At 38.0% G+C, this 144,179-nt stretch overlaps 1 protein-coding gene and 3 pseudogenes across 4 annotated transcripts; 3 read left to right on the top strand and 1 right to left on the bottom strand.

Annotated features, from left to right (window-relative positions):
* Positions 1-33,187: 33,187 nt before the first annotated feature.
* Positions 33,188-36,682, top strand: LOC143683319 (putative GRINL1B complex locus protein 2; annotated as a pseudogene).
* Positions 36,683-36,734: 52 nt separating this feature from the next.
* On the bottom strand, positions 36,735-37,254 carry LOC143682744 (ras-related protein Rap-1b pseudogene; annotated as a pseudogene).
* Positions 37,255-40,533: 3,279 nt separating this feature from the next.
* On the top strand, positions 40,534-117,015 carry SLC17A5 (solute carrier family 17 member 5). Of its 4 annotated transcripts, XM_077162240.1 has the most exons (11): positions 40,536-40,737; positions 52,453-52,646; positions 54,015-54,248; positions 57,051-57,138; positions 59,512-59,598; positions 60,139-60,257; positions 65,942-66,100; positions 76,462-76,594; positions 85,632-85,779; positions 112,176-112,266; positions 115,665-117,015. In XM_077162240.1, the coding sequence occupies exons 1-11, from the start codon at positions 40,644-40,646 to the stop codon at positions 115,800-115,802; spliced, it is 1,485 nt and encodes a 494-aa protein (XP_077018355.1). In that variant the 5' UTR covers positions 40,536-40,643; the 3' UTR covers positions 115,803-117,015. The 4 variants fall into 4 exon arrangements, with proteins under 4 accessions (XP_077018358.1, XP_077018356.1, XP_077018355.1 ...); XM_077162243.1 differs by lacking the exon at positions 112,176-112,266 and having other exon boundaries at positions 40,534-40,737; XM_077162241.1 differs by lacking the exons at positions 112,176-112,266; positions 115,665-117,015 and adding an exon at positions 102,681-102,920 and having other exon boundaries at positions 40,535-40,737.
* Positions 103,085-110,199, top strand: LOC143684863 (dnaJ homolog subfamily C member 24 pseudogene; annotated as a pseudogene).
* Positions 117,016-144,179: the final 27,164 nt, after the last annotated feature.

Here is a 144,179-nt window from a genome sequence, read left to right as displayed (position 1 = left end):
TAACTAAAGGGCATAAGAAACTGAGTTAGAACATAGTCTACAGTTTTCAAATAGTTTGGCCTGCTGCACAGTATTGAAGAAGGCAGGGTTTTTTTTTTTTCTTGTCACTTTTTTTTTATTAATTAAAAAAATTAACTAACACAACATTTAGAAATCATTCCATTCTACATATGCAATCAGTAATTCTTAATATCATCACATAGATGTATGATCATCATTTCTTAGTACATATGCATCGATTTAGAAAAAGAAATAGCAAGACAACAGAAAAGAAATAAAATGATAATATAGAGAAAAAATAAAAATAAAAATAAAAAATACAAAAATATATAAGGAAAAAAAAGGTTTTGATAGGTAAAAATTGGAATTCCTTTTCAAGCTTCATGTTCTACTGGCAAGCTAATCCAAAGGTAGGATGATTTCCTTATACTTATATGGTAGCATTCACATTATACATTCCCAGGCTGAAGTAATCAGAAAATGTTGACCATGAAAACAATGATGCTGAGATACAATTTCTTTCAAAGAAATACAAATGCATATAAAAGAGAATGAAGACCTTAGCAGATTAAATGTCCTTTCTTCAATTTATCCCTCAAAATACTGTGAAACATTCCTCTTCGAACTGTCTTCAAAATCAAGTTCTCAACTCTCTCTCCTTCATAAATCTCATCAGTTTTGTCATCACATCTTGTAAATTAAAACTGAGACCTATTTTAAGTGCTTTTCTCCATATATAAGGATGTCGCCACAGGCACCACTATTTATGTACCTTCCTGTTACTGGTTTTTATTTGGGGTTGGGGGAATAGATCAATTACATCCTTTGTACCTAGCTGTGTTTTTCATTTTGTTCTGTTTTGTTTTTCACAAAAAAGGCAACCTATTTGGGCCGAATGAGGAGGAATATAGTCATCTAACTGAATGACCTAACCAGTTCTGCTGGAATTTTTAAAAATAGAAAGGATTGAATTCTGGCTTATCAGTATTATTATTAATAACTCATGATTCTAATTTTTATTTCTGAGGAATTCAGTTATAAAGATAATGTAAATAAAGTTGCATTTCTCTTTTTACTTAAATTACTGAGAAGGAAAAACATGTGCCCTTCTAAAAGGATACCTAAAAATGGAAAATCCAGCTGTCCCTTTACAAAAGAATTAATCATAGCTATTCCATAAATACCAAGCTCTCATACGTCATCTTAAATATGGTTGAATTTACATTAAACACGTCTATTAGAAAAATAAGTTACAGCTATTTTAATAGTCAGTTTATCATGACATCCTAACACATTCTAACAACAAAATTCCATCAATCTCAAAAGGTGGAAATAACCCAAATGTCAATTGACAAATGAATGGATAAGCAAAATGGGATACATGCATAAAATGGAATGTTCTTTGGCCATAAAAAGGAATCAAGTTCTCATACATGCTACAACATGGACAAACCTTGAAAACATTATGTTAAGTGAAATAAGCCAGACACAAAAGGACATATGAGTCTACTTACATGAAATATCTAGAATAAGCAAATTCATTGATACAGAAAGTAAATTAGAAGTTAAGGGTTGGGAGAGGCAAAGGGGGTTTATTGCTTAGTGGGTAGAGTTTCTGTTTTGAGTTTGGAAAAAGTTTTAGTAAAGGAAGATGGTGACAGTAGCACAACATTGCAAAAATAATTAATGCCACTGAACTGTACACTCAAAAATGGTTAAAATGGCAAACACAACCCTGAGACCAAAGAACACACTGGACAGAAGCTTACCCATGAGTTTTAATTAGAGCTTTATGGATAGGACGAAAAGTGGTGTGCCCAAGAACAGCTCATAAAACTTAACAGTCTTCTCGGTGACTGCCTATGCAGAAAGAAAAACAAGAAAAACTTAACAGTCTCAATTTGGTTACAAAAGAGTTTCAGCAGACCCTCCTGAGATTCGGTTATTAGGGGAGGGGGCTTTTACATTCTTTGACCTTTAACATCTGTCCTGGTCAAGTAGGTGGCTGGGTGACTTGCTCTCAGAATGGAGGGGGTGGGGCCTGGGGCCTTACAATCCACCTGTCACAGCAGGCTACGCTGACCACAGTATAAGTTTGAAATTAGGATTTAAGGGATGATTTTGATTACTGACTCGTCACATAGATATTCCTTTTTACTTTCTGGTATATTAGAGTAGACAGAGGGAAATACCTGAAATCTCGTAACTATAATCCTGCTGCCTTGATCTCTGATAATGATTGTATAGGCCTTATCTTCTGAAGCCCCTGTGATTGTTAAATCCTTGTGACTAACCTTCATTTGTACCCAGTTATCAAGTTTTCCAACTGTTCTAGTTTGCTAGCTGCCAGAATGCAACACACCAGAGACGGATTGGCTTTTAATAAAAGGGGATTTATTTTGTTGGTTCTTCAGAGGAAAGGCAGCTAACTTTCCACTGAGGTTCTTTCTTACGTGGAAGGCACAGGATGGTCTCTGCTGGTCTTCTCTCCAGGCCCCTGGGTTCCAACAACTTTCCCCGGGGTGACTTCTTTCTGCATCTCCAAAGGCCTGGGCTGAGCTGCAAGTGCTGAGATGAGGAATGCCGAGCTGCTAGCAGGGCTACGTTGCAATCTCTCATTTAAGCACCAGCCAATTAAGTCAAACATCACTCATTGCAGCAGACACGCCTCCTAGCTGACTGCAGATGTAATTGGCAACAGATGAGGTTCACGTACGGTTGGCTTATGTCCGCAGCAACAAGACTAGGTATGCTCACCTGGCCAAGTTGACAACTGAATCTAACTAACACACCAACTTTAGAGTCTTGTAATCACTAAAGACAGCCCCTAATGTTTATTAATGAAGGGTCTTGGGTCAGTCCAGAACTAACCCACCCCAAGTTCAAAATCATATTGACAACCAAGACTGAATCTAACCAAAATGGGCCCTCCTGAATATGTACAGTAGCTTAGACTTCAACCTACAAGTCACCTACATTTCATTATAACACTAAAAATCATACCCATCATCATATTAAGGTTGCCGTTTCCTTACATACCTTCTGTGACTAAGCATGTAATCAATCTGCACAAGCCCAATAATTAGATGACCTCTAATTATGTCAGCTGCGGCCACTGTGCTCATTATCCTAAACCCCGCCCATCTTTTAATTCTATAAAACTATCAGAATTCCTGCAGTTGGGGGAGACAAATATTGGGCCATCTGCTCTCCTGCTACATCCCTAGTATTAACTTTTTCTCTCTTTGAAACCGTAGTGGCTCAGGAACTGGTCATTTGAGTGCATTGGGCAAAAGAATCCACCATCTTTGCTCAGTAACAATAGCACAGACATTGCATTCATTAACAGTATAAGAGACGAAAGAACATTAGGCGTTCCCTATACAGAGATAACAACTCTACAAAGTGAGGCCATCATGGCTAAGAAAGGGAATTAAATCATTCTACTGATAACTGATGAAACCCATGATTTCAGTCCTAAATGAGAAGATTCTCTTCCAGATTGTTCTGATGTGCTACATTCCGCCAGGCCAGCAGGGTATTCTGTGCAGTCCAATTCACAGGGGCCAGAGTCCAAGGCAGGCAGGTGGCCTCTGACAGTGGCAGTTGAGTGCCCACTCAGCACTGAGATCTATTGTGCACATAGGTTACCACAGAAGCCTACTCCAAGAAGGTATTTGCTATGTCACTAAGGGCAAAAAGAATACAAGCTAAATTTCCATTAGTAGACAGATATCACACTTTTTCCCCCTGCAGTTGCAGGTAAATTTCCTGAGTCAAATCCACAGTTAGCCTGGGCATAGGTATCCACAGTGTCCTATATACTGTGCCTTGGGGTATGGGAGGTTCTGGGTTGGTTAAAAATACAACTTTTGGCATTTTGTGTATAAACTTTGGTCTAATACTTAAATTTTGGGCAACCCCAATACCCCAGGGGGACCTAGGAATCCCAACCAACATGGCTGCATTGACCAGGAACATGGCTGATGGACTTTATTTTCCCCAATTTCTAATGTCTGTGGCACAGACAGGAGCAGGTTGTTTTCATTACCTCATTGTGGCTGTAGCATTGCTGGTCTTTTTACCTGAACTTGCAGCACCTACATGGGCCTCATCTGCCCAGTTCAACAAGGGCAGCTGCAGCTGCTCAGGGCTGTGAATTGAGGCTGGTGAGGGCCAGATACAACTGGCATATCCACTAATGCAGAGATTGCTTATTACATTTTAATTGCCCTTTTAAAAGCCCATTCGTCCTTTCAATTAACCCTGCTGTGGTGGGGTTGTAAGGCAAATGAAATGTCATGCTCAGTATCAGTAGCCCAGGTTTGGGTTAGTTGTCTGGAAGAGAGGGTCCCCCAGCACTGTCCACATGTGTGGGGACCCTAAAGAATGGACTGAGCTTTTCTAAGCTGTGTATTATTGCTCTTTGGTTAATTTTCCCTACTGGGAAGGCCAGCAGCAATCCAGTGGCCATATCTATAGCTGTAAAAGCATATCTTACACCTCCAGATAAGGAAAGGGGCTTCATATAACTTACCTGCCATCTGGTGACCTGCACGTGGCAGATGTGACCAAGCTAATGAGGAAGTATCCTTGGGCTTCACAGCAAACAGGAGGGGTAGGTGTCCACGACTTCTTTCAGTTGTTGTCTAGTGATGAGCAGCTGGAATTGCAGTGCCAGTCTCCACAGAGTCTTGAACACGTGGTGCCCTGTTTTTCTATACAACTATTCAGCAGCCTTGTGCAGTGTTGGCTTTAGGCCACAAATTTTTGCTGAAGCATCTATTTTAATATTGCCAGGTAAAAAATCAGTGTTATGGACAGAGACATAAAACAGTTACTTTTTGCTTGTGACAAGTAGTCTAACTAACTTCCTACATTTCTTTTCCAAATAAGGGGCAGCAGACAACTGCCCATTTCCCTTGCTTCCATGTGGCCACCCCCACTGCCAGGCCCTAGTACCTTGCACAATTGTCAGCACAAATAGTTAATGAATCTCCTGGTTAATGAAAAATGGCCATCTATATTACCCTTAATTTAGCCCATTGGCTGCTTTGCATAGTCCCAGTGTCCCACCATATAGTGTCTGTGCTGGTTTGAAGCTACTATGTACCCCCAGAAAAACCATGTCCTTTAATCCTCATTCAGTATTGCTGGGTGGAATCTTTTTAATTGTTTCCATCAAGATATGACCCACCAATTGTGGGTGGTAACTTTGATTAGATGGTTTCCACGGAGATGTGTCTTCATCCATTCAAAGTAGGGTTGCTTCAGTAAGCCCCTTAAGAGGGAACCATTTAGGAAAAAGATTTAGAGCCAACAGTACCCACACAGTCAGAGACATTTGGAGATGCAGAAGGAAAACACCCCTGGGGGAGCTTCATGAAACAAGAAGCCAGGAGAGAAAGCTAGCAGATGTCCCCATGTGCCTTTCCAGCTGACAGAGGTGCTCTGAACCCATCAGCATTTCTTGAATGAAGGTATTTTTCCATGGATGCCTTAGTTGGGACATTTTTATGGCCTTAGAACTGTAAAAATGCAACTTAATATATTCCTCTTTTTAAAAGCCATTCTGTTTCAAGTATATTACATTCCAGTAGTTTACAAACTAAAACAGTGTCCATCCAGGTTGCACAGCTACTGCCATCCAGGTGGCAGGCTGCCCATATGCTGCTCCATCAGGATACCAGGCAGACTTAGGTACACTGCCACATCTGTCAATGGTGGGCACAGAGACAGCCACCTCGGGAGAATCAGCAGGGAGGGGCAAGTGTTATTCTTCCACACAGGAAACAGGTCTCTGAAAGAAGCAGGATAAAATAGGACAACAGCAAGTTCCTATTTGGCTCTGAAAGAGTTAACAGACAACTGCAAGTCCCTTGCTTCTTATCTAGCTCCAAAGAAACTAAGACAAATTGCAAACTTCCCAGGGACAAAACTTCCCCTAAAGCTCCCAAACTACCGCAACCATGGAAACCTTCCCAAACCATAAAAACTTGTAAAATTCTGGGCCCAAACCAAATTCTTGGTTAATAATACGAATAGGGTCATAAAGATTGCTAACCATTTGCCCAAAGACAAACTTTTGGTATGTGACAACCATGAATTCTGCTAGCTATCTCCTCCTTGAACAAAGAAAGCCCTGCCTGGTGCCCAAAGACCCCCCATGGGAGCCAGCACAAAGAAGACACCTGGTATTCAATGGTTACTATGGAAACCTACTACCTACAAGACTTTCTATAAAGTGAGCTAAACCCAACCCACTCAGTGCCTGTTCCTCCCTTGGGCACGTCCACATTAGCCTCTTTAACGTGTACTCTCTCTTCTTCTCTTTAATAAACTTCACTACTTCTTTCTACTGACCGTCTTGCCTCTAAATTCTTTTAGCATCAAGACTAACCAACCTGGACCAGGGCTCAGCTGGCACCATTGCCAGCCGGGCACCAGTTACACAGATATCATGCATCCCTTCACTCAAGGAGCTATTGTTGAAAATATTGCACTGTAGCAGATAAGTATGGACCCACCCTTGTAGGGAGAAGGCTATTCACAATTTCACAGGGCATTTCTGAATTAGTCCTTCAGCTTGCAGTAAGGCATTAAAGGCAGCCCACAGTTGTTTCTCCAAGGGACTCTACCACAGCTCAGCTCCTTTTCAGAACTGAAACCAAAAGCCAATGGAAGTTTGCTTTGCCTGTGCCTTTGACCAAGCCCAATACAAAGCCAATATCAGAACTGGCCATATTTAATTCACAAGTCACAGCTGTATCCACCCACTATTAAGTCTGAACCAGTTCAACAGCCCATCTGGCTTTTTCAAAAGCAATCTGCTGGGAGGTCTGCCATTCCCAGGGATACTTTTTCCTAAACAAAACATACACATGTTTTATTATTTGGGCTGAGAGAGGAATGAAAGGTGTTCAATACTCCAATAATCTCAAGAAAGCCATTAGTTGTTTTGGCATATGCAGCATAGGAAAATATCGTACAAAAGGAATAAAATTTCCCTTTCCCAAGCATACAGTACCCAAGAATTTGACAGGGCAGCCAAGGCATTGCAGTCTACCATGATCATTTGTACATCTCTGGCTGTTAAGATGCAATGGCAAAGATCCTCAGGCTTTTTTTTAGTTCTGGAAAAAAGTTACTGGTTAACATGACATCATCAATATAATGAAATGGTCACATTTTTCTATTTAGCCAAATCCTTTGCTACAGTCCAGGGTAGATGATCAGGCTATATGAATAGCCCTGTGGGAGCACAATGAAAATCCTTTGTTCTTCTTCCCAACTGAGGGTGAAAACAAGTTGACTGGTCCCATTTAAGGGAATACTAAAGAATTGAGTGTTAATTCCTTGTAGTAAAGGCAATCTTTGGAAAATCTCTCCACACTTTGCCTCCCAAGTTTCTTCTTTTTTCTCGTTTTCATTATCAGATAAAGAATCTATAGGACTGCAAGCCTTTGGATGCTAGTCAGGGGAAGTCAGGATATGCCCCTTCACTGCAGAATTTCTAAACTTATATATTCCTAAACTCTTAGCTATAAGGCATAGCCTCTCATTTGATACATCCTCCAAATCTGCTGATTTCTCTGTCTTTCTTAAACAGCCCTCTGCAATACGGCAAGGACTTACGGATTTCTCCGACAGACTGCCATAGCCTGCCACATGGGCACACAATGGCCAACTGACTGCAGTACAGTCAAGTATCCTTCCCAGACCAAGGAAACACGCCACCTTGGGAGTCTGCCCATATAGCCCCTTCCCCAGACTCATGCTCTCTATGGCCAGGAGCTCTGTGGTCCCCTGGCTACTTTGCCAAATGTTCCAGGCCAGCACAACCCCCAGACCAAAGAACGTGCTAGACAGATTACCCATGAGTTTACTTAGGGGCTTACAGACAGGAGGAAGGCCATCCCAGTGCCCGTTCGGAGATGAAAGTCTGCACTCCACCCAAAGCCAAGAGAGAGGAAAAGAGAGACAGTGGTATGTCCAGGAATGGCTTATAAAGTTTCAGCAGACACTCAAATGACTTGGTTACTGGGGGAAGGGGGACTTTACATACTTTGACCTTTAACATCCATCGGGGTCAGGTGGATGGCTACACCCACTGAAAATGGAGGAGGGGGCGGGGCCTGGGCTTTGGATCCTTACATGAACCAGACACAAAAGGACAAATATATGATTCGACTTACATAAAGAATTAGAATAAACAAATTCAAAGATACAGGACGTAAGAAGTAATCTGTGGGAAGGGGGAAAGGGGACTTATTGCTTAGTGGGTAAAGAGTTTTTCTTTTGGGTAGGAAAAAGCTTTGGTAAAGGAATCTGATGATAGCACAACATTGTAAAAACAATTAATGCCATTAAATTGTACACTCAAAAATGGCTAAATGGCAGATTTTATATTGTAAATATGTTATGGCAAAAAAAAAATTTTCTCAATCTCAGGTTTTCTGTTATAACAACAATTAATTTTTGAGTCAGTATATTTTTCTTTAGTCAAAAAAATACAAATGTATATATGGAAAGAATCTGACCAAAAAGGATTATCAGGATAGGCTGACTCAACAGTAATGTGGTTTCATGTATTAGTTAGAAAAACAAATTTGAACCTTAATCTTCTAATCGGCCTGAGTCATTCAATTTTGAGTTGCTTTGCATGCACTTTTAGTTCATTTTTAAAGGTCATTCTGTTTCTTCGGCATCTTAGATTACTCTCCCAGCTAATTTACTATCTGCTGCACTAATAATTCATATCATTTACAAAATTTGATTTATTTCAAAAGCCCTGAGCTAAGACTATGATATATCAACTTAAAATTTTCAGGATATTATAACTTTTATTTGAATTTGGCTACTTTTCCAGCTTTTCCACAGTAAGTAAATAAATGAAAATTTACAAAGAAAATGCCATATCATTTATAATCAGCATTGACTATGTTCTTATAATTCAAATGACTTCCAAGACTAAGTGAAACTATACTCAAAAGCCTTAAAAAAGCAAAGATACAATTTGTAGAAAATTAAAGGATTTACAAAGAAGTGCCATCATAGACTTTTTTTTTTTTTTTTTTTTTTTTTTATACATGGGCAGGCACCGGGAAGCGAACCCGGGTCCTCTGGCACGGCAGGCAAGCGTTCTTGCCTGCTGAGCCACCGTGGCCCACCCCATCATAGGCTTTTTAATGCACTTTCATGTAGATACATTGTGTATTCACCTACCATATAATCATCCAAATTGTCCAATCAGCAGTTCACAGTATCATTGTATAGCTGTGCTTTCATCACCCCAATCGATTTTTAATCATTTTCATTACTCAAAAAAAGAAAAAAAGAACCAAAACATCCCATACCCCACTCCTCCTATTTTTTTGTCTTTTTTTTTCTTACTCCAATCCATACACTGGAATGTCAGTCACAGTTTTTCACAATCACGTGTCACACTGTGAAAGCTGTAGAGTTCTACAATCATCTTCAAGAATCAAGGAAACTGGATTACAGTTCAACAGTTTCAAGTATTTCCCTCTAGTTACTCCTATACACCAAAAACTGAAAAGGGATATCTATATACTGCATAAGAATAACCTCCAGAATGACTTTTCAAATCTATTTGAAATCTCTCAGCCACTGTGACTTTATTTTGTCTCATTTCCCTTCTCCCTTTTGGTCAAGAAGGCTTTCTCACTCTCATGATGCCTGTTTCAGACTCATCCGGGGAGTCATGTCCTACATTTCCAGAGAGATTTACTCCCTTAGAAGTCACTATCATAGATTTTTGAGTACCAAGAAAGGCAATACACTTGAATTGTCCTGGGAGCTTTCCCTGAACTTGGAGAAATCACTTCATCCAACTGCCATCTATTAATTTCCCTCTTTACAATGGTTATAATAATATTCATTTCTCTGTGGTATTTTGCAAAGATTACCCAACAGTTAAGTTGTAAAGCTCTGGTATTTTGCAACGATTACCCAACTGTTAAGTTGTAAAGCTTGAATTTACAACTGTTAAATTTAAACTTAACAGTTGTAAATTCAAGTTCTGCTCTGACTGCACATTGACCCATCTTACTTTGTTTCTATTTTGATCACTGTCTATTTTGATCACAAAATATCATCACTCTTCCTCTGGAATACATTAATCACATACCATTGTAGAAAATACAAATTTAAAATGAGTCCTCTAACTTTTATCATTTTTAGGGAAATATAAAATATTTTGGTGGAAATTAAATGTTTCTTTCGAGATACATTTCACTTCTAAGCTCCTTGAAGGCAGAAACCATGTTTCTATATCATGAATGCCCCACAACATCCAGGACAGTGCCTGATACATAATTTGGGGCTACACAAGTATTTCTAAGCTGTTCTCCCTGCTTAGAGCTGGAAGTAGAAGATAAGTAAGTCAAGGTTCCTGCTTTCAAGGAATGACTCATACACCATTACCCTGTCTTCAAGAACTATAACACAACCTGCTATAACAAAGGTATTTAAAATATACATGGGAGTGTAGAAGAAGGAAGAGATTATCAAGGAATCTTTAGAGAAAAGGTGACATTTTAGCCACAAAGGTTACTGAGAATTCACAATACAGAAAAATAGAAAGCAGTTGGAGTGAGCAACACAAACAAAACCTGGTATGTATAAGATTCAACGAGTAGCCCAATGTGTAAAACATAGAGCAGGTGGTAGAGAATGTGGAAGGTGAGACTGGAAATGTAAACCAGGACCTAGTCTGTAAAAGCTAGCAATGAAGGGTTTTTAAAAAGGGAATACCATGATCAGAGCCATAGTTTAGAAAACAACATTGAGGTCTATTTAGATGATGATTTAAAGGGGAAAAGGAGAAGTATTGCAAGAGGAATATATTAGACTGAGGAGAAACTTTAAAATTAATGGAAAATTCTCCATAAAGCATATCTTTTTAAAATATCTTAACCCTCCTTCTGAAATAATTACATTAAATCATTGTCTTCATTAAGTTGATATGTGGGGTATTTAAAGTTTATGTTTCTCCTTTGCATAAAGTTGTATTCTGAGTAATTTTTTTACTGATATAATTTTTCTAACTTTTTTTAATCAATAAAACCAATCAACATACAACACAAACATTCTAAACATATGAACATTCCATACTTCGTGTGCAATCATTGGCTCACAATATCATCACATAGTTGTATATTCATCACTATGATCATTTCTCAGAACATTTACATCAGTCCAGAAAAAGAAATAAAAAGAAAAAACTCATACATACCACACCCCTTACCCCTCCCTCTCATTGATCACTAGTATTTCCCTCTACCCAATTTGTTTTAACATTTCTTTCCCATTATTTATTTATTTTTAACCCATATTTTTTACTCATCTGTCCATACCATAGATAAAAGGAATATCAGAACGGTTTTTACAATCACACAGTCACTTTGTGAAAGCTATATCATTATACAATCATCTTCAAGAAACTTGGCTACTGGAACACAGCTCTACAGTTTCAGGCACTTCCCTCTAATACAACTATAATACACCTCTCGATTGCACCTTAAACTAAAAAGGTGTTATCTATATAACACATAAGAATAACCTCCAGGATAACCTCTCCACTCTGTTTGGAATCTCTCAGCCACTGAGAGATTTTGCCCTATTTCTCTCTTCCCCCTTTCAGTCGAGAAGGTTTTCTCAATTCCTTGATGCTGAGTTTCAGCTCATTCTAGGATTTCCGTCTCACGTTGCCAGGGAGGTTTATACCCCTGGGAGTCATATCCTACATAGACAAGGGGAGGGCAGTGAGTATGCTTGCCATGTTGGCTGAGAGAGAAGCCACATCTGAGCAACAAAAGAGGTTCTCTGGGGGTGATTCTTAGGCCTAATTTTAAGTAGGCTTAGCCTATCCTTTGTAGAGATAAGTTTCATATAAACAAACCCCAAGATTGAGGACACAGCCTACTGATTTTTGTTGCAAGAATTAATGAAATACTTTTTTATTAGAATGGCAAAGATGAAAAACAACCATGTCAGTGGCTACAGGGAAGTACCTGAAACTAAGTATTGAACTGTGTTCTGGTAGCCTTGATTCTTGAAGATGATGGTATAACTATATAGCTTTTACAATGTGACTGTATGATTATGAAAACCTGTGTCTGACACTCCTTTTATCTAGGTTATGGACAGATGAGTAAAAATAGGATAAAAATAAATAAATAATAGGTGGGGATAAAGGGTAAAAAAAAAATGGATGGATTGAAATACTAGTGGTCAATGAGAGGGAGGGGTAAGGAGTATAGGATGTATGTATTTTTTCTTTTTTTATTTATTTTTCTGGAGTGATGCAAATGTTCTAAAAATGATCGTGGTGATGAATATACAACTATGTGATGATATTGTGAGCCATTTATTGTATAATATGGATGGACTGCATGTGTGTGAAGATTTCTCAATAAAAATATTTTTTTAAAGAAAGATAACCATACTGACATGATTGTGGAAATAGGGAGTCTTATATTGCACTGGTTTGAAACTCTTGTGTGCCTCAGAAAAGCCATGTTCTTTAACCATGATTCAGTATTACTGGGTGGGATCTTGATTAGATTATTTCCATGGAGATGTGTCTCCACCCACTCAAGATGGGATTGCTTACTGGAGTCTTTTAAGCAGGAGCCATTTTTGGAAAAACCTTGAGAACCACAGAGACAGAGACATTCAGAAATACAGAAGAAAAACGCCCCCAGGAAGCCTTATGAAATGAGAAGAGAAAGCTATCAAACATTGCCATGTGCCTTCCCAGCTCACGGATGTGTTCCATATGTTATCAGCCTTTCTTGAGTGAAGGTAACCACTTGTTAGTGCCTTAATTTGGACATTTTCATGGCCTTAGAACTGTAAACTTGCAACTTAATTAATTCTCTTTATAAAATCCTTTCTATTTCTGGTATATTGCATTGCAGCAACTTTAACAAACTAAAACATGTATGGATCTGTGTTGTTTATGCAACTTTATTGAGATATATTCGCATACCATATAATCATCAGTGGTTCATAGTATCATCATATAGCTGTGCATTCCTCATCACAATCAATTTAAACATTTTTACTACTCAAAAAAAAAGTATAAAAGTCACCTAAAATATCCATCCCCCTTACCCCCCCCCATTATGTATTTATTTTCTTACTCATTTGTCTATACACTGGACAGTGGTAGTGTCAGTCACAAGGTTTTCACAAACACGTGACCACACCATGAAAGCTCTATCATTATACAATCATCTTTAAGAATCAAGACTATTGGATTTCAGTTTAACAGTTTCAGGTATTTCCTTCCAGCTATTCTAATACACTAAAAATTTTTAAAGGATATTTACATAATGCATAAGAATAACCTCCAGAATGAACTGTCAATTCTATTTGAAACCTCTCAGCCACTGAAACTTGATTTTGTTTCATTTCTCTTCCCCTTTCTGCTCAAGAAGGCCTTCTCACTTCCGTGATGCCACAGCCAGATTCATTCCTGGGACTCATGCCCATGTTGCCAGGGAGATTTACACCCCCAAGGAGTCATACCCAATGTAGGAGAGGGGGCAGTGAGTTTACCTGCAGAGTTAGCTTACAGAAAGAGGCCACATTTGAGCAACAAAAGGGGTTCTCTGGGGGTGATTCTTAGACATAATCATAGCAGGCTTATATTGTGTTTTGCAGGAATAAGTTTCATAAGGGCACGCCCCAAGATCAAGGACTCAGCCTATTAAATTAGTATACCCATTGCTTGCGAAAATATCAGGAATTACCCAGGTGGAGAAGTTTAATATTTCCACATTTTTCCCAAGTCCCTCAAGGGGATTTTACAAATACTTTTTTTATTCTCTGCCCAGAATATTCCAGTATGTATCAAGGACATCACACTAACCTATACAAACCAACAAGATCTCACTCCCTATTCAAATTTTCATGTTATTATAGTGTTTGGATAAACATACAAGCTAAATTAGGTAGTATGCTACTGAAAATATAAATTTTGCACCAAATAAACATCTCTTCCTTTGGCCTCACATAGAAGTTGTAGTTTTAAAATACAGTCAACATCATCTTTACCATTTAATCTGATTTACCTTAGTCCTATCTAGATCAGCTCCATTCATATCTCTAATTGAAGTCCGATATCTTTTTCAGTTTTTTAAACACCTTCTGTACGGAGTGATGCTGACTGTCACAGCTGCAGAACCCCAGCTCTGAGTCTCAGGTGTCACACCAATACCAGAAGTTCCAGGGACAAACCAGATTATATACAAATAGCTCAGCATCTCAGAATTTAGAAACAACCACTACAACTCAGGAATAGATGTGACAGCTGTAAGAGCATTCAATCTATGAACCTTTACAAGAAAGCTTTCCCTGGATAACCTATGCTCTTGAATTTACTTCTTAGAGCTTGCACACAGTTAGGCCTTTTTAGTGAGGCATTAAAATATTTGTCTTCTCATTTCTGGCTTACTTCACTCAACATACTGTCTTCAAGTTTCACTCATCTAGTTGTATGCCCCATGTATTAGTTTGTTAAGCTGCCAGAATGTAATATACCAGAAATGGAATAGCTTTTTAAAAAGGGAATTCAATAAGTTACAAGTTTACAGTTCTAAAGCCATAAATATCTCCTAATTAAGGCATCCAGAAAAAGATACTGTTTTAGTTTGCAGGCTGCCAGAATGCAATATACCAGAAATGGAATGGCTTTTAAAAGGGGAAATTATTAATTTGCAAGTTTGCAGCTCTAAGACCATAAAATTGTTCAAATTAAAGGAAGTCTATAGAAATGTCCAAATTAAGGCACCAATAAGAGGTTACCTTCACTCAAGAAAGGCTGATGAAGTTCCAGATTTCTCTCTCAATTGGAAAGGTACATGGAGAACGCGGTGATATCTGCTAGCTTTCTCTCCAGGCTTCTCATTGCATGGAGCTGTCCTGGGGGCATTGTCCTTCTTTGTCTCCAAACGTCTCTGGCTGGTGGACTCTTGGCTTTGTGACTCTGTTGTGGCTCTGAAGCTCTCTCCTCATTCTCAAGCTTTCTCCAAAATGTTTCCTCTTTTAAAGGATGCCGGTAAACTATCAAGACCCACTTGGAATGGGCACTGCCACATTTCAAGATAAGCTTATCAAGTTTCCAACATACCATGCTGAATAAGGTTTAAAGAAATGACTGTCTTCACAAGTTTGTGTTAGGATTAAGGTATGGCTTTTCTAGGGTACGTAAGTCCTTTCAAACCAGCATAGATACCTTGGCTTAGGGGAGGGTCATCTAGGAAGGCATGTGACTGGCTTCTGCTGGTACTTGTTCCCAGTTCCATTGCTTCCAGCTTTTGATGCCAGTTGTTTCCTCTCTAAGCATCTGTGGGCATTCACTTAGCTTTTTTTTTTTTTCCTGTCAGCCCCAACCCTTCTCTGCTGGATGAGACCTCAGGGTTCCTTTCCTGCTTGCTCTGAGGTTGTCTGTGCTCAGAACTTGTATTCAGCAGTCTAAATTTGTTAATTAAAACTACAGTTGGAGCTTGGTTGGGCTACCATCCCTTTCTCCTAGTAGAGACTGCTTCTTTTTCCCATAGGGAAGTGTTTCCAACACAGCCTGCCATATCAGTGGGGGGGGGGGGGGGCAGGCAGTGCCAGCTTATGAAGTTTGGGGCTTTATTTACAGTTCTGGGCTGTGATTTCTGTCCTTCCATTCCAGACTGGTTTATGATGTGTGTTCAGTAACAGATGTCCACCAAACTGTTTGTCCACACCATTCTTGCTTAGAGGCTAACTGAGCAAATATTTTCATTAATATTGTGAAAGTTACAAAGACATTATGAGAAAAAAATGATTGGTGGAATTTAACTCACAGAACTCTCCAAGGGAAAGTTCTCCAAATGGTAACATTTTTCAATTGTAAAATGTGATATTGTACAATTTGAAAAAAAAAGTTACTAAATCCCAGAGATTGAAAACTATAAAATGATGAAAAATTGGGAAATTGACCTGAAGAAATGAACTCTCAATGATTAACTTTCAAGTTTGGTAAAAAATAATAATAATAATTAATTAATTAAAATTTTGAACAAAAATCTCACTAACCAATATATTTCTATAATTGTGCCACTTTGAAAATATTATGTACCCCAGAAAAGCTACATTTTAATCCTCATCCAATTTTGTGGGTGCAATTCTGATTCAATATTGTAGTGTGGAAACTTTTGAGTAGATTATTTCCATGGAGATGTGGCATGCTTAATTGTAGGTATGACTTTTTCGATTCGATGGAGACGTGACTCTACCCATTCAAGGTAAATCTTGATTAATTTACTGGAGTCCATTAAAAGGGGAAAATTTTTGGAGAAATCTCAAAAAATGACAGAGATGTTCAAAGCTGACAGAAACTTCAGAGCAGATGTTGACACTTGGAGAACAGCTGCATCAGAGCTGAAAGCCAACGTAGACATTTGGAGATAGAGACAGAAATAGCCCAGGTATTAAGCAAAGACTCACAGAAATAACCAGAACTTGAAGAGAAGAAATCTCCAGCCTTGGTATATGCTAAGCTAAGAGAAGAAACCCAGAATTTGCCCCTGAGTAGCTAAGTGAATGTCCAGAGACACTTAGAGAGAAAACCACTGGCATCAGAAGCTGGAAACAATGGAACAAAGACCAGCAGATGCCAGCCACAAGCCTTCTCAGGGGACAGAGGTGTTCTGGATGGCAACAACCTCTCTTGAGTGAAGGTAACCTCGTGTTGGTGCCTTAATTTGGACACTTCCACTTCCTCAGAACTGTAAACTTGCAAATTATTAAATTTCCTTTTTAAAAGCCATTTCACTTCTGGTATATTGCATTCTAGCAGCTTAACAAACTAATACAATAATCTTTGTAATTTTTTATATAAATATTTATTTTAGAGGAAAACCTGGGATAAAGAAAGGATGATTCTATAGGACCACACTGTTCATTCAACAATTACCAGTTTAACATTTCCAAATTATTGGTTCAAAAATTTGTCCCTCTGTTTTGGTTTGCTAAAGCTGAAGAAATGCAATATACCCAAAATGGACTGACTCTTGACAATGGGGATTTATTAGCTTACAAGTTTACAATTCTAAGGCTGTGAAATGTCCAAATTAAGGCATCAACAGGATAAAGACTGGTTACCAGCAAGCCTGGACTCCTATGTCAGATAACGGGACACATCGTGATATCTGCTGGTCCTCTCCCTGGTTTCGTTGCTTCCAGCTTCTGGCTTCAGTGGCTTCCTCTCAGCTTCTCTGGGGCTTTTTCTGTGAGCTACTCTCAATTTTATCTCTTTGCTCTGTATGTGTTTTATCCTCTTATAAAGGATTAAGGTAAGAGGAGTAAGCCCCAACTTGAGTGGGGCAGGTCACATCTCAAATGAAATACCCTAATCAAAAGGTCCCACCTACAATAGGTCTACACCCACAGGAATTAATTAAAAGGACATGGCCTTTTCTGGGGTACATGACAACTTCAAACTGTCAAACCCTTCATTCAACTTTTTACTCTTTATATTCCTGTCAAATTGAAATTCTCATTTCAGTAGTCTCCCCAAGGTGAACATGGTGAGGCACTGTGAAACATGACAAGAAAGATGAAAAGACAAGTATTAGGAACTACTCAGGTTGCAAAGATAAATAAGAATTGATCCCAGCTCCTGGGAAACCTATGGTCACAAAAGAAAAACTAAAATAGTTAAATGACTGTTACGGTTTAAAGCTGTATATCCCCCAGAAAAGATCATATTCTTTTAATCCATTCCTGTTAAAAGTTATTTCAATTGAGACATCATTTAAGGTGGGTCTTAATCCTCTCACTGGAGTCCTTTCTAAGAGGATAAAACACAGAAAAAAGCCTCAGAGACCTTTAGAGAGAAAGACACACATAAGCTAAGACAGAAGCTAAAAGAGAAACATGCAGAAGTTGGAAGCAACGAAACCTGGAAGAGAAGTGAGAGGCCAGCAGATGTGCAATGTGCCTTCCCAGGTGACAAGGGTGTCCTGGATGCTAGCAGCCTGCCTTCAGAATCCATGTTTCATCTGTTGATGCCTTGATTTGGACATTTTCACAGCCCAAGAACTATAAACTTGTAAGTTAATAAATCCCCATTGTAAAAGCTAACCTAGTTCTGGTATATGGCATTTTGTTAGCTTTAGCAAACTAAAACAATGACCCATTGCAAACTACATAATTCCAGATAGAATGTGATATGTGTCTTTGAAAAGGTAAAATGAAAACAGAATGGGAGTTCCTGAGATGGTTATTCTCATTTTGCAAAGCAAATTTTAAAAAAATAATGATAACAGCTAACATCTATTGGGGTTTACTATCCACCAAGTTCTGTGATTTATATGCATTATCTCATTCAAATCTTAAAATGATATTATTTCTATTTTTAGCTTCATTTTATGAAGAGGAAATGAGAAAAACAATTAGACACTTTTGAGACAGGTCTTGCAAGAAAAACAGGACTCTGGCAGATAGATATGAGGAAAGAATTCTATCCATGTGACGCAAACGGCACAAAGAATAGTGGGATAAAAGTATAGAACCTACCTGGAAACTACTGGTTTGTTTGACACATGCAATAAGTCTATGGGAAGTAGCAGGAGAAGGGTCTAGAAAGAAATTTTGGGGTCAGAGCTTATAGGATCTTCTGGAATGCCAAGCTAAAACATTTAACTCAAATTAGTAGAAAAAGACTGAGGAGCTCCTGAGGTGTTTCAGCATAAGAGTAGTAATAGACAACTATGATTTAGGAAGGTTAATCTTGGAGCAGAAGGCTCCCAAAGAGAAAAGCTTAGAATAATGACACCATTAGAAGGCCATGTAAATAATCTGCGTGAAAAAATTGAAGGTGTAAACTAGGGAGGTGGGAATGGGAAGGGAAGGGATGAATGCAAGGGACTGTGATAGGTTCTAACCAGCTCTTGATATGATTATTAGAACATAGAGTATTTAAAATTTTCAAGAATATACATGGAAAGGTGGACATGGGGCTTATGAGGAAAGATCTACCACATGATGCAGTAAGAAATAGGCAGTGGAAGAATATGACTGTGGTGAACAAAGCTACTTCCACTAAGAGTAGGTCCTCGAGAGGTACCAGGACCCTTTCTTTTGCCTGGATCTAAAGGGGGGTGGCTCCTGGTTCTGAGTGGCTGTACTCATGTTACATTGACCAATAGCTTTTCCTCATGCTTCTGTGAGGAACCAGGAATGCATTAAGAAACAGTGTCTCTCATTCATTTAAGTCATTATCTTATATATCTGTTGAACTTCTCATTTGCTGATTTAGTAGAAAATTCACATGAAAGGAGTTGCAGCCAAGGTGTTTTTGTAGCATGACCTATATCAGAGCCTAATCTCCTGGAGGAGTGGAGAAAAAAAGATTCCAAGCACAGGAAATGGTCATAGTATCATTAACATAAATAGAAAAAATGAGTTAGGAAAGATGCTGACATTCAAGATCACATTCTTAGCATTGTATGAAAAGAATGTTTTAGTTTGCTAATGCTGCTGGAATGCAGTATACCAGAAATGGATTGGCTTTTATAACAGGGATTTATTTAGTTACAATTTTTTACAGTTCTTTGGAGGAAAGGCAGTTGGCTTTCTCTGTCACATGGGAAGGCACAGGGTGATGTCTGCTGGCCCTCTCTCCCAGCTTCTGGGTTCAGATGGCTTTCCCCAGGGTGTTTCCTCTCTGCATCTCAAATGTCTGGTCTATATCAGCTCTGAGTGCTAAACTGAGGTGTGCTGAGCTCTGCTGAGTTGTGCAGAGCTTGTTTCTCTTTCTTCCAATCTCTCCTTTTGCGTCTCACTCATTGCGGAGGTACTCCCCTTAGCCAACCACAGGTGTAATCAGCCATAGATGAATTTCACATGCACATGATCTAAGGCCACAGCAATCATCTAGGCACTATCACCTGGCTAAGTTTACACCTGAACTTAACCCTACACTGTGCACACCTTATCTGTCAACTTGGCAACCCTGCACATCACTTTAAACCATACCTAACCTCTAAATAGAAAACAATAACAGATTTTTTCCTAACAATGTTCACCTGTCATGCCATGCACTAAATTTTTCTATATACAAAGTACACTTTTATTTCATCACAACATCACAAAAGCCTTAAATCATTTCAGTAACAATACAAATACAATACCAAATCAAAAACAACACAAAATCTCATCAAAGTCAGTTACAGGCCTGATCTGTCCTAAAGTAAAATTCTCCTCTGATATAATGTTTACAATGTGACTGTGTGATTGTGAAAATCTTGTGTCTGATGCTGCTTCTATCCAGGGTATGGACAGATGACTAAAATATCAGGATAAAAATAAATAAATAATAAAGGGGACAAAGGGTAAAACAAATTGGGTAGATGGAAATACTAATGGTCAATGAGAGGGAGAGGTAAGATGTATGATATGTATGAGTTTTTGCTTTTTATTTCTTTTTCTAGAGTAATACAAATGTTCTAAAACATGATCATGTGATGAATACACAACTATGTGATGATATTGTGAACCATTAATTGCACACCATAGAAGTATGCACATAGAAGTATGTGTTTGAAGATTTCTCAGATTAAAAAAAAAGAAACAATTTAAGATATTATGTAGAGGGCCCATACACATTTCACCATATATCTTTCCTATTCCTGTGGTGACCATGGAAGTACCTGTTGAGATAAAGACTGCAAAATGCAGGTCCTTAAGTAATAACCATAAGCAGAGCCCCATTGTTGACCCATGTTGGACATGGAGCATGAACAAGAAATTAAAAAAGTAATAATTCTCTGGCTGTGAACCTGTGAACTTAGAGCAAGTTATGCATTTCTAATATCAAAGAAGTAAGAAATGATCCTGTTGCCATAGGGAGACATTAGAAAGAAAACAGGGGTCACCAGACCTAAACAATTTCAAAAACCTGCAGGGAAAACTCCATTAGATTTCTAAGTCTGAAATTCATTTATCCTCAGGGCTTAAAGTGTGACAGTCCCATCCTTTCCAGGGGCCTACACAGTGGCCCTGTTTTCTCCAAACACTGTGATGAGGATGCTAACATTGGGGAACATTGGAGATGCCACAATTTTTGGCCCCACACTCCTCAAGCATCTAGGTGGCACCAAGTTTCTCTTCCATCTCCGGGACACATGCTCAACCCCTTCAGAACAATGGGGTGGCAGCCACACTCCTCCAGTCCCCAGGGAATGTGCTCCAATCTCTCCCAGGTCTGGGGCACCAGAACTCTTCCTGAACATTGAGACAGAAGGCTTGCCCTCTGCCTCCAGGGCAAATTCACGCCCTCCAAATATACAGGTGTATTCACTCTCTCAGCCTGAGGTTTCTAGGCTTCAAACCTTACCTTCCCTTGTTCTGCCTCTGAGGTTATTCTTCCTTCTATCTGTCCATTTTCTTCCCTTCCAGTCCAGGCCAGCAATGGTTCCATTTATAAAGATCTTACAAAAAAAAAAAAACTGTTGACTTGGCATGTAGCATACAGAGATCAAAGCCATTAGACAATAGGACTTTCCACAAATCCATTCTGGATCATTCTAATCTTCACTTGTCCTGTAATGACTGACTGGTTCCATGTTTGGTTGGTTAAAGTTCCATGTGAGGCACTCTTCTCCAGGGTCTCACTTTCTGGAAGCCCAGAAGTTTCCAGACCATCACTTTCTGGTTTCTTTGTACCCAAACTTCAGTTCTGAATTTATCCCTCTCCTGTCGCATTTTATTATAAGTGCAAGGAGCAACCAGGCTGCATCCTCCAAGCTCAATTTAGAAATCTCCTCAGACAAGAATCCCAGATCATCAAACTCAAATTCTTCCTCCCATCCAGTGCCAGGATTCAATTTTGCAAAATTCTTTGCCACCTTAAAATGAGGGTTGCCCTCCTTCCAATCTGCAACAACACATTCCTCACTTCTGTCTAAGGCTTCAATGTAAGCATCCTTAGAGTCCATATTTCCACCAACAGTCTCTTCAAAGCAATCTAGGCTTTCTCTATCAGCTCCTCACAGTTCTTCCAGAATCCCTCCTTTATCCACTTAAAAATCTGTTCCAACATATTTGGTATTTGCAAACACAGCAGCACCCCACTCCTCTGATGCCAAAATCTCTTTTCCTTTGCTATTCCTGACAGAATGCAATACATCAGAAATGGACTGGCTTTTATAAAGGGAATTTATTTAATTACAAATTTACAGTTCTTTGGAGGAAAGGCAGTTGGCTTTCTCTGTCACATGGGAAGGCACACGATGATGTCTGCTGGCCCTCTCTCCCAGCGTCTGGGTTCAGATGGCTTTCCCCAGGGTGTTTCCTCTCTGCATGTCCAAACATCTGGGTCTATGTCAGCTCTGAGCACTGAAGTGAGGTGTGCTGAGCTCTGCTGAGTTGTGCAGAGCTGTTTCTCTTTCTTCCAACCTCTTCTTTTAACTCTCACTCAATGTGGAAGGCGCTCACCTTAACCGACCACAGATGTTAGTGGTAGATAAATTTCACATGCTGATGATTTAAGTTCATAGCAATAGAACAAATAGGCACCATCACCTGGCCAAGTTAAAACCTGAAGCAAATTACTATACGGCACCTTGTGATCAGACTCTTGCCATCTTACAGATCCTTCTCAACCCATTTTATATGTCATGTTAATAATCAAAGCAAACTTAAATTTCCTTGTATACTACACGATCCTACACATTCCTAAATCTTCACAAATATTGTCCACTCCATTAAAAAGTCAGTGTTCCCTAGTCATCTTACTTTGTCTGACACTATTCACTCCTTACCTATTTTCTCAATTCCTTACAATCAGCCTCCATTTCATAATGAAACTTTTTTCTAAAGGGCATCAATGACCCCTAATAAATGCATTTTTTCTCAATATTCATCTTTTTCTATTTCTCCTGCTGTGGTTTACACCGCTACCCTTTGTTGGAAATGTCTCCTCCACCCTCTTACATGACATTTTATTCTCCTTGCATTTTTCTTCGTGTTTTCCTTCTTACCATCTATCTCTGAAGGATGGTCATGATTTAGAGAAATTATAGGGTGAAAGGCCACAAATCAAGGGACTCAGGTCAAATAATTTCTATCATCTCTGTGAGTACAAAAGCAAGAGCATCTCCTGAAAGCAAAAATCCAGTCACTGGATTGAGAACTTGAAGGCTAAAGAAGGTCTGAGTCAGCACCTGGAGGAAATTTTATATAAAGTCAATGCAAGACAAAAGAATTGAGAGACTGTGGTGATAACTTATTTGAAATTGGATAGAATCAAAATAGTGAAACCAAATCAGCACATTTGATTGATTATTTTTTCCAACAATGTCTAGAACCCAGAAGGGAAGAAAGTAGGCTCAGGGGATCAAAAAATTCAAGAATTATATGTTGACAAGAACGGCATTATTAAAATGGCAAAAAGTGGGATTTAGGCTGGATTGGGGGGTAACTACAGTTGCAAAAGGAATTAAAAAGGGCAATGGGGCTAAAGAGCAGTAAAGGGATAACAGTATCAACAGCCTCAGAGCCACTAAAATGATTTTTTTAATTACTGCAAAAGTAATAGAAAAGACATGAGATCTGGGGTGAAAGTCTCCCTGGCAACATGGCACATGACTCCCAGAAACAAGTCTGACCCTGATGCCATGGGATAACCAATCCTTCCTGACCAAAGAGGGAAAAAGAAATGTAACAAATAGCCACTGATACAGTGGCTAAGAGAGTTGAAATAGAGTTGAGAGGCTGTTCTGGAGACCACTCTTACCAAACCTTTAGCTAGATATTGCTAATTACCATGGTTTGCCAAACCCCAACCAAAACCATTCCTGTTAACCCTAAAGAACACCTAAGGCTCTAGCTGAGATTCTACAAAAGTTTCACATAGTAAGATTACTTTCCAGAAACCTACAACCTCCAGATAGGTTCCTAGGCCAGATAAGTCCCAAAAACCAGAGGGGCCAGCCTCTTCAGGAACATCAACAAGTTCCATCCCCCTGTCCAATATTATTGACACCCCTTTCCAATGTAAAAATGTTAGAAAAGGTAGCCCAAACACCCCTACAGATTGGAAAAAGGATCAAAGGAAAGGAGGAGTTATAACAGAGAAGATAGGATTTAACAAATGAGTATGACTGCTGAATCACTGTATTGATATTTCTTTTAGTCTCCAGTGTCTTAGAGAAACTAGAAGGAAAAGCCTAAAATTGTGGAACAGTAACCCATATCAAACTCTGAAATCTGTTCTATAACTACTTGTTACAATGTACTTTGAAGTTTATTGCTTTATTGTATATGTTATATTTCATAATAAGAAAACGTTTAAACAACAACAACAAAGTAACCGAATACAAACAACTCAAATGTCTATCAAGTGAGGGCTGGTTAAACAATGTGGTATATCCAGACAGCAGAATATTATTCAGCCATAAGTAGAAAAAAGTACTGATTCATGTGACAACACATGGATGAACCTTGAAAACATTATTCTAAATGAAAGAAGCCAGACACAAAAGGCTATACAATGTATGGTTCTATATTTATATAAGTACAAAATAGGCAAATCCATGAAGACAAAAATTGATTAAATATTGCCAGGGGCTAAGAGAGGGAGGAATATGGAGTGAGATCCCTAGTTCAATCTGAGTCTGTTTAAAAAGACCCCCCAGTTGATGGCCTACATTATTCAAGTTTAGGCAGCACTGCTCTGTAAGACTTGTGGAAACCTGTGTCTCCCCTTAGAGAGTTTAAAAGTCATATGGTAATTTCAGTAACTCAGGAACAGGCTTAATTTGCTATTTAACTTGAAATCTCTGCTGGCATCTACTGATTCCCGAGGTTGCAGATGCCTTCAGAAATCCCCACCCCCCTGCTAGGCAAGGACACTCCTCTTTGTCTCCGCATAGACCTGACAGCGTGTTGAGTGTTCGGTCCTGTCCCAGCTGTAAACACCAAGCTTTCTGAGGGTATCTACCACAATCTTATCTTTCTTTTCTTCAGGCCTAAACAACTCATGACATATTAACCATAATAACTGCCAAATTGTTGCAACAGCTCCAGAGCTCCCCACCAAGGCAAGCTGGTATATTTGTAACTGAGAAGTTAGGACTTAGGGGATGATTATGATTACTGAATCATTATACAGATATTCCTATTTACTTTCTGGTATATTAGAGTAGACAAAGGGAAATACCTGAACTCTCTGAACTGTAATCCAGCTATCTTGATCATAAGTGTGTTACTATATAGCTTTTACCTTGTGATTGTAAAAACCTTGTGACTGACCCTCACTTGTGCCCTTCTTATCTGGTTTTTCAACTTTAGTGTCTTATGTTCACTAAAGATAGCCCCTAATGCTTATTAATGAAAGGCCTGAGTCAGCCCAGAACTAGCCCACCCCAATTTCAAAACTGTGTCACTAGATGAAGCTGGATCTAACCAAAATTGGCCCACCTGATATGCACAGTAGCTTAAACTTTAACCTGTTAGTGACCTATCCATCTTTAGAGTACTAAAAATCATGCCATCATCATATTAAGGCTGCCATTTTCTAACATTCATGCTATGACTAAGCATGCAATCAATCTGTGCATGCTCAATAAGTAGATCATCTATAACATCGTCATCTAGAGCCATTGCCCTCATTATCCTAAAACCTGCCCATCTTTTAATACTAAAAAACTATCAGAGTTGCTGGAGTTCAGGGAAACAGAGTTTTAGGTTAATAGGCCATCTGATCTCCTGCTTCATGCCTAGCAATAAATTCTTTCACACTTTTTTTTTTTTCACATGGGTAGGCACCAGAAATCGAACCTGGGTCTCCAGCATGGCAGGCGAGAACTCTGCTACTGAGCCACCGTGGCCTGCCCTAAATGCTTTCACACTTTGAAACCCCATGTCTCAGAAATTATTCATTTGAGCCCATCAGGCAGAGAACCCACAACTTTTGATCAGTATCAATTTGGTGCCCAGATGGGACCAGGGTTCCTAAGAAGGAATCTGACTGCCCAAATTTCCGGAGTTTCAACACAACGGTGAGCACAGCAATTGAATATTTATCAGCCACTGGACTCTTTTTAATCCAGAGGCTCAGCAACTGGCTTTTTCTCTACTCTGCTGACACTCCAGACTTTTGATGCCTTAAGATGCTTTAAAGAGAGAAACCATTCTCAGTTCCAAGTCCAAGCATCAGACTGAATGAATGGGTCATATCAAGGTAAAAGTGAGAGGTCGGTATGGAGGCCGGTGTTCCCTGGACCTGGGATTGAGGCCTGGTCCCACTTCCAAAACAATTCCTCTTTGCTCTGACCTTTACACCTTTTGTTTCTGAGTACCATTCTGTATTAGGTTCAAAGCCGTGACCTAAGTATCTCTGTGGAGTATGCTCCTAGAAAATAAGTAAACCAACAATTAATTAGTAGTAAAATAAGTAAACCAACAATTAATTGAAGTTAAGTAGGTGTATGATGCCTGCTTGTTAACTGGTGTGTTACTTAGGTAGGTGTGTTACTTAAGTGTTTAATACCTATTTAATTATTAATCAGTGTGCTCAATCTAGTTATTAATTGGTATAATACTTAAATATATAGGAAGCGTTGTGTCCATTCAAATTTGTTAGTTGGTGTATTATTGCTTTTGTATTGTTCAAGTCCTAATGTCTGCAACCATAGGAACGGATTAAAAGAACATGGCCTTTTCTGGGGTACATAGCTTCAAACTCCACTGTTACTGATTGCAGAAATTCTTTAAAATGGGAAATTCTAACTCTAATAGCATTCCTGAATATAGCCCTTTGCACTATATTTTGAAAGACTAGAAAGATTTTAGTTTTGAACCTGTGGAAAAACAACAAAAATAGTTTATTTCTGTTACATAGTCTAGCCTCAGTATGATTTAGAATCAGAAAGAAATGGCCTGAAAATGGTTCTATGGAAAGGGACACCGTATTATAGTTAGAGATGTTCTGTAAGAAAGAGGAAAAATGGGATGAGATGATATATATTCAACCCTTTATTTGTCCCTCTCAAAAGTACATTTCTGTGTTTCTGGTTTTTCTTTGTGCCCGTCTACTTGGTCAATGTATATTTTCATACCTCTAGATGGTAATTGCAAATTTACCAAAAAAAAGCTTCTTAAAGAGCTCTATTCGAATTACTTAAAAATAAATAAGCATATATACATACACATACTCCTGGAGTCCCAGAGGAAAAAGGGAAAAATAGGCTCTAGGAACCAGGGTTCAATGCATTAATATTTATAATTACTGTAAATGAACCTGGACGTTGAAAGAAACCAGACCCGAAATTTCCTGAAGGCAGCAAAAGACTGTCTTGGGAAATGGCAAAGACTTTTCCAATTATCCAGCCCACATATTTAAGTGAAATCGATCTAATAATTGAAAACAATTAAAAGAAGGGTGTAGGAATGCTCATCAAGACCCCAGCTTAGGGAAATAATCCTTGTTGGTAGGGGAAAAAAGAAAAAAAAACTTGATGGGATTTATAAAGCAGTTTATATGGGAAGAGTTGTGGGTAAAAAAGTGCAATACAAATTTGAAAAATCTTTTTCTGACTGAGAAAAATAAATTTACCTTCTTGCACAAAAAAAAAAAAAAAAAGAAAGAAGAAAAAAAGACCCCACCTTAGGGATCTTAAATCCTAGCACCCTTATTCAAAACTTTTAAAACCAAGTTCAATAGACCAGGCCTCATTCTTTCAGTCTCACCTATCCCTGCCCTCAGGGTCTAAATCAACTACGGGGAAAGGGTTTGGTGCAGAAAGTTGGAGGAGGTATGGGCTTGGTTTAGAATTCTTTCTACTGGGCCTGGAGATTAGAAATGTTAGACAAAGAAGAAATGCTGCAAAATAGGCCAAATACCCCTAAAGAGGTGGATAGAAAAATCAAAGGTGATGGTGGAGTTATACAGAAAAGATAAGATCTAACAAATGAATATGATTGCTGAGTTGGTAAATTGATATTTCTTTTAGTCTTCAATATCTTAAAGCAGCTAGAAGTTAAAACCTAAAATTCTGGAATTGTAACCCATACCAAACTCTGTTCTACAAATAATGGTTGTGCTGTGCTTTGAAATTTATTGCTTTTTTGTATATGTTATTTTTCATACACAAAAAAGGTGATTGTGATGATAAAAAAATATTTATTCCTTCTAGCCTCCTATATTCTGGAGGAGCTAAAAGGAAAAATCTGAGAGAATAATATGGTAGCCCATGACAAACTTTGGGATCTGTCCTGTAACTACTCGTTGAAGAGTGCTTTGAAAACTATTGCTTTTTTCTTTCTTTGATTTGTATATATGTTATATTATACAATAAAAAATAAAAAAACATCTGAGAAGCAAGTCTTAGCTTCTCAGTAATGAGGTTAAGTCTAGAAGGATCCTTATTCTAGAAGGGTCAAAATATAAATATAAAAAACAGGCTTTTGCAGGAAATACTGAATGTAGAAATTTAGAACTGTGGACTATGAAGTAACTAGATATAAAAGGCATTATGATGCTGTCATAGTCTAAACATTGAAGAAATCACATGCTTCCAGAATAGTACCATCAAGGACATAGTACATCGGCTTGCACTGAGATTATGTGACGAGAACTCTGGAGTACTAAACATCTATGTGCTGTTTTGTCCATTTCTTATGTCTGCCCCTTTTTCTGCTCCCCAACCTTACCCTCTCTCTGCCCCTTAGCCCAAGCTCCCTCCAGCCTTTGCAGCAATGAGCTATAGAAGTGGCAAATCAAACTTTCCTAAAACACTTTTAAGACAATATAAATCAGCTTTACAGAATTGTCTAAATGCTGTTAAAGCCATCCCATCCAATAAAAGTTCCTTTAAACATTATGGAAAAATAAAAGAAATAAATGAAATCTGAGAAATGGCCAGTCCACAAATTGACCTGCTTCCAATTAGTAATATAGTCTATTGGTTATTCAGTCTTCTGGGAATCATTGCCCATTATTTTTCATTCTGTTGTCATTTTCTTATTGATTCCTAGGAGTTATTTATATATTCTAGAAACTAACCTTCTTTTTCTCAGTTAAATGTCTCAAATATACTCTTCCAGTCTGCAAAAAAAAAAAAAAAGGCCATGTTTGCTCTGAAAAAATTCCCCACTTAAAATTATTTATTCCAAGAATACCTTTGCTATGGTAACCTTACTAAACAAATCATTATAAAAATAAACATAAGCCTGGGATAGGAGCAATTGAATAAGATCTAATTGCTGAATTCCAGTCAATAAAAGAAAATGTCCTTGAGAGTTATGAAAAAGTTCTCCTGGATTTATGCTTTGGACAAATTAAACAAATGTAGTATATTTTCCAGAGCTTGATAGTCAATATACTTTTTTTGTTGTTGCATGGGCAGATACCAGGAATCGAACCCGGGTCTCCAGCATGGCAGGTGAGAACTCTGCCACTGAGCCACTGTTGCACAGCCCTCGATATACTTTTTAAAAATATTTTTATTGAGAAATATCCACACACATACAGTCCAACCATAGTATACAATCAGTGGCTCACAATATCATCATGCAGTTAGGTATTCCTCACTATGATCATTTCAGAACATTTGCATCACTCCAGAAAAATAAGAAAACTCGTGCATTCTATATCCCTTACCCCTCCCTCCCATTGGCCCACAGTATTTCAATCTATCCAATTTCTACCCCATTATTTATTTATTTATTTATTTATACTTTTTTTTTTTAATTCATTTTTCCATGCTCTGGATAAGAGGAGCATCAGACACAAGGTTTTTACTATCATACAGACACACTATAAAAGCTATATAGTTATACAGTCTTTTCAAGAATCAAGATTACGGGAATACAGTTCAACATTTTCAAGTACTTCCTTCTAGCCACTCCAATACACTATAAACTAAAAAGGGATATCTATACAATGTATGAGAATAATCTCCAAGATAACTTCCCAACTGTTTGAAATCTCTCAGCCTCTGAGACTTTATTTTGCCTCATTTCTCTTCTCCCTTTTGGTCAAGAAGGTTTTCTCATTCCCATTATGGACAGTCAATATACTTTTTTTTTTTTTTTAATTTTTTTTTATTAATCAAAAAAAGAAAAGAAATTAACACAACATTTAGAAATCATTCCATTCTACACATGCATTCAGTAATTCTTAGTATCATCACATAGATGTATGATCATCATTTCTTAGTACATTTGCATCGATTTAGGAAAAGAACTAGCAAAACAGCAGAAAAAGATATAGAATGTTAATATAGAGAAGAGAATTAAAATAATAATACTAATAAAAATATATATATATATACAAAAAGGAAAAAGAAAAAAACAAAAACAAAAGATACAAACAAACAAACAAACAAACAAAAAAACTATATTTCAGGTGCAGCTTCATTCAGTGTTCCAACATAGTTACATTACACTTAGGTATTATTGTGCTGTCCATTTTTGAGTTTTTGTATCTAGTCCTGTTGCACAGTCTGTATCCCTTCAGCTCCAATTACCCATTATCTTACCCTGTTTCTAACTCCTGCTGGTCTCTGTTACCAATGATATATTCCAAGCTGATTCTCGAATGTCGGTTCACATCAGTGGGACCATACAGTATTTGTCCTTTAGTTTTTGGCTAGACTCACTCAGCATAATGTTCTCTAGGTCCATCCATGTTATTACATGCTTCATAAGTTTAGTCTGTCTTAAAGCTGCATAATATTCCATCGTAGGTATACGCCACAGTTTGTTTAGCCACTCTTCTGTTGATGGACATTTTGGCTGTTTCCATCTCTTTGCAATTGTAGATAATGCTGCTATAAACACTGGTGTGCAAATGTCCGTATGTGTTTTTGCCCTTAAAGTCCTTTGAGTAGATACCTAGCAGTGGTACTGCTGGGTCGTAATCCATTCTGCCAGTCTATGTCTTTTGACTGGGAAATTCAGTCCATTAACTTTTAGTGTTATTACTGTTTGGATAATATTTTCCTCTACCATTTTGCCTTTTGTATTATATATATCATATCTGATTTTCCTTCTTTCTACACTTTATTCCATACCTCTCTCTTCTGTCTTTTCGTATCTGACTCTAGTGCTCCCTTTAGTATTTCTTGCAGAGCTGGTCTCTTGGTCACAGATTCTCTCAGTGACTTTTTGTCTATAAATGTTTTAATTTCTCCTTCATTTTTGAAGGACAATTTTGCTGGATATAGAAGTCTTGGTTGGCAGTTTTTCTCTTTTAGTAATTTAAATATATCATCCCACTGTCTTCTAGCTTCCATGGTTTCTGCTGAGAAATCTACACATAGTCTTATTCCTTGTATGTGATGGATTGTTTTTCTCTTGCTGCTTTCAAGATCCTCTCTTTCTCTTTGACCTCTGACATTCTAACTAGTAAGTGTCTTGGAGAACGCCTATTTGGGTCTATTCTCTTTGGGGTGCGCTGCACTTCTTGGATCTGCAAATTTAGGTCTTTCATAAGAGTTGGGAAATTTTCAGTGATAATTTCTTCCATTAGTTTTTCTCCTCCTTTTCCCTTCTCTTCTCCTTCTGGGACACCCACAACACGTATATTTGTGCGCTTCATATTGTCATTCAGTTCCCTGATCCCCTGCTCAAGTTTTTCCATTCTTTTCCCTATAGTTTCTGTTTCTTTTTGGAATTCAGATGTTCCATCCTCCAGTTCACTAATTGTAGCTTCTGTCTCTTTAGATCTACCATTGTAGGTATCCATTGTTTTTTCCATTTTTTCTTCTTTGTCCTTCACTCCCATAAGTTCTGTGATTTGTGTTTTCAGATTTTCTATTTCTTCTTTTTGTTCAGCCCATGTCTTCTTCATGTCCTCCCTCAATTTATTGATTTGGTTTTTGAAGAGTTTTTCCATTTCTGTTCGTATATTCAGCATTAGTTGTCTCAGCTCCTGTATCTCATTTGAACTATTGGTTTGTTCCTTTGACTGGGCCATATCTTCAATTTTCCGAGCATCATCCATTATTTTCTGCTGGTGTCTGGGCATTTGATCAGATTTCCCTGGGTGTGGGACCCGGCTGGTTGAAAGGTTTTTCTGTGAAATCTCTGGGCTCTGTTTTTCTTTTCCTGTCCAGTAGGTGGCGCTCGTGGCGCTCCTCTGTCTGCGGGTCCCACCAGTAAAAGATGCTGTGGCTCCTTTAACTTGCCAATCCGAATCTCGCAGTCGGCTCGGGAAACCGCGCGCGGAGTGGGGGTCGCCGGCCGCCGCGGCTTGGGGGAGTGCGGGTCCAAACTGCCCAGCTGGCCCGAGACGCCAAGCGTGGCGGGAGGGCCCTGCTATCCAACGTTCCCAGTCAGACCGGGGAGCCACATGCGTGGAGGGGACCCCAGTCGCCCTCCGCCCCGGCCGGGAAAACGCGCGCCCCTCGGGTATCTCACCGCAGTGGATTCTCCCTGCCTGTTCGGCCATTCCAGAATGGGGTACGCTGTCTTTTAGGTCTCTGTCGTGGCTCCGGGAGCTTTTTCGTATTGTTTCTGTTTCGTTAGTTGCTGTTCTGGAGGAGGAACTAAGACCCGCGCGTCTTACTAAGCCGCCATCTTCTCCGGAAGTTGACAGTCAATATACTTTTGATGATGTTCACAGTTTTAGGATATTATGAAAACAAAGAGATTTTTTAGCCTCCACTAGAAGGAATAAAATAGAAGCAAAAACAGCTGCTAAACATGGGACAGAAATCCTAGAATGAGCTGGGACTTAACATCAAGGGATTGATAAGTGTGCCCAGAAACAAATGAAAATAATGAAAGGAACCAAACAGAGCTGAAGTCCACAATAACAGAAATTTAAAGTTTTCCAAAGAGGTTCAACAGCAGATTGGAAGATCAGAAGAAAGAATCAATGAACTTGAAAATAAAACCATTGATACCATCCAGTCTGAGGAACAGAAAGAATGAGGAAAAGTGAACAGACCCTGAGAAACCTATGGGACAACATTAAATATACCAATACATACATTGTGGGAGTCCCAGAAGGAAAGGAAAGGCACAGAGAAAATATTCAAAGAAGTAATGGCTGACAACTTCCTGAACTTAATGAGAGACATGAACATATACATCCAAGATGCTCAACAAACTTCAAACAGGATAAATTCAAATGGACCCATGCCACAACGTATCATAACTAAACAGCTGAATGCCGAAGATAGAGAATTCTGAAAACTGCAAGAAAGAAACAACGGTACCTCAACAAGGTTAAGTACTATTTTTCTCATAGGAAACCATGGAGACAGGAAGGCAGGAGTGCTGAAAGCAAAAATATTGGCAACCAGAACTCTGTATCTGACAAAACTGTCTTTCAGAAATGAGAGCTAGTTAAGACATTCCCAGATAAACAACAGCTGAAAGAATTTGTCACCACTAGATCAGCTCCACAAGAGATGCTAAACAGAGCTCTGTGCGTTGAAAGGAAAAGACAGTAGATAATAGATCAAAGTTGCACGGAAATATAAAGATCTCCAGTAAGTGTAATGACATGGGTAAATATAAATGCCAGTACTATTGTATTTTTGGTTCATAACTTCACTTTTTACTTCCTACAGGAACTAAAAGTCAAATACATAAAAGGTAATGAGATCATTCTTCTGGGAAGATGGCAACTCCCACTCATGCCCCTGAGTCACCATTGGCACTAGCAGTGGGGGCTGGTGAGGAAGCCGAATGCCTGCCACCCTCAGCCCCGCAGAATGTTCTTGCTGCTCTGAGGCCTCCAGCCTCAAGCTCTCGAGGACTTGGGGCCGTAAGTTTTGTGGAGCTGTGAGAGGTGTTGAAGGGTCAAGAGACACTTTTGTGCAACAAAAAAATCATTTGCAAATTTCCTGACAATAGTAAAAAGGTCTTAGACTGTGTTGCCAAACTGAGACTATTGCAAAACATGAAGAGTTTAGAGGAAAAAATGAACTGTTTCATCCTGTTAGATTAGATTGTAAACTAAGGCAAAAGTGATTGCAGCAGTTGATGTGGACACAGATAGACCCAGAATTCTGATCAGATGCTTGATCACTAGTTCTTTGCTGTTTCTTTGTAGATAAAATCAAGTCATCTAAATCAACCTCACAAAAACAGGGAATTGCACATCTTACTCACAGAGTGATGAAGAGACCACAGTGAACAAATGCCCAGCATCCAGCAGCAGAGTCAGTGCAAACTTTCCCATCCACAGCGTTCTAGTTTGCAATACACCAGAAACAGAATGGCTTTTAAAAGGGAGAATTTAATGAGTTGCAAGTTTACAGTTCTAAGGCCAAGAAAATGTCCCAATTAAAACATGTCTAAAGAAATGTCCAATCAAAGGCATCTAGGGAAAGATACCTTGGTTCAAGAAGGCCGGTGAAGTTCAGGGTTTCTCTTTCAAGTGAGAAGGCACATGGCAAACACAGTCAGGGCTTCTCTCTCAGCTGGAAGGGCACATGGCGAACATGGCGTCATCTGCTAGCTTTGTCTCCTGGCTTCCTATTTCATGAAGCTCCCCGGGAGGCATCTTCCTTCTTCATCTCCAAAGGTCGCTGACTGGTGGACTCTCTGCTTTGTAGTGTTGCAGCATTCTCTGCTCTCTCTGAATCTCTCTGAATCTCCAAAATGTTTCCTCTTTTATAGGACTTCAGAAACTAATCAAAACCCACTCAAATGGGTGGAGACATGTCATCCCGTAATCCAGTTTAACGACCACTCTTAACTAAATCACATCAACCAGGGAGATGATCTCATTACAGTTTCAAATATACAGTATTGAATAGAGATTATTCTACCTTTAAGAAATGAGATTTATATTAAAACATGGCTTTTCTTAGGGGGCATATACCCTTTCAAACCAGCACACACAGCTAGCGAGCATCTTCCTCAATTGTGTTTCAGGCCAAGCAGAAGATATTCCCAGCAGCCCTGACAGCCTGTTTATTGATAGGTTACAAAAGATCCCAATTGCAGACCAAGGTGAACACGACTCAGAAGAAAACACAAGTACTACTAAGTTGACAGGCCTCCATAGTGGGACTCAGAAGAAGCCCCACTACATGAAAGTGCTAGAACTACAAGTCAAAAATCCAGTGCCCCCACTACATAAACTTAAAACAAATGTATAACCTTTGCAACATGATGATTCATCTGGTCACTGTCAGAGAAGAGGTTCTCCTATCTCCTAAGAAGAAAGACAGCATGAGGATCGGAAACATCTTGATGACATCACAGCCGCTTTGCTCCTGCCACTTCACCGTTTGCCTACACAACTGCTCTCCATAGAAGAATCTTTGGCATTTCAGAAAAAGGCAGAAACAGAATTATGAGAAGATGCAAGCCAAACTCACAGCACAAAAATTAGCTGAAAGACCGAGTATTAAAAATGCAGACCTATAATCCAGAAAGGGAGACTTCAGGGAGATACCGGGAAGTAAGGGATGGAGGTGATGATCAGTCCTCTGGTGATGACTTATGCAGATGGGCATTGGAATACTCTTTTCAATCTCTCACTGTTGAGGTTCATCATCTGTTTTTTTTACAAAATTACACCACTTTAATTAAGGCTTTCAGTTTACATTTGGTTACCTCAAAGTACGGTAACATTAAATTGGTCAATTTAAATACTGTGGCTCCTGTTGGATACACACACAATCTTTACACCCAAACTTTAATGCATGCAAAGCAACAAGGCATTGTTAAATAAAACAGCAGTAGTTACTGCAAAATAGGCCTTGTGACCAATTACACATGATTAAAATTACTTCCCCCATCCACAGTGCTTGTCCACATTTAACATCTAACCAAAACATTACACATGTGAGGCAATCACTAACAGGCAAAAATACTAAACCTGCATATTTGATATTGCAAATACATTTATGCATAAGCAAGCAAGGGAATCACAGTGAGAATCTATAGCTGCAGAAGCCTGAAAGTGATTTATAAAAAATTGTTAAATCATTAAAAAAGTGCTTGAAAATGTACACTTCTTGTTGTAGACCCCCACTGTATATACACCTAAAAACCTTGTAAAAGGAAACATATAATAAGAGATTTGAAAAGTCTGGACATTTCCTTCTCAACAGATATTAAAGGCAATGTCTTTAATCTAAGACATTTTACTGAAAGGATGATCATATTTTAAAGACAAGATCACTGTTTACACAGGCTTTTCAAAAATTAAAAAAACTATATAGCGTGTTAGTTAAAAGCACTTATGTTGTAAATATAATGATAATGACCTTGAATTTCTTTAAAAAAATACAATAAGCTACAAGTATCAAAGAAGCAAAGTTATCTAGAATAGTCTATATAGGAGCTCTTTAGACTTTCTTTTATTAAGCTAAAATAGTTGTGCTTTTAGGACTTACATTGTTGTACTCTCCCATATAAAGTTTATGAGGTGTGTTAAGTATACAGTACAGCATTTTCATACATGTACAACATTGGTGGATGAAGAATGTCTCTTAAGCAGTAATACTGGATGTAGCCTTTGGCTTTACCATTTGTACTCTAGGATTATTATATAAGTAAAAATCTTCTTGTGATCCTGAAAGGTGATTCGAATGTGCAAACTGATGAAGTAGCTTTCGTCTACCTCTTAGGGGTCCCACTACAGGAAAGCCCATTTAAGACAGTGGTCGGTTTTACAAAGTTGGAATGCCGGCACCATTGAATCAGGCAACAATTTTTCAAACCTGGCTCAGAGCTACAACCCATTCAGTATATTAAAGCAGCTGGCGTGATGTCTTTTCTCATGCCTTCCCAGGCACCGGGGTTTTTCTGTTAATTTGCCATACTAGGTCATAAAAGATCAACACTTATTTTTGATTTTGCAGAAGATTCTAAGAATGCACAGTTGTTCCACTGTCTTGCTAGATTTTGACCTTGCTCCTTTCCTACAACTCTTTCATGCTCCAAGCCACAACTATTACCAACCAGAATCACTGGAACATCATCAGTGTCTTTGACTCCAAGATTCTGTTCTAATGTGGACTGTGCTGTGATGGAATGAACTAATGCAAAGGCTTGTCCATTTTTCATGTACAAATCCCTCATTGTTACATTCCCGCAGTATCCAAGATTTTGAGTACATGCAGTTGTGCATCTACTTCAACTCGCTTTCTATAAGAATTTTCTAATTGTAGGATCATATTTTTCAACAAAAATTCCTTGAACAAACTGTATGGTCAGAGCAGACTTTCCAACACCTCCTAAGCCAAGAAGGACTAGCTTATACTCACTCATGGTGCAAAATTGTTGTCAAAATCTAGTACCTCTGGAGCCACTCCTGGTGCCACAATTGTGCTGCCACTACTGCCGCCACTCCAGCTGGTTACATGCCAGACTCCGGCCAAGGTTTGGCACTGTCACCTTGATGTCAGGCATTCCATCTCCCTCTCGCTTGAGGTGTTATCTTAAAATCAGATTTCTTAACAAGTATCAAGATCAGTGTCAGACATTATTGAAGGAAAGAATTGTATAAAGTTGCACTAAGGTAGCTATTAAAAAAGCGCAATTCATCCTTCAGAAGATGGCTTTCGTGTGTTTGAAGTTTCATATTTGAATATTGAATTTGACCATATGCCTTAAAGTTTTGCTGTATGTTGCGCATTGGTCTGATATTTTAGTATATAGCACAGCATTTTTTCTTCCTGTAAGCCAAATGAAAGCAGATAACTTAGCTTTTTTCCTTATTCTCACCTCTTATCAAATAGCATTTATAACTTGTCTTGCAGTGAAATTCTTAGTTGCCCCAGGCATCACCTAAAATGAATGAGGGAAACATAATGTACTTTGAAATCTATTGCTTTTAGGTATTTTTTAATTTAAAGAGAAGAAGGAATATAAGAGAGAAGATAGAATTTAATAAATGAGTATGACTGCTGAATCACTATGGGTGACAACTCCACAATTTTAGGTTTTTATTTCTAGCTGCTCTAAGGTACTAGAAGCTAAAAGAAATACCAGTATAATGTTTCAGCACTCAGACGCATTTGTTAAACATGATCTTCTGTGTATAGTTCCACCATCACCTTTGATCTTTCTCCCATTCTCTAGGGGTATTTGGTGTCTGTCCCTCAATATTGCTTATGAAATTCATGTCATGTGCAGACGTGGTTTATTCATTTCATTGTTTTTTAGTGTATTTGTCCTTAATACAGTTATTGGTGTTTCCGTGTAAAATAAAAGCATAGTGAGAAATCAGCAGGATCCCCCTTTTGGTTAGGATGGCTTTGGGATCCCACAGTAGGGCAATGGTTTCACTTGCAGAGTTCAGCTTAGAGAGAGAGGCCACATCTGAACAACCAAAGAGGTCCTCTGGAAGTAACCCTTAGCCATACCTATAGGTAGGCTAAGCTTCTCCGCTTCATACATAAACTTCACAAGAGCAAGCCTCAAGATCAAGGGCTTGGCCTATTGATTTGGGTGTCCCTAATGTTTGACACAATATCAGCGGTTCCCCAGTGGTAAAGTTTAATAGTTCCATATATTTTCTCCCATCCCTCAAGGGACTTTGCCAATATTTTTTGATTATCTGCTTAATATATACTCTGGGATGTATCCAGACTACCCTAAGCTATACAGAATTAATGGCCCTCATTCTTATTCTGGGCTCCCTGTGTTTGGACAAAACACTATTATTTTTAAAGTAGGAAAAAAAAAGCGTTGGCAAAGATGCAGAAAAATCGAAACCCTCATGCATTATTAGTAGAAATATGAAATGATGCAGCCACTACATAAAACAATTTGGTGGTTTTTCAGAAATTGAAGTATAGAATTACCATATAACCCAGTAATCCCATTATTAGGTATATGCCCGAAACAATTGAAAGTAGAGATTTGAACAGATATTTGTACATCAATGTTCACAGCAGGTTATTGACAATAACGAAAACATGGAAGCATCCAAAGTATGCATCATAGATGAATGGATAACCAAAATGTGGTATATTTACACACAATGGAATATTATTCAGTCTTTAAAAGGAATGAAGCGGGGCGGGCCACAGTGGCTCAGCAGGCAGGAATGTTTGCCTGTGGTGCCAGAGGACCCGGGTTCGATTACCGGTGCCTGCCCATGTTAAAAAAAAAAGGAATGAAGTGCTTACATATGCTACAAATATGGATTAACTGTGAAAACATTATGTTGAGTGAAACAAGGCATGCACGAAAGGACACATTTTGTATGATCTTATACGAAATAACTAGAATATGCAAATTTCGTAGAGACAGAAAGTACCGTACAGGGTTACCAGGGTTTAGGGGTAGAGGGGTAGGAGACGGTAGGAATGAAGAGTTATTGCTTAAAAGATACAAAGTTTCTGTTTGGGGTGATATGGTGGTGTCACTATCAGTTTGTAATGGATGGTGGTAATGGCAGCACAACATGGCAAATGTAATTAATACCACTGACATATATTTGAAAGAAGTTAAAATGGGATATTTTATGTTATATAATGTTACTATAATAAAAGCTAAAAACAAAGCAAAACCAAAAATCCCTAGAACTATACCAAAAATAAACCCTAATATAAACTATGGAGTTTAGTTAATAACATAATTCTAAAAATATTGGTTCGTCAATTGTAACAAATGCATCATACTAATGCAAAATGTTTAATAATAGGGAAACTGGAGGAAAGTTGGGTGTATATGGGAACTGCGTATTTTCTGCATAATACTTCTGTAAACCTTCAACTGCTTTAAAAAATAATCTATTAAAAAAACTATTTTGGAGGCAAAATGCCACTACAGGATAAACAGCACCAGAGTTAATTAATATCCATGGAAATTAACTAATGATAACTTAAAGTCAAACACAAACCATCCACTTCCCATGAGCCACCCAAGGTCTTCCCTTAATGATGCACAATTCAATAGCATGCTGTTGATGAGTAAAAAATATGGATAAAAATAAATAAATAATGGGGGAAAGGGTAAAATAAATTGGGTAGATGGAAACACTAGTAGTCAATGAGAGGGAGGGGTAAGATGTATGGTATGTATGAGTTTTATCTTTTTTCTTTTTTTTTTTCTGGAGTGATGCAAATGTTCTAAAAAATGATCAAGGTGATGAATACAAAACTATGTGATGATAATGTGAGCCATTGACTATACACCATGTATAGAATTAAAGTGTGTGAAGGTGTTTTCCAATTGAAAAAAAAAAAACATACTGTCAGCTTCCAGGATCCTACCTGCCCCGGCTGGGGTGGGGTGGGGGTTGGGGGGGTTAGGAGCGGGGGCGGGGCGGGGGGAGGAGGGCGCCTTTTACTCTTAGCAAACCCCGCACAAGAGCTGGGAACTTATTTCCCTAACCCAGCAGGCCTTGAGCCAGAAGGGCGGGCCAAGTATAGGCGGACCCTTCGCCACCAGGCCATAACTCCGCCTTCCCCAGAAGAATCCACGCCAGCGGTGCCCGCACTTAAGATGGCGGCGAAGCGCAGTCCACGCTGGCGCCTCTGGGCGGAGCCGTGGAAACGCGACGCGGCCGAAGGGTGGGCTCAAGCCCGGGGCGGTACCAGCGCTCGCGCCGCGCCCCGCCCCGCCAACTCGGCCCGGGGGCCTGGGCTGACCAGTCCGGTCTTTTTGTCTCTGCCGGGTGACGCGGCCACCCGCTTCCTGGAGGCGTCATGAGATCCCCGGCTCGTGGCTCGACCCCGAACGATGGCGAGGAGGGCACAGACAGCACGCCTCTGCTGCAGGGCGCCCGGCGGGCCGAAGCCGGTGAGCGACGGAGCCGTCGAGAGGCTGCGGGTGGGCGGCGGTCCCGAGGCGGGACGGCGTGGCGGAGCGCCAACGCCCTGCGCCGGTGGGGTAGAAGCTGCTTGTGCTTGAGGGGACCCTACAGGGGACCATTCGGGGTCCACCAAACCTCCCCCGCCCTGGTGCCCGCAAACCTCTCCGGGGAAGGGTACCCGGGAGCGCGGGAGCCTCGTCAGGTGCACCCTGCGGGGCGGGGGTGGGGGTGCGGTACCGCTCGGCGCCGCGGGCGGTGTGTTCCCGACGGTTTTCGGTAGTGCCGGGCAGGGTGGGAGAGCGAACTGGAGAGAAACCTCAAATCCTTAAGCAAAGGGTCGAAGAAGTTCTCTCTCTCTCTCTGTCACGGCCGAGGTTCCGTAGCTGCATATTGACCTGCTTCGAATCTGGTAGCTCCTTGGGCGGGGAGGGTAGTGAAAAAAGAACCAAGCTAAACATTTGTGGGTATGCGGAGGGCAATTTCTGGCTAACACAGCTAATGTCTTGAAATTGTGTAATACGGGACTAAAAGTATTGCACGCGTTTCTTTCTATTTTTTTTTTTCTTCTAGCAGTCTATGATTTAAGTTAGGAAATAATTGTTATCCTTGAGATAGGATATCTGTGGCACTCTAACATAATTTGACAAAGGTCTTGCAACAAATAGAAAAGATACTTCACAAAGCATCTCCCGTGGTTTTGGGAAAATTAAAATAATTTGCTGTTTGGCACGTTTGTAACATAGCTTTAAATATAGTTAAAATTAGAGAGCAAATCCGTTTGCATTCTATACTTTGAAAAATGTATACATGAGAAAAAGAGTTGAACTTAAAATTTGACTTTTCTTGACCAAGAACAGGATGTAGTGTCTTTGTTTTTAACATTAACAGATGGTGGCAACATAGCTCCATTCGCCAACTGGGAGCTTATTTTATTTATACTATATGTATACTGTACTGTTTTATCTGGAGGAGACAGTTCCTTAAACTGCTCTTTTTCTGTGTCTTATAGTGTTAGAATTCTGTAATCTTCTGTAAAATAATCTCTTATGGAAACACAGAAACAGTACCATCATAAAAATGTTCCCTAGAGACTACTACATTCCGATGCAATTGAAGAAAGAAAAAAATGTTTATGTGTGTGTGTGTGATATCAAAACTTAGCTAAATGCTTAACATCATTAATTTTTTTTTTTTTTTTTTTTTTTTTTTTTTAAGACAGAGAGAAGGAAGGAAGGATAGAAGGAAGGAAGAGAGGAAGAAAGGGAAACATCTTTTAAACATTTTCTTGTTTTATTGTATTTTATTTCTCCGTTTTCGTTACATGGGCTGGGGCCGGGAATCGAACCGAGGTCCTCCGGCATAGCAGGCAAGCACTTTGCCGGCTGAGCCACCGCGGCCCACCCAACATCATTAATTTTTAAGTAGGGAAATGCAGATTAAAACCTCAGCCATTGAATACCCATCAAAATAGCTAAAATTAAAAAGGCAGAGGATACCAAACGTTGGCAAGAATGTGGAGTAACTAGAACCCATTTTATACTCGTTATTGCTGGTAAGAGTTTAAAATGATACAACTATTTTGAAGAACTGTTTGGCAGTTTCTTTTTTGTTGGGTTGTGTTTTTTTTTTTTTCCGGCAATTCCTTTTAAAGTTAAACATACATGGTCATATAACCACACAGTTTTATTGATGTTAGTCAAAAACTGGAAACAATTGAGAAGTTTATCAAGAGACGACTGAATAAACAAACTGTGGTATATCCATTCAATGAAATGCTCCTCATTAATAAAAAGGGACAAACTCCTGATGCATACAGCAATGCAGATGAATCTCAAAAACATGCTGAGCAAAAGAAGCCACCATTAGTCCTTTAAGAGGGAACCATTTTGGAAAAAGCTTTAAAGCCCACACTGCCAGAGACCTTTGGAGATGCAGGAGAAAAACACCTGGGGAATCCTTAAGAAAGAAGCCAGGAGAGAATGCTAGCAGACATCCCCATGTACCTTCCCAGCTCACTTAGGTGTCCAGAAGCCCAGCAGATGCCAGCCATGTGGCTACTCAGCTGGCAGAGGTGTTCCAGATGGCATCAACCTTTCTTGAGTGAAGGTAACCTCTTACTGATGACTTCATTTGGACATTTTTAAAACTATAAACTTGCAATTTAATTCCCTTTTTAAAAGTAAAAAAAAAAAAGAAGCCATAATTTTAATGGATGAGTCTATTCTTAAGAAGTCCTAGGACAAGCAGACTATAGCAGAAAGGAGACCAATGGTTGCCTGTAAGCTGCAGGTATTTGAGGGAAATGATTGCATAGGGGGACAAGAGAACTTTTGGGGTTAATGGAAATATTCTATATGTTGCTTGGTAGACAGTTGTGTATACATTTGTTAAAATTCATCAAACTGAACTCTTGAAATGGGTATGTTTTATTGCACCTCAATAAAGTTAATGGAGGTAGAGTTAGCTCCTACCATTGCTTTTAAAAGCAATCCCTATTTGATTCCTGGATTGATGTTTGTCAACCTTATGCAATTAGCCCTATCCTTTATGGCTTGAGGTGTTTGTCTGGGTTATGGCCATTTCCCTTTTTATTTTTATTCTTTACACACTTACTGGAAAGCGTGAAATAGAAATAGCAGTGACATTATTTTGTGTTCTTTAAATATGATAAAGGTTTTGTACAGGAGGAGCCTACCAGTTATAGGGCATTACATTAGTCAACAGTATTTTCAATTCAATCCCACGTAATCCCACTGAGGTGTTCTGAGGGGAGTATAAAAGGAGAGAGCACCAGGAGAAAGAAGATGGAAAAGACGAAAGTGGGTATAACAACTTAAAGTAGGAGGTGATAGGGGTTACCTCATTGACTGCTCAGTGGGGTCTTTATCCTACCTTTAGTAATAACCATGTATGGTCTAACAGGGAAAGCAAGATGGCCCAGATTAAAGTGTGTTCTTTATATTGGGGTTTATAAGTTTAAGAAGATGTATGGGAGTTTGTTTAAAAAAAAAATGTTTTCAGAATTATTTTTAAAAAGCTTTAGTGCCTGAAGGAGTAAAGCTCTAGAAGTCCTTAAAACTTCCCTTTCCAGGTGTTCACATGTATTATGCATTTTATTTACCTTTCCTGTTTGTTTCCAGAACAAACTGGTAAGAAATTAGCTGTACCTTATCTATACCTAAATTTCTAGTGTTTTTTTTTGTTTGTTTGTTTTCCAGAAAAAAAAGCTTGTTAAAATATCATAGTCATAAAATTTTACAGCAGCAAAAGACCTTAGAGATTAACCACTCTCTGGTGGCTCTTCATTTTATATCTAGGCAACTGAGGACCAGAGAGGTTAATTAACTTACCTAAGGTTTGCACATAGCTATATTGATGAATAGCCTTGCCGTTTTCTTGGATTTAGTCTGATCCTCTTCCCTCAACACAACACTGCCACCTTGGTGTTGTATTTGAGAAATTCCTGTTTGCAAAATGCTTGATCATTTTTGTTTGCTCCTTCACAAATTTGGAAGCCACCACCACATTAATAAGGGACTATGATTTTAAATTATGCACAGTATTACTTTAATAAGAGAGCTAAAATTAGGATGTGCTTTTTTAGTGTTGGTAAGAATCAGTACCTCTCAGACTGTTCTAGTTTGCTAGCTGCTGGAATGTAATATACTAGAAATGAAACGGCTTTTAAAAGGAGAAATTTAATGAGTTGCTAGTTTACAGTTCTAAGACTGAGAAAATGTCCCAGTTAAAACAAGTCTATAGAAATGTCCAATCAAAGGCATCCAGAGAAAGATACCTTGGTTCAAGAAGGCCGATGAAGTTCAGGGTTTCTCTCTCAAATAAGAAGGCACATGGCGAACACAGGGTTTCTCTCTTGGCTGGAAGGGCACATGGCGTCATCTGCTGGCTTTCTCTCCTGGCTTCTGGTTTCATGAAGCTCCCCGGGAGGCATTTTCCTTCTTCATCTCCAAGGGTTGCTGGCTGGTGGACTCTCTGCTTTGTAGTGTTGCTCTCTCTGAATCTCTTATTCCCCTTTTATAGGACTCCAATAAACCAATCAAGACCCACCCAAATGGGTGGAGACATGTCATCCCTTAATCCAGTTTAACAACCACCCTTGACTAAATCACATCATCCAGGGAGATGATCTGATTACAGTTTCAAACATACAGTATTGCATAGAGTTATTCTACCTTTATGAAATGAAATTTTGATTAAAGCATGGCTTTTCTAGAGGGCATACTTCCTTTCAAACCAGCACACAGACTGATATAATAAGATGACACAGAGTTCTCGGTAAACTGACCCAATTGTGGCTTGCTCCTCAAGCATTGGTTTTTACTGGGCCCCATGGAAATCAGAGGTGTACACCAAAATGATGGGGTATGGAGTGGCTCACTGCTAATGAAGAACAGAAAGTCTGTAGGTTCTTCTGTCTAATTTGGGTAGGAGGAAGAGAGGGAATTAGGCAAGGAAGAGCAAAGCTTCCCCCTCTACACTTAAAAATTCATTACTTTGCAACAACTGAAGACTTATTTCTGTTCTATAAATTAAACGTCTCTTGTATCTGATTAACTGAATTTTCAAAATACTTTGTAGCAAAGATGTCACATAAATGTGACAAGAAATCAGCTTTAGGACTTTGAAGACATTTCTTTGCATTTAAAGGCAGAGCGTGGATCTGAGCCAGGGCACCTTATTGCCAGTCCCAGCTCTGCCACTTACTAGCTGTGTGACCTTGAGCAAATTGCTTAACTTCTCTACGTATTCTTTGTCTATTAAAAAAAGAAAAATAATATACCTAACTTCTATGGAGTTACTGTAAGATTTTAGAAAGCTAAATCGGAATGCTTGGAATAGAGCCTGGCATGTAGCAGGTATTAGCTGCTGTCATTGTCATCATCAACGCAGATCATTTGGATTTTGCATTCCTCATAAGAAGCTGGCATTCAGCTCATAAGAAGTCCCATTCTTAACTACCATGCTTTATCATCACTTTCTAGTAGATAGTAGTGATACTCTCCTGCATTCTGGGCTTTTTCTTTTTCCTCTCTTTTATTTATTTATTTGTTTTCTTTTTTACTGTACTATTCTCTTGGGGAGGAGAGGATTTGCATTTAAGGTTCAGTTACACAAGGCTTGAATTTCACAAGTGTACTCTGTATATGAGTATGGTCTTAATAGGTAAGGAGAGCTGGTAAAGAACAGCCATATTACAGAATAAAGAGAAGCAGCCTTGGATCATGGTGTGACAATCAATATTAATATTGACGTAATCCCATTTAGTGAGATTTGATGTTCTCACATAATGGGTATTAATTTGAGAGATAGGAATGCATAACAATTTATCAGGAGTTAAATTACCTGTAAAGCAGGGTAAGACTAGTTGAATATTCCCCTTTTTAAAAGGAAAACTTGTTATGTTTTATATAGGAAAAAAACTTTAATGCAATATCCTGGCCAAAGGAGCCCACCAGGTCCAGTGCCCATCCTGCCCTAGAGAAAAGTATCTTTTGCACAAGTTAGTGTCCCTAGCCATGAATTCTTGACCTCATTCTCAGACCCCCACTCTGGTAGTTCCTTGCTGTGACCCAGGCCCATTCCTTCCCACTACCAAACAGGAATAAATTGCCCTGCATCCTGAGTTCTTTTCCAGTTTTTCTCACTGCCTACTTCCCTACTTCAACAGAAACTTTCACTTTTTGGGGCACCCCAATCTCTCCCTATTGCTCCAGCAGGAGGTGATTAGATTCTCATACCTCAGGACTAATTGATGGCTGCTTGACTACTCCTTGCCCCACACTGATGCTTGTACACTCACTCCTCTATCCTTCTGCCTTTAGGCTAGACCATCTTTCCCCTTCGTGGTCACCATCTTGTATCCACCTTCAGGGCACTTCCTTTTATTCACCAAAGACTTTACCACCTGACACCTCCATCTTCCTCACACCAAATCTTGCCAATATGTTGGGTGGTTTCCCATCCAGCATATCCCCTCAATTCTCTGAACTCCTGCGAGTCTAATGGCCATTAATCATGGCTTGGATTTTGCTATCTCCCACAACTGCTTTAGCCATAACTCGACTTCTTCTTACTTGGCCCACTTTGACAGCTCTCTGACTTCATCTAGACTTTCCCATCCACTGACTCTTCTGTTTTGTTCATGCATACTCAGAAGTTGAGAGAAGTGTATAAAGAGCCTCATGTAACTAGCACCCAGCTTAAACAGTTAAGCGTGTGCCCAGTCTGGCTTCATTTATTCTTTACATGCACATGAATCCACCTGACTGTCTTGACACAAACCCCAGATACTCTCTATAAGATGTCAGTCTTTAAACATATTTACACTGCCATACAACAAATTAAAATAATTCCTTATCACCAAATACTGTCAATGTTCATATTTCCCCAATATCTCATAATATTTTTTAATATGTTCAAGCCAGAATTCCAGTAATGTCCATACCTTCTAAATGATTGATATATTTCTTAAATCTTTTAAATATTTTTATTGACAAATCTTCACATACATACAATCCAGGCATGGTGTAAAATCAGTGGCTCACAGTATCATCACATAGTTGTGTATTCATCACCACGATCATTATTAGAACATTTGCATCCCTCCAGAAAAAGAAAAGAAAAGAAAAAAAAAGCATACATCCCATACCCCTTATCCCCCCTCTCATTGACCACCAGTATTTCAATCTACCCAATTTATTTTACGTTTATTCTTTTTTTTTCATTTTTAACTTTTTTTATTGTATAGTGTAACATATATACAAAGCAAAGAAATAAAAAAGCAATAGTTTTCAAAGCACTCTTCAACCAGTAGTTGAAGACAACATACAACAAGACAACATGACAGATTCCAGAGTTTGTCATGGGCTACCATACAATCCTCTCAGATTTTTCCTTCTAGCTGCCCCAGAATATAGGCGGCTAGAAGGAATAAATATTTTTTTATCACAATCTATTTTTTTTTCTCTTTTGTGAAAACATGTATACAAAAAAGCAGTAAATTTCAAAGCACAGCATGACAATTAACTGTAGAACAGATTTCAGAGTTTGGCATGGGTTACAGTTCACAATTTTAGGTTTTTACTTCTAGCTTCTCTAAGATATTGGAGACTAAAAGAAATATCAATTTAATGATTCAGCAGTCATGTTTGTTTGTTAAATCCTACTTTCTCTGTATAACTCCACCATCACTTTGATCTTTCTATCCCACTCTTTAGGTGTATTTGGGCTATGACTATTCTAACTTTCTCATGTTGGAAGGGGCTGTCAACATGGAGTAGGGAGATGGAACTAGCTGATGTTCTAGAGAGGGTGGGCCCTCTAGGTTTCAGGACTTATCTGGTCTAGAGACCCATCTGGAGGTTGTAGGTTTTGAAAAGTTACCCTAGTGCATGAAACCTTTGTAGAATTGCATATATTGCCCTGGGTTGTTGCTTCCTATTGAAACGGAGCTCGAAGGATATTAAGGAATGATGAGAAAAAAAGAAAGGAAGAAAGAAAGACACAGATGGGCTCAGGGGGTCTGAAGCTTGAGTTTACTTCAGACAGACTTCAGACAATTTTATTCTTAGCCAGATCCTGGTTATATACCACAGGATGTCAGTAGGCATGCATGCATTTCCTGAGGGAGCAAAGTTCTTATCTTTCAGTGTTCTTCACACTTAACATAACCATTTGGGGTAAACATTCTCTTCCTCCCAGACTGCTCTACATAACAATCTCCACAGTATACTGCTGCCATCCTGAGGCCAGCTGCTTCCAACAAATTCTGCAGGTCTTGTTTTAAACCCTTGGCTCCTACACTGGGTATTCTTTAGTATTGGCTGGAATGGTTTTGTTCGGGGGTTGGCAAGTTATGATAGGTAGCAGTGTGTAATTGAAGCTTTCATAAGAGTGACCTCCATTGTAGCCTCTCGACTCTATTTGAACTCTCCCAGCCACTGATACTTTACTAGTTATACTTCTTTGTAGTCAGGATGGAATTGTTGATCCCATGGTGCTGGGGCTGGATTCATCCCTGGGAGGTATCTCCCATACCACCAGGGAGACTTTCACCCCTAGATGTCATGTCCACATAGCGGGGAAGGCAATGATTTCACTTGCAGAATTGGGCACTTAAGTCTCTTTTAACTTATACGTTCTCCCTCCTTGTCTCTTTTTTTAAATTCCTGTTGTAATTTATTTCTTGAAGAAACTGGGTCATTTCCTACAATCTGAACTTTGCTAATTAGTCTTCGTGTTGTCATTCAATATATTCTACTGCTCATTTAAATCTTGTAAGTTGGTAATTTGTAGATCTAGAGGTTTAATTATTGTGATTTTGTTTATTCATTTAGCTATCTACTCTCTAGAGTACTTTGTAGGTAGAACTGTGTATTTCCATCAGGAGACACCTCTTGTTTGAGCCACAAAAATGTTTACATACTAATTGCCACAGTATGCCAAGCCCCAATCAACAGTATTCCTAAAAACCCTAAAGAATACCCAGAGACCTATCTGAGTATAAAAGTTTCACTCACTAAGATTACCTAAAACCTCCAGATGGCTCCTAGGCCAGATAAGCCCTGAAACCCAGAGTTACAATTCTCTCCAAGAGCATCAACCAGTTGTATCCCTCAACTCCATAATGTTGGCACCCCTTATCAACATGAAGAAGTTAGAAGAGTCATTGTCCAAATACCCCTAAAGATTGAGAGAAGGATCAAAGGGAAAGGAGCAGTTGTAACAGACAAGGTAAGCTTTAACAAAAAAATAAGTATAATTACTGAATCATTATATTGGTATTTCTTGTTCTTCTCTAGTGCATTATAATAACTAGAAGGAAATACCTGAAATTATGGAACTGCAACCCATAACATACTTTGAACATTTCTCTATAACCATTTGTTAAACTGTACTTCAAAATTTATCACTTTTCTGCATATGTTACATTTCACAATAAAAAAATGTACACATACTAACTCTACAGGCACTGCTGTAGACACTGAAGATATATAGCAGGCAACAAAACAGACCAAAAATCTCTGCCTTCTTGGAGCTTTTATATCCTAGCGTATATGGGCCTGTACCATTTGCCCTCTCCATTTTACATTTTCATCCTTATCTGGCTCAGAATTAGTCCATCACCTTATTTTCCTACAGATAATCTAAATTCTCTTGCCTTCTGCTTTGTCACACCCACCTGAGGGCCTGCTGTCGCCTTTCTCAGACATGTACTCCTTAAAGGTCACACAACTAGAGCAGATTGCTGCTGCCAGTTTCTGGCAATCCTATACATTTTGCTGGGAGCTTCAGTCTCCCATTCTTTTCAAAACTTCACTTTTTTCAATTTCTAATTTCTCACAAATGAAAAATAACCTTGATTCCTGACAAATTATCTTAATTCTTAATATCAGTATCCAAAAAAAGCAATAATAAGAGCAGTTCACAGTTATTGAAGGCTTACTATTGGCTAAGTGCTGTTCTATGTATCTTTCATGCACTAACTGCATTAATCTTAACAACCCTGATACAGGGAAAACGTTCACATTGGTGCCACGTACATAGTAAGTGCTTAATAAATATTAGCTGTTTTTTTTTGCTGTTAAACCCAATACCCACCATCCCATTCAATGGTATTAGTTCTTAATGTTCCTACAGTGGCCCATAGTCCAGCCACATCAGACCATTTAAAGTTTCCTGCTCTCCCTGTGTCTGCCTTTCTCAAGTCCATATTTCTGTACATGCCATTGCCTTTGCCCAGATTGCCTCCCTCTGCTGAACTACCTGTTTTCTTGCCCATTAATGAAGTTCAGTGCAAATTTCTCCTAGGAGGCCTGCTCTGACTCCCCTGCAGACAGATTAATGTGCCAAATCCTTTGCCCCTTGTCACATACATCTACCGTAGCAGTTTATATTATTGGTATAACTTATTCCAGGGTGAGCAAGAAAAGAACTCACTTTTACTGAGTACCTCCTAAATGGCCATGAAGTATTTCAGTTAATCTCCATACAGCCCAGTAAAGTAGATGATGGTATTGCCATTTTAGAGCTGAGAAACCTAAAGTGGAAGAATATTTAATGACCTCCCCGAAGACACACAGCCAGTGCAAACCGGAACTGAGATTCATTCCCAGGGCCTTGTCACTCTAAATTAACCTGTATCTTTTCAGCTACACCCACTCCACATTCCTAAATTTAGACCATATTTTACAGACTGATACTTGTTTTGATGGGCACTCTGTTCTTATGCAAGCATGATTTTGCTTTGAACTTGATTTCAATGTGGTAGGTGTTCAGTGAATGTTCTTGCTGTTTGTCATGCAAGCATGGTTTTGTTGACTTAGTTCCCAAAGATTATCATTAATTACCATTATTATCATTAATGTTACAGTCTGAATCGGTCAGTTGAGACTCACCAAGATCCTTGTACTCTGTTTGAGGTTGTGTTAATAAAAACACTAAGATTCCTGGGAGGTGCAATGGTGGCTCAGTGGCAGAATTCTCACCTGCCATGCCCGAGACCTGGGTTCGATTCCTGGTGCCTGCCCATGTAAAAAAAGGATTCTTAAGTAAGGGAAAAATACACATACATATGTGTAATGTTAGTGTCATTACCAAATAAAGGCACACATATATTCATATATGTATACCCATTTAATGTTGATGTGTCATTGCTAAATGAAATAGATATTCATATCTTTCAACAGGTATTTATCAGACACTCAGTATTTACCAAACTTAGATGTGTACAGACCCTGGATTATGCTATTTTTTTTATCTTTTTCACTGAGTGGTCAGTCATCCTTAGTATGCTCCCCAAATTCCCATCCCCTCTCCAATTCTGCCACTCAGTAAAAGAAGAAAAAAAAATATGTGCATGAGCCTAAAATTACATAAAAGATGAGTCAAACTCCTCCTCTCACATGAGCCTGCATTCATTGGTTCCTCCAACCTATTCTGCCTTCTTTTTTTTTTAATCTTTGTGGTATAATTCTGCATTGACTTATTTCCTTTCTGCTGTGAGCAAGCATGATAACTATTGAGCAACTGTAACAGGCACTTAGCATAAATCTTGCAGGTTTTCTTTTGGATTCTTAAATGCATTTAGTTTAAGAGAGCCTTAGGTATATATCATGGCTCCTGATTCTAATCCAGCCATTGAGGATACTCTTCAAGGTAAGAAATTTATCAAGAGGAGTTTACTGGCCTAGTCTTGTCAATAATTTTTTTTTCCTGTGCTACATTTATATGAGATGGCTGCCAAACCATAGTCAATATTATAGCTGTTATGCCATTGTTAATACTCAGATACTTATTGACCATTTTTTAGTTTTTCAGCAATAATGATACCATTAAACCCCCTTACCTATTTTTACCATGCCTTGTCTTTGTCAGCTGACAGAGATCAGAGCTTCAGTTTTGATTACTGAATGGAGATTTTTCTGAGCAGGGTTGATGCAGCTATTATCTCAGTGTTTTAATAAACTGTCTTACAGTTCAAAATCTCATGTTTTACATTTTTATGAAAATTACAGCTGGGAGAACAAACTCTTTTCAATAAATATTTTTAGATATGCCCAATCTGAGAATATTCTCAGAAAAGTATATGTGATTTATTAATGCCTGTGCACTTCTAAAAAATAATCTATTTTTAGTGATTATTCTTTTCTTTAAAATTTTCCCCCCAATCTTTATTTCAGCTCCAGCGTGCTGTTCTGCTCGTTACAACCTAGCATTTTTGTCCTTTTTTGGTTTCTTTGTTCTCTATGCATTACGTGTGAATCTGAGTGTTGCATTAGTGGATATGGTAGATTCAAATACAACTTTAACAAATAATAGAACTTCCAAGGAGTGCCCAGAGCATTCTGCTCCCGTAGAAGTTCATAATCAAACGGTAAGTGCTGTTTTTTTAATTAAACATTCTTAATTCATCCTGAAATGCTTCCAAGTAAAAGTATTGAAAGGTCTGTCTTTCACGTAGACTCTAAATTACTTTCTTTTTGTGTTTTCCAAGGAACTGGCTGAGCAGTAACATATCTTTTCTAAATTGTATGTGTTTCTAACCTAAGCTACATAAATGTGTGTTCATTTGTTCACAAGAAAAAGATAAGCCTTAGGTTTGGCACACTTTAAATATTTTGCTAACATGCGGAGACAGTACAGGGAAAAAAGACTAGTATCCTTTTTATTTAGTATACTTTCATCCATTTTCAGTGCTAACAAAGGAGTCAGATCACACTTGATTGAGTCTCCTCTGCATTAACAAGCAGGAGCAAACAGAGGGTTTCTCCCTAAACAAGCATAGACAAAATAGTGACTTATCAAAAATCTTTATATTTGACTTGAATAATGTTGAATAACATGTTTGAGAACCCCCACTTTCACCACTTCAGCCTACAACTTGTGTTGCTTTACACAGTTCAAGAGGTCCTAAAATTCCACAAAGAAAGTGCACATTAGTACTCTAAAGATAATTAGGAATTTTCTTTGTATCTTTTCCTTTGGCAAGTCCTTTTGTTGATTAACAACATATCTTCATCTGCCTTATATGGACAGTGGAAAGAAATCCTGCAGTGGTTCTTGACACATTGGTTCAGTTATACAGGTACTTGTATTAAAGGTTTCAGATATTCAAATCAGTCACTAAATTTTCTTTTTTGCCTTACCATGTGCTTCTGTGGACTTTTCGACTTGATTTAAATTCTTGCTCTTTTATGTTGTTCATATGCCTGTTCAGATACTTGGTCTAAAATGGCAAGATAGTGATAATCTATATTTATCCACATAATAGCCAACAAAGTGAAGACTCACTGTGTATTAGACCTGATTTTATGTTCCTTTTTAACTTAATCTTCTCAGAGCATACATCCAGCAAGTGGCGGGGGCTAGTCTGGAACCCAGTCCTGTCTGACGCCAAAGCCACTTTGCTAGCCTGTTAAATAGCTTTCTGGATTAAGCCTGTGGCTCTTTTCTGAGACTTCTTGGCTACGGTTATTACAAAGCTTCAACAATTCATCCTGTAGCGTCATTTTACAAAATAGCAAATTTCTTGAGGTTTATGACCTTCAGTCCTTTTCCATTCACTTCCTGAAATTGTGTGCCTATATTCTGGTAACTGGCCTATCACCTAGAAAGTATGCATGTTCTTCAGTCTAAAATAGTGGTTCATAATTGCATTTATATGTACTCACATACTAATGAAAGACAGGAGCTGTTAAGTTGAGGTCTTGAGTAATAGTTTATTTCTTCCTACTCTTTACAGGGTAAAAAGTACCAATGGGATGCTGAAACTCAAGGATGGGTTCTTGGTTCCTTTTTCTATGGCTACATCATCACACAGATTCCTGGAGGATATATTGCCAGCAAAGTAGGGGGGAAACTGCTGCTAGGATATGGGATCCTCTGTACCACTGTCTTCACTCTGTTCACCCCCATTGCAGCAGATTTAGGAGTTGGATTTCTCATTGCAGTCAGAGCACTAGAAGGACTTGGAGAGGTAATTTTTTTCTTTTTGTTTTACTTTTTCTCTTTTTTCTTAAAGATACCATTCTTTGATATGAATATGAACGAAAAACTAACATTAGAAGATAACCAGGTTTTATTTTTTTAGTTAAAGAAAGGGTTAGCTAGAAAAGAACCTGAGTAGGTTTATTTGTTGTAAAAGGTCACAAGTGGGAGCACCCCAAAATTGGAAACTTAACTCAAAGAGTAGTAAAAACATTTTCCAGTCAAGACTTAATAGCTCACATTTCAGAAATAGAGAAATTAAGCCACTATTAAAACAATTAGAATGGGGCCTCCTTACGTCTTCTACTTTTGCCACAGTTTATCTGTTCTATCATTGATTGCCCAGATCTAAAACATGTTTTACACACTAGACTATCAAATTGCTTTGATTTACTTTTCATTTTGTTGTTATTCATCAAACTTCCTCTTTATCATTTATTCTTTTCTTTTTCTGGTCTCCTAACTTAAAAACAAATTAATTTATGATTTTATATATCTGTCTTTCTTTAGTTCTGGCCTTTCTACTGATTTTAGCATGGCTATAAATTTTCACCTCTTTTTTCTGCCCTCCAAAGATTTTTATTGTTTTTAAATTTTGAATTCCTTATCTTTTCTTCGCTTCTGTGTTTCATTTTACAACTCATAATCTTCCATCTTTAAATGTGATCTCTTTCCCTGTCTAACTTTGAACTTCTACCTGTGAAACCTGGGCTGAGGTGTATTTTGCTCTCTCAGCATGTTTTTAACCCAAGCACGACAGTGACCTCTGGGTCTAGTGGACAGTGTGAAGGTCATTTTTGGTAGTGTTGCATCATACCGTGTTGGAAGGGACACTAGGCTGGAGTGAGGAAATGCAAAGTAAAGCTTTAAATTGTAATGACTTAATCTCAGTTCCACTGTCTTAAAAATTAAAAATTGAAATAACAATACCTGCCTATCTTTGATCACAAGATAATTGTAAGACTCAGATGTGATAATGATTGCTAGAGTGCTTTGAAAATTGTTAAGTACTTTTTAAATTTAAACTAATATTCATATGAATGTTCACACTTTGTCCTTATCAAATAGAGGCCTATTAAATAAACCCTTCCTGATTACAAGATAATTATCCCTCCAGCACCAGTTCCTCTTCTCCTTGCCTAAGTAAAAGGTACTTAATTGCACTATATTTTCTGTTACCCAAGTATTGAATATTCTTGCTGAAGATATTTTAGTTTCATGTCCATTTATACCACTAATTTAGCATTATAGCATATTTCTTACCCCTCTATTGCTATCTCAGATGACATTTTATTGCTAAATGGAATTTATGTTTATTCTTAGATTCTTTCTGTTTTTCTCCACCCCTACAGTATATCACATGGACACTGACTCATCTATAACCTTAGGCCAGCATCTTTCATCCCTAGCATCTGATTCACCATAAATACAACTACATTGTCCCTAGGTTTGTTTGGTTTTTAACTTTTATGGTAGTAACATATATACAACTCAAATTTTCCCATTTTAACCATGCTCTGGTACAATTTAGTGATGTTAATTACAGTCACAATATTGTGTTAATATCACCAACATTCATTACCCCAACTTTTTCATCTTATCAAACAGAAACTCAGTACCTATTAAGCAATAACTCCCCCTTTCCTAACCCCCCAGACCCTGGAAATCTGTAATCTACTATCTGTCTCTACAAAATTTGCTTCTTCTGAGTGTTTCATATAAGCAAAATCAGACAGGATTTGTCTTTTTGTGTATGGCTTATTTCACTCAGCCTGTTGTCTTCAAGGGCCCTGAGAGTTTATAATAAAATTTTTGACAACATGATTTCTGAGGATATTTCCAAACTTCTTAAATTTTATTCTATAAAGACCCACCCTGTGGATGCTCCATGATAAAGGTTCTTAGCGATTTGCTGCCTAAATCATCTTCTCTTTCTATTCGTGTTTCTTCCCTGTTTGTCCCTGAAATAATCAGCAAAAAGTGCAAAGTACTGAAGTGTTTGTTCTTCTCTCCATTAATAATTGCAGTAGTTAACCATTTATTTTTAAAATAACCTTGCAAGACAGAGGGTATTATCTCTGTTTTACAGATGAAGGAGCCGAAATTAAGGAGGTTAAGTAATCTTCCTGAGGTTACAGCTAGCGAGAGGCCAAGGAGAGTTGGGAATATGCTGCTTTGAATCTAATGGAACCTATCTATTCCCTCCCACTCTCCTGTGCTGTCTCCTCATCCACGCAGAGCCCCCTTGCCTCTGTTGTTCCCTTGCCTCTCCATAGCACTGATTGGCATTTACTAGATTAGTTATTGGGGGGTCGGAGAGCGGAGAATAGGCTATATACACTCTAATTGAATGCATCCTTTTTTTGAAATGCCATTTTTTCAATTAATTAAGGTAACTTTGAAATTTATTTCAGTATTCCAAAGTATTAACTCAGTATTTTAAAGTTTTGAATAGATGACATTTCCATTTTATTCAGTCCATTAATAAATTAGTAAATTAAATTATCCTTGCAAATGATTCCTTTATATCATTATTCAGTACTTTCTTTTAGATTAATTATAACCATTACATTAATCCTCATAGCAGTTAACAGAATCCATGAATCTTTGTTCAAGTTTTTAAAATACTTAACACTGTGAAGACATCTCGCTTCATGAAACTTGGTCTTGGTTTGATTCTTACCCAGACAACTTCCTGAGCAGCAAATTTGCAACAAAATATGTGACTGAATTGAAACATGAGCAAAACTACCTTATATTTCATCAGAAATCATCCTTTTCCCTTTCTCAGGGTGTCACATTTCCAGCCATGCATGCCATGTGGTCTTCTTGGGCTCCCCCTCTTGAAAGAAGCAAGCTTCTTAGCATTTCATATGCAGGTGAGATAAATATTCTTATAAAAGTTTTTGTTACAATTTGTTGTGATATGCAAAATGCCTGCATGCCAGAATCATGCAATGTTAAATACCTCCTCTGAGGAAAAATGAAGTTTGGGAATACAATTTTATTACTAATTTTTCTCTTTGGTACAACACCCTAGAGCAATAACAACTGATGTTTTTCTCCATCTGCCATCTTTTATTTCAAAGATTGTTACCTTTTCAGATACTGGTATAGAGAATTCTGTTGCTTTTTTAATATTTTTATTGACAGATCTTCACACACATACATTCCATACATGGTGTACAATCAGTGGCTCCCAATATCATAACATAGTTGTGTACTCATCATGATCATTTTTAGAACATTTGTATCACTCACTCCACAAAAAGACATAAAAAGAAAAAAGAAAAAATTCATCCATACCATACCCCTTACCCCTCCCTCTCATTGACCACTAGTATTTCAAGCTATGCAGAAATACTGTTTAAGAACAATAAATCCAATAGCAAGAAAATTGAGCATGTGTCCTTAAGTTATGATTTCTAATTTGATCTTCTAATGAATATAGCATGACTTTCAACCCCTCATCATATATGTTTATATATATAAATAAATCTATTTTTTTGCACATTGATGTGCCATCGTTTTGATCTGTAGGTGAGACAGCATAAACTTTATATGCAAATTATAATTTTACCAGAATACACTAGAATTCTGGCCTTTCTTCCATTGATTGAGTGAATAATTCTCAACCTGACTGCTTTTATTTTATTAGTAGTATTTTTTTTTTATTGCATGGGCAGACACTGGGAATCGAACCCAGGTCTCTGGCATGGCAGGCAAGAACTCTACCTGCTGAGTCACCGTGGCCCACCCCCAACCTGATTGTTTTTAGATACAATAATATCTAAAAGAAACCACAGAAAAGCTTCTGTGCAGTGACTTCTAATAGGAAATCTTAAGACTAAGGAAGAACCAGCCACGCAAAGAGCAGAAAGAAGAGCATTCCAGCCATCTAGAACAACAAGTATAAAGGCTTTCAGGCAGAAAATAACTTCGGGGTTCAAAGAAATGAAAAACCAATGTGGGTGGCTAGAACATAGAGAAAAATGAGATAATGGCATAAGATGAGGTTAGAGAAATAGGCAAGAGCCAGATCATAATCTAGCTTTCCAGGCCTCTGGAAGGAATGTAGACTTTTTTGTTGGTTTTGTATGTTTGTTTGTTTTTTCAGAATATAATGGGGAATTATCAAGGGAGAGACGTGATCTAATTTACATTTTAAGAAGATCATTCTTGTAGCTATGTGGAGATTGACACAAGAAATCTGATTATAAATTCAAGAATGGATAATATCAATTTCCCTTTATCTGTTGAATAAAATCCAAACTCCTTGAACTAAGGTGAAATTCTTTACAGTTTTCACCACTTCATTTCACTACCTTTGGCCTGGTACACCTCATTTCATTACTTTTGACCCTAGTTCCTGCCACAGGGTTGCTTCTCAATAACCATTCAAGCTATTTTTCCAGCCTTATCGTCTATTCCTTTCTTTCACCCAAATGAAGTTCCCAAACCACTCTGTATTTTCCTATTGTTCATCTTGTTAGTTCTGTTCATCTTGTTAGTTCTGCCACTGTACCTTCTTTCTTACTTCATTTCTACTTCATTTTACCCTTCCTTTCAGTTCAGATGCCACTTATTAAATCTTTTCCTGGACTCCAGAAATCAAAAGTAACTGTTTCCATATTGCTCTGTGACACTTACTTTCTAAGATGTAATAATTATTAATTCATATTTATTTTTTCCATAAGACTGAAACTTGAGCAAAGAAGCAATTTCTGGTTCATTATTCTAGCTCCTATTACACCCATTTAAAAATCTTGCATTGGTGATTAAATGTATTTTATTAAGTATTTATATTAAAAAATTTGCAATGTTTTTTGGCAAATTAGATTTTAAAATTAATTTTTATTTCCCTGGGTATGCTATGGTAGATTGTGTTTATCAGCCTTGAGATCATCATTAAACCTTTGCCAAGACACCTGAATTTCTGACACATGTAGCATTTGCTAGCTCCTATTATATGGATCTTAAATTGATTGCTACCTACTTATTCATCAATAGCTACTAGGTAAAATGAATATAATAACATATTAAGGTATACATTTTACATATTATGGATTTTCCAGTAAATGATCCTTAAGAAAATGGATTGATTGTATTTACATGGTAACTAACTCAGCTCCTATGAGATTTGAGTAGTTCTTCCTCTTCATCATCTGTTACCCATCTTCTTTAAGTAGTAGAACTGTCCCTTCTTTGTTTATCTCTCTCAAAATTCGTAAAGTCTTTTTTATTGTTTTCAGGAGCACAGCTTGGGACAGTAATTTCTCTTCCTCTTTCTGGAATAATTTGCTTCTATATGAATTGGACTTATGTCTTCTATCTTTTTGGTAAGTTTATTCCAAAATTTAACCTAAATTATAATTAATAAATTTCAAATATGATAATATTCTAATTGGTTAAAACCGTATTCCAACTCACTGAAGTAATCATCTGCTAAAAACAAAGTTCTAAAACACTTTGACTGTTTTCCAAGTTGTTATAGTTAAAATAATCTAGAGAGTTTTGTAATATTTCTCCATATATGCTACTGTCAAATCCTGAATTTAAATGAAGCATATCTACCATCAGAAATTACTATCTTAGATATTATAAAAATGTATATTTTGAAAGTATTTCTTCTCAAGTAAAGCCCTCAGTGGTAGTTTTCTTTTCTCACAGATTTTCATTTCTCAGTCTCATTGGCAGATGCAATAACTTCTGACACCAACTACAATGTAATCCTAGCTTACCTATCAGATTGAGAGAAACTTGAAATAAAATCTAAACTGAAACTGTTTTTACATTGTTTGTAGCTATATAATATTTCAAGATGAAAAATGGCTGTTGGTATATTCTAAGTTTATTTAATACTATTTTTCTATTTTAAGGTTTAGTTGGAATATTTTGGTTTATTTTATGGATCTGGTTAGTTGGTGATACACCAGAAATTCACAAGACAATCTCCCATTCTGAAAAGGAATACATTCTTTCATCATTGCAAAATCAGGTATGGGCGCTGTAAGTGTTATTTCTAAATTCTGAAATGCTGTTCTATATGTGTATAACCTGTTATTTTCCTGTAACACTGAGTACCTGTGTGACACCTAAGACTCGGAATTGGAGGTCTCCAGCTCTCAAAGTCAGCATTCCTACATATAGTAGCTGTTAAAGAAGCCGAAAAACAAATCAGACTTCAATTAGAGATAAGAACGAAGCCAGTCTGGTTGGGACTAAGTTAAATCAGAATACAGGATAAAGAATGATATTGTCTGTATTTTAGAACTTCACCTTCTGTATGAGGCAAAAAGAAGAGAAGTTTATTTGTCTTAAAATCTAAATTTTCTGTAGCACACAATCTAACTTAATCTGCCTGGTCACTTAAGTTAAACAACCTAAACACATGGAACCTAGAATTGGGAATGAGGTCTTGCAATTCTGTATAGCTTAATGTAATGCCCATATACATTCCAGAGTATGTTGAAAGATAGTTTAAAAGGATTGGCAAAGAAGTCCCCTTTTGGGGGGCTGGGGAAAAGGAGGAAATATTCAATTTCTGCATTTGGAGAATTTCTGATATTCTCATAAACAGTAGGGACAACCAAATCAATAGGCTGAACCCTCGATCCTGGGGTTTGCCCTATGAAACTTACTCCTGCAAAGGATAGGCTAAGCCTACTTAAAATTAGGCCTAAGAGTCACCCCCTGAGGACCTCTTTTGTTGCTCAGATGTGGCCTCTCTATCTAAGGCAACTTGGCAGGTGAACTCACTGCCTCCCCCCACCCATGGGACATGACTCCCAGGGGTGTAAATGTCCCTGTTAATGTGGAACAGAAATCCCTGGATGAGCTGGCATCCGGCATCATGGAATTGAGAAAGTCTTCGTGACCAACAGGGGGAAAAGAGAAATGAGCAAGATAAAGTTTCAGTGGCTGAGAGATTTCAAACAGAGTCAAGAGGTTATCCTGGAGGTTATTCTTATGTATTATATAAAAATCCCTTTTTAGTTGATGATGTATTGGAGTGGCTGGAGTGAAGTATCTGAAACTGTTGAGTTGTGTTCCAGTAGCCTTGATTCTTGAAGATGATTATATAAAGATATAAATTTTACAGTGTGACTCTGTGATTGTGGAAGTCTTGTGTCTGATACTCCTTTTATCCAAGGTGTGGACAGACAAATTTTAAAAAATGGATAATAAATAAATAAATAATAGGTGGAATAAAGGGTAAAATAAATTGGGTAGATGGAAATACTAGTGGTCAATGAGAGGGAGAAGTGGGGTATATGGTATGTAGGAGTTTTTTTTTTTTCTTTTTATCTCTTTTTCTGGAATGATACAAATGTTCTAGAAAACAACACAGTGATGAATACACAACTATGGGGTGATACTGTGAGCCATTGATAGTATACTATGTATGACATGTATGTGCGTGAAAATTTCTCACCTGGGAAATCCCCTGATACTCTCTCAAACATTAGGGACTCCCTACTTAATAGGCCAAGCGTTTGATCTTGAGACTTGCTTTTATGAAACTTAACGGAAAAGCTAAGCCTACCTATAATCATTCCTGAGAGTTACTTCTAGAGAACCTCTTTTGTTGCACAGATGTGACCTCTTTTTTCTCTAAGCCCAACTCTGCAAGTAAAATCATTACCCTCCTCACCCCTACATGGAACTTGATGTTCAGGGGTGTAAATCTCCCTGGCAACTATGGGATGATACTGTGAGCCATTAATTGTATACCATATATGGCATGTATGTTCATGAAAATTTCTCAATTTTCATTATAATATATATAATAATTTTATCTCAATATAAATATTTTATATAAATATTTTCTTTATATTTTGAAGGAGGTAAAATCATTACCCTCCCCGCCTCCTAGATGTGACTTGATGTCCAGGGTTGTAAAGCTCCCCGGGTGTAAAGCTCCTAAGAATAAGCCTGGCCCTGGCACCATGGGATTAATAATGCCTGCCTGGCCAAAAGGCAGAAAAGAAATGTAACAAAATAAGGTTTCAGTGGCTAAGAGATTTCAAATAGCATAAGGCTCTTCTGGAGTGCGCAAGCTTCAGCTAGATATTGCTCATTGCCATGGTATGCCAAGGCCCAACCAACAGTATTCCTGTAATCCCTAAAGAATACCCAGGGCTCTATCTAAGACTCTATAAAACGTTTCATTCACTAAGTTTATTTTTCAGAAACCTAAAATCTCCAGATGGTTTCCATACTAGATAAATCCTGAAACTCAGAGCTACCAGTCTCTTCAAGAGCATCACCAGTTGCATCCCCCCACCCCATAATGTCAACATCTCTTTTCAACATAAAGAAGTTAACATGGCCATTGCCCAAATATCCCCGAAGAGTGAGAGAAGGATCAGTGGAGAAGGAAAGTTATATCAGAGAAGATAGGATTTTAATAAATGAGTATGACTACTGGATCATTATATTGTATTTCTCTTTAGTCTCCAGTGTCTTAGAGGAGCTAGAAGGAAACACCTGAAGTGGTGGGATTGTAAGCCATTCCATACTTCGAAATTTGTTCTAAAGTGACTTGTTAAAATGTACTTTGAAATTTATCGCTTTTTTGTAAATATGTTACATTTCACAATTAAAAAAAAATCAGGTATGGACTTAAGCATGTTTTTAAAATAGTTTTCTTATTTTTTTCTCATTCTTATATCATAATTATTTATATTAATATAAATATTTCTATTGTGCATGTCCTCAGTAAAACAGGCTAATGAAATATATGTACAAAGTATTGATTTGTTTAGTCTAAGAAATTCTAATTTCTATGTTAAAAGTAAGAAAAATTACTTTTTGAAGTCATTTTAAACCTTTTAGAGTATAGATTACCAAGTGAGTCTTAATTGTTTTTTTCTTCTTAATTAGTAGGGAATACAATGTGTTATTTATGAAAGAAGTCTCATAGCTATAATCTAAATGTTAGTTGTTAAAAAAACAACTAGAGGGCAGGCAGCGGTGGCTCAGTGGCAGAGTTCTCACCTGCCATGCTGGAGACCCAGATTCGTTTCCCGGTGCCTGCCCTTGTTTTAAAAAAAAAAAAAACCTACTGGAGTGTTTTATCTATATTTTAAGTGAATGTGGTTTAATAAAGAGGACAGCACTTTTATTATGATACAACATAAGAATATATGACATAACTGTTTGCTCCTGTAGCATAGATCATGTTAAAAAAAAGTATGTCTTATTAAAATTGGATTTGTATCACTTAAATCGAGTGCAGTAGGAAATCAGAAAAAAAATCTATCATAAGTCTAAATGGTGAATTGTCAAGCCATGGATACAAAATACTTGCCTTTTGAGCAGAGTAAAATCATTAAGAAAAATGAAAATGTATGCAGTCTATTTTTAGAATTCTTAATGTCTTTAGTGTCAATTTGTTAGTTTAAGAACATAAAATATGTCTTGTAAAATGTGCCTCACCAATTTAGTTGCCATGATAGAGATTTCAAATTTTTATATATAATATAACCATGAAGCAATTACAGATTTATTGATTAGCATACCTTTTCTTAAACTTTTTTCTTTTTTATGAAAAATAGTATATATACAAAACAGCAATAAATTTCAAAGTACATTGCAACAATTAGCTGTAAAACAGATTTCAGAGTTTGGTATGGGTCACAATTCCACAATTTTAGGTTTTTATTTCCAGCTGCTCTAAGGTACTGGGAGTTAAAAGAAATATCAGTGCAATGATTCAGTACTCATATTCACTTGTTAATCTTTTTTAATCTTGCTACAAATGTCCTTACAAGCTGCTAAACTTTGAGAGATAAGGCATTTCTTTGTCTTTGCCAAAGGTTAGCAAAAACTTAGAAACACAAGAAATTAGCAATGTAATAAAGAAAATTATTTTGTTTTGGGAGTTTAGCATGCTCCAAGATGTTAATCAAAAGAAACATCCACTTTTTCCCCGTAACAAAAGAGATTAAGAGAATGTAGTGTGCCATTGATTGCTGGCTTCTTCAAATATTCAGTTTTATAATTATTTTTATAAACATGAAAATTTCCAATTTAACTTTTTAAGAAGTTTCTCTATCTTGATATGTGTCATAATCTGTCCAATATCCAAACCTACGTAAATTTGTTTTTCCATATGCTTCAGAAAATGGAATATTCAGGAACTAGAAGAGTTAGGAGGACTCGGTTTCATAGAACTCTGGTCTGCGTTCTCAAACCAGATGATGTTGTAGTCGGAAATGCCACATAAAAATGATGTGTTTCGTGGAGTTCCATCTTTGCTTCTTGGTTGTGCAGCATCTGTTGTACTTCATTCATTCCTCAAAGAAAACATTTTTTCCTTGAGAACTTACTATGTTGTATGTTCTTTGTCAGATACTACGGCTTGAAAAATGAGTGAGGGAAAACAAGCCATAGTGTCTGTGGGACTTGTGGTCTCCAAAGCGAGACAGACATGTATGAACAGAATTTAAATATAGTATTGTCTGCATGATACAGTGCTGTAAGATATACAATGCATCTTGGGAACAGAGAAGGCTGGGGTCATAAGGTAGCCTGGAAAGATAGGTCACTGGTGTCAGTGCTCTCCAGCCAGATAGCATGAGAAATATACCTGTGGTCAAAAGAGTTGAGGTGCTTGGCTGGGTGCAACGACGAACACAACACCACAAAGAACCATGGGGCATCTCAGTATGAAAGTTGGGAAGGGCTTCTTATGATTTAGACTTGCATTAGGTAACTTTAGGGAGGACTTAAAGAACTAATATTTTATTCTGGATTCTGTGCCATCAGAAAGTAGTAGCAATTCTGTGATTGAGTATTCTAATTTTTACATAGTTGGTGTGTTAACGCAGTAATTGATAAAGCAGCAGCAGTTACTCATATTAGCCAGGAGAGAGGAAGGTACTTATTCCCTTTTGTGGCTTACAGTGTTCTTTTTTCATCTGTGCTCAGATGTGATTATGGAGTGGTCTTACTTTTGTCCTTCTCCATCCTGGTCACTGAGTGGCTTCGCCTAGGTTCAGCAGATGCACACACCGCCTCCCTGTTAGAGCCAGGCCAGGCCAGCCGACAGCAGCTTCCTGGTGAAAGCCGCATGTGCACGGCCTTCAAAGGGAAGTCGGATTTAACAAGGCAAATTAGGCAGTTAAGAGGCGTGCAGGCATTCTAGGCCAATAATATGGTGTGAGCAAAGGCGCAGGAGCAGGTGAATATTCTCTGCCAGTAGTTCAGCAGTCAGGTATGCGGACATGTAAGAGGCAAAGGAAAAGAGCAGCAGGAGATATCAGAAGTTGGCAGGAGTCACATCTTGGAGGGTCCCATACATCTCATTAAAGAACTTGGGCTTTATCCCACAGGCACTGGGATGCCATGAAGAACTTGTATGCTTAAAGTGATGGAATCAAGTTTGCTTTTTAGATAGTTTATGGTGACAGTCGTGTAGAGAGAGGATCTGAACAGGACAAACCAGGGTTCCAGTTACAAGGCCATTTCAGTTATTGTGCTAAGAAAAAGCCAATACTTTTTATGGTTTTTGTTTTTTTACTGTTTGATGTTTCAAATGAGGTGGTTTAAAAATCTGGAATTTACTAGATAAGGCTAATATTCTGTATGTGTTCCAGATTAAATTGTAGGTGCTAAAGTGCAGAGCTAAGCATAAACGCAGCTGTGTCTTATTATAATTATGCCTGTTTTCTTCAGCTTTCTTCCCAGAAATCAGTGCCATGGAAACCAATTTTGAAATCACTGCCACTTTGGGCTATTGTAGTTGCACATTTTTCTTACAACTGGACTTTCTATACTTTGTTGACATTATTGCCTACTTATATGAAGGAGATCCTAAGGTTCAATGTTCAAGAGGTAAGAAAAATAATCGTTTGCTTCTTTTCTTCTATAGGGTATGTACTTTAAAAACCACACACAGAATTTGTTTTATGTATATGAAATTTAGAGTTATTTCATATCTTCCATTTTACTCTGATGTATTAAATTTTAGAGACTTCTCTTTTTGACCTCCCCTGTTATTCCTTCTTTTCTCACTGTGTTAAAACTTGATTCAATATATCATTTAGCCAGTATCACCTTTAACTTAAAGATCTTACTGGCCCCTAGAAATATGCCAGAATATCCAGTCACATATTCAAAGCAGTACCAGTATTCACTTCTAAGAGGGGTGGTGTTGGGAGTACTGAGAAATAGGAACAAAGCCGATCAGGGTGGGGCTAAAGTAATTCAGAACACGGGGGTAAGGAAGACAGTGTCTATATTTTAGAACCACACATACTCTTTGAGACCAATGAAAGAAAGGCTTATTTGGTCTGGAACTGAAATTTTCTGCAGCACGTAATCTAGCTGATCTGTGTAGCTCATTTGAACAATTGAAACACAGGAAGCACAGAATAAGAAAGAGGTCCTTTAATCCTGTATAGATTAATGTAATACCTGAATACATCCTAGAGTATATTAAGCAGGTAATGAATAGGTATTGGCAAAGTCCCTTGAGGGATGGGAGAAAGAATATGAAACAATTAAGTCTTACCATCAGGGAATCCCCTGATATTGTGTTAAACTTTAGGGACACCCAAATCAACAGGCCATGCCCTTGATCCTGAGGCTTACTCTTGTGAAGCTGATGTAAGTAGCAGAGAAGCTTAGATTTACCTATAGGCATGCCTGAGAGTTAATTCTGGAGGACCCCTGTTGTTGCTCAGATGTGGCCTCAATCTCTCTAAGCCCAACTCTGCAAGTGAAATCATTGGCCTCCCCCCTTCATGGAACATGACATCAGGGGTGAAAGTCTCCCTGGCTACGTAGGAGAGGACTCCCAGGCATGAATCCAGACCTGTCACCGTGGGATCAGCAATTCCATCCTGACCAAAAGGGGGAAAAGAAGTGTAATTAATAAAATATCAGTGGCAAAGCGAGTTCAGTAGAGTCGAGAGGCTACTCTGGAGGTTGCTCTTATACAAGCTTCAGTTAGACCTTGCTACCTATTATAACCTGCCAAACCCCAACTAGGACCATACCAGCCAATCCTAAAGAACACCTAGGGCAATATGTAAGATTCCACAAGGGTTCTGTGCACTAGAGTAACTTTCCAGTAATCTACAACCTCCAGATGGATCCCTGGACCAGATAAGTCCTGAAACCTATAGGGCTCAGCCTCTCCAGAACATCAGACAGTTCCATCTCCCTACCCCATGTTAGTGAAAGTTCGTTTCAACAGGAAAAAGTGAGAAAGGTCATAGCCTAAACACCCCTAAAAAGAGGAATGGAAAGATCAAAAGTGATAGTGGTTATGCAGAGAAGATAGGATTTTACAAATGAATGTGAATGCTGAATCATTAAATTGATCTCTCTTTTAGTCTCCAGTACTTTAGAGCAGCTAGAAGTAAAAACCTAAACTTGTAAAATTGTAACCCATGTCAAAGTCTCAAATATGTTCTACAACTAATTGTGGTGCTGAGCTTTGAAATTTACTGCTTTTTTGTATATATATTGTTTTTCACAAAAATAGAAGGAAAAAAAGTCGATTGTGATGATAAAAAATATTTAAGCCTTCTAGCTTCCTATATTCTGGAGCAGCTAGAAGGGAAAATCTGAGAGGATCATTTGGTAGCCCATGACAGACTCTGGGCTTTGTATATATGTTATACTATACAATAAAAAAGTAAAAAAAATAAAATAAAAGGAATGGTAGTGGGACTGCTGAGAGAGGAGGCTGGGAGAGGCAAGCTTTTTGTACAGATGTTGCTCTGTAGCGTTATTTAGGCTTCAGGGGACCTGTAGTTTTAACTCTGTATAAAATCAGCCTTCCTGAAACTGCCAGTCCTTTAGAACTTATCATATTAAGGCTGTTCCTGTCATCTCTACATTGATGGATTTAAGGCAAATCTTGTCTTTAAAGTGATTGAGAAAAAGCTTAAAACGAAAGAGATATGGGTTGTGAAGAAAATTGGTGGTGTTTTTGCCTTCAGAATGAAAGATGGATCATAGACCTAAATGTGAGTGCTAAAACTAGAAAGCTCTTAGAGAAAAATGTAGGTGTACAACCTTGTGACCTTCCAATAGGCAGGAGCCAGGGTGGTGAATGTAAAATAGACCTAGTAAGAAAGCAGCACCTGGTGGTAAATGTAAAGAATAGCAAAAGGTGTGTTGTTCTTAAGATTAACTGCATTGTCTGCATGGATTTACCGGCTTTAAAGACTGAAAAAGTGAATCTTCAGTCACCTATCTTGCAAAGCATTTTGAAAACATCGCCTCTATGGGCCAAACTTTCAACTTCATCCAGCAGAGCTAAGCTGTGAAATACTCCTCTGTCTACTTGTGTAACACAGTTATATGGAAATATATCCACAAATTGCATTGACAGAAGCTGAAGTGAAACTATAGGCTTGGATAATAGCATGGAATAGATTTGTCGGGAGCAGTCTTGTTTTTCCTAATTTCTCTTTTAAAAAGAGCCAGACTGGAGACTCAGAGAGAGCAGAGAATGCTGCAGCACCATGAAGCAGAGAGTCCACCAGCCAGCGACCTTTGGAGATGAAGAAGGAAAACGCCTCCCGGGGAGCTTCATAAAACAGGAAGCCAGGAGACCAAGCTAGCAGATGACACCGTATTCGCCATGTGCCTGTCCAGCCGAGAGAGAAGCCCTGACTGTGTTCGCCATGTGCCTTCTCACTTGAGAGAGAAACCCTGAACTTCATCGGCCTTCTTGAACCAAGGGGCCAGAGGGTGGAATGTGCTGGTTTGAAAGGAAGTATGCCCCCTAAGAAAAGCCATGTTTTAATATAAGTCTCATTTCTTAAAGGTAGAATAATCCCTATTCAATACTGTATATTTGAAACTGTAATGAGATCATCTCCCTGGTTGATGTGATTTAGTTAAGAATGGTTGTTAAACTGGATTAGGGGATGACATGTCTCCACCCATTTGAGTGGGTCTTGATTAGTTTCTGAAGTCCTATAAAAGAGGAAACATTTTGGAGATTCAGAGACTCAGAGAGAGAGCAGAAAATGCTGCAGCACCATGAAGCAGAGAGTCCACCAGCCAGCAACCTTTGGAGATGAAGAAGGAAAACGCCTCCTGGGGAGCTTCATGAAACAGGAAGCCAGGAGACCAAGCTAGCAGATGACACCATATTCGCCATGTGCCTGTCCAGCCGAGAGAGAAGCCCTGACTGTGTTTGCCATGTGCCTTCTCACTTGAGAGAGAAACCCTGAACTTCATCGGCCTTCTTGAACCAAGGTATCTTTCCCTGGATGCCTTTGATTAGACATTTCTATAGACTTGTTTTAATTGGGACATTTTCTCAGCCTTAGAACTGTAAACGAGCAACTTATTAAATTCCCCTTTTGAAAAGCCAAAAAAAAAAAAAAGAGCCAGACTGTACTCTGTTATTGTAGTGATGAATTGCATGCAGCTGTGCATAGTGGAGTTAATATGGTAATTATGGTTTGAAGTAAAATTGAGACCTGTGGCAGGATAAAGAACAACAGATTCTCAAAATCATAGGAACAAAACCTCTCATTTTACTTATAATGTGTATTTAAAGATTATTCTACTGATGCTTCAGTTTTGAGATTTTTATTGGGAGAATATGGAAGAAGTAATATCAGTTGGTAGCCGGTAATTGTACACTTACTTAACTTAATGAAAAATCTGTTTTTCATTGGTTGCTTTTTTAAAGTTCTATAATGAAAGACTTTTAAAACAAGAATGTTTTAGCTGCATTTTCATACAAAGAAAGCATTTTTCTGAACCAAAATTAAATGAAATGTGAATAGTTTTTTAAAAGTTCTATGGTTATATAGAAGTCTGTTTTTAAAATGGGTATTTTTTGCTTGAACATCAATTTAGTATGTTCATAAAATGGCCTTTGTTCAAAATAAAGAGGCAAAAGAAAGTTTACTTTGAGAAACATTGTATTTAAAATTATAATCTCATTAATTATAAATTTTAAAGCTCTTGATCAATAATTATCAGCTTGCTATTACCCTATTTTGGAATCAAATTTTGAAATAGATGAATACAAGGTATATTCTTGAGCAGAAAGCTAAACAGCTGTGGAAGATGTCCATGAAATATATAAATGTTGAGGGTTTTTTTTTTTCAGTAGCTTTAGGTTTTTTGTTTTTGTTTTAACTTATTATTGTGAAATAATTTCAGATTTACAGGAAAGTTGCCGAAATAATGCGAAAACAGTACGTAGAACTCCAGTGTACAGCTCTACCCAGATACCCATATTTACCAACTATTAACATTTTGCTACATTTGTTTTATCATTCTTTCTGTGTTCCAGACATTTGAGAGTAGGTTGTATATACTTCCATGCACATTTCCTGAGGACAAGGCACTCATATAACCATCTTAAGTACAGCTGTGAAGTTGAAAAAATTTAGCATTGATATAACACATACAGTCCATATTCCAGTTTTTGTTTTTGTTTTTAATTGTTCCAATGATGTCCTTTTGGGCATTTTCTCCTCCTTACTAGATCTAGTCCAGAATCATGAATTGCATTTGTCATTGTCTCTTTAGTCTTTCTTTCTTTCTTTCTTTATTTTTTGTATGCTGTATGGCAGGGGTCACATTTCATTCTTTTTCCATGTGGTATCCCCTTGTTGCAGCACCATTCGTTGAATTTTTGTTTGGTTGGTTTCTGATTTGTTTGCTTGCTTGTTTTGTTTTGGGAAGTGCATGTGCTGGGACTCAAACCTGGGTCTCCTGCATGGCAGGTGAGAACTACCCCTGCACCCCCTTGTCTCTCTTTTTTATAATTATGGTAACATATATACAACAAAATTTCACATCTTAACCATACAATTCAGTGTCATTAATTACGTTCAGATTGTTGTGCTACCATCACTACCATCTATGACCAAAATTTCCCCTTCACCCCAAACAGAAACCCTGCACCATTTATGCATGCATTAAACTCTGTTGGCAGGAAATGGGTGGGAGATGCGATGTTAACGCTAGAACTTTAAGTAGAAAAGTTCAGTAACTCTCAAACATCATCAGTCTTATCTCACTAGGGGATAAGATCAAATTCAGAGATTTTGCTTTTCTTAATTGCTACAGTTTATTCATGTGTAGGATTCTGCACAAAGAACAACTGATGTGATCCCACTATGGGGTAGTCTAAGTAGAATAAAATTTATTGAGGAAAGTATAAACGTCAGAGAGAAATAAAAATCATAAGGTGTGAACACAGGCTGGAAATATATGACATCTAAATATAGAGGATCATGGGCTTGAGAAAGACTTCTTGACCCAAAGGGGAAAGAGAGAAATGAGCAAAATAAACTTTCAATGGCTGAGAGATTTCAAACAGAATTGAGAGGTTATCCTGGAGGTTATTCTTATGCATTGTATAGATATCCCTTTTTAGTTTATGGTGTATTAGAGTGGCTGGAAGGAAGTACCTGAAACTGTTGAACTGTGTTCCAGTAGCCTTGATTCTTGAAGATGATGATATAATGATATGACTTTTACCGCATGACCATGTGATTGTGAAAACCTTGTGTCTCATGTTCCTTTTATCCAAAGTATGGACAGATGAGTTTAAAAAAATAATAATAATAATAATAGTAGTAGTAGGGGGAGATGAAGGGTAAAAAATGGATAGATTGAAATACTGTGGGTCAATGAGAGGGAGGGGTAAAGGGGTATGGGATGTATGAGTTCTTTTTCTTCTTATTTCTCTTTCTGGAGTGATACAAATGTTCTAAAAATGATAATTATGAAGAATACACAACTATGTGATGATATTATGAGCCACTTATTGTATATGATTAGATTGTATGTGTGTGGATATTTCTCAATAAAAGTATTTTTTAAAAAAAGAAGAAGATGGGGAGTGCTGGGAGCCAGGTTGCAGTATTAAAACAACTGATCAGTATAGACCCCCATTAAAAAGTTGGAATTCGAGCAAAGACTTGAAAGAAGTGACGAGTTAGACAAGCAGATGTATAGGAAAAGGGCATTCTAGTCAGAATAAAATAGCTCGAGCAAAATCCCAAGGTGAGAGCATGTCTGGCATGATAAAGGAGGTCATTATGGCAGAGTAGCACAAGTGAAGGGGAAAATAATAGCTGATGAGGTCAAAGAAGTAATGAGGCCAGATCTTGTGAAGCCTGGCAGTCCTCTGTAAAGATTTTGAGTTTACTCTGAATGATTTGGGAAGTTATTTAGAGAGTTTTGAGCAGGAGTGACATGGTCTGACTTGTCTTAAAAGGATGAATCTGACTGCTGTGTGAAGAATAGATTGTAGTTGGGATAAGGTAGAAGCAAGGAGATGTGATAGGAAGTTATTGTGGTAATCCAAGCAGACCTTAAACTGTGGAGATGGTGAGAAATGGTCATATTTTGTTTAGATTTTGAAGATAAAGCCAACAAGATTTCCTGACAGATTGGATATGAGTAAATGAGAGAAGTAGAGGAGTCAACTATGACACCAAAACTTTTGTACTGTGCAGTAGGGAGAAAGGAGTTTTCCTGGAATAGGGAAGGCTGTGGGTAGAGCAGGTTAGAGGAGGAAAATCAGGAGTTCAGTTCTGGACATACTGGGTTTGAGGTGCCTGTTAGTTGTGTATTAGGCAGCTAGATATGAATCTGGGGGTTGGAAATAAAAGTGCAGGGGTTCATATTTAAACCTGTGAGACTAGATGAGATCACCCAGAAAGTGAGTGTAGGTAGAGAAAAGAGGACCAAGGTCTGAGTCCTCCAGACTCCAACATAAGAGGTCAGTAAAGGAACTGAGAATGACCAGTGAGATGAGAAGGGTGTAAGACCCTGAAATGCATTTGAGTAAAAAGTACCAAACAGGAAGGAAAGATCAGCAGGATTTAGCAGTGCATAAATTATAGTGACCTTGACATTATCAGTGAGTAGTTTCAGTGATTAGGTGGGGATGAAAGCCTGGTTGTAGAACATAAAAGAGAGTAAGATGAGAGGAATTGAAGACAGTGCTTATGGACAGCTCATTCAAGGCATCTGACTGGGGACAATAAAGTGGTGTGGTGCATGTTAAAAAAAGTGGGATTGAGAAAAGTGGGGTTGTTTTTCTCTTTGTTGTTTGTTTGCTTAGGGGAAGTGTTTGTATGGTGGGAATGATCCAGTAGCAAATGTGCAGTTGATAATGTGGAGAGGGAGAGGAAAAGGAATCCGCATCCTCAAGTAGATATGAGAGGATAAATCTCGCGTCCTGGCATGGAGGAGCCAGACTTAGTGGAAGCCTGGGGTAGCAGGAGGGAAGGCAGGTAGGCAATAGATGAGAAGGAGGTCTACATAGGTTTTCTTTCTTCTAATGACTTCGGTTCTCTCAGTGGAATAGAGAGCCAGGAGGTCGTCAGCGGAACATGAGGGAGATAGAGAAGCAGGAGACTTACCAGGAAGTTAAAGAAGCGCAAGCTTCAGAAACCCCCCTCCCTGACACAGGCTCCTTGTAAAGCCCTGAGATAAGTCTTAGTAATTTATTCAAATGATCACGTGTTTTTGTAAAACATAGACAAAGTAGCATGCAGTCAGTTAAGACCCTTCCCGTTCCCTTCCATTTTCTCCTCCATTCCACTTCACTTCATATCAGATGGCATTGGAGGAACAACTGTGAGCATTTTGGGGATCTGGCTAAGGGAAGTTGCATTACTGATACAGTTTGGGTTAATGGGATGCTTGTATAGTTGGCAGTCACTTTCATGTATAGTTCATTTAACATTAGCTGCCTTGGAGAAGGCACCCACTTGCAGACCTACCCAGCATCATGACATAAAGATGTAGTAGGTCCAGAAGTTGTATCACAATAAAAGCATCCTTGTCCCTAGGCTTGAAGCTAGTCTATTGCACGTTCTTCTAATTACTGAGCATGTGAAATTGTTTGTGGATGATTCCATTCTCATCAACACCTAATCAAAATGAGTTCTCTCCTTTAAATACCCTTAATAAAGCAGCATATGTAGTTATAACCTAGACATTTTTTCTTTTTTTAGTGAGACTCAGGAGATGTAAATTCATCAGAATTTCTATGTTTGTAGGGTATTTACCTGTAGCATTACAACAAACAAGAAGTATGTGTGTGTGGCATTGTGTGTTAACACATACTAATGTACTGGATCACATCTTAGCATATTTTATATATATATCCTATCTGACAAAGTCTAGCCTGTTTCAGGGAAAAAGGATTGTTACCAATGTAAAAGAAAAAATAGCCTAAAAATGCAGATGTTCCAATGAGAAATTACCCATATTCAGTGATGGCAGTGTACGTAGTATAAAAATAATTGGATTACACAACTATTTAGCTTAGTGTAACTGTAATTTTTAAATGCCTTTGAATTACTCTCCTGAATAGCTTAATTTTAGATTAATGTGGCACAACTTCTTTGAGAATCAAAAATACAGGAAAACATAGAAAAAAGTAATCAGTTATGTCAGGCAGTAAGTTAATAAAAATGTTATTTTTCTGGTATTTGCCTATATTTGTAATATTTAATAGTTTTATAAAATTTGTGATTTGTTCCGATTTCCTTTTTCATTCTAAGTATTTGCTTGTTTTTCTAATCTTGTATTTATAATTCTTCGTTCTTTTTCTTGAAGAAGGTCCCCAAAATTGTATAAACTTCAGGCCCCACAAAACCTGGATTTACCCCTAGGAAGAAAGTGTTGAGGGTTTCAGGCAAAAGAATAATGTGTGAAATAGTCTTCTAGGTGAGTGGGTCCCTAGTGAGCTAGGAACACTGACTGCCTGGCAGCACTGAGGCCCTCATGAGGCCCCTGGTCATGAATCTGCTGGACAACAGGTGAGCATTGTGAGGAGAGAGGAAAACAGAAGACTTGGGTTTAACCATGGTGATGACTTTACTAGGGGAGAAAGATGAAGTGAGAGAAAAGAGCAAGGAAGTCAGGGCCTGTGTACAGGTGTGAGTATAATGATTGACCATGGAATGATATTGGCCAAGGAGAGGAGTGAGAGTAACAGAGAGAGAGATGAGGACGAGTGAAAAGATAGTAGGATCAATGGATAGGAAGACTCACCAGGGCCAGTTAGAGAGAGGATGAACTGGAAAGATAGGTGGTAATGAGAGTGGGAAGCATGCACTCAAAATAATGAGAAAGCAAAAGTTATTAGTAATGAGAAGATCTAGGCAGGATTAGGAGTTGGTTGCAATATCCAGGCAGGAGATGAGGAAGACCTAGGAATAGTATGGAGGGGAGGAGTCATGGAGAGAAACAGGATGATTAAGCTTTTTTTGTTTTAAGGCAGTATAACAGACAGTGCCTGGTAATTGGAGATTGAGATAGAGGGAAAATAAGTTATCAGTAACGACCCCCAGGTTCTGTTAAGAAAAAGAAAAGGTGAATGTATGTTTAATGTACTTTCAGCTTTAATAAAGTTTCTTTGAGTTCTGGTTTTAGTTGGCATGGATCTTTTAAAAATAAATAAAATACATCCTAGGTTCTTTAACAGATAAATTTTAAGAAAAGAAAAGGAGTACAGGGGAAATTTAGAGATTAAAAGAGATCCAAAAGACATATCCATTTTTTTTAAATAATCAAGGGTAAACTAGGAATGTGATTAGAGATGCACATTTGGGTAATATAACTATACATACATAGAGTATTTATGTAAGGAACCAGATAATGGTTCCTTATTTGGAGAAAAAGGGGGTTGTGAATGGACCGGAGCCATGGATTTGCTTTCTGGGGTGGCTGGCAAAGTTCTGTTTCTTGACCTAGATGTTATTCACCTTAGAATTACTCATTTAAGCTATACATTTGATTTATGTGCTTTTCTGTATCTGTATTTTGTTTTACAATTAAAATATGAAACAAATGAGTGAAAATTGAAAACAGAAACTGTTTAGTGTGGCAAATCTATAGGCTAAAAAGGAAAATATCTTCACCCATTGAAGCCATAACCCAAATTGCAGGGCTACCTCAGCTCCCACCGAAGTCCCAAAGTAAATGTTGAGATTACCATGAGCAGACTGAACTATTTGTGAGCGCCCGTTCCCTCTGAGACAGGTTCTTAGGATTACACTGAACTGAATCCCATAAACCTAGAAAGCCAGACCTGTTTACTGTGACAGGATAAAAATCGACAGCAAATTGTCATATATTTCCTTTGTTGTGAAATAGTGGTTGTTGGCTGTGAGTTTGTATGTGTGGTATTATTTTTTTCCTCGCACCATAATTAATTCAATATCTTCTTATTCCTTCAGAATGGATTTTTGTCTGCAGTGCCTTATTTTGGCTGTTGGTTATGTATGATCCTGGCTGGTCAAGCTGCTGACAATTTAAGGGCAAAATGGAATTTTTCAACTCTGTGTGTTCGCAGAATATTTAGCATTATAGGTAAGTCAGTTAAGTCAGGTATTGTTTTGGCTGACAATTATTTAAGTGTTTATAGTACAAGGAGAAATAAAAATAATAACATTAATCATTTATTTTGTTCACATTTAAAACAATATGATGCATTTAGTGCATTTTGCACAAAATCATTATATTTTTTGAACCGTGCTTTTTATCGATTTATAATATCCTGTTATCTCCACCATAGTCTTACAACTGTATCCCCCCAAAAAATAAGTGGGTGTATGAGGCATGCAACTAGGTGAAAGAACCTTTGGGACAGTATGTTGAATGAAATGTCAGAAACAAAAATACAAGTATTATCATGCCTCACTCATACGGACTAACTAATAAACTCGGAGAATTGACATTGAGAGCACAGATTGTCAGGTTAAGGCCTATTGTAAAAGTTCCTAGATTATAAACTCTTCTGGAGTCACATCTATTCCAATGTTATGACTGTTACTTCTAAATTCTACACTATTTGGGTATAACCTATTGTTCCCTGGAACTTCAGGTATTTGACACCTGAGACTCAGAGTTAGAGCTCTAAAGCCTTGAAAGTTAGCATTATCCTATACAGTAACTGTTTTAAAAAGTTGAAAACATTATCAGACTTCAACTAGAGATATGAATTAAGCTAATCTGGATAAGAGCAAGGGAAATCAGAATTCGGAGTAAAGGATGGTATGGTCTGTATTTTAATTAACTTCAGTTTCTATGTGAAACCAAAGGGAGAGATGTTTATTTGGTACAAAACTTGTCATTTTTATGGCACACTGTCTTATTTCACTTGTGTGGTCAGTTTATTCAAACACCATAATTGCATGGAGTCTTGAGTAAGGAATGAGATCTTGCTGGTTTGCACAGGTTCGTGTGATGCCCTCATACATCCCAGAGTAATTTGAACAGAGAATAAAAGAGTATTTGCAAAGTCCCCTTGAGGGACTGGGGAGAAAGGAGCAAATGTTTAGCTTCCTCACCTGGAGAATTCCTGATAGTCTCACGGGCAGTGGGGACAACCAATTTAATAGGCTGCACCCTTGATCTTGGGGTTCACCCCTATGAAACTTACTCCTACAAAGGAAAAGCTAAGCCTACTTGTAATTAAGCCTAAGAATCACCCCCACAAAACCCCTTTTGTTGCTCAGATGTGGCCTCTCTCTCTCTCAGCCAACTTGGCAGGTGAACTCATTATCCTCCCCTCTACATGGAGCATGTCTCCCAGGGGAGTAAATCTCCCTGGCCGAGTGGACATGACTCCCGGGGATGAACCAGGACCCAGCATCATGGGATTGAGAAAGCCTTCTTGAACAAAAGGGGAAGAGAGAAACAGGACAAAATAAAATTTTGATGGCTAAGAGGTTTCAAATAGAGTCAGGAGGTTATTCTGAGGGTATTCTTACGATTATAAAGATACCCCTCTTTAAGATATTAGAGTAGCTTTTAGTATATTAGAATAGCTAGAAGGAAATACCTGAAACTGTTAAACTATAATCTCATAATCTTGATTCTTGAAGATGTTTGTATAATTACATAGCTTTTACAGTGTGACCATGTGATTGTGAAAACTTGTGGCTAACACTCCCTTTATCCAGTGTATGGACAGATGAGTAAAAAAATAAGGGCAAAAAATATAAATAATAGGGAGGGGATAGGGGTTAGAAAAAATTGGGCAGATTGCAATGCTAGTAGTCAGTGAGAGGGAGGAGTAAGGGGTATGAGACATATAGGTTTTTTCTTTTTTTCTGGAGTGACACAAGTGTTCTAAAAAAAAAATGGGTGACTTCTCTGAGCATCATCCCCAGTTTTTATACATCATTTGGTTTTCAGCTCTAAAGTTGCCAAGAAAATAATATTTGTAAGCCTCCATCCCTCTTCAAAGGTAGATACATTTTAAATCTTAATCAAAAAATATTTACTAAAATCAGTATATCAAATGAGGAGCTGTAAATCAAAGAACTCATTGGGACCCTAAATAATCATGTTTTTCAACTCTGTTTTCAGAAATAGAAATTTTTTAACTGTCTAGGATTGTTGTTCAGTTTTTTAAAAGGTCTCCAGTAACTAGAAACCTGAAAAATCATTAATGACTACAGTTCAGCTATTACCTTGTAAAAAGTTTTAGGTTAGGGCGGGCCATGATGGCTCAGCAGGCAGAGTTCTCGCCTGCCATCCCGGAGACCCAGGTTCCATTTCTCATGCCTGCCCATGAGAAAAAAAAAAAGGCTTAGGTTAGTTCTTCAGAGCACCTACCTAAATGCTGTGCTGTTATATTGCCTTATTACTTTGACCCTTCAGAATTTTTCTACTTCTGCAAATGTGGAAATCCCTTTGATTCTATCCAATTTTCTCTTTTCTGGCTTCCTGTGGACCTGTTCTGTCCAGTACAGTAGCCATTAGCCACATGTGGCTATTTAAATTTAAATTAGCTGAATTTTAAAAAAAAAAATTCCTCAGTTTCACTATTTACAAAAAAAAATTTCCATCCTTACAGAAAGTTATTGGGCAGCACTGCTGTGGAGAGAGCAGTACTGACAACCCACTCATTAATTCCCCTTCTACGTTATTTGTGCGTTATGCTTACCTGCCTACAATATACTATGCATTTTATTATCATTATCAGTTGTTAAAACTGAGATGACATGTTTTTCTAATTCTGTCCAACAGAATGTATTATTTACTTTGTGTCCTTCGGTTATATAATTTTAAATCATATTCTGTGTCAGCTGTCTCTTTCCTCTAGAATATATCTTTCAGTTATTCTCTTCTTGCTCTTGTTTCCAACACTGTAAAACTCTACCTGTCGCTGGGGCCAAGATGGCGGCTTAGTAAGGTACGTGTGTCTTAGTTCCTCCTCCAAAGCAACTACTAGGTGAACTGAAACAGTGCAGAACAGCTCCCGGGGCCAGGACAGGGAATGGACACACAGCGTACCCCAGTCTGGACTGGCTAGTCTGACTGCGAGACTCGGCTGCGGTGAGATCCCCGAGCGGCACGCGATTTCCCGAGCAGCGGCAGCTGTGGCGGCCGGAGCTCCTCCCTCCCGCCTTCCCGGGCCGGCTGAGAGTCTCGGAGAGGCAAGTTTCCCAAGCCGAGGCGGCCGGCGCCCCTCTTTTGCGGGCGGCTTCCTGGTCCGGCTACGAGTCTCGTATCAGAGGGCTACCCAAGCCACAGTGACCCTCCCCCACGGGTGACTTCCTGGTCCGGTGGCGAATTCCCCGGGCCCGCTGCGGCCGGTGACCAGCCACAGGGTCCCCTCAAGCCGCGGCAGCTGACGCCCCCACCACGCACGGCCCCCCGAACCAACAGAGAGAATTGGATCGGAAATCCCCAGGCCGCGGAGATCGGTGACCGGGGGGATCCCTTCCAAACACGTGACACAAACATGTGCCACGAGCGCCACCTACTGGGCAGGATAAGAAAAACAGAACCCAGAGATTTCACAGAAAAATCTTTGAACCTTGTTGGGTCCGACACCCAGGGAAATCTGACTAAATGCCCAGACACCAGCAGCAGAAGATAACGGTCCACGCTCAGGAGATTGAGAATATGGCCCAGTCAAAGGAACAAACCAATAGTTCAAATGAGATACAAGAGCTGAGACAACTAATGCTGAATATACGAACAGAAATGGAAAACCTCTTCAAAAATGAAATCGATAAATTGAGGGAGGACATGAAGAAGACATGGGCTGAACATAAAGAAGAAATGGAAAAACTGAAAAAACAAATCACAGAACTCATGGAAGTGAAGGATAAAGTAGAAAAGATGGAAAAAACAATGGATACCTACAATGATAGATCTAAAGAGACAGAAGATAGAATTAGGGGTTTGGAGGATGGAACATCTGAATTCCAAAAAGAAACAGAAACTATAGGGAAAAGAATGGAAAAATTTGAACAGGGTATCAGGGAACTCAAGGACAATATGAACCGCACAAATATACATACGTGTTGTGGGTGTCCCAGAAGGAGAAGAGAAGGGAAAAGGAGGAGAAAAACTAATGGAAGAAATTATCACTGAAAATTTCCCAACTCTTATGAAAGACCTAAAATTACAGATCCAAGAAGTGCAGCACACCCCAAAGAGATTACACCCAAATAGGCGTTCTCCAAGACACTTACTAGTTAGAATGTCAGAGGTCAAAGAGAAAGAGAGGATCTTGAAAGCAGCAAGAGAAAAACAATCCATCACATACAAGGGAAACCGAATAAGACTATGTGTAGATTTCTCAGCAGAAACCATGGAAGCTAGAAGACAGTGGGATGATATATTTAAATTACTAAAAGAGAAAAACTGCCAACCAAGACTCCTATGTCCACCAAAGTTGTCCTTCAAAAATGAGGCAGAAATTAAAACATTTATAGACAAAAAGTCACTGAGAGAATTTGTGACCAAGAGTCCAGCTCTGCAAGAAATACTAAAGGGAGCACTAGAGTCAGATACAAAAAGACAGAAGAGAGAGGTATGGAGAAGAGTGTAGAAAGAAGGAAAATCAGATATGATATATATAATACAAAAGGCAAAATGTTAGAGGAAAATATTATCCAAACAGTAATAACACTAAATGTTAATGGACTGAATTCTCCAATCAAAAGACATAGATTGGCAGAATGGATTAAACAACAGGATCCTTCTATATGCTGTCTACAGGAAACACATCTTAGACCCAAAGATAAACATAGGTTGAAAGTGAAAGGTTGGGAAAAGATATTTCATGCAAATAACAACCAGACTTCAAATGTAAAACAGTTAAAAGAGACAAAGAAGGACACTATATACTAATAAAAGGAACAATTAAACAAGACATAACAATCATAAATATTTACGCACCGAACCAGAATGCCCCAAAATACATGAGGAATACACTGCAAACACTGAAAAGAGAAATAGATTCATATACCATAATAGTTGGAGACTTCAATTCACCACTCTCATCAATGGACAGAACATCTAGACAGAGGATCAATAAAGAAATAGAGAATCTGAATATTACTATAAATGAGCTAGACTTAACAGACATTTATAGGACATTACATCCCACAACAGCAGGATACACCTTTTTCTCAAGTGCTCATGGATCATTCTCAAAGATAAACCATATGCTGGGTCACAAAGCAAGTCTTAACAAACTTAAAAAGGTTGAAATCATACACAACACTTTCTTGGATCATAAAGGAATGAAGTTGGAAATCAATAATAGGCGGAGTGCCAGAAAATTCACAAATACGTGGAGGTTCAACAACACACTCCTAAACAACGAGTGGGTCAAAGAAGAAATTGCAAGAGAAATTAGCAAATACCTCGAGGCGAATGAAAATGAAAACACAACATATCAAAACTTACGGGACGCAGCAAAGGCAGTGCTAAGAGGGAAATTTATTGCCCTAAATGCCTATATCAGAAAAGAAGAAAAGGCAAAAATGCAGGAATTAACTGTCCACTTGGAAGAACTGGAGAAAGAACAGCAAACTAATCCCAAAGCAAGCAAAAGGAAAGAAATAACAAAGATCAGAGCAGAAATAAATGAAATTGAAAACATGAAAACAATAGAGAAAATCAATAAGGCCAGAAGTTGGTTCTATGAGAAAATCAATAAGATTGATGGGCCCTTAGCAAGATTGACAAAAAGAAGAAGAGAGAGGATGCAAATAAATAAGATCAGAAATGGAAGAGGAGACATAACTACTGACCTCACAGAAATAAAGGAGGTAATAACAGGATACTATGAACAACTTTACGGTAATAAATACAACAATTTAGATGAAATGGACGGATTCCTGGAAAGACTTGAACAACCAACTTTGACTCAAGAAGAAATAGACGACCTCAACAAACCAATCACAAGTAAAGAAATTGAATTAGTCATTCAAAAGCTTCCTAAAAAGAAAAGTCCAGGACCAGACAGCTTCACATGTGAATTCTATCAAACATTCCAGAAAGAATTAGTACCAACTCTCCTCAAACTCTTCAAAAAAATCGAAGCGGAGGGAAAACTACCTAATTCATTCTATGAAGCCAACATCACCCTCATACCAAAACCAGGCAAAGATATTACAAAAAAAGAAAACTACAGGCCAATCTCTCTAATGAATATAGATGCAAAAATCCTCAATAAAATTCTAGCAAATCGTATCCAACAACACATTAAAAGAATTATACATCATGACCAAGTAGGATTCATCCCAGGTATGCAAGGATGGTTCAACATAAGAAAATCAATTAATGGAATACACCATATCAACAAATCAAAGCAGAAAAATCACATGATCATCTCAATTGATGCAGAGAAGGCATTTGACAAGATTCAACATCCTTTCCTGTTGAAAACACTTCAAAGGATAGGAATACAAGGGAACTTCCTTAAAATGATAGAGGGAATATATGAAAAACCCACAGCTAATATCATCCTCAGTGGGGAAAAATTGAAAACTTTCCCTCTAAGATCAGGAACAAGACAAGGATGTCCACTATCCACTATTATTCAACATTGTGTTGGAGGTTCTAGCCAGAGCAATTAGACAAGAAAAAGAAATACAAGGCATCATAATTGGAAAGGAAGAAGTAAAACTATCACTGTTTGCAGACGATATGATACTATACGTCGAAAACCCGGAAAAATCCACAACAAAACTACTAGAGCTAATAAATGAGTACAGCAAAGTAGCAGGTTACAAGATCAACATTCAAAAATCTGTAGCATTTCTATACACTAGCAATGAACAAGCAGAGGGGGAAATCAAGAAATGAATCCCATTTACAATTGCAACTAAAAGAATAAAATACCTAGGAATAAATTTAACTAAAGAGACAAAAAACCTATATAAAGAAAACCACAAAAAACTGCTAAAAGAAATCACAGAAGACCTAAATAGATGGAAGGGCATACCGTGTTCATGGATTGGAAGACTAAATATAGTTTAGATGTCAGTCCTACCTGAATTGATTTACAGGTTCAATGCAATACCAATCAAAATCCCAACAACTTATTTTTCAGAAATAGAAAAACCAATAAGCAAATTTATCTGGAAGGGCAGGGTGCCCGGAAGGGCAGGGTGCCCCGAATTGCTAAAAACATCTTGAGGAAAAAAAAACGAAGCTGGAGGTCTTGCACTGCCTGACTTTAAGGCATATTATGAAGCCACAGTGGTCAAAACAGCATGGTATTGGCATAAAGATAGATATATCGACCAATGGAATCAAATAGAGTGCTCAGATATAGACCCTCTCATCTATGGACATTTGATCTTTGATAAGGCAGTCAAGCCAACTCACCTGGGACAGAACAGTCTCTTCAATAAATGGTGCCTAGAGAACTTGATATCCATATGCAAAAGAATGAAAGAAGACCCATATCTCACACCCTACACAAAAGTTAACTCAAAATGAATCAACGATCTAAACATTAGGTCTAAGACCGTAAAACAGTTAGAGGAAAATGTAGGGAGATATCTTATGAATCTTACAATTGGAGGCAGTTTTATGGACCTTAAACCTAAAGCAAGAGCACTGAAGAAGGAAATAAATGGGAACTCCTCAAAATTAAACACTTTTGTGGATCAAAGAACTTCATCAAGAAAGTAGAAAGACAGCCTACACAATGGGAAACAATATTTGGAAACGACATATCAGATAAAGGTCTAGTATCCAGAATTTATAAAGAGATTGTTCAACTCAACAACAAAAAGTCAGCCAACCCAATTACAAAATGGGAAAAAGACTTGAATAGACACCTCTCAGAGGAGAAAATACAAATGGCCAAAAGGCACATGAAGAGATGCTCAATGTCCCTGGCCATTAGAGAAATGCAAATCAAAACCACAATGAGATATCATCTCACACCCACCAGAATGGACATTATCAACAAAACAGAAAATTACAAGTGCTGGAGAGGATGCGGTGAAAGAGGCACACTTATCCACTGTTGGTGGGAATGTCAAATGGTGCAACCACTGTGGAAGGCAGTTTGGCGGTTCCTCAAAAAGCTGAATATAGAATGGCCATACGACCCAGCAATACCATTGCTGGGAATCTACTCAAAGGAATTAAGGGCAAAAACTCAAACGGACATTTGCACACCAATGTTTATAGCAGCGTTATTTACAATTGCAAAGAGATGGAAACAGCCAAAATGTCCATCAACAGAAGAGTGGCTAAACAAACTGTGGTATATACATGCGATGGAATAATATGCAGCTTTAAGACAGGATAAAATTATGAAGCATGTAATAACATGAATGGACCTAGAGAACATTATGCTGAGTGAGTCTAGCCAAAATCTAAAGGACAAATACTGTATGGTCCCAATGATGTGAATCGACATTCGAGAATAAACTTGGAATATGTCACTGGTAACAGAGTTCAGCAGGAGTTAGAAACAGGGTAAGATAATGGGTAATTGGAGCTGAAGGGATACAGACTGTGCAACAGGACTAGATACAAAAACTCAAAAATGGACAGCACAATAATACCTAATTGTAAAGTAATCATGTTAAAACACTGAATGAAGCTGCATCCGAGCTATAGGTTTTTGTTTTGTTTTGTTTTGTTTTGTTCTTACTATTATTACTTTTATTTTTTTTCTCTATATTAACATTCTATATCTTTTTTGGTTGTGTTGCTAGTTCTTCTAAACCGATGCAAATGTACTAAGAAACGATGATCATGCATCTATGTGATGATGTTAAGAATTACTGATTGCATATGTAGAATGGTATGATTTGTAAATGTTGGGTTAATTTCTTTTTTTCCGTTAATTAAAAAAAAAAAAAAACTCTACCTGTGTCCTGGTCACATGTATATTTAATAAGATTGCATGGTGGGATTTTCCTGTTAGTTTTGTGAAAGTCACAGTTCACCTACATCTTTTTCAGCAGTTATTTTCATTGAACTCTACTTAGTTGAGTCTTCTGAGCAGTACGCTGTTTCTACAGTAGGTGGCAGTAATATCAGATTTCATACTTAGCACCATATTAAGTTAAAGCAAGCAACTATCAATGTTGAGGTTTCTTCTTTGTTATAATTTTTTTAACTCCAGGAATGATCGGACCTGCGGTGTTCCTGGTCGCCACTGGATTTATAGGGTGTGATTATTCCCTGGCTGTTGCGTTCCTGACCATATCGACAACACTGGGAGGCTTCTGCTCCTCTGGATTCAGCATCAACCATCTGGACATTGCTCCTTCGTGAGTACCAGTGTAAAGATCTGCTGTGATCGACTTTACATGCTCAACAAGATCTCCATTCTTACACAACAGTTAAAGCACGAGGTCATTTTAAAATTTAAACCTAACATCACCTCTTATGAACACTACCATCCACAGTGTTTTCATAGGAGTGTATCAAATAACACATTATCATCTAATTATTAGCAAGAATAGAAACCCCATGAAGGAAGTTCTATCCTGTCATCTTCAGAATTTGCCGTGGTGCTTGGCACATTGTGGGCATTTAGTTGGATAGTTAAATGCCAATAGCAGACTAAGTGATTTGTCTAATTGTTATACTATGTATGTACAAATATATTTGGGTAACACTTGATAGCTTACAGATCACTTGAACGAGTGTTTTCTTGTTTTATCCTTGAAACACCGATGCATTTTAGTGCTTTCTGTACGAGATCATTTTCCTTTTTGAACCATGCATTTTGAGGATTAAGTTTACAATATCCTATTATCTCCACCATAGTCTTACAACTGTAAAAAAAAGCTTTACTTTTCTGAACATCATCCCCAGTTTTTGTATATCACTTGGTTTTCAGCTCTAAGTTTGCAATGAAAATAATATATTTAAGCCTCCATCCCTCAATTACATGAAGATAGTATAAATTCCAAATCCCCTCTCCACCTTAGATTTGATGATATATGTCTAAAGCCAGTTTTTACTATGAAAGTTTCAAACTGGTGATATTCCAACCCCACCATTCCCTCCAAGTTTATTATTTGGCATTCGGTTAAGGAAGATTCTCCATTCTCCCCCTAATCTAACTGTTATCAGTACAAACTCCAGGATTCTTGTTTTATTTAATGGGTTATAATCCATTAATGTCTTTATTTCTTTTCTTGTTCATGTTGTCCCAGATTTGGCCAGAGGGAGCCTTTTCAGTAGGACTGCAGAGGCCTTTTGATGTGCCCCCATCATTCATTCTATTGCCTTTTGTTTTTTATTTTGTTTTTTTTGGGGGGGGGGTCATTTCCTTACTGATGGCACAAGATGTTTCAGGTTCATCTTGTACCTTTCCTGCCCCAACCCTGGAATCATCCAGGTCTCCAAGGAACCCTGTTTTCCTTTAGTGGGGAATGGTATTTAGAAACCAAGAATCCCAGCAAAACTCATGTTTTAGTTACTAAGTTATATGCCTCTTTTAAACAGGTGTTAATTACTACTTAGAAAGCATACTGACATTAAGCAAATTTAAGTCAAAAATTTATTCACAAGATTTATTAGAAACAGTAGTCGACAACTTTATCAAATTCTTTTATATCTTTTGTATGTCAGATTATTTCTTTTATATCTTTTGTATGTTAAATAATCATCTACTAGACTTTGTTTTAAATCTCTTATTCTATTTTCTTATCTATAGGCTTTTGAAAAGTGATTCCCTGTCCTTCACAAAATTATCATATCAGTGTAGACTTTGAAGGTCTTTTAGAGTGAATTGTAGTGACCCTTTCTTCACAAATTGCTAGATGTTTTTGAGGTTATTGCAGAAGATGCAGCTTTAAATATATATCACTTTTAATGAATGGCAATACTTTCTAATTCTAGTAAATGAAGTATGAAACTTGTTTAGCTATCTTTTCATTTCTTTAACTATAACTGTTAGAGTATTGATGCTGTCAAATAGCTGAGTAATATTTTTCTTAGTAATTACAAGTTTATAGGAACAATAATTGGTTATAAACTAACTAGTAAGTAGCCAGAGAAAGTGGTGCCTTCTTTAGTTAATTATCTTCAGTCATATTTTTTCATATAATTAAAACCAATTTAAACTCTCAACGTGAAATAGTCAATTAGTCATTAAGTCCGTTAGCTACAGTCTTTAAATTTTCAAATCCAAAATTATTACCCTTTGTACATTTTATATAATTTTTATTTTTAAACTAGAAGTTTACATTAATGTCAAATATTAAACCTTTTTTTAAATGTAAATGTTACTGAGCTACATTTGTTATAAAAGCATAAGGATTTGATAATCATAATAATGAAATGTTACACTCTATGTGTTAGTAATAATACATGTGGGAGGTCTATTATGATGAAAAACTCTGTGAATAAGTCTTTTATCCTGTCCCGCAGTGTGGTTGTGTTTTCGTGCACCCACGATTTAGCATGTGTGAAAGTCTTATGGCAGTGCCTGTAACATAGAATGTGCTCAAAAGTGTTTGTTGAATGAATGAGTCTCTGGTTCTAATCACAAGATTAAATGTTTAATGCTGGAAGTACTTTTACCAGGGACTTTATTCAAAAATAAAAGAAATTAAATAGAGAAAAGAATTTTTCAAACCTTACAAACTAGGAAATGTTTATTGAGTATACCTCTTGGTGAGTTTTGACCTAAAGGAGCTTAGCATATTGATGAGAGAAAAGAGGACTCCTTGAGATGTAAATTTATTGTAGTTAAATTTAATAATAGTTTGAAAAATCGGATACAAACATGAATGAAATAATGAAGAACTTCTTGAGAGTTGAAGAAGTAAAGTATAAGAAGCCAGTTCTCTGGAGAAGAATGTAAGAAGCCTGTTATCTAAACAACAAGCTGCATAGTGACTTGAGGCACATACCTGAAAATACAAAGTAGGAACTAAGCCCGATTACTCAAAAAAGGATTCAAGAAAATAGCAAATAATCAAAGGACTACATTTTTTTTTCCTTTATGCTACTGACTGGATAAAAGATATGGAATCTAGGGCCGGCAGTGGTGACTCAGTGGCAGAGTTCTTGCCTGCCATGCGGGAGACCTGTGTTTGATTTCCGGTGTCTGCCCATGCAAAAAAAAAAAAAAGAGAGATATGGAATCTGGAAAGGATTTCACTTGAAGTAAGGTAAATAAATTACATTGTTCAGTTATTTAAGTTGTAGAATCATGTTAGAACTGGGAAGAATTTAGAGTAACTTCATTCCTTACTATTCAAAGTGGCAACAGCATCACCTGGGAGCTTGATCAAAATTCAGAATTTAAGACCTCACCCCTGGCCTGCTGAGCTAGAATTTGCATTTTAAGATCCTCAGGTGATTCTTCTGCATATTCAAGTGTAAGATCACTGATCTAGTCCAGTGCGTCTCACTTTAACAAACATTTATGGAGAACCTATACATTTAGCACTCTATACTATACATTTAGCACTCGACACGACACTACAAAAAAGAAAACTCACCTCCTGCTTGCAAAGAGATTAGTATTGTTCAGGAAAGAAACAAAAAATACACAATTGTTGTATATTATGGTGATTCATTCTTTCTACAGATACTTATTGAGAGCCTACAAAGTACCAGCCATGACAGGTAAAGTTGAAAAAGTGTTCAGACTTCAACTAGAGATATAAATGAAGCTGATCTGGATAGGACTAAGGTAAATCAGAATACAGGGTATAGGATGACATTGTCCATATTTTAAAACCTCAGTTTCTGTGTGAGACCAAAAGGAGAGATGTTTATTTGGTGCAAAATTTATATTTGGGTAGCACATTACCTAATTTAACTTTGTGGTCAGTTTAATTGAACACCATAAGTACATGGAACCTTGAATAAGCGTGAGATCTTGTTGCTTTGTACAGGCTAATGTGATGCGCTGATATATCCCAGAGTAATATGGGCAGTGAATAAAAATGTATTTGCAAAGTCCCTTTGGGGGGCTGGGGACAAAGGAGGAAATATTCAACTTCCCCAGTTGGAGGATTCCTGAAAGTCTCGCAAGCAGTGGGGACAACCAAATCAGTAGGCTGAGCCCTCAGTCTTGGGGTTCGCCCCTATGAAGCTTATTCCTGCAAAGGAGAAGCTAAACCTGCTTATAATTAGGCCTAAGAGTCACCCCCAGAGAACCTCTTTTGTTGTTCAGATGTGGCCTCTCTCTGTGAGCCAGCTCGACAGGTGAATTCACTGCCCTCCCCATTAAGTGGGATATGACTCCCAGGGGTGTAAATCTCCCTGGCAACATGGGACAGAACTCCCAGGATGACCTGGGACCTGGCATCTTAGGATTGAGAAAGCCTTCTTGGTCAAAAGGGGGCAGAGAGAAATGAGACAAAATAAAGTTTCAGTGGCTGTAAAATTTCAAACAAAGTTGATAGGTTATCCTGGAAGTTATTCTCATACATTGTATAGCTATCCCTTTTTAGTTTGTGGTGTAATGGAGTGGCTGGAGGGAAGTACCTGAAAGTGTTGCAGTGTGTTCCAGTAGCCCTGATTCTTGAAGACAATTATGTAACTAACTGTAGCTTTTACAGTGTGACTGTGATTGTAAAAACCTTGTGTCTGATGCTCCTTTTAGTCAGGGTATGGACAGATGAGTGAAAAAAGTAGTGATAAAAAATAAACAAACAATGGGGAGGCATGAAGGGTAAAAAATTGGGTAGATTGAAATACTGGTGGACAGTGAGAGTGAGGGGGAAGGGGTATGGGATGTATGATTTTTCTTTTTTCTTTTTATTTCTTTTTCTAAAGTGATGTAATGTTCTAAAAATGGTCATGGTGACACAACTATGTGATGGTAATTTAAGCCATTGACTGTACACCATATATGGACTGTATGTTTGTGAAGTTTCTCAGTAAAAATATTTTTTTAGAAAAAGAAAGGGAAGAAAATCATCAAAGGAGACTAATGAGGAGCAATTAGAAGAGATAGAAGGAAAATTCAGAATGTGGTAGCACGGAAACCAAGAGAATAGGATGATTCAAGGAGAGAACAATGAGTATTAAGATAGATGTTATACAGTTTAATGTCACATTAGCAGGGAAATTTATTATAATTGAATTCCATGTGGGCTGGTGGGGGCAATGCTACTTTTCCTGGAAAAATTGGATTTTCAAGTATTGTCTGTTTCCTATCTACCACCTTTTTAAAAAAAGTTCTGTGTCATTAAAAGCATGTAAAACTTCAGGGAAAAAAAAAAAGATAGATGTTATAGACAGCATTCTACAGACGCCAATAGGAGTACACCCACAGGACAAACGGTAGTTAGCCAAACAATGGAGGGATAGAAAAAGAGGCATTTCAGGCAGAGAGCAAAGGTACCAAGGCTCAAGATGCCAGGGCACTTAGATCCATGAGTAGAATAATAGGTTCAAAGTCTGGTAAAAAAAAAAAAGATAAGTCTAGAGAGGTTAGCAGGGCCGTAACATGGAGAGAGAATGAATTTAGACTTTATTGTGTAGTCAGTGGAGAGGTTTTAAGCAGAGGTGTCACATCAGATTTTAGATTTAGAAGTATCTTGGTGGACACCTATAAGATGCTTTTGTGGCCTGTGAGAATAGGGCCAGAGAGGCCACTTAGGCGGAGGTTATGGAAGTAATCCAAGCACTTAGTTATAGGAGATGCCATGAAGCAGCGCAGTATCAGTGAAGCCAAGAGAGGGTATTTTACAAAGGCGAGAGCACTGAGTATTTAGATTAAGAGCAGAGTGGTATGGAGGGAGAGGTATGCAATTAAGAGCTGTTAAGTCCCACTAAAAGAAACTGGAGCCTCTTGGAGAAAAGACTACTCTGTTTGAGAAAGTAGAAATGTTTTCAAATCTTAATGGAGGTGTGTCAAAAGGACAGAGTGCGTAGTTGGAACAAATTACACAAGCCCAGCTTGAAGTGCTCCATATTGGCCAAATTTGAGCATCAAAAAAAAATAATGACAGTGTTGGATTTTAACATTTCGGGGACAATTGGTGAAATTTGAATGGGTTAAAATATTAAAGGGTAGTAGTATGTCTGTTAATTTCCTGATTTAAGTGATTTTATTGTGCTTATCTTGGAAAATGTCCTTGTTTGTAAGAAATACACACTCAAATATTCAAGTGTGATGGGGCATCAGATTGGCAACTTATTCTCCAAAGTTTCAGGGAGGAAAAAAGCCAATAACTCTAGGAAAACAAACTGGAAATATGGGGATATAGTAGGATGTACGAGTGAGGCAGGAGACGTCTATTTGTTTTACTAGCTTCATAGTACAATTTGATTTTTAACTGTGTATATATATTTACTTCAGTTAAAAATAAAGAAGGATTGGGTTTCTCATATGTACCTCAAAATGCATTTTTTATTCCTAGCATCAGTATTATATTTTAATTATTTTAAGTATTTTTAAGTTTTCATTGAGTTAAACTGGAAATATGTTATAATGACTTAAAAATCCAAATACTATTATGTATTTCTATTATATACCAATATAGATAAAATTATTACTGACTTTTAAAAAATCCATGAGTTCTTAGTGATAATGAACAACAAAAGAAAAGTAGGGAAGAGACTTCTACAGGGGCAGCTTATCTATAAAGAACTCCTAATAAATGTAGGGGAAAAAATGACAATTAAAAATATCACCATTTCTGCAACCACCAACCCAAATAGCTGATTCAGACAAGGAACACCAAGGGAAGTTAAAACAAAACATCCATGGAAATACATTACACAAACAGTGAACCCTAAGTTAAACCGTGGATTATGGTTAATAATACAATTATAGAAAATAATTATAGAAATATGCTATTAACTATAACTTGTACCACACCAGTGCAAGGTGTTCATAATTAGGGCAGTATTTGGAACCTGTATTTTATGCATGATTTTTCTGTAAACCCACAACTTTAATTAAAAAAAAATCATTGGATGAAAGGTCATTGGAGAATACGGTATTCATATACCGTATATTTCATATAGTTTGGAAATATCGTACTAACTTCAAAGGGGACAGAATTCTTAAAAAAGATCTGCTGGAGACCACTTCTAACAAGTGATGAAACCTAGCAATGGCAGTATAGGAGAAGCTGATGTTATGTGCCTCCTGATGTGATGAAATGAGAAGTACACATCACCTATGTAGTATTTTTGACCAAAATTTTTAGCTTCAGTTAATCACAGGGAAACAAACCAACAAATCCAAACTGCAGGACAGTGTACAAGACAACTAGCCTGAACTCTTCAAAAATATAAATGTCATGAAATACAAAAAAGGGCAGGGAGACTGGTCTAGACTAAAGGAAACTAAAGAGGTGTGTCAGCCAAGTGTGATTTGTGATCTTTCATTGACTCCTGGGTTGGGGTTGAGCACGGAAATAAAACAGCTGTAAAGGACATTTTTGGTACAGAAGGGGAAATTTAATCATATTCTGCATGATATCATTGTATCAGTATTAAATTTTTTTAATTTAATGATGGTGCTATGTAACGTAGGAGGATGTCCTTGTTCTTTGGAGACTCAATACTAAAAGTATTCAGTAGATACATGTCACTATGACTCCAATTTATTTTCAGATGCTTCAGGAAAAAATGTGTTTTACACACATAAAAGAGGCACAATATTAACTTGTGATGAATCTTAATGAAAGGTATTCAGATATTCGTTGCACTGTTATTTTTTTTACTTTCCTGTCATCTGAAATTTTTTTTCATAGAAAGTAGGTGAAAATTAGCATTAAACAAATCCCATGCCATAGGAATAAACGTTGCAGGCAAGAGCCACCAATGTATGGGTGAAGTTTGAAGAGAAATGGAATTTCTTTGGTCTCAAAGTATATCCCTCAAGGTACTTACCAACCGCAAAGGGAAAGATGGAAACTTTACAGTGGAGAAAATTGGCAGACACCAACTTAATCATGTGGACAAGGTAAACATCATCGGTGTAATCGGAGACATCATGAATCCCTTGATCCTATGCTTTAAGAAGGATAACATCATTTTTTGTAGTATTCTTGCCAAAAATTTATAACCTCATTCCAATCAAAAAGGATATAGGATAAAAATTGTTAAAATTTGAAAAAGATATCTAGTTTAATTAATAATATTTTAATGTTAATTTCCTGGGCTTGGCAATAATACTATAGTTATATAAGATGTTATCATGAGGGGAAGCAAGATGAGGAATACAAGGGTACACTTTGTACTATTTTTTGCCACTTTTATGTTAAAAATGTAAAATTAATTCAAAAGAAAGTTTTTTAAAAAGTAGGTAGGAAGGAAAAGGTGCTAAGGATTTAAAATAGAGAGGAGTTGGTGATTGACTGGACATGAAGAGAAAGGAAACAGGAAAAGCTCAAGACAGCTCCTCGTTCAGGGGATGTGCTGGTAGTGCGAGTTTCTGAGACAACACAGGAAGATCAACAGGAATGAGGACAATTTGGGGTATGTTGAGTTTGAGTGAGATCTAAGTGACAATGTCTGCTGGAAGTTGACTATACAGTCATATATTCAAGAGTGAGATCTGGACTAGAGATTTAGGAGTCATCAACATATGAGTGGTAGATGAAGCCATGGAATTGGATAAAATCACTCAGGTAGCTGTGATCAGAACCTTGGGCACTCTTTTAGGACAGAAGATCTGATGCAAAGATAATTGAGAAGAAGCAACAGGGGCAGCGGGTGGGGGGTGAGGGAAATAAGTAATGATCAAGATCCCCAAAGGGAGTGCTTGATCAACAGTGTCTGATGCCACAGAGAAGGCAAATAAGATAAGAATGAAAATGTCCCTTGGAATGAACATCTAGAAGTTCGTTAAAGATTGTGGTGAAAATTGCTTCCCTGGAGCAAAGGTGAAGGAAAATGGCTGCAGTGACTAAAGGAATGAGTGGAAAGATAAGGAAGTGAAGATAACATAAACCAGTGATTTCAAAGGGCGATCCATGGTCCATCCATATTAAAATATCAAGGGCGCTTTTTAAAAATAAAGCTGAATTGTTCCTTATAGGGCTAGAGATCTGCGTTTTATTGCTCCTCCAAGTGGATCTTATGAACATTAAAGTTTGAGAACTACTGCCAATAAAAAAACTGTTTGAAAACTGCTGACTCTGAAGGGAAAGAAAAAAGTGAAAGATGTACACATGTTGATAGGAGAATTATTTTTCTAAGATAGAAGAGATTTGAGCATGTTAAAATGCTGAGATAAGAAGTCCAATAAGTAGTGTAACATTAAAGTTACAAGGAAGAGTGAAAATTATTGGCTCTTAGAAAGGCGGAAAGAAAGAAATCTAGAGCCTGGTGGAAGGATTAGCTTTTTTTTTTTTTTAATTTCTTTTTATACTTTTAATGGATGCCCCAATATATATGCCTTTTTTATTATTATTAGAAAGATATAGGTTTACAGAAACATCATATGGAAAGTACAGAGTTTCCATATGCTACACTCACACGTAACATAGGTTTCTCTACTATTAAGATTTCACATTAGTGTAGTTACAACTGATAAAACAATTTTAGTATTATTGTTATTTTTATACTATTAACTGTAGTCCACTGTTTATGTTAGGGTTTACTTCTTGTGTTGTACAGATCTGTGGGTTTTATGTGTGTGTGTGTGTTAATTTATAAACAAGTTAAAATTTCCCTTTTTATGTCTTTTTGAAATACAGTTCAGTGACGTTACATATGCAAAGGTGTGCCTCCATCCCCATTATCCACCCATTGCCAAAACTTTTCCATCAACCTAAGCAGAAACTCCATACCATATTAACTATGCATTCCCCTTCCCATGTAACCTGTATTTTACTTTCTGACTTAATAGATAGCTTACTCTACTTATTTCATATAAGTAAGATTATACAGTGTGCTGTTTTGAAAGGATGTATGTCCCCTAGAAAAGCCATGTTTTAATCAAAATCCCATTTCATAAAGGTAAAATAATCCCTGTTCAACACTGTGTGCTTGAAACTATATCCCTGGGTGATGTGATTTAGTCAAGAGTGGTTGTTAAACTGGATTAGGTGATGACATGTCTCCACCCATTTGGGTGGGTCTTGATTGGTTTACTGGAGTCCTATAAAAGAGGAAACATTTTGGAGAAAGAGATTCAGAGAGAGCAGAGCAGAATGACACAGCCACGAGAAACAGAGAGCCCACAAGCCAGTGACCTTTGGAGATGAAGAAGGAAAATGCCTCCCGGGGAGCTTCATGAAACAGGAAGCCAGGAGAAGAAGCTAGCAGATGATGCCGTACTCGCCTTGTGCCCTTCCAGATGAGAGAGGAACCCTGACTGTTTTCACCATGTGCCTTTCCAGATGTGAGAGAAACTGTGTTTGCCATGTGCCTTCTTGGATGAGAGAGAAAAACCCTGAACTTCATCTGCCTTCTTGAATCAAAATATCTTTCCCTGGATGAATCCTTTGATTGGACATTTCTATAGACTTGTTTTAATTGGGACATTTTCTCGGCCTTAGAACTGTAAACTAGCAACTTATTAAATCCTCCTTTTTAAAAGCCATTCTGTTTCTGGTATATTGCGTTCCAGCAGCTAGCAAACTGGAACATACAGTATTTGCCCTTCAGAAACAATTGTATCTATCTTATTACATTCAACATTATGTCTGCTAACATTATCCGTGTTAGCAGCCTGCATCAGAACTTCATTCCTTTTTACTGCTGAATAATCCATTGTATGTAGTACCACATTTTGTTTATCCAATTATCTGTTGAAGAACACTTGAGTTGCTTTCACCTCTTGGCAATTGTGAAAAATGCCACTGTGATCATACGTATGCAAATACCTGTTTTCAAGTTTTTTCTCTCCTTCTTATGGGTATATGTTAGTTTGCAAGCTGCCAGAATACGATATACCACAACTGGAACAGCTTTTAAAAGGGGGAATTTAATAAGTTACAAGTGTATAGTTCTAAGCCCATAAAAATGTCCAAATTAAGGCACCAACAAGAGGTTACTTTCACTCAAGAAAGACCAATGGGTCAGAACACCTTTTTCAGCTGAGTAGTCACATGGCTGGTATTTGCTGATGCCTTGCTCCTGGGCTCCATTGTGTTCAGCCTTTGTTCCTGTGGGGGTTCCTCACCTTGCTTCTCCAGTCTGGCTTTCATCTCTTGGCTTCCCTTGGCTCTCTCCAGGTTCTGGCTTGCTTAATATCTCCTGGTAATGTCTTCTGGGCTCCAAGCATTTCCAAGCATCCGTGTCTCTGTTCTTTACATGCCAGCATCCATGTCAGCTCTGCTCTGAAGTTTCTGTCAACTCTGTCATTTCCTGTAGCTTCTGTCATTTCTAGCTCTCCCCAAAATGTTTCCTCTTTTAAAGTATTTCAGTAAACTAATTAAGACCCACGTGGAATGGGTGGAGTCACATATCCACCTAATCAAAGGTCACCCCCACAACTGTGTGTACCACATCTCCAAGGAGATGGTCTAATCAAAACTACTGTGTATGAGGATGGGTCACTATTAAAGCATGGCTCTCTGGAGTACTTTCAAACCGGCACAGGGTATATATCTAGAAATGAGATTGGTGATTCATATGGTAAATATATATTTAATTTTCTGAGGAACTGCCACACTGTCTTCCACAGCACCTGCACCATTTACATTCCTACCAGCAATGTACAAGTATTCTGATTTCTCCCATCCTCTCCAACACTTGTTATTTTCCTTTTTTTTTCTTTTTTTTCTTTTTTTTGTTAATTAACGGAAAAAAAAAACAAATTAACCCAACATTTAGAAATCATACCATTCTACATATGCAATCAGTAATTCTTAACATCATCACATAGATGCATGATCATCGTTTCTTAGTACATTTGCATCGGTTAAGAAGAACTAGCGACACACCAGACAAAGATATAGAATGTTAATATAGAGAAAAGAAATAAAAGTAATAATAATAGTAAAAAAAAAAAACACAAAAAAAACAACAAAAACAAACAAACTAACTAAACCTATAGCTCAGATGCAGCTTCATTCAGTGTTTTAACATGATTACTTTACAATTAGGTATTATTGTGCTGTCCATTTTTGAGTTTTTGTATCTAGTCCTGTTGCACAGTCTGTACCTCTTCAGCTCCAATTTCCCATTATCTTACCCTGTTTCTACCTCCTGCTGGACTCTGTTACCAATGACATATTCCAAGTTTATTCTCGAATGTCCGTTCACATCAGTGGGACCATACAGTATTTGTCCTTTAGTTTTTGGCTAGACTCACTCAGCATAATGTTCTCTAGGTCCATCCATGTTATTACATGCTTCATAAGTTTATCCTGTCTTAAAGCTGCATAATATTCCATCGTATGTATATACCACAGTTTGTTTAGCCATTCTTCTGTTGATGGACATTTTGGCTGTTTCCATCTCTTTGCAATTGTAAATAACGCTGCTATACACATTGGTGTGCAAATGTCCGTTTGTGTCTTTGCCCTTAAGTCCTTTGAGTAGATACCCAGCAATGGTATTGCTGGGTCATATGGCAATTCTATATTCAGCTTTTTGAGGAACTGCCAAACTGCCTTCCACAGTGGTTACACCATTTGACATTCCCACCAACAGTGGATAAGTATGCATCTTTCTCCGCATCCTCTCCAGCACTTGTCATTTTCTGTTTTGTTGATAATGTCCATTCTGGTGGGTGTGAGATGATATCTCATTGTGGTTTTGATTTGCATTTCTCTAATGGCCAGGGACATTGAGCATCTCTTCATGTGCCTCTTGGCCATCCGTATTTCCTCTTCTGGCAGGTGTCTGTTCAAGTCTTTTTCCCATTTTGTAACTGGGTTGGCTGTCTTTTGTTGTTGAGATGAACAATCTCTTTATAAATTCTGGATACAGACCTTTATCTGATATGTCGTTTCCAAATATTGTTTCCCATTGTGTAGGCTGTCTTTCTACTTTCTTGATGAAGTTCTTTGATGCACAAAAGTGTTTAATTTTGAGGAGCTCCCATTTATTTATTTCCTTCTTCAGTGTTCTTGCTTTAGGTTTAAGGTCCATAAAACCACCTCCAATTGTAAGATTCATAAGATATCTCCCAACATTTTCCTCTAGCTGTTTTATGGTCTTAGACCTAATGTTTAGATCTTTGATCCATTTTGAGTTAACTTTTGTATAGGGTGTGAGAGATGGGTCTTCTTTCATTCTTTTGCATATGGATATCCAGTTCTCTAGGCACCATTTATTGAAGCGACTGTTCTGTCCCAGGTTGAGTTGGCTTGACTGCCTTATCAAAGATCAAATGTCCGTAGATGAGAGGGTCTTTATCTGAGCACTCTATTCGATTCCATTGGTCGATATATCTATCTTTATGACAATACCATGCTGTTTTGACCACTGTGGCTTCATAATATGCCTTAAAGTCAGGCAGCGCGAGACCTCCAGCTTCGTTTTTTTTCCTCAAGATGTTTTTTGCAATTCGGGGCACCCTGCCCTTCCAGATAAATTTGCTTATTGGTTTTTCTATTTCTGAAAAATAAGTTGTTGGGATTTTGATTGGTATTGCATTGAATATGTAGATCAATTTAGGTAGGATTGACATCTTAACTATATTTAGTCTTCCAATCCATGAACACGGTATGCCCTTCCATCTATTTAGGTCTTCTGTGATTTCTTTTAGCAGTTTTTTGTAGTTTTCTTTATATAAGTTTTTTGTCTCTTTGGTTAAATTTATTCCTAGGTATTTTATTCTTTTAGTTGCAATTGTAAATGGGATTCGTTTCTTGATTTCCCCCTCAGCTTGTTCATTACTAGTGTATAGAAATGCTACAGATTTTTGAATGTTGATCTTGTAACCTGCTACTTTGCTGTACTCATTTATTAGCTCTAGTAGTTTTGTTGTGGATTTTTCCAGGTTTTCGACGTATAGTATCATATCGTCTGCAAACAGTGATAGTTTTACTTCTTCCTTTCCAATTTTGATGCCTTGTATTTCTTTTTCTTGTCTAATTGCTCTGGCCATAACCTCCAACACGATGTTGAATAACAGTGGTGATAATGGACATCCTTGTCTTGTTCCTGATCTTAGGGGGAAAGTTTTAAGTTTTTCCCCATTGAGGATGATATTAGCTGTGGGTTTTTCATATATTCCCTCTATCATTTTAAGGAAGTTCCCTTGTATTCCTATCTTTTGAAGTGTTTTCAACAGGAAAGGATGTTGAATCTTGTCACATGCCTTCTCTGCATCGAGATGATCATGTGATTTTTCTGCTTTGATTTGTTGATATGGTGTATTACATTAATTGATTTTCTTATGTTGAACCATCCTTGCATACCTGGGATGGATCCTACTTGGTCATGATGTATAATTCTTTTAATGTGTTGTTGGATATGATTTGCTAGAATTTTATTGAGGATTTTTGCATCTATATTCATTAGAGAGATTGGTCTGTAGTTTTCTTTTTTGTAATATCTTTGCCTGGTTTTGGTATGAGGGTGATGTTGGCTTCGTAAAATGAGTTAGGTAGTTTTCCCTCCACTTCGATTGTTTTGAAGAGTTTGAGGAGAGTTGGTACTAATTCTTTCTGGAATGTTTGATAGAATTCACATGTGAAGCCGTCTGGTCCTGGACTTTTCTTTTTAGGAAACTTTTGAGTGACTAATTCAATTTCTTCACTTGTGATTGGTTTGTTGAGGTCATCTATTTCTTCTTGAGTCAAAGTTGGTTGTTCATGTCTTTCCAGGAACCCGTCCATTTCATCTAAATTGTTGTATTTATTACCGTAAAGTTGTTCATAGTATCCTGTTATTACCTCCTTTATTTCTGTGAGGTCAGTAGTTATGTCTCCTCTTCCATTTCTGATCTTATTTATTTGCATCCTCTCTCTTCTTCTTTTTGTCAATCTTGCTAAGGGCCCATCAATCTTATTGATTTTCTCATAGAACCAACTTCTGGTCTTATTGATTTTCTCTATTGTTTTCATGTTTTCAATTTCATTTATTTCTGCTCTAATCTTTGTTATTTCTTTCCTTTTGCTTGCTTTGGGATTAGTTTGCTGTTCTTTCTCCAGTTCTTCCAAGTGGACAGTTAATTCCTGCATTTTTGCCTTTTCTTCTTTTCTGATATAGGCATTCAGGGCAATAAATTTCCCTCTTAGCACTGCCTTTGCTGCGTCCCATAAGTTTTGATATGTTGTGTTTTCATTTTCATTCGTCTCGAGGTATTTGCTAATTTCTCTTGCAATTTCTTCTTTGACCCACTCGTTGTTTAAGAGTGTGTTATTGAGCCTCCATGTATTTGTGAATTTTCTGGCACTCCGCCTATTATTGATTTCCAACTTCATTCCTTTATGATCCGAGAAAGTGTTGTGTATGATTTCAATCTTTTTAAATTTTTTAAGACTTGCTTTGTGACCCAGCATATGGTCTATCTTTGAGAATGATCCGTGAGCACTTGAAAAAAAGGTGTATCCTACTGTTGTGGGATGTAATGTCCTATAAATGTCTGTTAAGTCTAGCTCATTTATAGTAATATTCAGATTCTCTATTTCTTTATTGATCCTCTGTCTAGATGTTCTGTCCATTGATGAGAGTGGTGAATTGAAGTCTCCAACTATTATGGTATATGTGTCTGTTTCCCTTTTCAGTGTTTGCAGTGTATTCCTCACGTATTTTCGGGCATTCTGGTTCGGTGCGTAAATATTTATGATTGTTATGTCTTCTTGTTTAATTGTTCCTTTTATTAGTATATAGTGTCCTTCTTTGTCTCTTTTAACTGTTTTACATTTGAAGTCTAATTTGTTGGATATTAGTATAGCCACTCTCCATTTTTTTTTAATAGTAGCCATTCTCATGGGTGTGAGATGATATCTCATTGTGGTTTTGATTTGCATTTTCCCTAATGGCTAATGAAGTTGAATAACCTTTCATGTGTTTTGTTTTTCTTTGTTTTGCCATTTCTGTTTCTTCTTTTGATAACTGTTCACAGCATTTTCCCATTTTTTAATTGAGTTATTTGTCTTTTTATTGTTGGGTTATAGTGTTCTTTGTTCTGGTATTAAATCCTTATCAGGGGTACACAGGTGATTCAGTGGCCTTCCAAGCAGGAGACCTGGGTTCGATTCCTAGACCATACACCCACAAAAAAAAATCCTTATCAGATATATGATTTCCAGGTATTTTCTCCTATTCTTTAGGTTGTCTTTTTACTTTCTTGATACAAAATCCTTTGCACAGAAGGTTTTAAGTTTGTTGAGGAATTAGCTTTTGAGAAGAGAAGGAAGATTGTAAGATTGGTCCAGTTGAGGAGATGCTTTCTAATGGGATGAAAAATTGAGACTTGTGGTGGTTTTAGAATGTGGTGTTCCATAAATTCTTCAACATTCCTCCCTCCAAAAGAAGGTAGAACGTATTTCCCCTCCCCTTGAGTGTGGGCTGGATTTAGTGACTCATTTCTAATGAATACAATGTGACAGATGTAATAGTATCTGACAAGGTCTTAAAGGGCATCACCGTATCTTCCTGGGTCTCTGTCTCTCTCGGATGACTCACCAAGGGGGAAGCCCACTAGCCAACTGCCATGTAGTGGGACACTCAGGCAACCTTGTGAGGACTGTGTTGTAAGGAACCAGAAACTTCCAGCCACGAAGCCACCTGGGTGAGCTTGGAAGTGGATCCTCCAGCCTTCAGATAACTATAGCCAATCAGAACCACCCCGGGTAAACTGCTCCTGAATTCCTGACCCATAGACTGTGAATGTTTGTTGTTTTAAGCTGTTTGGGGGAACTTTGTTACATAGTAATTGATAGATGATTGAAAACTCTTGACTTGTCTGACATGAAGTCACATTCATTACTGAAATTAAGAAAGAAGATAATTGGGGTGAAAAAGACTAGAAAACAATAAAAGTTTGAAATAGCTTTTGAAGAAAATAGTCTCTAAGAGCTTATAGAAGAGATTTTTGGCGTTGATGAGAAGCAGCTGAAATTGAGATTAATTTTATACTGACACTGTTTTGCAAAGTTGTTATTTCTTTTAAAAGTGTTTAGCAATTCACATGTAGGATTGAAAATGTGCTATTGGATTGATCTAAAGCTTGACATTTGACAGCCTAGGGTTGATGGATGGTCAGTGGAGTCTATGTGGGAGTTGAGAATTTATCAGGAAAGAGGTCTAGACTCTGTTGTTAGGATGCTTTTAATTGGAGTAATAAAATCCTAATTTAAACCTAAATCGAACTGTTGATTTACTTTAGCATGGAATCCAGAGACAGTAGGCTTCAGCAGATGATGCCATACTCGCCATGTGCCCTTCCAGATGAGAGAGGAACCCTGACTGTTTTCACCATGTGCCTTCTTGGATGAGAGAGAAAAACCCTCAACTTCAGTGTTCACCGAAGACTTTGTTTCTTTCCACTCTCTACTCTGCCTTTCATGGCACTAATTTCATCCTAAGGCCATTTATAAAATCACACACAGAAAGAAAAAGAAATTACACAATAAAATGATTGCCAGCAATGACCAGAACTACGTGCTTCTTCATTCACATGAAGCAGGAAATAAAATGATCTTTTTCTCACCCAACCAGGGAAATCATTCCTGGGCTTCATTTTGATTGAACCAAAATGAGTTATATGACCATACCTGAACCAATCCATATGGCAGGGGAAATCCCTTTGACTTTAGGACAGCCAGCACCCACCCGTAAAGTTAGAGGTGTAGAGGCCATTGCCCTCAAACCTCATTATTGCTGTGTGGTGGGGGAGAGGCACAGAGGCTGAGGAGGCCATCAGTAATATCCACAGTAAGATGTGAAGGCAGGAACACAAAGGATTCACTTTGAAGATGAAAACACTGCAGTATAAAGAAGTTACGTGACTTCCAAAATCACACAGTTAGTAAATGGCAGCCCTAAGATTTTAATCCATGTCTTCCAGCTTCATGGTCTACAGATCTTTCTGCTACATCAAGTTGCTTCTGAATTACTTATTTAGAAGAGCTTAAAGAATTGGACAAATTCATTGTAGAGGCACTAGTAGTTATTTTGAGAACTTGGGGAAAATAACTCATTACAAACTTCTGTAACACTGGTTGCCTCAGTTAATGTGAATCTGTCATTAACTAAAGATGAAAAGTAAAAATGATGAGAAACATAAAATGCTTCAGCAGCACCCAGCCAGGCTTCAAGCAGTCGAAATATATTTTGGCATTCATTAAGTGCCTGAAGTCTACCAGAAGCTCTAGAACCCCACCCTGTTGTCTTGGCCTGACAATGAAGAAAAGCTGGAGCTATTGTCCAAAGAAGTTAAAGATGGATGCTGGAGAAGAAAAAACAAATACCCGTAGTACCTTCTCATCAAATCATTGTGATTAAATAGAATACACACACACAAATACAGAATCCTTTGCACACTGCCTGCACATAGGGCAATAAATGTTATTATTTGAGTCAGGATTACTAATCAACCCAAGTAAAATATTAAAAGGATAAATGGTGAACTCTTAGAAAAGAAAACACTCACTAGGAACCACCATTGGACCATTAAGAGCCAAAACGGCAAACCAATCCAATTTCTTATCATTTTTAACCTAATAGAGGAAGCATAGTAGATTTGGTATATCAGATTTTCAGCAAGGTCTCTTATGATTCCTTTTGGACAAGGTAGAGAAAGATGAATTAGATGTACAATTGGGTAGATTTGTAATGACTACATTTACAGCTTAGCAAGCTGATTAATGGATCAAGTATTTTAACTAGTAACACGCACTGTGCTGGAGCTGGAAAATAAACATGAAAGCATAGTCCCTGCCTGCATCTGTGTATGCTTGTACTGGGTTTGGAGAGTGTATGGTAATGTCATGTCATGAAGCATGCTTGACAACAGCTCATGGGATCCTGGGGCTGGGTTTCAAGCACCAGCTGTGTGGTTAAACAATAACTCTTAAAGGTCTTGGTCCAGCCCTCTGATTTTTGTGAATCTTATAGATCAAAAAAGACATTATTTAGGAAAGAGAACCCTGTTCTGAGTTCTGGCTGAAGGCAAACAGGTGTGTGCAGCAATGGATGTGCGAAGTTAACTGACCTGAGAAGGCCCACTTCCTGCTCAGTGGATGATGGCATTTGAGCAGATTTCAAGAAAGGATTGGTGTGGTATTCTGGGGGCAGACCCATCTGCAAGCATGTGAGACCTAAAACAAAAGTACCAGAAACTCCCATTAATGTATCATCCAGACAAAGCGCAGATGTGCCAGCAGGAACAGTGGAGGAATGCATACAGAAGTTCATCGAAATTGATCTGGTGTGGAAAATTCTAGGGAATGAAGAGACAAAAGAAGTATAATTTGCAGCGACATGAAGTTGATCTGATAAATATAGGGCCAGTAGATGTACAAGTGTATCTTGAAGAACTGTCCTGGAGTGAAGATGATCACTCTTCTTCGCTGAGTTGCCCATGTAGTAGAAAATACAGAGTTTCCAAGGAGCAAGCAGAAAAAGTTAACCTGCTTTCTTGTGACACATGTTCACTAATTATAGAACTCCTTCACTCTAATTGAAATTGTTCATTACTTGAAATCCTTTAAACATTTATTCAGACATGTTGAGAAGAATCCATTTGAACAAACGTATCAAGGAGTAGGATTCTTTTTTGTCAACTGTATTATTTGTAGAGAAAATACTAAATTGTCAAGCAAAGGCCACAAAATTTAATAGAAAATTTAGTTATATATATTTATAATTTACACTAACAGATTGCCAAATAAAAAAAGGTCTTGAAATACAAAAAAAGATGTTATTTAGGTATCATCTGAAGCTAAGGAGTTTAGTAAAGTAAAATTATGCCAACAAATAAAAGTTAGGATAACGGTAAGGGCCAACAATGCTTCATGTAATGAAGACTTTGCTATGGTTGCTCTAAACTGAGTCAGACACCAGGTTTATGGTTGTGACTGACATCTATATGTGAAAAACTTAAAATCATACAGCTGTTCAAATGTAAGGTAATCACATCAAAGTCAAAATAATTTCTCTCACTTTGATCTTTTGATTCAGCCATTCAGCCAAACTTTCAACTTTTATTTTCCTACTAGTCTTTCATATTTCATAAGGTATGTAACTCATGAGAGTTGCATATCTTATAACTATGTGGTCCTTTCATAGTATTTTGTCTTTGGTAAAAACTGAATGCCCATTCAGTGGAAAATACTAACTCGAATAAGAACATATGAGGACTGCACACCATGAGGCATGTAGCATCAGTGCTTGTAGGAGTAAGCATGATGAAAACGTGAGCATGAGAAAATTGTCTTTTCTACTGATTAAGTTTAGTGATCACTTTGTCTTTAACATGTGGTATTAGAGGATATAACATTATAATATTAAGTACTGATTTGGAGTAAAATTGAGTAACATTTTGTATAGCTTTTCTTTCTTCATCTGTAAATAGCAATAATAATCCTACTTCTTGGAGAGACTTTTATTATTAAAATGAACCGTGCCTGGCATAAGGTTGTTCAATAAATAGTCAGTATTCTTATTAATATATAATTGTATACATGGTATTTTTTTGAGCCTTTTCTTCCAAAGCTAGACCCAGAGATTTCCTATGGACCATATTGTTGCCCAAATTCAAGGGTAATAATTAGATAGATTTTCAAATATAAATCCCGCAGAATTCTAGTACACTAAAGCAGCATGGAATCCAGACTGAGTCCGTACGACATGGTTTTCTTCCAGACAGTCATCAATCTTTCATGGCCCTTCCTGGCCAAATGTAATATAACTACTTGAATGAGCTTCTTGGTGTTGACATTTAGAATTTCACAGCATTCATCTGCACTTAATATCTGTCACTGAGAGAGGCCTGGCAGCATTGCAGTCAGTTCCTCCTACTGCCAAGGTGTTAACAGTTTAAAAAAAAAAACAGGTCCTGCCAAGCTTGGTTCATTTAAGATACACTCCCAAAGGGGATGAGCCAAAAAGATCTGTGCCTCATGGTTTTGTCATTGTATCCTATATACACAGGTTTTGAACATATAAATTTGTGGTGTTTACAGATTACTGTAATAAGTTCAGCAGAATTTTTACTTAAGCTCCTTTCCAAATCTTAAGTGGGGGGAGGGATTTCAGATCAGTCGTCCATAACCGAGGTATTGAGAGCCCTAAACCCTAATAGAAACTGTATTATCCCATAAATATGGGCTAATAAAACATCAAACTTCTTTCATTTTGACTGGATTTTTATTTTACAAAAATGCCAATTATAAAAAATAAAAGCTCTGATCAGGCTTTTTGTATATGTCTAAATGATTTTAAGAACAATAAATAAAGTGCCATTTACTTGGTTAATTAAGTTTTTATAACAACACCAACACCTTAAAGTTTTCTTAGCAAAAATAGCAAACTTAAATCTGACTTATACTCTAGGATCTGGCATCTAGATCTGCTCCCAGTGTATAGGAAATACAGGGCACAGGTTATGTTAAATGATATCCCAGGGATGCAATCTGCAAAATCCAGAGTGCAGGCATCAACAAGGCATATATCTCTTTAAGTTTCTTCAATTAAAGAGAGCGCAATAAAAAGGAATAAACCAAAGTTGGTAAATCTGAGTATCTAAGTAGGGGATACATTGAAGTTCTCTGTGTTAGTTTTGTATTATTTTTGTAACTGTCATGTACTTTTGAAATTATTTCAAGATAGAAAGGTTAAAAAAAAAAAAGGAATAAACCATTGATGTATGCAGCAACTTGTAATGGTGCTCAGTGACCCAAGCTTGTAACCCAAAAGGTTACATACTATATGATTCCACTTACATAAAATTTTAAAATGATGAAATTTTAGAAATGGAGGACAAGTTGCCAGGGATTAAAAGGAGGAGGGTATAGTTATAAAAAGGCAACAGAAGGGATCCTTGTGGTATTGGAGCTACTCAGTATTTTGACTGTGTATGGTTACACAAACCTAAACAGGTGATAAAATAGCATAGAATTTAACACACGCATGAAAATAAGAAAATTGATTAAATCAGAATGAGATCTATGGATTGTATCAGTGTTAATATCCTAGTTGTGATATACTGTAGTTTTACAAAATGTTTCCATTGAGGGAAATTGGACAAAGTATACAAAGAATCATGCTGCATCATTCCTTTTTTTTTTTAATAACTCATTTATCTGTATTATTTCTTACCACTACATGTGACTCTACAATTATCTCAACAAAAATTTCCATTAAAAAAGAGGAGGCAGAACTCTCACCTGCCATACCAGACTGCGTTCGATTCCCAGTGTCTGCCCATGAAAAAAAAAAAAAGAGAGAGAGAGAGGCATGAAACTGTAACCCATACCAAACTTTAAAATCTATTCTATGTACTAGTGGTCAATGAGAGGGAGGGGTAAGGGATATGGTGTGTATGAGTTTTTTCTTTTTATTTCCTTTTCTGGAGTGATGAAAATGTTCTAAGAAATGATCATGGTGATGAATATTCTACTAGGTATTCTACTATTGTGAGCCACTGATTGTACACCATGTATGGAATATTTGTGTGTTAAGAATGTTCCTGTTTGTATGTTGTTTGGGTTTGACAATAAAAAGAAAAGTAAAAAAAATCTATAACTACTTGTTAAAACATACTTGGAAATGTATTGCTTTTTTATATATATATTTCATAATTTTTAAAAAAGTCTATGTGAAAGGGTTATGTTCATGCAATTAAATTAATTGAGGAAGAGAAAAAAAAAAGAGATGGAGGAAACAGATTAAAGGACTTTTGATACATATCAACCAGTGTCCTGGTATGGGTGTTATTACTGGATCCTGATTTGTACAGACTATTAAAAAAAGAAAAAAATTATGCATGCTACAACTAGAAAAGCTTGAACATAGATTGACTATTTGATAATATTAAGGATTTAATTTTGTTAAGTAAGGAAATTTGAATCCTTAATTTATAAGTACATGTATGTAGACTGAAATATATATAAACCAAAATGATAAAATGTGTGGAATGTGCTTTAAAATAATCTGGAGTGGGAATAATGGATGCAAATATACAGTTTTTTTAAAAAGGTTGGTCATGAGTTGATCACTGTTGAAGTTACATGATGGAAATATAATATTTTAACATATGTGGTAAAGGTGTCAACTTGGCCAGGTGAAGGTGTCTATATCTATTGCTGTGGACATGAACCAGTGGTACGTGAACCTCATCTGTTGCTGATTACATCTGCAGTTGGCCAGGAGGCGTGCCTGTTGCAGTGAATGACGTTTGATTTAATTGGCTGGTACTTAAATGAGACAGCTCAATGTAGCACAGCCCAAGCAGCTCAGCATACCTCCTCTCAGCACTCGCAGCTTAGCCCAGGCCTTTGGAGATGCAGAAAGGAATCACCCCAGAAAAGTTTTTGGAACCCAGAGGCCTGGAGAGAAGACCAGCAGAGATCACCCTGTGCCTTCCCATGTAAGAACGAACGTCTGTTGGAAGTTAGCTGCCTTTCCTGTGAAGAACTAATGAAATAAATCTCCTTTTATTGAAATCCAATCCATCTCTGGTGTGTTGCATTCTGGCAGCTAGCAAACTAGAACACATACAAATATTCAATATTCAATATAATATTCAAACATAAAAATATATTATGTATGCTTGAAATTTTCCATAAAAGGCTTTAATTTTTTTATTCTGTGGCTTATGTCAAAATGAAATACCTTTAAACATTAACAGGACTTTCCTGATTTAAATTTTGGGAGACAAAGGAATATGTCTCCATATTAGTTTCTTCAAAATTCTAAGAATTAAATTTGTATTTGGTACTTTTTTTTTAATATATGGTAGTGAAGTAAGTCCTGCCTGGGATCAACGGCACCACCTGATCAGGAATCAACACCTTTAAGAAGCTTGTGCCCCAGTAGGGTGCAGAGCTTGTCTATATGGAACAAAGTCCCAGCAATCAGTGTGGCCAGAGCCTGTGGGTCTGTGCATGGAGCCTAGGGCAAATGTGGGTCACTTCCCACCTCTCTCTGGTTGTTGTAATGAGTTTGTATGTTGTGCTGGGCCTTGGAAATAATAAAGGGGAATATTTACAATTAGACTATTGCAATGAGACTGTTGAGTCAGAATTAGCAAACCTGGAGAATTAGAAAACATTTTGAATGTAATTAACACCAGTGTAATTAAACTGTATAGAAATTTAAACACCACTCACACAGTACTGGCTTTGAAGACCATAAAAACTCTGAGACGACAACTCTATAAGCTGAACTAGTTCAAGAAGACTTTCTGGAAGCAGTGCCAGTTGAGTAGTTTGGGTGAAAAGAGTGTGAATTTCAGGGAACAGTATAGTAAGAATAAATGTAAGTAGCAAATATGAGCAGCTGGAACACAAGCGACTAGATCTGAAGTGTGTACTGTGCAGTACTAGGAGGTCAGACTTGGTTAGATGGACCAACGGCCCTTGCAGATCAGGCAAAAGTTTGCAGTCTTCTTAAACCATCCTTGTAGGTTTTTTAGGAGAGAAGTGACCTAACAATTATTATTCAAATCAAAATTTATTCAATCTGAGAGGCAGTTCAACCATAAGTTTCAGGTCTTTAAAAATGGTTGTAACACTAGGTTCTGTTTCTTGATTAGGTGCTAATGACATGATTACATTCACTTTGTCAAAATTCATCAAGCTGAAAACTTATGATTTGTATACTTTTTCATATGTGTATATTAAATTCAAAAAAATTTTATTTTGGTGTACTTGGTGCAGTATGAATAAGCTCAGGTGGGACCACCATATATATGTGTGTGTGTATATTACATGTTGTTGTAGTTTGCAAGCTGCTGGAATATAATATACGAGAAACAGAACGGCTTTTAAAAAGGAAATTTATTAAGTTGCAAGTTTACAGTTCTAAGGCGGTGAAAATGTCTAAATTAAGGCAAGGCTATAATAATGCCCAAACTAAGGCATCCAGGGAAAGATACCTTAGCTCAAGAAGGCCAATGACGTTCACAGTTTCTCTTTCACCTGGAAAGGTACATGGCAACATCTGCTCCAGGCTTCTTAAGTGGCTTTCCCAGGGGCATTTTCTTTATGCATCTTCAAAAGTCTCTGGCTCTGTGTGGGCTTTGTTGGTTCCATTAGCTCTAAAGCTTTTTCCAAAATGGTTCCCTCTTAAAGGGCTCCAGTAAGCAACCCCACCTTAAATGGGTGGAGACACGTCTCCATGGAAACCACCTAAGCAAAAGTTACTACCCACAGTAAGGGGTATGGTAGGTATAATCTTTTTTTTTTTCCTCTGTTTTCGTTTTCTTTCTTTTTCTATTGTCTTTCTATTTCTTTTTCTGAATGGATGCAAATGTTCTAAGAAATGATGAATATGCAACTAAGTGATGATATTGTAAATTACTGGTTATCTATGTTAATGTTATATTTCGTTTGTTAAATTTTTTTAATAAATAAGTTTAAAAATAAATAAAAATTTTTAAAAGAAAGTTACTACCCACAATTGAGTGGGTCACAATCTCCTTAGAAACAATCTAAAAGATCTCACCCAGCAATACTGAATGAGGATTAAAGAACTCAGCTTTTCTGGGGTACACAGCACTTTCAAACTGGCACACATACCTACATCTGTGAACCCATGGATGGTAAGAGAAACAACTGTCACCACCTTGCCCAAGGTCACACAGATAGTTACTGCTGGAGCTGGGTCAAGAACTTAGGTTTCCTGATTATCAGTCCAGTATAACTTCTCTATAGTAAATCATAAGCATTTCAGTCTTTTTTAAGATGGCATCTACTGGAGATCTTTCTTTTTTTGGCTTTTTTTTTTAATTTTTCAATTAAAAAAATATATTACAAGAAAGAAACACAAACATTCTTAACATATTATCATTCCGTTCTACATATATAATCATCTACTGGAGATCTTGGCTGTGGTATCTTTCTGTAGTCTACATACATTCCTTAATCACTGGAGAAATCAGTAAATCATTAGCGTTTCTTAGATGCAGGCAGGATTTCTTTAACAATTTACAACTAAACATAGATGAGGATTTTCCACTCCCCTAAGATTTATACTTAAAATAAATCATTGCATTTTGAAGCATTTTCCAAGCTCAAACAAATGCCTTTTTTATCACATACACACACACACTCAGAGACCCAATTTGTCTACTTCTGAGAAAGTGCAAGGATTTAGCTATTGATAAATATATAACAAGTAAGTTATGAAAGCTGTATGTTCAATATGAACCCACTTCTACAATAGTATTTTGAAAATATACATATGCAGAAAAAAATTAGGATAATCACCAAAATGTTAATGTTGTTTGTCTTTCTGTAGATGGAATATGGGTAATTTTATTTATTTATTCATGTTTTTTGTATGTGATGGGTTTTTTTTTTTTGTCATTTCCTACAATGAAATAATTTTGTAATCAGGAAGTAAATTTTTTTTTTTTTTACTTAAACTTTTTATCAAGGCAAAGTCACGTGTGAAAATCATATCTCAACACTTTTCTTTATTACTATAAAAGCGGTCATTTGCAATTGCTGTTATTTCCCTATATAATCTTAGAATACTGATTAACAATTGAAATACAAGTTTTTCACTAGCTAAATATTCAATTCTATTTCAGTAAGACATTTCATTTAGATGTAATATTTCACAAGAACACAATTTGGAGCCCTATAGCTATCTATTGAAGAAGCTGCTTAAATGTGTAACAAAGTAATAAATCTCTATGAAAATGTTTCTGCAGGTATGCTGGTATCCTCCTGGGCATCACAAATACATTTGCCACTATCCCAGGCATGATTGGGCCTGTCATTGCTAAGTCTCTGACTCCTAATGTAAGTAGATAATTTGCTTTTAAACTGAAAAGTTCTAATCAGTTCACTTTGAGCTGCATATCTGTGTCTAAGTTGAGTATATTTTAATTAAGGATAAAATTCTGAATGTTTATTCTTAAGCAATTCTTTATAGCAACAAAAAGTTAAACCACTTCAAGGACAATATCTTAATTTGGTAGGACTGCCATAACAAAGTACCAGAAACTGGTTAGCTTAAAACAATAAAATTTATTGTCTCACAGTCCTGGAGGCTAGAACTCTGAAATCAAGGTATCAGCATTGCCATACTTCCTTCAAAGACCATAGAGAAGAATCTTTTCCATGTTCTTCTAACTTCTTTTGGTTAATTGGCAACCTCTGGTAGTCTCCCTTATCTCTTGCCTGTGTCCAGATTTCCTCTTCTCTTATGAACCCCAAATTCACACTGGATTATAAAGGCACAATCGGAGGTACTAGGAATTAGAACATCAACATATCTTTTGAGTGGACACAACTCAGTCCATAGCAGATGGGAAAGTGTATTTTCAAAGAATACACTTTGGGTTTTAGACAGAACAATAAAACTAAATTGAATGAAGCTCTTGTAACTGAAACCACACACTCAGGTAGTTACAAGTTGTAATATTACACCAGGTAAATCACTTGCATCTTGGGTTTGGACAAATAAAACTTAGCAATGTAAAATTCAAGAAAATCCCCAAAGGCAAAGGAGGAAATCATCTCATAATGAAAGAGGAACAGTTTATATAATGAGAATGTTTAAAGAAGCAGAAGACTTGAAAAGACTTCAAAGTTTGTCTTCGTGTATTTAAAGGGCTAGCAAATAAAAGATAGGGACTTATTCCTAACAGTCTGTCCACAAAGACAGATGGAGAAAAGTTATCAGAAGACATTAGAAAAGTTTTGTTTAAAGCTGTTACTTACATGGAATGGAATGCCTTGTGAGTTAACCCTGAAATATTCAAACATTTATTCATCAGGCATTTCTTGAATACTTATGTGCTATATACCAAGGATTCAAAGGCAAAACAACACAGCTTTTACAGTTAGGAAACTCATCATTTAGAGACTACATGCAGTCAAATAATAAAATCTCAGCATGACAGATGCTGCAGTTAAAATGTGTAGAGCGCTATCGCCATAGAAGAGGGGCAGCCAATTCACCAGGGTGGGAGAAGAGTGGAAGGATCCCTCTAGGGATCTGCCAGGTGGTGTGGTTAGGGAGGTGCACTGTGCCGTTGGCAAGCAGGGTGGGGCTGGGGCTGTGTGGCCTGAAGCTGGCAGCCAGCGTGGGCCAGCTCCATAAGCAGTGTTGCACAAAGGTTGCCTCCATTGGGCAAGATATCAAATTACTCTCAGAATTCCCTTCCAACTCCAATTTTTTACTGTTTAAAAAAAGTCTAAAGGACTGATGAAATATATTCTTCAAGAGGCTGACTTAAGCCTCTGAAAGTCTTAATTTTCTCTCTGCTTTTTCTGTCATCAAGTTAATACAGTATCTAGCCCTTAGAATTTCAGAATATACTTGCAGACTCTTTTACTATCAAATACGCTTATCTCAGACATAAGTCTTTTACTATAGACGGTTTCCTGTTTCTTCTCCCCTCCCACTATTTCTAATTCCGTACTTAGATGAAATAACATTCCCTTGCTATTATTTTATCTCATTTAATAGAAAGAGATGTTTGGGAAGTTTTTCCCCTAAAGTTCTGTATATCAAGATGGACGCATCAGAAATTTTTAGCCTTACATTTTGAAGCATTATGGGAGCACAGGAACGTAAGTGAAGACATTATCTTGCGTCCATTTCACTTACTATTGATAATATTAGCACTTCTGCTAAGAAAATATGAATAACTGAATTAAAGTCTTGAACATTTTTATAAAGTGGAATCTGGCCTGAATTTTAGATATGTTGTAATAGCATTTGCTTAATGTTACTAAAAAGGGATTATTTTTAAAAAGAAAAGGCACACCATTGTTTATAGTTAAAATTTGCTATACTGCCTCAAAAACTTTGTAAAATCAAAGAATACAAATAAGTCATGAAATATTTAAAGTTGAGAGTGTGTCTGAGATTCAGTTTTCTTACTGACAAAACAGCATTCTCTAATCGCTGGTAGGATTTTTGTTTAAAAAAAATAATAACAAAAACAAACCCTAGGATCTATGTGAAATTTTTAGCTACCTGTTGCCTCCAAATAACACCAGGTAGCTTATGTTAGAAATGTTATTTATCCTGTAGAAGAGAAGAAGCTTTGTCTTAGAAATTCTAAGATGTATCTTAAATTTCTTTCTGATAAAGGTTGTAATTATCGATTGATTCCTCCTCTAGAATGATAGCACATAGTTAGCATGTCTGAATAGTGGCTAAATTCTAAGATTTTTTTTTACCAGAAGACATTAATTTCAGACAGATATAACTTAACTACAGTGGTGCTCATTTCTTTCTCCATGTTTTCCCTTTTTTCCTACGTAAATGACCTCATACTCCCTACCCAGTGCCTTCCTTTTGTCCTGCTCATTGCCAGTTACATTGTTTGATTTTTTTTTTAAATGCTAGCCCCGTGAACCAGAAATTTGGATAACTGCCTGATGTTTTCAAACCACTTATACCACTAAATTATACACTGAACAGTAGCGTTTTGCCGCTTTCTAATTGATAAGCCCCATGCAGTCCTGCTTAGTGTGCCATTTGAGATCCCTGCCAGATCTTTCACAAGGGCAGGCCTCCCTTTAAAACAGGCCCTGGCCCCAAAACCTGACGTTCAAAAACCATCTTGCTAACTCATCATCACTTGGACTGCTTGACAGCTTCCCCCTCAGAACCTGGCGTAAGACTTTCCTATAACACAAGATCCAAGGGCGTGCCGCATCTTTTTTTTCCAGTAAACTTTTTATTTAAGTATAACATGTATTTTTAAAATACCCAAATCTTTTCTCGTACACAGCTTGACACATTTTCACAAAGATGATGCATCCAAATAACCAGCACCCAATCAAGAAACTGAGCATTACCACCTTTGCAAGGCCCCCGTGTACTCCTTCCTGTCGTTCCTCTCTCACCCCACCGAGAGTAGGTACACTCCTGACTTTTATCGCCCTAGACTAATTTTGTTGGGTTTTGAACTTTACATAAAAGGAATCACCTGGTATGTACTCTTTTGTGTCTAGCTTATTTTGTTCAACATTTTGTTGGTGAGCTGCATCTATATTGTCGTAGTTAGTTTATTCTCATTGCTGTATAGTATTCCACTCTCCTGTGGGTGCACATCGGGCCATTTCCAGTGTGAGGCCTTTATGAACAATGCTGCTGTAGCAATTTTGAGGCCACCTTTTTTTTATAAAGTGGACTACAGTATTTCTCATCTGCATTTTTTTTCTTTCTTTCTCTGTAGAACACTGTTGGAGAATGGCAATCTGTTTTCTGTATTGCTGCTGCTATTAATGTATTTGGTGCAATTTTCTTTACACTATTTGGCAAAGGTGAAGTACAAACTTGGGCTCTCAATGACCAACATGGACATAGAAACTGAGGAACCAATAAATAATCCTGTTTCTATTGATGTATTTTTATTTAATCATGTATCCTAAAAGTGCCTTTGGTATTTTAATGTATAAATAATCATTCTATATGCAAAAAAATTGCACTCATTAAATTTTTAGGGCTTATAATCATGAAATGTCACTAGTTGCCAGATAAATTAACTATTTTAATTAATAATAATGTATTTGCTAGGACTTATGTTTCAGGTTTACATACTTTGCTGCAAGTCAGGAAACATGAAGTAGGACTTCTATTTATTTCTAAGGGCCATATTTATGGGTTAAGGGCCAAACTTAAGGGTGTGAGCTGAAGTGAACCCTCTATTCCTTGGCTTAAATTAAGCTGGATGATATTTCTCCCTATTGGTAAACACCTGTTTTTTGTCCTACTTCCCTCATAAAAAGCACTCCTTGACACTTAGGTCTCAAATAGTTGCATTTTCACAGAGCCGCCAGCCGCTGTATCATTTGACCTGGCAGCTGGACTAAGGGAAACATGCCCAGGCAGCTGCCAGGCGTTCCCTCCCTGGCTTTGGAGACGGAGTGTCCAGCATTTACCAGAGGCAGCGTCCAAGCCCAGGGTCAGGGCCATGGTTTTGCACAGTGTTCTCCCCTCCCCCCAGAGCTATAAACCTCTGCGTCCGCAGGAGCTGGGAGATCCAGCAGCCATGGGCCTGCTGCGCCCTCAGACCATCCTATCCCAGCACACGGGAGTTTTTATTGGCATGTAAAAGAAAAGTACAGTGCCCAATTAATAAAAAATAATGTTATCCTTGCTGAAAACTAGCCTCCTGTGGATCAGAGTATAAAATTCTGAGTTCTGGTTTTTTTTTAGGCTACACAGAATCAGAAAAACTCCCTTTTTTATCAGCCTGTCTTCAAGTAAGCTTCTGATTAGAATTTGAGGTTAAAGTGGCTTTTAAAACTCACATCACCTGAGACCAGTGATATAATCATCTTTACTGCTGGTTCCTGAAATTAAATTTTTCCACGTTGAGCATGCTTTGAAGGCATTACATGATTTAAAACTTGTTTTGTGTTTTATTGTATTTGTTCAACACTATAGCATTTTAAGTAAAAAAAAAAAATTGTTTAATGTAATATGATGTGAATATGTAAATTTATTTTTAAATTTGTAAATTAAGTTGCTATGGTAATACTGCTTTTATAAATCATCACAATAATAAACCTTTTTGTATTGTTTTTTTGGATCTAACAGTTCTGTGATATTTTCTAATGTCCACTGTGACTATTTTGTATCTTTTTCTGCATCCTTCTCAAACCACCAATCTTCCTCTAAATCATCTCTCCCTCAGATGATCCTGCCACCCCAGGCTGAGGGAGCATAGGTTATCCGAGTGATGCAGCGTCAGAAATCTTCTGCCACCACCAGTCTGCCCATTCTAGTCAGGAAAGAGTTCATTATTCCCGCAAAAGCATATGCCTGTATCACTTTCTCTTCACCTCCTCTAAGATCTTTCTTGCTTCAGTAATTCCTCTCTAATTTGCTTCTTCTATCTCTACCTCTCTTCTTGTTCTTTGCCTTCTATCTCAAAGAAACACAAGTCGTTCTAGTTTTTAAAAAGCAGAAATATAGGGCGGTGTGACAGTGGCTCAGTGGCGTAATTCTCACCTGCCATACTGGAGTCCTGGGTTTGATTCCTGGTGCCTGTCCGCGCAAAAAAAAAAAAAAAAAAAATTCAAAACTCTTCCTGGGGACATAAAAAACACAATATTGACAGAAGATCTCTATAATAATACTTAAGATACTGGAAACAGTAGTTAGAGAAAAAACAGGCAAAAAGGAATAGAAAGAAGATTTAATTTTCACTTTACCAAAAATTTATAGGAATTTACTATTCCTATAAATACACCTTTAAAAAAAAACTGCTTAATCAAACTACCAACTTTTCATCCTCCTGCTGGACATCCCCAACTGGCTATCTTTTGCACCTGAGATGTTGAAATTGAACCTCACTTCCCCATCCCTATCCCCACCCCACCCCCAATAAAACCAGCTGCCCCTGCTGCCTTTCTTATTCCTGTTTAAAAAAAACACCATGTCTCCCATCATTTACACTTGGACCTGGAATTAGTTTTTATTCTTCCTCTCCCCTAGTCTCTCACCTCCCAGATCTAATTAACCACCTGTCCTTTCCTTTTCAATTTTCTTAAAATCTCTAGAATTTTTTTAATCTCTCTGCCATGTCGTAAAGTAGATCCTTGCAGCTTTTGTCTCTACTTGGAATGTAAGGATTAACTGGTCTCGCTGCCTTTATTCCAGTCCTGTTCTATCCCAGTTTCCCCCAGTTCTGGGTGAATCTTCCCAGTACACCTAATCTCCCTGATCAGGGCTCTTCCCCAAAGTGAACCCCATGACTTCCTTTGCCTACCTAAGAAACCCTTCAACCCAATAGCACGTGCCTGCTTCACCCCTAAACCCAGCCTACTTCATCCTCGACTCCCACCATACCTTGTTCCAGGTAAGTCAGGCTACTTAACCCCCCTCACACCTGCTCTGCAGTTTACCATCCCTCGCCATACCTTTACTAATTTATTTGGGCCTGGGATGTCACTCTTCAATCCCACCTCCATGACCCCTGATCTAGATGTGGTCTAAAATTCCTCTGATCCATTAAAAGAATATATAATTTGTTCTTTCTTTCTTTTTAATAGTTTATTCACAGACAATACAGTTTAACCAAAGGGTACATTCAGTGGCTCTCAATATAATCACCAAACTTATATGTTCACCATAATTTGTTTTTGTTTTTGTTTTCGTTTTGTTTTGTTTTTTGGAGTGCATGGCCCGGGAATCAAACCTGGATCACCCGCACTGCAGGTGAAAATTCTACCAGTGAAACTACCCATGCACCCTGTCTGATTTTATTCTCTTATTTCTTATTTCTTTTTTTCCTTTTACCTTGAACACAAGGATTTGGGCTCAGTTATAAGGGAGATCATTTATTCATTCATTCGTCAAGCAAAAACTGAGTAAGCTAGACAATAACGATAAAAAATAATAATAAAATAAGGATCCAAAGCCCATCCTGCCGGCCTCTCTGGAGCTCAGTTTGGCTCTTTAATCCCCTCTCTACTTCAAGGCTTTCTTTATAATAATACTTAAGAATTTATGTTTATGTCTATGTCTATCTCCCCTTTTAGATTCCTCACAAACATCTTGAGGGCAGAGTCCATTTGATTCATCTCAGCCTGGTCTCCATAACAACGTGTGCTTTGCACATTTTAGTTTGAATAACAAATATTTAGCTCACATGTTTTTTCAATACATGTTTTTTCCCTCTCAAAAAAAAATTTTTAATAAATGTGCCAACACCTTTTAATGAAGAAATGATATGCCAAGTTCAAAATAAGTGATAAGTGACAGTTATTACTAAATGGTTTTGAAAGTATTTGAGAATAGTCTTAGTTTTATATAGATACAATGCTTTTAGTTATTCGACAAATATTAATTGAGCATTCATTATGTACCAGGCATTGTTTTTTGCACGGGGCTACAGCAGTGGGGGAAAAAAATCAAGTCGCTTTTCTCATGGAGTTCACATCCACAGTCTTGTTTATCAAAGCTTTCTCTTCAAAGGTTCCAGCCTTTGAAACCTTTCATTGCAAAATGTCATTATCCACCCCACAGTCAAATCCGGTGGGAGTGAGTATGCCAAATGACCTTGAGAATCAGATTTATGTAAGAAATTGAGACAAACGCTGAACTCAGCAGTTTGTATTAACCATTGTAATGTCTTTCTTACTTCAGCCTTTGTTTCATTTTCAAGAAATCAGAAATAGAGATGTTTTAATTTGGACACTATTGCCAAGTAGACTATATAATATTTTCCGTGAAGGTGGCACACTGCTGTTCAAAATAAAATTCTCCCAAATAGAAAAATACTGAGGTATTACTTAAATTAGAGGGCAAGAAGAGCCCTGTCAGAAATGTCCTGGTTCTCTTCTGTAAAAGCACATGACTGCCTCAGAAGAATAGACATGAGGTAAATGTCCAATTTCAGCGAAAGAATAAATTATCTTTCTCATAGAAATGTAAATTAAGATGGATCACAAACCTTTTCAGAAGCCTCTGCCTTTTAAAGCAAGCATAAGCAAAACCAACTAAAAAAAGTTTTTACTCTAAAAGTATAATATAGTAGAGAAATAAATATTTTCTACGAACTCTGCTATGGAGAGTTGTGAAAACAACAATTTGGAAAAGAAAGAAAATGTAGCAAATTTCCTGCCACTCTTTCTCATGAACGGAGATTAGGAAGAATACTAGTAATTTTCCAAGCTCCTGTTTACTTTCACTTTATCTTGATGTTGGGGAAGGAGGAAACAGAACTTCCACGTCACTGCCAGTCCTGAACGTGTAAATGAAAAGCCATTATAGCACCAGCGAACCGAAAAAGTATTTAAACTATCCATCCCCCTCGCATATCCTCATGTCAAGAGAGTCCGGAGTTTCCAGGGAGAAGGAAAAAAAAAACTATCTTAAAAACTGTATATAAAAAAAAACTGTATCAACTCCTGTTGTCAACACTCTCAGCAGAAACGTCAGAACTATGCCGGCATTTCCAACAGCCACAGTGGCCTAATATCAAGTGTGCATATTGGTCCCGGGCTTCCTTTAGAGGACCACAAATAGTCCCTTGTTGTGAGCGTTTAACAGCTATCACTCTACAGTCTAAAACTTGAGCTTCACACAGAAGTTTGGCTGAGATTGCAAGCAATCGGGATAGGAAGTATTTTAATATTTTTAATGCTCAAGAATTGTTTTGTGTGAAGTACTGATATACTGTTAGCAAAAAAATCAAATCCATATGTTGTATAAATTAACTAAACAAATGTAGTATAATACACTTTTTTATGACACCGAAAGGATGCTTCAGACCTCTCTAAGTGCTTCACATTGGCACCTAACATCAATGGTAGGAAGTTTATGGTGGGGCATTCATAATGATTTTTTCTTTTTTTTGACCATCATCAGCTATCATACAGACGTACGATAACAGCACGTACACAGCACTGTCTTATACATTACCTCATTTAATACTCATAGTAACCCTGAACATACAGGAACCAGTCCTATTTAGAGCTGAGTTCAGAGCTAATGGTCTCTGTTCATCAAGTGGTCTTTGGCCTTTGTAGGGACCCCAGTCCCTACCAGCTTTTGTTCCCAACACCACCTTCAACCAATTAAGCCAACTGGTTCAAACGATTACCTTAGGCCAAAGAAAAAGCCCTTAACAATATCTGTCTCTAGCATAGGTTGACATCATTAGAAGGGCAAAAACTTTTTTTTCTAATTAAACAAAAAAATCCTATGAGAAGCTTTGCGGACATGGTACACTGAAGATTTTTATCTTCTCCCAAAAAGAGTTGTAAAATTACCCCCAGGGCTCAAAGCAACATTATCTTAGCTCCATGCATAATTTAATTGTTCTATGTTTATTCTACAGTACTGTGAATTGTTTTAATGTTTTCTCTAAAACTAAGCACGTCAATACACAGTTCAGTTGTTTCTGTGAAGAAAAGCTTAATTTGTTGTTTCTGTTGAAGTACTGGTCTGAAGTTTTTCAATGATTACAACATTTTGGTGGGGCTCAAAAGACCAACCTTCCCAGTCTTACTGATAAATAAACTTCTCCCAGAATAGCTATTGATGTTCCATTCTTGGCTCATGAACCTTGTTATTTCAAATTATGGGTTTGGAGGCAAGGATTTGGGGGGATGGAGGGAGAATCTCAGTTCCCAATGTGAAGTACAAGTTCAGAATGCAGAAGAAAAGTAAGTTTAGAAACCTCACTTACATTTTCTATACCTTGCCCTCCATGTCTTCCACATTTCCTACTTCTGAGACAGCCTGCCCCATAGTTGGGGTCTCTAACCATCAATCCTTTTTTATCTCAGCTGACAGCAAGAATGGTGGCTACAGAGTAATTGTTCTGTTCCCCTTATCTTTCTGTGCTTTCTGGGAGGCTTCCTCAGACACAAGTCGTTTCTGCCCTTGCTTTTTGGCTCACTCCTTAAAATGAAGCTGATTGGGGTGGGGGTTGGTAAGCAACAATAATGAGTTGCTTTCCAGGCCTACATGAGCCAAAGGTGCAGCCAAGCCTTTGGTGCCTTTGTTAAATCTTCTGAATGTTCCATCATGAATTGAGGAGGTGAGGAAAGAAGAGGAAGAAGTGTGCAGTGGGTTGAACCAGGGCTATCTGAGAATGTCAAATGGATACAAACTGGAGTAGCTAAGGAAACAGTAAGGCGATGTGTTCAAAGTTGAGTGTAAATTTTAAAAGACCTAAATTAATGAAAAAATATTCCATGCCCATGGATTGGAAGATAATTTTGTACACCAACTATGTACTGTTTAAACATTAATTTCCCATTCCCTACTCCTACTCTGGCCTCTGCTGAATTATATTCTAGTTTCTGATGCTATGAATTTGCATATTCTAATTATTTCATATCAATGAAATCATACAATATTTGTCCTTTTATATCTGTTTAATTTCACTCAACATACTATCTTCAAGGTTCATCCATGTTGTAGCATGTATCAGAACTTCATTCCTATATATGGATGAATAATACTCCATGGTGTGTATATACTACATTTTATTTATCCATTCACCAGTTGGTGGACCCTTGGGTTGCTTCCATCTTTTGAAAACTGTGAATAATACCACTATGGAGCATCAATGTGCAAATATCTGTTGAGGCCCTGCTTTCATTTCTTTCAGGTATATACCTAGAACTGGGATTGCCAGGTCATATAATAATTCTATATTTAACTTTCTCAAGAACTACCAAACTGTCTTCTACAATGACTGCACCATTTTGCAATCCCATCAACAATTAATGAGTATTATTCTTTCTCCACACCCTCTTCAACACTTGTAATTTTCCATGTTTTTTTTTAATTAGCTATTCTAGTGCATAAGAAATGGTACTAATTATGGGGTATTTTGGTTTTCATTTGTTTGTTTTTTTGAGGGGGTGGGGTGCATGTGCCAGGAATCAAACCCAGATCTCCTACATGGTAGGCAAGCATTCTACCACTAAATCACCTTGCTAATTGAGGTTTTGATTTGCATTTCCCTAATAGCTAATGATATTGAACGACTTTTTTTTTCCTATTTGTATATCTTCTTGAGGAAATGTCTATTCAAGTCTTTTACCCATTTTTTTAAATTGGGTTGCTTGTCTTTTTGTTGTTGAGTTGTAGGAATTCTTTATATATACTGGATAGTAAGTGCTTATCAGAAAAGTTTCCAAATATTTTCTCCCAAAGAATAAAGCTCTTTGAGGCACAAATGTTTTTCATTTTGATGAGGTTCATTTGTGTATTTTTCCTTTTGTTGCTTGTGCTTTGAATGTGAAGCCTAGGAAACTATTGCCTAATACTAGGTCCTGAAGTAGTTTTCCTCCAGGAGTTTAAAACTTCTAGTCTTATATTTAGGTCTTTTATCCATTTTCAGTTCATTTTTGTATACAGTGAAATATGAGTCCACATTCATTCTTTTGCATATTAAGATCTAGTTTTCCAAAACCATTTCTTGAAAGGATTATTCTTTCCCAATGCAGTGGAGTTGGCACCCTCATCAAAGACCAGTTGGCCATAAACATTGAGGGTTGTTTTCTGAATTTTCAGTTTGATTCCTTTGTTCTATATGTCTGTCCTTGTGCCTGCTCCATGCTGTTTTGATTACTGTGGCTTTGTAGTATGTTTTAAGATCAGGAAATACGAGTCCTCCAAATTCGTTCTTCTTTTTCAAGATAGCGTTGACTGTTTAGGGCCCCTTACCCTTCCATATAAATTTGATGATTGGCTTTTCCATTTCCACAAAGACCAGAGACTAGCTGTGGGAATTTTAATTGGGAGGAGATGAATCTATAAAATGCTTTGGGTAAAAATGGTATCTCATTTACTCTTCCAATCCATAAACACAGAATGTTCTTCCATTTATTTAGGTCTTCTTTTAGCTTTTTTTTTTTTAGTTTTCAGTGTACATGCCTTTTACATCCTTAGATTTATTCCTAGATATTTGACTCTTTTAGTTGCTACTGCAAATGGAATTTTTTCTTGATTTCTTCTTCACATTGTTCATTCTTAGTGTATAAAAGCACTATTAATTTTTGTGTGTTGATCTTATACTCTGACACTTTGCTGAATTTGTTTATTATTTCTAGGATCTTTGTTGAGGATTTTTCAGTATTCTCTGTATATAATAGGATCATGTCATCTGCAAATAGGGAAAGTTTCCTTCTTCCTTTCCAGTTTTGATGGCAGTTATTTCTTTCTCTGGCCTAATTATTAGTTCTAGCTAGAAATTCCAGAACAGTGAGCTATAAATTTCCCTCTCAGCACTGCCTTCACTGCTTCCCATAAGTTTTGGTATGTTGGGCTTTCATTGTCATTTCCCTCAAGATATTTCCTAATTTCCCTTGTGGTTTCTTCTTTGAGCCACTGGTCCTTTTAAAGTATATTGTTAAATTTCCACATATTTGTGGAATATTCCATATCTCCCTATGTTATTGATGTCTAACTTCATTCCCTTGTGGTCAGAAAAAATGCATTGTATGATTTCAATATTTTTTAACTTATTGAGACTTCTTTTGTGACATAACATATGGTCCATCTTAGAGAGTTGCTCATATGTATTAGAGAAGAACGTGTATCCAGCTGCTGTTAGATGAAGGGTTCTATATATGTCTGGTAGGTCCAACTGGTTTAGAGTACTTTTCAAGTTCTCCATTTCCTTACTGATCTATCTAGATGTTCTTCCCACTATTGGAAGTGGTATATTGAAATCTCCTACTGTTAATGTAGAACCTTCTATTTTTCCTTTCAAATCTGTCAATCTTTGCTTCATATATTTTGGGGTATTGATGTTAGGTACATATGTATTTGTAATTATTATGTCTTCTTGTTGACTTAACACTTAAAAATAGAAAAAGAGAGATGGATAGATAAATATGGCAAATAGGGAAAAATATTAAAAGTTGGTGTATCTGGGTAGAGGAGTATGTTGGAGTTCTCTTAATGGGTTTGTGTTATTTTTGCAACTCTCCTGTAAGTTTGAAATTATTTCAAATAAAGATTTTTTTTAGAAATTTAATGTAGTATTATTTAATATTATAATATTATAGGTAACAATATTTGCAAATTTCCCAGAGTAGCAAATTGATGCCACTACCATTTGAGAGCTCTACACTGAACATTTATTAAACTCTTACCACAGCCCTATCATGTAGGTATTAGCACCCTATTTATTAGATTAGACTACTGAGATAGTCACATAGCTAAGCGGCAAAGACCATGTTCAAAGAAGATCTGTCTGACATTAGTGAAAAATTTCTTTGTTCCTGTTCTATACTATCTCCATTACAGTGGCATTAAAAACAATGTTTGAAAACTGTTGTTGGGCATAAGAATTCACTGCTACATTTTTTCAGGGTAATTTGGCGGTAAATCAAAATTAGAGAAACATACATTCTTCAAGCCAGTGATTCTACTTAGCATAATCTATCCTAAAGACTGAAAATGAAAAAAAAAAAAACTCAAACACTGTGTTTGTTAGATTTAGGTGTCAACTTGGCTAGGTGAAGGTGCCTAGTTCTATTACTGTGGACATGAGCCAATGGCATATGAGCCTCATCTGTTGCTGATTACATTGCAGCCGGCTAGGAGGCGTGCCTGCTGTAATGAATGATGTTTGATTTAATTGACTGGATGCTTAAATGATAGAGTGCAATATAGCATAGCCCAAGCAGCTCAGCATAACTCATCTCAGCACTCTCAGCTCAGCCCAGGCCTTTGGGAATGCAGAAAGAAATCACCCTGGGGGAAGTTGTTGGAACCCAGAGGCCTGTAGAGAAGGCCAGCAGAGATCACCCTGTGCCTTCCCGCATAAGAAAGAACCTCAGTTGAAAGTTAGCTGCCTTTCCTCTGAAGAACTACATGTTTTTAACGAAATAAATCCCCTTTTATTAAAAACCAGTCCTTCTCTGGTGTGTTGCATTCCAGCAGCTAGAACAAACACATAAGCATTTTTTGGTAATATTTTCAATTTTCCATCAATAAAGAAATTGTTTTAAAAGTTATGGTCAAACAGTGAATTAAAAAAAGTATTTGCAAAGTCCCCTTGGGGGAATGGTGAGAAAAGGGGAAAATTCAACTTCCCCAAGTGGAGAATTCTTGATATTCTCACAAGCAGTGGGGACAACCAAAGCAAAGGCTGAGCCTCCAATCTTGGGGGTTGTTCATATGAAACTTAACCTCACAAAGGATAGGCTAAGCCTACTTAAAAGTAGGCCTAAGAGTCACCCCCAAAAGGTGTGACTCTTAGGTGTGACAAAAAGAACCTCTTTTGTTGCTCAGATGTGGCCTTTCTCTCTCAGCATACATGACAAGCAAACTCACTGCCCTCCCCTTCTCTACATGGGACATGACTCCCAAGGGTATGGACCTTCCTGGCCACATGGGACAAAAATCCTAGAATGAGCTGGGACTCAGCATCAAGTGACTGAGAAAACGTTCTTGACCAAAATGGGGAAGAGCTAATGAGACAAAATAAAGTGTCAATGGCTGAGAGATTCCAAACAGAGTCGAGAGGTTATCCTAGAGGTTATTCTTATACATTATATAGATATCACCTTTTTTAGATAAGGTATAATGGAGAGGCTAGAAGGAACTGCCTGTAAATGTAGAGCTGTGTTCCAGTAGTCATGTTTCTTGAAGATGACTGTATAATGATATCGCTTTTGCAGTGTGACTATGTGATTGTGAAAACCTTGTGTCTGATGCTCCTTTTACCTACCTTATCGACAGATGATTAAACATATGGATTAAAAATAAGTAAATAATAGGGGGAACAAATGTTAAAATAAACTTAGTAGATTGAAATGCTAGTGATCAATGAAAGGGAGGGGTAAGGGGTATGGTATGTATGATTTTTTTCTTTTCTTTTTATTTCTTTTTCTGAATTGATGCAAATATTCTAAGAAATGATCATGATAATGAATATATAACTGTGATGAAAAAAAGAATGTTCATATTGTATGTTGATTGGTTTTATTAATAAAATTTTTTTTTAAAGTTATGATCACCTAAGACCCAGAAATGAAGTGCTGAAGCCCTGAAAGTTAGCATAGCTATATATAACAGCAGTTAAAGCAGCAGAAAAAGAGATCAGAGATAAAAATGAAGCCAATCTGGCTGGGTCTAAGGTATTCGGAATACAGGGTAAAAGATGATAGTATGTGTACTCTAGATCTTCACCTACTATATGAGATCAAGGAAAGAGGGGTTTATAATGTCTAGAACCTAAATCTTCTGTAACACACGATCTAAATCAACCTGTCTGGATAACTCATTTAAACAACCCAAACTCCTGGAGTCCAGAACAGGAATGAGACCTTGTAAATGTATAGCTTAATGTCATACCAGGATACATCTGAGATGGTGGAATGGTAGCCTATGACAAACTCTGGTGATCTGTTTCCTATTAGTTGAAATGTGCTTTGAAAATTATTGCTTTTTTTTCTTTGTTTTGTATATATGTTATATTTCACAATAAAAAATGTTAAAAAAAATAATAAAAGTTATGGTACATTAACCCCAACCAACATCATGCCTATTAACCCTAAAGAACACCTAGAGCTCCAACTGAGACTATATAAAAGATTCATGCATTTACTTGCCTTTCCTGAAACCCAGAACCTCCAGGGGGTTCCTAGGCTAGATAAGTCCTGAAACCCAAAGGGGGCCAGCCTCTTCCAGAATATCAACTAATTCCATCCCCCTATCCTATATTATCAACACCCCTTTTAACACAAAAAAGTTAGAAAAGGTATAGCCCCCAAATCATTATAGAGTGGGAGAAGGATCAAAGGAGAAGGAGGAGTTATAACAGAGAAGATAGGATTTAACAAATGAACATGACTGCTGAAACAATATACTGCTATTTCTTTTAGCCTCTAGTGTTTTGGAGCAGCTAAAATAAGAAACCTGAAACGGTGGAATGCTAACCCATACCAAACTATGAAATCTGTTCTGTTGCTACTTGTTGGAGCATATTTTGAAAATTATTGCTTTTTCTTTTTTTTTGTATGTATGTTATATTTCACACACACACAAAAAAAATTATAGTACATGCATAGGAGTGAACACTATGTAGCCAATAAAAATAATGAGAAACCCACTTCTCGGTATTTCCAAAAGAATTAAAAGCAGGAATTTGTTTATGGCAGCATTATTCACAATGGCCAAAAGATGAAAGCAATTTAAGTATCCATCAACAAATAAACAAAATGTCATATAAAAATAAACAATGGATGGGCGGACCACGGTGGCTCAGGAGGCAAGAATGCTTGCTTGCGATGCCAGAGGACCCAGGTTCGATTCCCGGTGCCTGCCCATGTTAAAAAAAAAAAAACAATGGAATATTATTCAGCCATAAAAGGAATAGACTTCTGATATATGCTGAATGAAACGTGAAGACATTATACAGAGTGAAATAAGCTAGACACAAAAGGACAAATAGTGTATGATTTCCTCGTATATGCAAATTCATAGAGACAGAGAGTGGATTATAGATTAATACTTAAAGGGTTCAGGGTTAATACTTATTAAGTTCAGTGTTTCTGTTTGGGGTGATGGAATGGATGGAATGGCGATGGTTGCATGACATTGTGAAAGTAATAACCCGGGTTTGTATACTTAGAAGTTAAAATGGGAAATTGTAAGTTGTATATATGTTACCTCAATAAAAAAAAAGAATTAATAATGAGAAAGATCTGAGAAAGAGACATAGAAGAATGTCCATGTGTTTTGGAGGGTGAAAAAAATTTATGTAACAATAAACAGTATTATCCTATGTATAAGCAAACAAGCAAATACTTGTATTGATATGTACATAGCAAAAGGTCTCTTAATAGTATTCATAAAAGTTATGAAGTGAACAGAAAATTGTTGGAAAATATTTTAAGAGCCTAGGAGTGGCGCAAAACTTACATGGATTTCCCTGCCTTAAGTTCTCTGTTCTGAAATAGACACCATAAAGTTAACAATGATAGACTGGAAGGGAGACTTGCAGCATCTTGTTAGTAAAAGGAGTTAACATCTAGAATATTAAAAGAAAGTCTCCTGCAGATCAAGGGAAAAAACTAATAGAAACATGAGTAGACAATGAATAGGCGATTCACTTAAAGGAGAAGAAATGTAAAACAAAAGATGCTCAAACTCCCTACTAATGAGAGAAACAAACAAAAAAAAAGCAAACTAAAACTACAATAACATATTGGCAAAAGTTAGAAAGTTTTATACAACCAAGTGCTGGCAAAGATGTGGGAAGATGAGAATTCTTGTTGACAAAGGGAAAAAGAAGAATATAAGCTGGCTTGTCCGTTCCAGAAAGCAAAATGTTTATATTTAAATTAAATAAGCATATGTCCTTAGACACTGTGACTCCACACCTGGGCTTATGTTCCTGAGCAATCCTTGTTCAAGTCCATAAGGGATCACATAGATGTTTCTCACTCCACTGTTGATGGTGGCAGAGTTGGAGGCAACTCATGTATCCACCACTAGAAGAATATGTAAATTAAATAGGGTAAGTGTTTATTATGGCATAATGTCATTCAGTAACATACATAGAGCTCAAAGAATTTTGAATCAAAAGAAGACATAGCACAAAACCACTTAAATTTAAAATCCGTACAAAAAAACAAGAAATTTTTTTCCAAGGATAGTTGTATAATTTAGAGCTCATAATAAACACATTAGAAAGGGTGGCAATGGAGAGGGGGGTAATGGGAGTAGAGATGGGGAATGGATAGGGAAAATTAAAATAAAACAAGACAGTGGGTTTGCACTGATTATAAGTTTCTGTGAACAGAAAAGTATGTATGAAATAAAATAATTTTTAAGTGGGTACCCTGAAGATATTAAAGTTAAGGAAAAGTTAATTTTCACTTAAAAAAAATGTGTATGCATTACTTTGTTAGTTAAAAACATTAAAATGTAGAATATTAGGGAAAGTTTCATAATATATTACTAGTTAAAAAAATAGCAAGAGTGTGACTCTACATTTTTTTGGAATTTTTAATAGCAGCTTTATTGATATATAAGTCACATACCATAAAATCCACTTTAAAATGTACAATTCAGTAGTTTTCAATATATTCAGAGTTGTGCAATCATCACTATCTAATTTCAGAACATTTCATCACCCAAAAAAGAAACCCCGCACAATTAGCAATCACTGCCCATTCTCCCCACCCCCACCCCAACAAGCGCTAATCTATTTTCTGTGTCTCTGGATTTGCCTATTCTGGACATTTCCTATAAACACTGTGATACGACATGTGGTCACTTGGCACTGCCTTCTTTCACTTAGCGTAATGTTTTCAAGATTCATCGTGCTGTAGCCTGTATCAATACTTCATTCCTTTTAACAGCCAAATAACGTTTATATGGATATAGCGCATTTGAGTGCATTCATTATCAGTTGATGAAGTTTCAAGTTGTTCTACTTTGGAACTGTTATGAATAATGCTGCCATAAACACTCATGTACAGGTTTTTGTGTGCACATATGTTTTCAAATCTCTTGCGTATAGTGATTTTATGTTTATTAAGTAAAATAAGCATAGAAAGAAAAAAAACAATGTTGAACACATACGCCAAAATATGGACAGGGATTACCTCTGGATAGTGAGAAAATGAGTTATTTAATTTTTTTCCCCTTTTGTGCTTGTCTATTTACTTCAAATTTCATAAAATTAAAATTTTATTTCTTCATTCAGGAAGAAGAAGCACTGTTTTGTTTTGTTTTGCTGCTGTTTGTTTTGGGCATTGATTGGCAGGCACCGGGAGTGAAACCCGGGTCTCCAGCAGGATGCGAGAGAACTCTGCCTGCTGAGCCACCGTGGCCTGCCCTTGTTTTTTCAAAAAATACAAATATTCACGTTCAGCCCCAGAACCGAAATCCCCTGGCTCTCCAACCCCAAACTCAAACTCTTTGGCACTGCAGCACAAGGCCGGAGTGCCTGGCCCCCACGTGGCCCCAGTTTCCTCACCCCTCAAACTTTAAACCCCAGGCTGGGTTTAAAGTGGAAAGTGGATTCTCTGGCTACAAAGCGGCCCTTGTTGATATTCACGTCAGCCTACAGGCCATGCCAAATGACCCATATTTACTTGCCAAAAAACCTTGCCTGGGGGATGCCATTCAGTTACGCTTTCTGTGGGTTTCCTTATCCCAGTGTAATATCCATAATTTTCACCCTAAGCGTTTCAGATTTTTAAAATAAATATATTTTTGAAGAACCGATTTTCAAAGTGTACACAAAAACCCACATTCCTACTTATCTTTCTTCAGAAGCTAGGAATACACTGTACTTTCGCTGTCCTAAAAACCACGAATCGTTTTACCCTGGACAGCAAAGAAATCCTCCAAATTTGAGCCGCTCAGTAGGCATTTCTCATTAGGGTGGGGTGGCGCATCAGCTATTTATAGCTCTCGGGAAACTTAGGTTTGACTCATATTTTAGCTGACTTGTGAATCAGAACTATCAAATGCTAGGTTTCTTTTGTCTGAGGAAAGAAGATGACTATTAGAGCAATGATTCCGCGCGATCGCAGAGAGAAAACACAAAGAAAGGAATTTAGAATGACTCAGCAGGGGCCGCGCAGCCTGGGCTGGCCTCGCAAACAATGGAAAGTCACAGCCGGGCGTCCCAACCCGCCCGCGGCGGTGTCTCCACTCGGCCCACCGCTTCTAGCCCGCCCGGGCCGGGGGCTGCGGGCGCCGCGGAGCCTCAAGGATGCCAGGCAAAAAAGTGACTTATTTTTTAACAGTCTTTTCTTGCTTTTTAAAGCTAAAACACAGTATTAGAGCTCTTAAGATTATGATAGTTTTATTTAAACTATATTAATTATGATAGTTTTGTAAACCCCTTAGGAGCTGTGGGACCTAAAAGCAAAGGTCCCGGGCTTCGTTCCCAAACGCAGGTGAACGCAAATCTACTCACACCCCTGTCAGGGATGAGGGTCGGGGAAGGGGGATGAGGGCTGGAGGCAGGACCCCCGCACGTTTTCTGGACCCAATATCCCGAAAAGAGGCACGAGGGGCTCCCGTCGCAAGCCTTTGGTCCGAGCCAGGGGAGAGGGCGTTCGCTGAAGTTGGAGGTCGGCTTGGTCCTTACAGAATACGAAAAAGCCTTTTCTGGCAGAAACTGTGACTCGGGGAAGAAGCTGGCCCGAGGCCTGGCGGTTTGGAGATCGTTTCTGGAAAATGCAATATAGATTCGGTTGCGCTTGGCATTCTTTGGGGGATTTAATAATCCTCCTTCGAGGAATAAGGCGATTGCAGCCGAGATTAGAAAATCAATAGAAGGTGTTGAATACTCCGGCTTTGGTCCTTTGGCGTGTTCGCGGGTTTGCTTGTTTTCTGATGCATGGAATTAAAAGACGTCCGGACTGGGGCGGGCCAGCTCTGAATATCTCAGGGAGGCCCACAGAGGCCTTCCTGCGTTGGGTTGGGGACCCCCATGCCCACCCCCAAGTCCGAAGAGACGGCAGAAGGCACGGAAGGCAGCTCCAGGCGGCTCCTGCAGGCTGCGCCGGGTCTCCGCGCGAAAGCAGCGCGAGGTCCCGAGGACTCGCCGCTGGGAAATCGAAAATCTTTGCCTGCCCCAGACCGCTTTCTGCCATGCGGACTCAAAGGTCGTCCCCCCAAACCTGCCTTCTCGACTCTGGGGATACGCTACCCCCCGATACAATAATACCCCCAGTTCCCCACACACTAATACACTCAAGCCAGTCTTTCCTCTCATTTCTCTGTAGGTGAGATGACCATATGGTTTACCATAAAACAGCACTTTTTAAGAGGGAAGGGGATGCAATTAATAATTACTCCGGAATAACATCCGAAGACCGAGAGCGTCCCCGGCAAACCTGGAAGCCTGTATATACAGTCCTTGAGCGATTTATCTAAATTCAGAAAGCATTCTTTAACCCCCACCCCCACCCCCAATTCTCCCGGTGAAAGGGGAAGGAGGGAGAAAGGGAGAGGTTGGTGGGCGGGCAGGCCGGCAGGCAAGCAATTTGAAAAAAAAAAGTCCAATTCAGCACTGCCTTTTGAGAAATACCCTATTTTGTTAAGAATTCTTACTGTTGTACAGTCCTAGTTAGTGTATTTTGCACCGCTTTTGTTTAATACTTGGAGATTTATTTGTAAATAAAAGCACCAATATATGTCGACATCGGCAAAGCTGGGCCAGCAAGAGGGAAGGGGATGGGGAACCAGCTTCATTAGGCCAGATAGGCCCGACAATGGAATTTTCACTGTGCATTATCTTTATATTCATGTATTATTACTTATAAATATCAGATTAAAAATAAATAAATAAACAGGAAATTTTTTTTCTGGCAGTAGCTTCCTAGCTGCCTGGCTCCATGTAGTCAGCAATAGCAATCCTATTTTTATTAGCAAACTCCTAATAACACATATTCTGTACAGACACTGTGCATCCTAAGTATTTTATATATAATCCATTTAATCCTCACAATAACCCTATGAAGTAGGTACTGCTATTATCCTCTTCATTTTACAAATAGGGGATCTGAGGCACAGAGAAGTCAAGTCAATTGCTCAAAATCTGCACAGGCAGGATTGTAACCCAGACAGTCTTTTGGCAGGGTGGAAGCTCTAAAATATGCTCACCTGACTTGTGACTGCAGTAGGACAGGTGCGAGCAGATTTAATTAAGCTAATTTGCTTTAAGTACTTTAAATATCTTCTTGCTGCCCATGCTTTTTATTTTACTGTGATATCATATATACAACATAAATTTGTCATTTTAACCATTTTAGTGTATACAATTCATGGTGTAAATTAATTTAAAATGCTATGCTTCTGTTACTAAAATGTTGTCATCACCCAAACCAGAAAGTCTAGCCATTAAGCAATAACTCCACCATACCTCTTTAATAAATATTCCCATCAGCTATCCAAGAATAAGACTACTGCTGGGATCCACCCTGGCAGTATAAGTAAGGCCTTTAGCAGTGTGCTCCCATCTTCTGCTAATGGTCAGATTCAGCTAAATTCAAACTCTGGTTTATACTTTCCTGCCTCAGTATTTTGTCTGTGCTTTTCCCTCCGCCTGTAATGTTTCCTTAGCCACTTCCCATCCACTGCGCTTAGGAAACCAAGGCTCAGATCAAACTGGATTCCATTGTCTTACAAATCAGAAGCTCTCTCTGAGGTCTAAAATGCTGTCACCTCATTATCTGTACATAGCTTATCTCCCTTAGTCAGCAATTTCCTTCCCCCACAACACTTAGCATAGCACATTTTCACATAAATAGTTTTCAGTGATTTTATAGCCCCACACATTTGCCCTGCATCCATCCTCTGTTAAGTCTCTGTAAAGAAAAATGATATATTGATTATTTCAAAAAGAGAAGACTTCCTCCTCTGTAAAGAACCGTGCTTTTGTTCAGGTATCTTTCCCTATGCAGCTCTAGAAGTAGACCCTGAGTTGCCTAAGCCAGTGCTAGCCAATAGAAATATATGTGTCAAGTATGCAATTTTTAATTTTCTACTAGCCATAGTTAAAAAGTAAAAATAAACAGATTGAATTCATTTTAGTATTTTATTTAGCCCGATCTATCTGAAGTGCTATTATTTCAACATGTAATCAATGTAAAAATATTAGAAATATTTGGAGTCAAGTGAGTATTCTGTATGTAGAGCACACGCTAACTCGTTCTAGCCACATTTCCAGTTCTCAGTATGCTTCTGTATGGGACAGGGAAGATCTGAGCCCATCAGCAAGTCACTCCCATGAGGAATATTATTGGTCCAGGAGTGGTAGATGGGGACCCAAGTTAGGCCGATCAAACTGAAGCGAAGGATTTATAATCTGTTTGGGGGAAAGGTTTTCTGCCTGCTGATAGTGACCAGGGAAGCCTGTAGTCCTGATTGCCACTAGCAGCTTTAGAAGGAACCATCTTGCAACCATGGGGTGGGGGAGGGAAGTGTCAGGACTGGCATTGTGATCAAATCAACATTGAGAATGGCAGTGAAAAACCCTGGGTGTTCAATGACCTCACTGAGCCACTGTGCCATCAAACAGGGCCTGGAGCTCACTTAACTTCAAATTACATAAAATAATACATTTCCCTCTGGTTTAAGCCATACTGAATCAAAGTTTTCTGTAGCATTCAAGAATATCCCAACATCTGAGCCAACCCTTGAATACAGGTCTGCAGCCTTCTGGCCCAAGCCTCCTCTCCCACAGTGCCTCCTGAGAAAGATTTTTAACTAATTCTTCTGGATCCCTCTTCAATTCTTTCTGTGGCACAGCGGAAGTAGCTGCTGGTGGACAGAAAGGGATGCTATCCCAAGGATGCTGATGGCTGCAAAGGCCTCACCCTTCAACCAAAGTGGTAGTGATGGCCTGGGGAATCGGAACTGCCAGAAGTCCCTTCTCAGAGCAGCTGCCACTGCGCTGTGCTCCCAAGTGCCCAGCTGCTTGTTCTATCTGCCAGAGCAAGCATTTGTCATAGCCCTTTGCCACCTCTCCTGGAATTGATAGACCCTGAGGCTTGCCCAAAGCTGAATGAGGAAGAGACCTTTGCCAGGAGGCAGCCCAAAGAGCCACACTTCCCACTGTGATATGGCAGCTTTTTCTGGCAGGGTGCTGAGGATGGAATCAGCATGTACTAGGCCAACTGCTGGTACAAAGAATTTGGAGGAAAGGTCAGAAAGATTGACAGGAGCACTGACAACTGCAGGGCCATAAGCTGAGGAGGAGCAGGAATAAGGAAAATGAATGGAAGAAATGCCACTGTAAGATAAAATTGCTCATGCATGCAGTATGAACTGACCTATCTGAAGCAGACCTTATGAATCACATACAATGCATAGATCTTATAGCCCCAAACTAGGAGAGGAGGCAGAACTGCCAATAAAAAGGCCTTCCTCAGGCAGGCCACAGTGGCTCAGCAGGCAGCATTCTTGCCTGCCATGCCAGAGACCTGGGTTTGATTCCCAGTGCCTGCCCATATGGGGGGTGGGGAGGGCGGCTTCCTCCATGGTAGAGGGGTGGTCAGGGACCTTGAAATCCCTCTGAAGGCTTGGTTCCTTCCTATCCCACCTCTGGCAGCTCCCAGGTACCCCTGGAGCCCATATACCCCATCTCTCGCTCTGGTAAGTCCTAGGCCTGACTTACCAAAGACCAAAGGGGATCTGCTGAGGGGTCCCCACAATAGGGAGCACTGGTCTAGCCTCCGAGGTGGACTTTTGTCAGTTTTCCCCTCTCTGAGCTGTAATCCACCTGGACCCCTTCCCTGGGCTGCCTCCCACCTTCTCCCCACGGCAGTCCTCAGGGCTCTCAGAGCTCTGCCAGCTGTCAGTATCTGAAATCCCCCAGGGACAGAGAGCTGATCCATTGTCCAGACTGGGATGGTGGAAGCCCACAGACCTGGTTTCACTGGTTTGGGTGCCTGCAGCCCACCACACACCGGGATTTGGGGGAGCCCTTCCCTTCAGATCCCTGTCCCCCAGGGGACTGAAAGGAGAGACACTGATGGAGGCCAGCAACTTGTCCCCCACGCAGACTGGGACAGCTGTGAGACCCCCAACGGAGCCGGTTCCGGCCACAGAGAACCCCCCTCTCTGGGCTGAGCCCTAAAGGCTGAGATACTTCCTTCCCAAATTAAACAGGAGGTCGAGGCTGCTGTGGGAAATAGTACCGTACAGCTACGTCCCCTTTGCTTCCCAGTATACCTTAGTAAACAGGGTACACTGAGGCCCTGGGGGTGGGGGTTCTGCTGGCCTCTCTCCATGTGGCAGCTTCTTTCTGGGCTCCCATAGCATGTGGATCCAGCAGCTTTCTTCTATCACCACCTCCAAAAACCCAGCCGAGGGGTGGGGTCCAGCACCCCCCCCCCGCCCCCAGCGTTTATTTCTGTAAATAATCTGCACTGATTAAATTGCACGGCCGGCGGGGAAGCCTCCCTCCAATCTGTCTTAGGAAATCTACGCTGTGCATCAATCGATGGAAAAAAGGCGTCATCCAGAAGAATGTGGCCTGTGGCGTTAGAGTCACACAGGCTCAAGTCGTAGCTCTGCCACCCAGTGCCAGTGTGATGACGAGGCCAAATAAGGTTCCAGATTCAAAGGTTTACTAAGTTTTAAAGTCCTATACAGCAGGGGTATCACCCTAAAACATTTATATTTATATTTAATTGCAGAAAAACTTGCCGGGTATAGGTTTCAACTCCTAAGCCCTCTGAGTGGGAATACTATATGTAATTTCTTTCTGACCTTAAAACCAACACTTCAGACACACCTCCTGTCCCAGTCGAGGTGGAACTAAAGCTCTTGATCACTTGTGCATAAGGACAAGGGAGCACATCACACATGAGGCTGTGCTCCAGATTAACTGACCCTGGATACTGAACCAGAACACGCCCATGCACCCACGCTTCTGCTTGGTGTCTTCACTTAACCTTTAAGGTTAAGCTCATCTGTTTAATCAGGATGATAGTTACAGGGGTATCACGATATTTTCTGTACTATTCAACCTTTGAACTGCTTCATAAGACATTCTTTTTTTTTTTCTGACAATTAGGGTTTTTTTTAACTTTTTTTATTAATTAAAAAAAATTAACAAACAAAACATTAAGATATCATTCCATTCTACACGTACAGTCAGTAATTCTTAATATCATCACATAGTTACATATTCATCATTTCTTAGAACCTTTGCATTGATTTAGAAAAAGAAATAAAAAGACAACAGAAAAAGAAATAAAACGATAACAGAGAAAAAAAAAGATTATACCTACCATACCCCTTACCTCTCACTTTCATCTACCACTAGCATTTCAAACTAAATTTATTTTAACATTTGTTACCCCTATTATTTATTTTTATTCCATATGTTCTACTCTCCTGTTGATATAGTAACTAAAAGAGCATCAGATACAAGGTTTTCACATTCACAGAGTCTCATTGTGAAAGCTCTATCATTGTTCAATCATCATCAAGAAACATGGCTACTGGAACACAGCTCTACATTTTCAGGCAGTTTCCTCCAGCTTCTCCGCTACATCTTGAACAACAAGGTGGTATCTACTTAATGCATAAGAATAACCTCCAGGATAACCTCTCAACTCTGTTTGGAATCTCTCAGCCATTGACACTTAGTCTCATTTCACTCTTCCCCCTTTGGTCGAGAAGGTTCTCTCAATCCTTTGATGTTAATTCTCAGCTCATTCTAGGGTTTTTCTCAGTCCCTTGATGCTGAGTCTCAGCTCATTCCAGGATCTCTGTCCCACGTTGCCAGGAAGGTCCACATCCCTGGGAGTCATGTCCCACGCAGAGAAGGGGAGGGTGGTGAGACTGCTTGTTGTGTTGGCTGGAGAGAGAGGCCACATCTGAGCAACAAAAGAGGCTCTCTTGGGGGTGACTCTTAGGCCTAAATTTTAAGTAGACTTGACCTATCCTTTGTGGGGTTAAGTTTCATATGAACAAACCCCAAGACTGAGAGCTCAGCCTATAGCTTTGGTTGTCCACACTGTTTGTGAGAATATCAAGAATTCAACTTGGGGAAGTTGAATTTCTCCCCACTCTCACCATTCCCCGAAGGGGGCTTGCAAGTACTTTTCCAGTCACTGATCAAATCACTCTGGGATTCATCAGGGCATCACTCTGGACAAACCAACAAAATCTCATGTCCTACCTGAGATTCCAAGTACTTATGACATTCAATCAAACTATCTACATGAGTTATATTAGGAAATGCTCTAGTCAAAATATAAATTTTGTAACAAATAAATATTTTTTGCTTTAGTCTCACACATAAATGTGACATTTAAAAGTATTAATTATCATCTATTTTCAGCGCCCTACAGTAATGACATTCCTTTGTTCTTCCTCATGCAAAAACATTTTTAAAATTTGTACATTGTACATTTCACTATTACTATACACTCTAGGCATTCCTAGATTATACCATCTCGATCATAAGACATTCTTAATAATAAAAAAGGACAGCGGTAGGAGCAGTAGAGGCTTTGTGACACAGCATTCAGACACGTCGAGAGACAAAATCAGAAAAAAAAAACATCCGTCTTTTGGGTGAACAGATTATTTTGACTGAGTGACTTGAAGTGGAAAGAGAGACAATGTTATCGACAAAAGGATCTCCAGAGACATGACTTGAAATGAATGTTACAGATTGAGGGGACAAACATTATTATTATTTTTTAAAATATATTTTTATTGTAAAAACTTAACATACATTCTTGACATACAAACATTCCATACATGGTGTACAATCAATGGCTCACAGTATCACCACATCGTTGTATATTCATCACCATGATCATTTTTTTTTAACATTTGCATTGCTCCAGCAAAAGAAATAAAAAGAAAAAACTCATACATACCATACTGCTACCCCTCCCTCTCACTGACCACTAGTATTTCAATCTACACAATTTATTTTAACATTTGTTCCCCCTATTATGTTTTATCCATATTTTTAACTCATCTGTCCATACCCTAGATAAAAGGAGTATCAGACAGAAGATTTTCACCATTACACAGCCACATTGTAAAAGCTATATCATTATACAATCATCTTTGAGAATCAAGGCTACTGGAAGACAGCTCTACAGTTATAGATACTTCCCTCTAGCCACTCCAATATACCATAAACTAAAAAGGTGATATCTGTATAATGCATGAGAATATCCTCCAGGATAACCTCTTGACTCTGTTTGAAATCTCTCAGTCACTGACACTTTGTTTCGTTTCATTTCTCTCTTCCCTGAGGGGACAAACATTACTGACAGAGTGCACGTGTTTTGTTGATGAGTACCTTAGTGGAATGGTCAACCTTTCTTTTGTCACTGTCCTTTTAAACTTGATCAAATAAAGGATAGTGTATCATATATTCTAAATTACTGCTTTGAAAGTCCCATAGTCTGAACAAAGAAGATGGGGCAGGTGCTCTTCTAAAGAGTTTCCATCTGGTGATCATGGTAGAAGTCCCTTGAAGCTGAGCGTCCAGAGTTTCGGGTTGTTACCAGAAAGTACTTCTGAGCCCGAGAGAATGGACACCTGACGAAGGACCTGAAACCTAGAGTTCCCAAGTATGTGCCTGCAAGCATCTATGAGGAAAAGCTGCTCCTGAAGGGGCTGGAGGCTCATCCCAGTGCTATTGCCGTGACACTAGAAGTTCGGAGACTAGAAGCTCGGAGACCGAAGCATAAGCTGATCATCAGACAAGCCAAAAGAGATAGGGGATTGCCCCTTTGTGAGTTGGACCAGGTTGTGAATGCAGCGCTTCTTTTAGTTGTTGGGATTTACGGAGCCAAGGAAGGAGGAGTTTCCAGACTTCCAGCCAGACAAGCCATCTACTGACCCACCTGTCAGGACCTCAGAACCCTGGATCGCTACCAGACAGCTTTGCCATCCAGAAAAGGACTTCGCTACCAGACCACTACATTTTGTATCGTTTGGTGGGGAATCAGAAGATATGGCTGTGGACCAAAGTATCATCAGCGCTTACACATCTCAGATCTTGAAACCTTATTTCAGGCTTGATTATGAAACAAAGTCACCCAAACTCCAGCTCCTGCCACAGATCCGTTCCCGCCCACACAGGGAATGCTCATTGGATGCCTGCACCCGACACACCTCTCAATTACTGCTATGTTTGGCCAAACCACATCCCAATGAGAAACTCTATTGTCATGAGTTTTTCTGGCCTGGCATTGACCTGAGTGCCTGCAGTAACCAGAATTCAGTGTTTTTGTCCTTTATTTAAAAAAAAAGTCATCCTTGCCTTCGGCTTCATGGTCCCTGACATGAAATATAATGTTACATTTCATTTCTGTTTATCCATCCCAAATGGAGAAGAGCAGGGATCACAACTTTCATGATTTATCATCTGATTCAGACCTGCTTAGGCAAGGATGTGACCCTTCCCGTCTCAGCAAGCACCCTGCTGTGCTGCTGTAACAGAAATGTGAAGAATAGGACTTAGATTTTTATGATAAATATTATCCCCTGGAGGGTAAGAGTGTAAACATGTATTCTTTCTGAGGCTCCTACACTGATGTAATTCTGGCTCTTTCACAAGAGAAATGCATGTGCTGCTGAGAACAGCGCTTTACAGAGACCTGAGGCAGTTATTCACGTCACTGTCAGTTCTGTTTTCTTGGCCATTAGACATTCATTCAGACCTCCCAACTGAGGGCAGAAGAGCGGTGGGCAGTGGAATGAGTAGTGAGGAGACCTCCAGCTAAATAATGCTGCAGTCCTTTTTGGGGGGAGTCCTCTTTTTTTTCTTGCGGTCCTCTTCACCCAATATCTTGGGACTCCACAGTTAAATAAAGCTGAAAGATACAACTGTCCCTCTTCCACCTGAATAAAAGATGTACACTGATATTCTTGGTGAGAGAGACTCTGTCCTAATTTAAAGGATGAGAAAAAGTGATCCGTATTAAAGAGTCATGCAGTGCCCTAGAGGCACTCTCCTATAGAAGTTGCCCTGTGTCCTGGGATAGAGAGAGGAGGGTATGAGATGCTTACATAAAGGAATTTCAATCCTTTTCCCAGCCATTGAAAACGTGTCATCAGTGAATCTAGGACTTCCAGGGCTGAAGTTCTGTCAACTTTCTTGCTGACTTTGGTCACAGTCATTAAAAATAAACTAAATATGTGTGTCTGTCTGTTGCTTCACCTGTTCTACCGGTTAGCACTTCCCTGACAGGGACTGGGCGTGGGAATGGTGGATCTCTCTCCCTGTGACCTGTGAAAGATGGTTTGGGGTTGGAGTGGTTAAACAGCCTGCCATTTCAGATTGCTCTCCCTGGCCCCTGCTCACGCCAGACAGAGTTGACCTGCTGGAGCCAAGATGTAGGGTGGTGGAAGGAGAACCAGCTGCGGACAGGATCTGTAGTGTTTTTGTAGGACTAGGTTGTTTGGTGTGTTTGGGGAGGTTGGAGATGAACTGTTGATCAGGATCTGTTATCCAGGGTGTTTTTTCACCTAGCTAGAGCATTTCCCAAAGTATCAGATATCTGCAAATAAAAATCTTTCCTTATAAAAAAAAAGTTTCACTAAGTAAATTATTATGAATGAGGGACTTTGTTTCCCTCTAAACCTTCACCAATAGCCAGAACCTTTTCCCCTTTCCAAACCAGCTTCTCCTCTCTTCTCTTTTTGTACCAGATGCAAATTCTTCTGAAGCTTGTAACTCTAAGTGTCTAAGAAAAATCTGATAGCCACATATTAGAGAAGAACTGTGCATTTGTTAAAATTGATCTGCACGTACTGAAAGTGCAAAGGAAGAGGCAAACTCAAATAAAACATTACTCTTTTCCTAGATGTTCAAGACTGGACATGCAAACTGGAAATATAGTAGCTTCTTAACATTGATAATCCAACAAAATAATCCCAAGGCCTGTTTCTTTGCTTAGAGGATGAAAGATCTACAGAGTTGGAGCTGTTCAATCAAATCAAATAGGAACAAGCCCCTTTTGATAAGATTCTTATTATAATTATAACATTCTTATTATACTCATACTATTCAAACAGTATGACTGAAATAAGATACCAGAGTCTGCCTACCACCATCCTACATAGTATTTTGAATTTCTTTCATTTGGTCACTTAAACTGCCCTTCCTAATACATATTGAACTGAATGTTTGTTCTCAGTTTTGTTATAAATGAAAGTAATTGCCTTTAAGGTAAAAGTAAGTATATTATTCTGTAAACTTAAAACTGCTCGAATAAAAAATTAAAATAAATAAATAAAATTCTGTATGCTAAAATCTGCACAATAGTTTATGTCACACTTCTTGAAATTTTCTTACTTTATATTTAACCAACCCAATTCAGATGATGTTATCCAGGACTGAAGATGGTGTATCAGATTACATGTGCAATTACCTTATTTGATATCTTTGTCCCATCTGCTGCCACTCCTCTTCCACAACCTGCATGACAGCCAGGCTGAGTCATTCTGTTTCTCACTTCCTAGCTTTTATACATATTGCTTCCTTGGCCAAGATTAGAATGCCCCACTTATACCCCAAGATTTAGGTCCAATGTCATTTCCTCTGGAGAGCTTCTCTGAGCACTCCTTACTCCATTAGTCTTTGTACATACCTCTGTTACAATATTCACATCTTTACTGGAATTATTTGCTTCCATGTCTGCCTCTCTCATACCCTGAAAGTCCCTAGAGGTCTGAAACTGTAATTCACTTATCTTTGTTGTTCTAACACTGAGGATGGTGACTGACACTAAATTGATGTTTAGTGGACAAATGATTGAGATTAAACAAATGAATGAATGCATATGACACTACAAAGCTGTATTTAAAATCATTTGCCCATGTGCCACCAGGGAGCTTAGAAACAAACGGTGAAATAAGATGCATAAACACACAACGAGGAAGCATTAAACAAGCATACATGTAATATAACCACGAGACTGCTGTGCCAAACAGAGCTAGGCTTCCATGCTGGGGATTGTGGCCCTTCTGAGTCCCAGGAGCTGTTCACTTCTAGGGTTTGGAGCAAGCTCAGTGCAGAAGTGGTAATTTTTACAGTGAAAGGTCTTTCTTGGTTAAAAGCCTGCTAGCTCATCGTGCATTACCTGAATCCTGCTATTTCACACAAACTGGTCAATGTGCATATTAGTGTATTAGTGTAGGCAGAGGTGAAAATAGCCATAGTAAAGGGAGCCAAAAGTAAAGGGTAGGTTGCATAAGGAGGAGACATCAGCAAGATTAGTTACCCCTAGAACTCTGCTGGAGATCACAGGATTTAATACCTGCTTTCAAAAGGTAGTCCAGGGAGGTGCACGGGGAGTTCAGCGGTAGAATTCCCGACTGCCGGTCGCGGAAACCCGAGTTCGACTCCCAGTCCATGCACTTCCTGCAAACAAAAATTCAGCAAATGGTGCTGCAATAACGGGATATTTATTAAGTGGAAAAAGAATGACAAGTGACCTCTGCCATGCAGCATACAAAAAAAAAAAAAAAAAGGTAGCCCAGCTGGGAGAGCAGTCTAATCTTTTTTATAAGTCTGAATCCTTTTGAAATTATTTTATAGACTATGTGGTTACATTCTTGAATTACAAAGGGACTAATATACCTAAAAACACATTTGTACAATGTTCTAGTTTGCTAGCTGCCAGAACGCAATATGCCAAAAATAGAATGGCTTTTAAAAAGGGGAATTTAATAAGTTCCTAGTTTACAGTTCTAAGGCTGAGAAAATGTCCCAATTAAACAAGCCTATAGAAATGTCCAATCACAG

This window comes from Tamandua tetradactyla, chromosome 5 (assembly GCF_023851605.1).
Source record: "Tamandua tetradactyla isolate mTamTet1 chromosome 5, mTamTet1.pri, whole genome shotgun sequence".
Classification (NCBI taxonomy): Eukaryota; Metazoa; Chordata; class Mammalia; order Pilosa; family Myrmecophagidae; genus Tamandua; species Tamandua tetradactyla.
The sequence above is the reverse complement of the archived record's forward strand: the minus strand, read 5'-3'. Positions and strand labels throughout refer to the sequence as shown.

Excerpts from the sequence above, each read along its gene's own strand:
- SLC17A5 (XM_077162240.1), top strand. The coding sequence starts at position 40,644 with ATGAGATCCCCGGCTCGTGGCTCGACCCCGAACGATGGCGAGGAGGGC. Across the intron at positions 60,258-65,941 it reads TTTCATCATTGCAAAATCAG|CTTTCTTCCCAGAAATCAGT; the intron begins GTATGGGCGCTG and ends TGTTTTCTTCAG. Across the intron at positions 85,780-112,175 it reads CATCTGGACATTGCTCCTTC|GTATGCTGGTATCCTCCTGG; the intron begins GTGAGTACCAGT and ends ATGTTTCTGCAG.